Source organism: Sciurus vulgaris (genome assembly GCF_902686455.1).
Source record: "Sciurus vulgaris genome assembly, chromosome: 12".
Taxonomy (NCBI): Eukaryota; Metazoa; Chordata; class Mammalia; order Rodentia; family Sciuridae; genus Sciurus; species Sciurus vulgaris.
In genome coordinates, this window is record NC_136473.1 from 82,520,815 (window position 1) to 82,664,993 (window position 144,179).

Below are 144,179 nucleotides of genomic sequence, written 5' to 3' on the forward strand. Positions count from 1 at the left end.
TGGCTACAGTAGAAAAACAAGTTCACCAGCCACTCAACTTCAAAGATATAGAGTATTAATTCTGGCACAATTTAATTATTAATTCACCAAAAGATAGTGAGTTAATATGAACAGGATTAACGTAAGAGGACCAAAACACTTATATACTATATAAATTTGAGCCAAACATAGAAAGTTAGACTTCTTACTATTACCTTAAGACATTCTTTGAACAACAGCTAATATTATTAAAATTTGCTTCTTATGAATATTTAAATTGTTAAAAGTAAACATAGGGTAAGGGATAAAGAAACTGTATGATGAGTTCAAATAATTTTACCAAACACAAGAAACAGAAAAGGAGTAATTTGGTGCCATGCTTTTATTCAAATGAAAGGGAAAAACTACACTGTACCAGGAAATAGCAAATATGACAGTATTTTACAGCACAGCATCTTTTAAAAAACCTGTAAGCAATGCTCTAGAGTGGACAGGTAAGCACACCATACACTGTACATTGCCCAACAGTGTCTGTGAACTCATAATTACACAGCTGACTTTGGCTTTAAACAGCCAAATAAAAACTGTAACAGTCATTCGAAAACAAACTTGAAAAAACTGAGAGGAATTAAAAGCTTTCCAAAGCTGTGTCAAATTTTAGATTTTGAGTGGCTACACTGGTAACCATGACAAGTGTTTGGCAAATTTAACCAAATAATTATCATAATTTGACCTCCAACAATGAAAGCACCAGTGTGTTTCAGTAAGGTTGACAAAAGTCCTCAAACTTTTACGAAATGGCATATTTTTCATTTTTATAATTTTAAAACATAATTTAAAAAAATCTGTGCCATAATAAAAAAATTCTGCAGACTCAAAGAAATATATCCATATTCCTTTTGCATTAATAGAGTAAAACCTTATACTGAGAGCAATGCACACTGTGGCAATATTCACATTCTACCTTTAGACATTGTAGATATTTAATTCAATTGCTGGACACACTCAAATTTAAGAATACAGGTTGGTCCTGTTTAGTGTTAAGTAGTTTTTCCATTGTATCACATAAGATTTTTCTTTATTTAATAGTCAGGTAATATCAAGGAGAAAATAGCTTTAATAAGGGAATTTAGTTGACTGAAAAGAACAAATTTAGTAATGTAAGATGCTTATTAAATTCTTTTTTTGACTATTATTCACATTTTGATTAGATTCCTTATAATTTTTTAAACTAGTCTTAATCTAAACATGTATTGGATGATCACTTCTAATTGTGGTAGAAACTGTCTGAAAGGTAAAATGTGCAATTCCCCATTTTTAATATTCATATATTATACACACTATGTATACATTTAAAATATAAGAAGTACATATCCTGGTCTCTTACATGCAAACAGTAGATCACAAATAGTTTTGAGCTACACATATATCTTGCACAGGTATTGGAAAAAAATCTGTGAATTTTTTTTTACAGTTTTAACAAATATACATAAATATAAGAACATAAATTACAGTAAAATATTGACAGCATTTGAGAAAATGTTGATAACCCAGATGCACTGATGCCTAAAAGGCCTTATAATAATAGAAAAGTACAGCTCAGGGACATCTCATTCCGAGTCTTTTTTTTTTTTTTTTAAATAAGTAAATACATCATATGAGACATTAGTTCTCTCTCTAAATAACTCAATTAGAGAAATGTATATATTTTCATCCTACTTCCCATGAAAGAAAACAAACTACACATCTCATTTGTGATACAATACTGTCTTTCCTCCCTATTTTACACAATTGTCACAACACTGAAACATAACAGGGTCACATAATCATTCAAGTCTTTTCCTGAGAATGAAGTTTTTCCCAACTAACCCTCTGGTATACACTGTTAAAGAACAAAGATCATGTAGAGGAGATTTCAAGTGTGTCCTTATCTAAGCTGTTCCACTTGAAAAGGTTTAAAAAGGAAAGAAAACCCCCAATATAAGTAAAATAACATGAAGCTATTTTAAAATTAAAATGTAGCCCTTTGTACATGTTTAAAAATTCTAAATATAATTTTTTTATCAGTTATAAATATAATGTAAAGACCTCCCAGGAACTTGCCTCAGGAAGTCTTACATCTTCAGACTGAAAGACTACTCTCAAAGTGTCATTCACTTCTGCCAGCTTATAAAGTGACTTTAAAAGAGATAGAAAGCCTTTTTTTGTTAAAAGAACAATCTAAATTACTCTGAGTTGGCCAGAAGTGGTGTAAAAACAGTACTGATTTAATCAGCAACTTTTAATAACATATTCTTGGTTTAGCGCATGTGATTTAAAGCGAACCTACTAGCAGCTCTTTACAACACCTCCTCTTATTTAATAGAGAAATGTTAATACTTGAGTGAATAATAAATACAGAATTGCAAATACTTAGAATAATTTTTGCAAATGCTCTAACACCATTAAAACATGAGGATTACTGTACTAGTGTTTCTCTTAACATCATAAGAAAGGTGCAAGTTACTTCTGAACGTGTATTTACTACTTTCATGATCTCCACATGAAACATAATGCAAAGATATCTAAGAATAAACCCCCAGGAGAGAAAAAAAAAAAAAAAAATCTGAAGACAAGCATGTACAGAAAAGGGTTTTAAAAAAAAAGAGAGAACAAATACAACACATAATTTGTAATCCTAGCCGTATTTCAACCATACCTCCACTGTGTCCATGAGAACTCAGTGCTTCATCGTCTCTAATATCAAGCAGGTGAACCCGGTAGCACATACAAATCTCCATTTGGGAATTAAAACATTTTCTTCATCACTTGGACTTATCACCTCAGTGAGAATCTTCTGCATTCCAAAATACTGTGGTTTACATTCCAGTTGTTCACAACAACAGAGTTAATATCCAGTTTTAATTAAAATTCTCATTGGCAATTAGAAAGATTTTCTATAGGCAGGAAAGATGAAGTGCAAATTTACCACGAATGTTCTGAAGCAAATACTTCCCAACTCCTATGCCTTGGTAGGTAAAAGTTTTTTGGGTGTTACTGGTCTTTTGGTCTGCCATAAATGGCTATGAATGGTAATTGCATCAACACTGGCAGATAAAGTTTTAGCAGGTATGTGGCTGAACTGTTTCCTGTCAGAGTTATATTTGTAAAGTCCCTCAATCATTTTTTTAGTGATAGATTTAGGGCCTATCCCAGTCAGTTTATTGATTTCTTCAGTTTCTGGGCAGTAAGTATACAAAGACCTGAACTGGCAGCCTGAATCCCGGAATAAGATTAAGAAGTTGTTGGCATCTGACTTCTCCATTTCCTTTAAAATAGAAAACAAAAACAGAACAAGATAACAATAATAGAAACCTTTAAATATCTTGCTGAATAAAGTGCACATAATGGTATAACATTTCATGATCAAATTTCAAGACATATTTTAATGACAAATTTTAATTTATTATTTTTTGCAGTGCTGGGGATCAAACCCAGGGCCTCAGACATGCTAAGTAGGCCCTAAGCTACATCCTAGCCCTGTTTTCATCACAATTTTTAAGGTCAATTCTTAGTCTTCTAGAACCTAACTCAAGAGTAAACCTAACTCAATCTAGTAAGTAAAACGCTAGTTATAGATTTTTACAGGCTGTTGAAAATTTAGTAGAGTATTTTAGGAGAGTATACCTATAAGAGTATTTTCTCTTGCTAAATTTAAATTTTAGGCAAACACTTACCTCCAATATTTTTTTCTTCTGACCTTCATTTACTTTTCCAGCCAAACAGCAATGAGCTAAAGCATTTTGTATTATGTGCTTATTGGATTTTGCACTGGGTTCTTTGTAGAGTTTTGGTCCTGTGGCAAAAGATTTAAAATAATAATAAAAATGTTTGTAAGACAGAAATAATATTGTTTTTAAATGATGTAATTATTCCTACACTGATGAAATTATAATAGAAAACCAAATTCTGTGCTTGAAAGCTTCTTAAGTTGCACTCCAATCAAAACATTGCTTTATAACACAGGGATACATCTGGAGGATGTTCCTATAGCCTGAGGCTGTTCCGTGAGAAAGGTGCTGGAAATAAGATATCACCTTAACTGTCACCCTGACTGCTTGACCTTCTTTAGGAGTGTCCTTACCTACATTTCTATTTGATTTACTTTTACCCCAGTCATGCCCACTCAAACAGGCTGGATGAGAAGTTGGTAGGAGTATGTGAGGCTGGGTATGCTTCTGGATCCAATGCATTCTTCTTGTCATTTAGAGCCTCATAATACTTATTAAAGGTGTGGATTCTAAATACCTGAAATCCCAATATTGGGGAGAGGATTTGTGGATTCTAACCTTTATGCAGCAATGAAGTACCTTTGTACTAGTGATAGAACTTCACTAAAACTTCTTTAGATCCAAATGACCACACAAAAATGGTGTATAATTTTAAGACAGAATAAGAGGCAGAAGAAAGGTGTGCAGCACACTGAAAGCATATAATTTTAAGACAGAACTGATGTCTAATGACATCATTAATTTTGTTTAGAAACCTATTTGTATAGGTTTCTATACAAATTTGTATAGGTTTCTGGCACAAGTCACTGCCCCCCTGTATTGCCAGACTAAGCTACCTGAAGGTGACCACTTTCATTTATTGTTTTTCTTTTCTTTTTTTAAATCAGCCTCCCGTGTTCAGAGCAAAACGTGAGCCAATAAAACTTTCTTTCATATCACCTTCTCATTAGTGTGTTAAATTCAAATATTTCCCTAAAAATGTACACTAACCTGTGTATTCTGTTCCAGAAGCCACTGAAGAAGTTGTTGATGCATTTTCCCAGTCTTTTTCTCCATTTCGACTACCACAACGACTTGGGGACAAGAAACCTTCTACAGACTCTGATCTAAAGAGTAAATAACATATTTCTGACATCTCAAAAGAATGTTTTGGGGCCAGAGGGTATATGTGAGAGTATCGACCCAAACCAATCTAAAGCCTTAAAAATAAGGTGGTGATAACACTGTCTTTATTATAGCTACATATAAAAGTTCCCGGAACATAGTAGCCACTTTCTAAATATTCGTTGAAAGAATGAATGTTTTTCCATATGAAAACTGGCAACTAACACGATAAGATGGTAAAACAAAGATTAGAACTCTAAGATGATGACTGTTGCTAGAAATATTCTTTTCTGATTTGGGCATTATAATCTATGATAATGAAATAATGATTTTTAGCTTCTAAATCTCAGGGACAGAGAACAAGAGGTGTTTCATAATGTGTTGAATCCAAGTAGGCAACCTCCTTTGGAATTAATCTAATGGGGAAAAATTCTTTACCTTCCACGGGAAATAAGCTAAAGAAGCTGACGTAGATAATGTCTATGTTTTTTCTGTTTCTACCAACCACTATTTAATCATAATCACATTAGCAACTACTTTATGTATAATTAGTTAGATATATATAGCTTATAAAAAGTATCTTATCAATGTCAATAATTCTAAATTCTAAAAGATAAGGAATACTTTAATACAAATAAACTTCTTCATATAATTTCTTAACAGAAAATCAAACAGTCCTACATCAGCAAAACTTGTGATTATGGTTTGGTCATTATGAAATATAAAATAAAAATGCTAAAGAGTTTTTAGTTAAAATTTTGTGTAACTGCAGTTACCATATTCTTTTTCTATGAAAAATAACCTTATGATCTGGATTTACCTTGGTGTCCTCTTGCCTGAATGAACACTCTCATTATCACCTGTGTTCAGCGATGCCAAAGAAAGGCTAGAGACTGAAAAAACACGATAAATTCGTGATCCTGAACAAAAACAAAATTGGAAATTTAAAAAGAGCAACTAGCAAAGAGTCTGTTCATTAGATAACACCAGCATATGAAAATTGAACTTCTGTAGTTCTTCTCCTTCTCACTCTAAACATAATATGACTGCATGCATATATATACAAGTTATTTAAAATTAACAAAGAACCTACTTTTATTTTATTTATTAATTTTTGCAGTACTGGGATTGAACCAAGGGTATCACACATGCTAAGCAAGCACTCCACCCTTGAGCTATACCCCCAGCCCAAGACTTACTTTCAGAAAACAATGATAAAGCTAACTTGCTGTTCCCAAAGTAAAGTGCTAATGAGACATGACATATTTCAGGAAAGAAAAATATACTTAGTAATACCTAATTCCTAGGGGGAAAATTTACTAATTTTAGCCAGTATTATTTATCAAAGTTTTACTGACTAGAAAAGAAAAGGCAGTTACCTAACATAGCAGTCAATGTTATGTTATTTTTCCTCAGGCTTAGAATAACTATAGAAATTCTCTAAAAATTTACATGGCATTTATTTTAAATAAAATAGTATTTAAAAATTAGAGTATGCATGCTGAATTAATAGATATATTCCCTCAGTTCCAGAAATTATAAATTTGGATTTTTGACCCTTTTTTTTTTTTTTTGGTATCAGGGATTGAACCCAGGGGCGCTTAACTACTGAGCCACATCCTAGCTCTTTTTTAAAATACATTTTATTTAGAAACAGGGTCTTATTGAGTTGTTTAGGGTCTCCAAAGCTGCTGAAGCTGGCTTTGAACTTGCAAATCTACTACCTCAGCTTCCTGAGCCACTGTGACAACAGGCATGGGTCACCACGCCCCGTTATCATAAAGGAGGGATTTGTGAACTCTTGATCTTATATTCTTTATTCTATAGATATGTTTGTTTGTTTACTTGTTTATTTTTCAGCACTGGGGACTAAATCCAGAGCCTTGTGTGTGCTGGGCAAGTACTACACTACTGAGCTGCATTCCCAGACTTTTTACGTTTTAAGCCTGTCTCAGTTGCCCAAGGTGGCCTCAAACTTGTGATCCTCCACCTTACCCTCCCAAGTCTCTGGGATTACAGGCATGCACCACTGTGCCCAGCTTTCCACAGACATGTTTCATATACATTCCATGCATTAACATTCATCCTAAATTTACAAGTACTTATAGGGTAGTTAATAATTCTGGGAGATTAACCTGAGGACAGAGTTGCCTAATAAATCTGTTTTTTTGAGACCAGGGATTGAATTTAGGGGCATTTAACCACTAAGCCACATCCCTAGTCCTTTTTTATATTTTATTTAAAGACAGGGTCTTGTGGATTTGCTTAGGGTCTATCTAAATTGCCGAAGCTGGCTTTGAACTCATGATCCTCCTGCCTCAGCTTCTTGAGCTGCTGGGATTACAGGCATGAGCCACCGTACCCAGCTACAAGTTAGTATTTAAACTAGATGTTCAGCATTCACATTTTTACTATTGAATATATGCATACACACATAATACATAAAATTCTTTGAAAAGTTCATTTGTTCATTTTGGTTTCTAATTAGAGCTTAAATACGTATAATCTCAAATTCTGCATCAAATTTAGCATATCAAAACACAATCAAGTTAGTATGACAAACCAAGCTGGTGTTGTTTTTATGAACAGACTCCTCATAATAAGCTGTGTTACCTGGAGGACCTTTTATTGGTGTTTTGGGGGATTCAATATGATCTCTGTGAATAGATTTTGGCCGCTGTTTTTTCTGTTTTGCCATTTGAGGACGAGGTTTAATTACAGTATCCATATCTTCCATTAGCTTCAGTTGTTTTCGCCTCATATACTCTTGCCTAATAAATTCTCTGCGTGCTCTCTCATCTTCTTTCTTCTGACGTTCTTCCTCGGTTTTACGCCTAAGGAATTAAATGGTTAAATCTTTCATTCTATCTACCGAAGACAAGGGACACTGAAGAGTTTTACATGTTTTATGTGAAAAGGGAGAAATATATTTCAGCGCCTTAAGGAAAAATGGTTCATTTAAAATGTACTTGAAAAAAGTTAGGCTACGCACACAGATACACACACACACACACACACACGTGTGTGTCCTCCACTGAAGTTATTTTAAATTATGTTTCTTAAAACATTTAAATTAGTGTTTCTGGAGAACTTTATTTAGACATACTAAATCAGGCAATACTCTGGGAAAATAACTTAAAATCACCAAAAGTCAGCACTGATCCAGTTGTCTATGTAGACTGCAAACATCTCTGAAAAGAAATATGTTAATAAAAACATTAATGAGAAACTGCCTCCTTAAGGACTATTTACCAAAATTTCTCTAAATATGCTAGTGCACCATTAGCACTGATTTAGAACTGGCACAGTCACGTCTTTTACCTCGTTTCCTCTTTCTTATGCTCCATTTCTGCTTCCAGCTGCTGTTTCCGAAGCTGAGTTTCTTTCTCCCTTCTTAATCGTTTCTCCAACAAAGCTGCTCGTTTCATTGCCATATCATTTTCTGCTTTTTGATCATCCTAAGAACAAATTTCATTGAAACAGATGAAACATTTTAGGTACAAATACTCTCATTTTCAATTGTTGTAGTCATAATTCAGGGTTACTCTTATAATTGAAAATCTGAACCATTACATCCCTACTAAATGTGGACATGTTTCAGAAGAACTAAATTAAAGTGGTAGCAGTTCTATCAAGTAACAAAGGACATTTAAAACGCAGTGACCATCAAAAGAAAAAAAAGGTTTTTTGACCCTAATACATAACTGCATCTTTTTATCCTCAGAATAAAGTAAGTGGGTATTGTTTGTTAGAGAATAGTCATGTGAATAGCTGAACTGATGCTCTAAATGGTATCTTCTAAAATCTTTCTCTGGGTTCTATGAAAAGTACCTTGTTTGTACCTCTTTCTCCATGTAATTTTTAAGACCTGTGACTTAAGGTGCCTTAATTTTTTCAAACTGTAATTATCATGTCCAGTGCTATGTTGTCAATATAGTATACACTAACAAATTAAGCACTGACAAAGGAATCATTTAGACAAGCATTTATACAGCTTGTTACTTTCTTCTGTCAATGCTTCATGGAGATGCAATCCTTCTAGGAGTTCATAGTCTAAGAGACAAAGCAGATAAGAATGAAACAACTGAAACTCTGGGTCTTAGGTGCTATATACATGAGTATGTTTTGGACACAACAGAGACAAAAAGGAGGAAATATTTAACCACTATTTAAGATAGCATGACAGACTTCAGATGAAGCTTAAAGAACAGTCTAAAAGAGAAGTAACAGTCTAAAAGAGAAGCCTGGACAAATAGATTCTGGTTAGTATGCAACCATCCTTGAACGCTATGCTAAAGGTTTCAATTTTTTTCATCAGGCAACTTTTCACATTTTTTACTAGAAAGAGACTCAATTGGAGCTACAATCTTGGGACAACTAGTAGTATAAAGAGGGAATGGTACAATTATAGGCAGAGAGCTCATTTAGGAAGCTATACATATAGTCCAAGAGATGAGAATTAGGGTGCTGAAGACATGGAAATGAATGAAACAGGAGATATGGAATAAAAATGAAGATACAGATAAACTGCCTGTGTTACACTAAAGGTTCATCCCCTCTGCTTTCCATTTTCTTCAAGGAAGAGATGTTGCAAAGGTCTCTAAAACTGGTCTTTAATAGGTATTAGTGTCTATAGTAGCATTCTATTTTAAAATGGCATTTTTACATGATTAAGAGACACAACATGACTCACATCTTAATTTCTAAGTGTTGAAAGGGCAATCACCCTAGGATCAAATTTAAAATAAATTACAAATACTCAGCATTAAACAATCAAAAATAAAACTAACAACTGTAATCACTTCAATAATCTTCATGTTTTGTTTTATTTTTTGGTTTTCTAGTGGTGGGGACAGACTAGGACCTGTGCACGCTAGAAAACTTCTCTACCTTGACTACATTCCCAGCCCTTTTTATTTTCTTTTGAGATAGAGTCTTGCTAAGTTTCTAAGGCTGGCCTTGAACTGGTGATTCTGCCTCAGCTTCTTAAGTAGCTGGGATTATAGGTGTATACCACTAGGCCTGGCTAGTACTGAGGGTTTTTTCCACTACTACTATAGGCTTTAATTTAAAATCTTAAATTATAAATTGTTGCTATTTGGTGTTGTCTTTTCTATTTACATTCCAAATTTTGAAAATACATAGGATTAAAGATTATGCTAGTTCCTTAATTAAAAAAAGAAGCTTGAATAACATGGTCCAATTATACAGGAACATATTTTTCCATATGGTAATTTGGAAATTTTAGAAAAACATAAATATGGAAAAAGTGGGTGATAATCTAGTAGAGAAAAATTAAAATATTAGTAAGCCTTTCTACTTTATTATCTATGATAAATTCCAAGATTTTCACCATCAGGAAGTGATACCATTCAATACCTGTGTTAGTTGGCTTCAGTATTGTTTAAATATATTGTATCCAATAACAATATTAAGATTTATATTCTAAATTGTAGACCTATGTAGGATCAGAGATATCTACTTTAGTTTCTTAATAAAAAAAGAATAACACAATATATATATTCCCAATTATAGAAAAACAAGGCCCTACAATTTGTATCATAAATAGAACAGACAAAACCCAACAAACAGTCCTCCTTTTTCTAGTGCTTTTTGAAGGAGCTACTTCAGGAGCTGAGGCTCTAACTCAGTGGTGGACAGCTTGCGTAGCATGTGTGAGGCTTGAGGTTCAATCCCCAGCAAAAGTACCTATTTCAATGACAGCTATTCAAACTATATATATATATATTTTTTAAACTATTTATTTATTTATTTATTTATTTATTTATTTATTTACTGCCAAACTGAGGATTGAACTCACTCTATCACTGAGCTATACCCCAGGTTTTTTTATTTTTTATTTTGAGGCAGGATCTCACTGACAGTTGCCCAGGCTGGACTCAAACTTGCCAATCTCCTGTCTCAGTCTACTGAGTAGCTAGGATTACAGGTGTGAATCACAATGCATAGCATATGCTCTTTTTTTTAAAGTTTTTTAGGAGGTTGATAGACCTTTATTTTATTTGTTTATTTATATGTGGTGCTGAGAATCGAACCCAGTGCCTTACACATGCTAGGCAAGTGCTATACCACTGAGCCACAATCCCAGCCCAGCTATATGTTTTTAAAAATGTTTCCCTTGCAAGATTATATATGGTCAGTTTTTAAAAGATTTTTTAAAAAAGAAAACATGTAAAAAAAATAGTCAAGGTTTTAGCAAATCTAATGTATACTTACATACATGCTCAGTTACGAATTTGTTTTACAAGTTGGCAATGGAATCAATTACTCTTTGAAGAGATTTAAATACCTTAATTTTAAAAAGGCCTTTGTGAAAGTGACAGAGGTAGAGAAGCAAACACAGGGAATATATCTAAGTATGTGTCATGACTAGGATAAAATGTGTGCACTTAAATGTTACTACAGTCACCAAGAGGGCAGCACCAAAATAAGTGTTAGAATTAATGGCTGGCTGTAACAAAAGGGACTTCTACTAACGGAATAAGCATAAAAATATACACACACCCATCTAATGAAGATGGTCCAAACAATGTAGATTAATATTACCTTAAAAAAGAATCCACAGCATACTTTCTGGTCATCTTCAAATTGTTCTTTATCACTTTCTCCATCATATTTTTCAACAGATTCATCAGCCTTTTCAGGAGGTTTCAAATCTGAGAGGGAAACTTCAATCAGATTTACATTTTTAGGAGCAGTAGGTGGGAAAACAGGTTTAGGAGGTGGTTCTGTGGGTTGATTCAATTGGTCCTCATTTGGTGTCAGACATACAGTTTCTGTGACAGGCTGTGACAGGACTTCAGAAACTGTCGACTCAAAAGGTTTAAGCTCCTTCTCTTCAAGATTATGGCCATGCTGTTCCAAAGTTCCTTTGCATTCCAATTCATTCTTTTTAACCTCCTCCTTAAGTTTGGATTCTTTTAATTGAGGCTCTCCATCATCCCCAAAACATACAAATGACCGAGTCTGAATGGGAACTTGACTTGGGGAAAACCTCCTTAACCGAGGAAGACTATCCACAGACCGAGGGGGTGTCAAGGTCCTATTCAAAGGTGTTATTTTTAATTCATTTGGCCTAGGAGTCCTTTGATTTTTAACAGAAAATGATGTGCTCTTCCTGTTAGAAGACTGTGGAGATGGATGAGTAGGACGAGGGGAGTCTGAAGAGAATGGTGCAACAGCTGATGACAGGCCTGCCTGTCTTGAAGGTTTAAAATCTCGAATCTGTTTCTGTGGAGAGGGTTGTGGAGGTGAAATCACCCAGGACTGTTGCTCTCTCATTTGCATTAACATTTCCTGCTGAAGGGACAAGCGTTGCATTTCTTGTTGTAGAAAATGCAGGGATGAATTTAACTTTTCAATGGATTTTGTATATTCTAAAATCTCTCCTTCATTCAAAGTCTCCTCTGAGGGGCTCGCCAGGTTCCACTGCTTCTCAGGATCAACAGGTGTAGTTGGTGACTTTAGCCATTTGGCCGGAGGATTCTCCATGCTTTCTTTTATATCTGCTAGCGACTTGCTCCTTTGTCCATCAGTTTTCTGTGATTCCTTTTCTTTTGCTCTATCAGTATATACTTTCTCATCTTCTGCACCAGCTGCTTCCTCTCGAAGCGGGGAAATCCCATCTCCTTTCTTTTTTACCACAGTAAGGAATGCTGTCCTTCCCATTTTCTGCCTCTGTTTTGTAAAAGCAGCTTCCATTTTCTTTTTCTGGGCTTCTATCGCACGCCTCTTTTCTTCTAGTTTCATCCTAAGATGCACCATTTCAGAAGCCAACAGCTGTGTAGTATCCCGTGCTTGTGGAAGGCCTGTTTCTTCTGGAATTTGTGCCCAAGCAACCACATGAGGAATATTAAGTTCTGAGCCCTCTGGTGTAGTTTTCTGAGAACTACTTCCACTACTTTTTCCATCAGTATGATTCAGTTTCCTGAACTTCTGCTCAGCAAAGCTGGTCATCTTAACTCCAGAACTAGAAGAAGCACTGCTACCTGGCTGAGACTTGGTACTTATGGTACTTGGACAAGGACTCAAAGCTTCTCTGGGATTGCTGGTTCTTACATCATAATCCTGAAGAAATTTAGATGCATCATCCATGTCAGAGTCTAGGCTTACAGTATAATCTCTCAAAGAAGAATCTTCATCCATAGTTTCAGGAATATCTTCTGAAGGAACATGAATTCCAGTGTCTACTTCTGTAGTATCAGTTATTGGACTCAAGGCACCTTTTGTATCAGTTATGTTATCAGGACTAGATTGATTTAGCTTGATATTTGAATTTAGGATACTCATTTCTTGGTTATGAAGAAAGAAGCCATTAGCAATTTGGTCTGGCCGAGGTGTATGGGGAGATCTTTCAGTATCATGAATTATTTGTAATGCTTCTTCAATGCTTGGTGTTTCAATCTGATTGCCAAACTCATCTAGAAGTACTCTATTTTGTAAAGCTCCATTTGGAAGCTTATAATGAATATTCTCATTAGAATTTAGTTCATTTGTATTAAGGGGCACATAAGATTTGAAGTCACTCTGAGAATCTATATTAAGTTCTTCTTCAATGCTTTCTGCTTCTTCTTCTCCATTTACTGGCTTGAAGGACAAATTTTTCCTAATGTGCTTAGATACACGATTATTGTTCAGGGTAAGTCCTTCATTACTAATGGAACGAGTGATTCCTCGATTAGGAGTGGATCTTTGTTCACTATCTTCTTTGTCAAAAGAAATATCAAATGAAACACCATGTACTGATGATCTGAAAAAAATTAAGTAGACAATCATTAAATTTTATTTCTTTACCCATTTCTCAGAATTATATTGAGTTGCTGGGAATTTAGGTATAAGCCACCATGCCCAGCTTAGCTACATTTTAAACTCTAGCATTTGTCTGTGTTGTCCTTTTCAAATTTAGGTACCAAGTAAAATTCTAGATTTGGTGATCTGACTAAAAATAAGAGAGACAGATGAAATTGGCATTATTTGATAATGTTAATATCCTAAGAATAATAATTCTGTTTACCTTTTCTCTTTGGGCCATGTTCCTATGAAGCCATCAACATAAGACATGGATGAAGACCTTCTAATTCCTCCTTCAAATAAAAAAAGAGAAAAAGCCATGAAATCATGTAAAAAATCTTAACTTACAGCAATTTAACAGATTTCACATGTGAAGATTCACTAATAGTGCTAGTAAGTAAGTAGGATACCCAACACACACAGTGCATGCATGCGTGTGCACACCATACACACACACAAATCTTAGAGGCTAGGAGTGTAGCTCAGTGGTAGGGCTATGATTAGCATGAGTAAGGCCCTGGGTTCAATCCCCAGCATGTCCCCCACTCCAAAAAAAGTAAGAAGATACATATATGAAGTATTTCATTTTATTAGGAAAAGTAAGCATAGAGCAAAACAGTCACTCCATAGGAAATGAAAAAGACTAGATACTTTTATCCTCAATCATTTCTCAGGTAACTACCTAAAATAACATTTTCCTAGGCTTTTTTAAATACACTACCTGAGGATGATGAATGAGCTTGGGGTCGTGAGTATCTAGAAGACAAATGATGAGACTGTGTAAATGTAGCTCCTTCTCCACTGCAATGTAGAATACATTTAAAATGTTTCTTTTTAGCTCTTTAATATAAACTTCATATAGAATGGCTGAACTGAAAGATAATACTATCACCTCTGATTCTACATCCTAAATAAAACATAATCTATTGTTTAAATCAAATAATGGCTGCCATTAAATGTATCTACATTTATGTCTTTTAGCTAAACAACTTTGAGTACTTTCATATATATCTCAATGTCCTTAAGAAACAAGATATGGCATATTATTTTCATCTTACCAACAGAAAAACAGAAATAAAAAAGATATTATATGAAACTCACCAATTTGAAATATTTTGATCAAATATAAATTTCTAAAAACTGCATGCATAATAAACCCTTGTAAAAGACCCTGCTCATGGACCTGTGCCTATACACACATATATCTAACAGTTACATTAAGACAGTGAGTTGCACCTTGAAGACCTCTATGCCTATAAAGATATGAAGCTTTTCTGTTATTTCTCCCTATTTAATTTTCCATATCCCACTTAATGCAGGGGATTAGATAGTCTCCTTGAATTATGACATTTGACAGAATCAAGTTTTCCTCTCTCACTTTTTCTCTTTATAAATTTTAAGTCTGCCATGCCCCTTCTTGCAGTCAAGTGACAAAGTTAAGTATTCCCATCCCCAATCAGCTGAGAAGAAGCTGAGAAATAAGATGTAGGGATTTTTACAGCTTGTGATTATATTATTTCCAGGATGAGTAGAAATCATTGAATCCGTCCTCAAAAGTTCTACAATGTTGGAGACCTATATAAAGGACCAATGGACACATATAGAAGTAACAGGATGACTAGGAGCCTAGAATGGCAGTGCATAAAAACTCTTCAAGGAAAAGGATTTAGATATCTGGTTATAAAAAGGGTTCCTGCTAGGAAAAATAGGAAAAAGTAGCCACTAAGATGCAAGACAAAAAAGAAATGAGTCTTCCATGAGACCCAAATGAAAACATTTTCTAGTGTCAGAGATGTAGAACATTGTTCATTCAGCTTCCTAGAAGTAATAACTATGGGATAATCTACTCTTAAAATGATAAGTCTTACTTTCTACTTTTAAAGTGGAATCAAAATATTTAATAGTACAAGAGTGATCTGGAATACTGAATGTTTTCTCAAGTTTCAAGGAAAAAAGTGTCACTATACAACCAACCAGGAAAACACCAAGGAAATGATATTTAGGAGAAGTTTTCCATGGAAAAAATACACTCAAGTTTCTCCAACAGCAATGTTGTAACTTAACACCTCTGTATTGAACTGCAGAGATAGTTATGGAATAGAAAACTTAATGGAAGTAGTAAGAAAACAGTAGTAAACTAGAGGGTAAGAAAAGGGAATGTTTTCTTAATTTTTAAGAAATGATTCATAGGCATGAGAAAGTTCACACCAGTAAAAGACCTGCAAAGGGAGTAAGTACTAAAAGGTCTTGGGCTTTGTACACATTGGACTATGCTTGAAAGAGAAATGTCTTAAATGTGAGGGGCGGGTGACAGCTTCATAGTAAGCTTATAATTTTATTCTAAGCCAATAATTCATACAGAAAGTACTTTGAATTTTTTGCTTATAATTTTTAAAATGTACTGTAATGGATCTACTTGAATTTCTAAAACTGCACAAAATATATCAATTTTAAACTTAAAAATCAGAAAGACTGATCTATCAGATTCTAATAAATACAAATGAAAAGCTGCTTCCAGGAGGATCTGCCAAAACATTTTTAAACAAATTCATGTCCCTATCACATTACTTGGGACAGTAGTCAGGATTATCCTAATATTGAATAGTAGAAAATTTTCACTTTGCTTTCATTTCAGTTCCTGGAACTAAAGGCTAAAAAGCATTAAAGACTCAATATTTGTAATAGATATTCTCTTGCTATATCTCTCAATAGCCATAGTAACCACAAAATAAAACAGTGAGGAAAACTGCTTCAAAGACTAAAAAAAAATTTTTTTTTAATCCAAATATAATTTTAACATTTCTCCCTGAGGGCTAAGAGTCACCTACTAGATACAATACCACTCATAGACTATTAGACACTAACAGACAACTAGGGACAAATATACTATTAGGTGATTCTCAATTATAAACAAGTAATTCAGCAAAATTTGAGTTTAGTTGCTTATTAGAATATATTCTCCTACTTTTCAGTGTGTTTCATAAAAGCCTGTTTGTGAAACACAGATTTCAGAATAAATTTCAATTATATTTAAGTTAAAACAGGCTTTAACAGGGTAAGCTTATTACAAATTAGCTCAATAACTAAACAAAAATTATAAAACTTGATTTAATGTAATAAAATATTTGATTTCATTAGTAAAACAGAATGGAAATAGTAAAAAACGTAGTCATTGTGGAATCTACCTTGAAGTGAAGTCAGAACTACATGAACTATCCAAGACATTTCTTTTGGCAGCATTTAAGACAGGAATTGATGGCATATCTTTCACAGGTTCAGCTAGAAAAAAAGATAAAACCTCAAAATTACATGTTTAGCATGTTTCTACCATTATTCCAGAAATTCTGGATCATAATAAATGTTTAAAATTTATTCTCTATTTTCCCTTATAGAAAAACTATAGCATTTGCTTTCTTCTTAACCTCTTCCTTTTATGTAAGTTTTTTTCTTAAATAATTTTCAAACAGTCAAATTCTCTTTAAACTCTTACTGAAATACACTTATGCTTAAAATTTTACTTGATTAAGGCTAATTAGTGGGGAAAGGTCTATCAGAGAATACAGATATTTAAAATGAAAAAATTTTACTTAATTTTGTGAAAGCTTTCATAGAATTTTCATAAATATATGGACATCTTTATTTTTTATAAAGTAGCTGACATTTTAATAATCGAAGACAGAATTTCACCGGAGAATAATTAGACCCCCTAAAGTACTTTACATTTTTATAAATAACTCTGAAGGAAACCAATTTACTTTTTCTGACTCTGACACATTTAACGAAACAGCCATTAGTATTTTGAGTAGAGGGCTTCCCAGATGAAATCACAGAAAGCAATGTAGATGAAAACCTTATGTTAATTGTAAAACACTGTGCAAATACTGGTTATGATAATTACTAAAAATATGTAATCTTATCTAATAGCCTTTGGGAAGAATCTCAGCTTCTGTAAAGGCATTCTTTGTAATCTAATGGCTCAATATTTAGAGTCTGCTTTAAACAACTCAGAGACACTAAAACAGATGAAATACTCATTATTGTGTATTTCACAAACTTTGCTGCAGTGGGCTGCGTGAGATAAGCTCACTAGATCCACTGGAATGATGTGTCTCTCCCTTGGCCAATATTTTTTCCTACTTCCTTCTCCTTCTCTTCTTTTACCTTTGGAAGGTAAAAGGATTCGAAAAATAAAATTTGGAGCCAAAGCTGCTAACTAGTTAGGAGGCACAACAATTTTATTTTGTGTTGGGCAGTGCAGCCAAAGGTAACAGAAAGAACTAGTTCCATAATTTAAGATGGAAGAAAGTTCATTAGTAGGCTAAACCTATAATGTAGGGTCATTTTTTTCCTTGTAGAAATAACCCCCTGGATTTAAAATGAAAATCAACTGAAAATTTGTTTTGCTATGCAAAATTCTGCTTTAGAGAAAATTCACAAGGAATTTTTGTTCTTTATTTCTAGGGATCTTTACAGTAACCTCCTTATTTCTGATTAATTTTATTCTTATTATGTACAATTGATAAATCACAATAGTGTAATAATCATAAAGCATACCAAATTTAAAAAATATATACAAGCCTTTTTTGGCAATGGGGATTGAACCCAGTGGCACTTAACCACTGAGCTGTCTTTTTATTTTTAATTTTGAGTCAGGGCCTTACTAAGTTGCTGAGGCTGGCTTTGAACTTGCCGTCCTCTTACCTCAGCCTCCAAGTTGCTGGGATTACAGGCATGAGCCACCACATCTGGCCACAAGCTGTTTTATTAAAAGTTTAATGGAAAATTAAAGTTGTATGTTTGTTAAAGCCAACCTATAATGTGAGCAGATTCTGGAAAGCATAATGTCAAAAACTAAGATTATAATAGGAAATAAAATGTAAGGGATAGGAGTAAAAGCTGTGAAGAGAAGTAGAAGGCACACAATAAAGCTAAATGTTTCATAACATAAAAATTCAAATTCAGAGTCATTTTCTCCATTTTCTTTTCTCCTCTCCTAACCATCTTAATCATCTGTCTCTCAAAGAGGATTTAGTGGCTTTAAATACTAGGATACTCAGAATCTGCCAAGATTAGTAGCTGAAATCTAAAACAATAACAAACTTCCCTCTGAAAGAATAACTAGGTGAAGATATGAAAACTTTCCACATTTTCCACACTAAAAATAAAGCAGCAAAAATATTAAGATTGATTACCTCCTTGGGGACGAACAACACGAGGCTGTACAAACGATGGCTTCACAACTTCAAACCACCAGAAGAGTTCTGCCATGAACACCAAATAATTACTCTATATAAGGAAGTTAAGAAAATTAAAAAAAACCCTAAATTAGGTAAAACTTGATCACAAATTAATGATAAATAGAATTATAATCTGTTCTATTAAATGTAGGCTTAACTTTCACTCATTCATTACTGAAGAAGGTCTACTGTAAGCTATTAAGCCTGTAATGAAATATTAGCATTTATGGGTAAACATCATGAATATCCAAAACCTCTTTGATGATTATTTATGGTTCCAGAATGGTAGTCCAATTTATCCAGAAGGTATTAACATCTCTAGCTGTGTAGAACTCTAATTAATGTAAGGGATTTTTCTTCCAAAGTAAATACAAACAACTAAATAGCTACTCATCTTTTGATATTCTGAAGAGCAGTTATAATTAAATATATATATATATTAAAATCTACTCAGAATCCTGGAAATTTCTCTGAAATGTAATTAGGCATATAGTTAAAAATATAGTTTTTTTTACACACTTGACAATGTTAAATTCAATCGTACTAGGTGCTATATAACATCAAAGCTCTTAGATTGTTAAGGGTAGGCCTTAATAATTTTGAAATGTATAAAAAACATTATTTATACAATTTAATGCATCCACTTAATTTTAAAAAGTTATTAATAAGGATAAGTCAACAATATTTTATTATTTATATTTAAAAACAAATTATTTTCAAGTGGCTTAAAATTAAAAGGGTACTTAAAAACACATCTCTACTACAAGTTTATTTTTAAATACACATAACATAAAAGCTATAAACATAATTATTTTTGGATATTTGAAAAAGCTTTTTATGTGCTGATGATATAGCCCATCCGGTACGGCGCTGGCTTTGGAAGCGGAAAGACAAGGGTTCAAATCCCTAGCACCAAGGGAGTGGATGAATTGAAGAAAAAGCTTTTTAAAAGAGCACTATATAAAATCTATTTTCATAGTTATTTAAATAATATATCTTTAAAATTTGGGATATTTGGCACCTAATGAAATAATTATTATTATATTTATTAAAGTTTGATGAATGAGATCTTTCATATTATATATGAATATCACTGGAAATACAGGTGTTCTTCAATGTCTTGCCTTCGTCCTCTTATCTGCTACTTATGATAATCTGTAAGGTTCTACATACTCTCCCTTAGACTTCATGGGCTCTCTTGGTTTTGTTCCTCATATTTATATTGGTGACTTTCAAATGCTTTATCTCAAATATTTATCTTTTATCTATCCAGAATGTATGTAGGAAGTGAAAGAAAGGAACAAATCAAGGGTTTGTCTTAAGAAACTGATACTACCATTTAACAAAAATGGAGAAGACTGGGAAAAACAGGTAATGCAAGGAATCATGAATTATCTTTAAGATATTCATCAGACACTGAAGTGAACCTACATATATAGGTGGCTGAATATGACAGTCTGGAGCATTATGGAGGATAAGGCACACTGATGAAAAGAATTTGGTTCTCAGTGTTTATTTTCTCCATAAATTCCCAGGATATTCAAATGTTATTCTTTTTTTTTTTTTTTTTTTTTTTTAGCGGTGCTGGGGATTGAACCCAGGGCCTTGTGCTTGCAAGGCAAGCACTCTACCAACTGAGCTTTCTCCCCAGCCCTCAAATGTTATTCTTAACACCTCCTTCTCTCTCCCTCCCCATAACAAACTCATCAACAAAACCTGCTTAATTCTGGAATCTACCCAATTCTCTCCATGTTCATCATAACAACTTTGATTCAACTTCTCTCCATCTTCATCATAATGACTCTGATTCTTCTTTGTAACACAAAGTTTTTTGTTCCTTATTAAGAACATGTTTTTCAAAATGCAACCCCCTACCCACCTGCTTCCATTGCTTTTGAGATAAAAGAGAAACTTGGTATGGCCTACAAAAGGCTACTCAATTGGGTCCTTTTTCATTTCTCCAGATTTATCTAGTACCACATTCTTCAGGGTTTTTCATCTTATCTACCAGACTACATACAAGGTCTTGCCAGACAAAGTCTGTGCTCATCATTACATGTTCATTGTTTAAAACAGTGCCTACAACATAATAGATGCTCAATAAATATCTATTGAACAGATATATAAATGAATGAATATATGCATACCAAAAGACCAGTCAGCACAAGATCCAAACATTGAGGTATCTCTAGGTAGTAACATTACTGTGATTTATGTTTTTTTTTCTTTATACTGATCTTTACAGAGTACTTTCTAAAGCCAAAGTATAAAATATTTTGTAAGTTTTGGTGTTGTGTTCCACTCTACTTATACAGTTAACTGAAAGCTGCCTTTATCTTTTGGAAAAACACTGTTTAAGTGCTCAATAATTATCTGTTGACGGGAATGAATTAACATTTTAAGGACTTAGGTAAGACAACTGTCATCATAACATAAATTGTGCTGTTTGTCCACAAGATGTCAGTGTAGTATGAAATAATGATCCCAATAACTAAAGTTCATGAAGATTATTTCATTCTAAATTTATCATGATTAAATGACAATAAACCTGTCACTATATTTCATCAATGATACTACATTAATTTCATTTAAAAACTTCTTTTCTTCTTTTATTTATTAGAATGTCAGATATAGTTATATATTAAATTATGTAAACAATACAAAATTTAGATCATATAGAATAAAAGGTAAATTATGCCTTAACCATCCCTGATATCCTAATACCACACTCAGAAGAAATCACTAATATTTTGTGTGTAGCCTTTTATAGACCTTTTTTCTATGAATCTATGTACCTCTCCCTCACTATCCACAAGGGTAGGAAAGGGAGAGGATGTGGCGCCAGAACCCCCATGATTAAAAGTCTGTAGACAATCAAGTCCCTTATGTAAAATAGTGTATCATTTGCCTATAACCTACACACTACTCTAAATCATCAGTGGGATTACTAATGATACCTAATACAGTTTAAATGCTGTGTAAAATGTTATTATACTGAATTGTTTAGGGAATAATAACAAGAAAAATCTATGTACGTTCTGTATAAACACAATTTGTTTTGAATATTTTCAATCTGTGGTTGGAGGAATTCACAAAAGAGAAACCCACAGATCCAGAGGGTAGATTATATATGTACATATTTGCATATAAATAGAAAAATAATTTTGGGGCTGGGGATATGGTTTACTGGTCCTGGGTTCAATCCCCAGCACCACCGCTAAAAAAAATTTTTTTAAATAAATAAATAAAATAAATATATAAATTACATCATACTGTACATTGTTTGTTAACTGCTTTCTTCACTAAATAATGTCTTGGATACCTTTCTCAGTAAAAATATCTCTACTTCTTTCCTTTAAATAGTTCAGTTATATTACGAAACATTTAAATTATGTCCCTAGCAAGACAGATCATTTCCAACTTTTAACCACCATGAACAATCCTTATATAGCCGTCTGGTTTTCGGGTTTTTGTTTTTGTTTTGCTGTGCTTAGGATCAAACACAGGGACTTGCATTTTCTGAACACGTTAAATTTGGTTCAATAATGTCAAACTGCCTCAAAAGTGACCACTCCAGTTTACCCTAACCACCTACTAATCACACTACTAGGTGCTAGATAAATACTTTTTGAAGGGGCAGCAGCAAGGAGTGTCCTAACACCCACCACTAGGCAGTGCATATTCTAAAATAAGGGGCAAATGCAATGGTTAATAAATTGAATTCATCTTTAAAAGGTTCATTTCCAGACAATATTTCCTCCCCTTTCTTTCCCATTCTGGGTTTTGTCATGGGATCTGAAGGATCTCTTCCTTCTTGACATGTTCTACAATCCTGGTGAATGCTGAGTGATCACCTCCTTCTCTCTGCTCCCACTATTCTAGGTTCCTTTATATCTTTCAGCATACAATTGTCCCTACTTGTTTACCAGCATGTCTCTTCTGCTAAGTCAATAGAAGTCTCTCAGGACTGTAGACACACCATGAGGGCCAAGTGTATTTGGGATGGTGGAGAGGCAGAACTGTTTTGTTTACTGCTTTATCCTGAAAACTGAAGACTCCATAAATATTTGTTAAGTGAATGAATGAATACTCCAGCCTCAGTACAGTGCCAGACATACTAGGTTCTCACTAAATATTTACTGAGAGTCCTGATATTAGTGTGGGCCCTGAAATATTCTAAAAGGTATAATTATATTCAATTTTTGCCATATTACATTTTTGTGACAATGTTCATGTGGTGGGGTGTGGTACTAGGGATTGAACCCAGAGGCACTCTACCACTGAGCTCAATCCTTAGCTCTATTTCTCTTTAAAAGACAGAACTCACTAAGTTACCAAAGTTGGCCTTGAACTTGCAATCCTCCTTCCTCAGCCTCAAGAGTAGCTGGGATTACAGCAGGGCATCATGACACCTGGCTTCTCTTTTCATTTTCTTAATGTGTGAAGCCTGTTTTGTTTTTTATTTTGATACAGGGTCTTGCTAAGTCCATTAAGGTCTTGCAAAGTTGCCAAGCTTAGGCTTTGAACTTGGAATCGTCCTGTTTTAACCTCCTGAGCTGCTGGGACTACAGGCATGCGCTCCCATGCCTGGCTCAGACAATGTCTTAATTCGGGCTCTTGTTCTAAGTGCACTCATGTTATACTTTGTGGTAATCCAGAGTAGACACGAACAAATTCTAAAATTCTCCAAAAGTAATAGATGGCCCCATTCATTTTCATAATTTGCTTTTGAATCATTTACCAGAATGTAAATTATATCCATGGGGGCTACCTGTGCTTATGACACGCATGCAACTCTCATCATGTATGTAATATAAACGACTCTAAACTTCAAATAAATTACTATTTTAAACATTTTTTTTCTTTAGGAATTGAAAAAGCCTATAAGGTTTTTATATACATAAGTATATCACAATATTAAAACTCAAGGTTTTATAAAACCACCTGTATGAATTATACAACATTTATAGTTTCTGAATTCACTTTAATGAATCACATAAAATACACCATTAAAATAATCTCTGAAGAAGAAGAAACAATCTTGAAAGTATTAAAAATATAGTACTTATAACAAACCCAATTTTCAAAATTAGGAACAAAATGCAGTTTTCAAAACTCTAATCGTGATTATCTTTAACATTTAATATCAATGTGAATAAAATATATTTGACTTACAATTAATGAAATGGCACTAATTTGAATGAAATTTTATTATTCTTTTAATAAAATTTGAAAGCAAACACTAATCAAAGGACAATAAAGGTGAGAAATTTCAAATAATTTGGTAACTAAAGAACTATTACATATGACCTGGTGGTTTTAAACTAAATTTCAATTCCATGCTCATCATGACATATATAGAAATATGCAGAGACATCATATCATTTTATATAACTATATATTACATACTTATGCATAGTAATAATAATAGTATATAACCTTTTCAATTGATTATTGTTTTTTATTTCTTAAAGAAAAAAATATGCATCATTATTTTTAAAGGAAGAATCTCATTTTTTATTACCATCTATCTATGATCTAGAAATATTTAATGGCTCATGTTCCATTCTGTTAACATTAAAGCTACAGATCAATTTTATACTTGACTTTGTCTGGCTTTGCATTGTAAAAGAAACCGGTAGCTATTAATATATTTAAAAATATAAGAAGAAAAATCAAACCTGTTTTTTCAAAAGCTCTTGGCTGATAAAGTTAAACGATAGGCTTAAAGTAACAAGGCCATTTATTTATCTTGTATGTTCCTCTTAAACAAACTTTAAAAAAGCAAAGGGAACAAAGGATAGTTTAACTTACTTTTATGGATGAAGCAGCATACAGCATATCTTCCAGGGTGAAATGGCAACACTGGTTCAAGTATTCTTGGCAAAATTCTTGAATCAGCTGTAGGTTGTACAGACTATCCGCCAAAGACATAGTTTCTTTCAAACAAATATCTTCAAATAGGAAAAAAGCCAGGTAATGACTTTGGGTTAATTTGATAAACATTTCATTCTCATTTCATATCAGTAACAGTTCAATTACACAACTACATGGAATCTCTTTTACATAACATTTATAAATAAAGTGATCATTACACAAAAAATTCTCAACTCTTTTCCTCGGAGCTATACATACTTTTTTTTTTTTTAAAAAACTTCGTTACTTATTAAATATCATCTTATATATTTGTTACTATTTACATAAAAATATTTCACTGGAACACTTACCCTCTAATCTGACAACACCAGGACAGTAAAAATGAATAAGGGCAGCTAACGCACAGCCATCTGTACCATCCTTCAGCAAATTTTCTACCAATGGAATGCAAGGCAGTTGCTTAAGCAATGTTTGCTCTTTCCTATAACGAGCCTACAATATATACATATAAAAAAAAGAGGGAGAAAAAATAAACAAGTACTAAGCAACATACAGGAAAAAAATCACAATTGAAGATTCTAAGATATCAATAATAATATATAAACCAAGAGAAGTGAGAACTATTCACCAATATCCTTCTTTTCTAAATACTAGATACTGCCAAAGTTAAATACATAGCAACAACACTATAATTTCAAAGTTAATATAACATATTATTAATTCACATGAAATGACATTTAAAGGCATCACAAAACAGATTTGAATACTTTATATCCAAATCACCAATTCTGCTCATTTGTAGATCAAAATGTTCATTTACTTTAATATTAGACTTACTTTAGACTGAAAGTTTTTACACAGAAAGGCCAGAAGTTCTTTTGTTTTTGTGGTGCTAGGGACTGAGCTCAGGGATTCAAGTATGCTAGGCAAACACTGCCACTGAGCTACATCTCCAGCTCTTGAAAGTTTTTATAATGGAAAGAGCTAAACTGTCATTTGAGCACAGAGTTACAAGAGTTATCAAAAGGGGGCAGGTAGAAGCATATATTATTCTTAAGAGAAATAAGAGATAAGAAACATCACTTTGAAGAACAGTTATCAAAGCACCAAGATATTCTTCCTGATGATCATTTGAATGTAGAGATAATACAAATAAAGTGCTAACAATTTTGAAACAAAAAAATTCCCCAATCCAAGTTGCATTAACCAATATATAGATCAAGTACAAGTAGGAGTTCCTGCTCTCCCTCAGAAAAATAGAAGACTTTATTTTCTTAAGACTGTTTGGTGTGGTTGGATACTAGCTTTTAGGAGAGCTCTCTAAAGAGAAAACATGCTGTACAAGTGGTTAAGAGAACAAGTGATTGAGTCAGATTACCTGGGTTCAGATCCTGGTTCTGCCACTTATTAGCTTTGTGATCTTGGACAAGTTACTTAAAACTTTCATTTCTCATTTTCCCCATCTGTAAAAATGGGGATAATAACAGGACCTACTTCACAGAACCACTGGAGGATTAAATAAGATGATAGAAATAAAATGCTGTGCACACTGCTGGGTACACAGAAGCAATCAATAAAGGTTAGCTGTTTAGCCACTAGCTCTCCTAAAGCTAAGAAATACAATGTTCAAGATTTAGTGATGGTGAATATTAAAGTATTTTATTAACAAAATTTATATGGATGTTTAAATAGTAACTTTTAAAAGAAGTAATCAAGACTAATTTTCTTTTACTTGAATCTAAACGTTCATCTCTTCATTTTATAAATAAAATGTAATTATGAGAAAAAATATTTTTATAAGAATAAAATAGAAAAAATTTATCAAAAAGAACATTTACTATTTGGTGGTAAAATTAAATTTGTTTTAAATGACATACCTCAGAAAAACATGCATTAATGAAGAAAGAGATTTATTTCTGCTTCTTTCTCACTGGCTACTCAAGGACAAGATTCATGGAACATGTTTATCCTCTTGAAGATTTCTGAGTTTATTCTTACTGATCAGTGAAAGCTAGACATCTATAGTCAATTGTATATTCCTAACTAGAGTACCTATATTCAGAAAATAATTACTTACATGAACTATATAGATTCTCTGATTATTGATTTTTATATAATCCTGAGAAAACTTCCTCAATTTGTTGCTAGGAGATAGTTTAAAAATCAACCATGAAAAGAGGAGAGGAGAAAAGTTAGAGGAGCGGGGAGAGAAAAAAGAGGAAAGAGAAAAAAGAAATCAACCAGTAGCATTTTATTTATTTTTGATACTGGGGATTGAACCCTGGGGAGCTCTACTACTACTTTTCCCCAGTTCTTTTTACTTTGAGACAGGGTCTCACTAAGTTGTTGAGACTGGTCTCAAACTTGGCAATATTCCTACCTCGGTTCCTGGGTTGCTGGGATTACAGGTGTGGGTCACCATGCCTGGCTCAACCAGTAGCATCTTCTAGCTTTAAGTCACCTTTCTTACTTTTAGTAAGCACTGTTCCAGATCCTTACCCTCTTTTCTTTGGTCAGCTGGAATCAAAACAGTTTGCCTCTCAGACATTCTCTAAAATGGGCTGAACCCTGTTCCAAAATTCCCAGATCTTTTCTAGGATTAGATTATTTTCAGCCTATAATCTCAATTGGACTGAACCAAGGGTCACAGAACAAAGAACTGACTTGTGAGATTTATTTCCTCCTGCCAAGTAGCACTTTTGGACAAGGGGTGTATGTGTTTGTGTGTGTGTGTGTACAGTTTTACACACATGCACAGTTTTATATGGTGTTAGCAATAAATGTCTATGCTTTAGACAATCAGAAAATTATGAGTGGTATGAGGATTATATTCTTGAAGAAACAAAAGGTAAACCAACTTTTAATTCTTGAGGTTATGTACAACTCTCAGTTTGCCTATAGTTCAAAAAAGTTATAGAGCCTTTTATACTTGGAACATGCTCTATGCTTTACAAAATTCACAGCATGAAAATATTTCCTATTCTTTCTACAAACAAAATTTGGCATTTAAAGGAGCTCCACATTTTCTATATGTCAACATTATGGTATATTTCTAAATTATATTTTTATTCTTAGTGGTATAACCCTCAGACTTAATCCTGAAATATCAATTCTTCAAGTCAAATCAAAATTCAATTCAGATTAGGTCCAATACTGTTGAAGACATGAGAACCTTTGCTTTCTCATCACACAAAAAATTGTCCTCTACAATTCAGGCTTAAAAGAAAATGACTCTGTCAAAGAGATATTTAAAAAATGTAATTTATACAAGCAACTCAAATTTATTTTCATAAAAAATTATTAAAATTCATAAGACTCTACATCTGTTAGTTGTTTCTGTGTTGATTTTAGTTACTGAATATGGCTGATAAGATTAACAAATGGATGCTTACTCTTTAAATTATTTTAAAAATTTCTAATGTAAATTTTGGCTAGATCTACCTTCCTTCCATTTTATAGTATGATCAAATATCTTAAAGCCAAATCTCTATTCAGTCACTAACAGAAATACATGAAATTATTATACCAGCACGACATGAACAATACCATTCTACAAATGCAATTCTGGAAAGCAAATTGAAGTAGCTAGGCAAACTTACTGGAACCAGTTTCCAAAACCATTTGGAAGGAGACTTCAGAGGAAGCAGCAGAAAAAAGGGGAAAGCAAAAGGTAAAGGGAAAATTCATCAGAATTATTTTCAATTAACAAATTATAGCAGAGCTTCTGATAGTGGATTTCTAAGGTAATAGTTCTTAGAACATTTTCTCATATGTTAATTACTTCAATTAAGAAGACTTATCAAAATGTATAAATGCATTCTACTGTCACATACAACAAATTAGAACAAACTAAAAAGTTTATAAAAAAGAAGATATAGGTTCTAATAATAAAGACCACCACCACCTTCTCCTCAAACAGAAATTCATTTTTGGATACTTAGAATATGCTTGCTGCAATTTTGGTAACAAAGAATTTTATTTCTGAGTTTGGGAATCACATATCATACTGAAAAATAAATCTATATCGTATAAGGTAAGTAAAACAATTCTAGAGCTAGGTTTGCAATCATAGTTCTTAGACATTAGTAGATTAAGTTTGATCAGGAAATATTCTTTCCAAAGGGAAAACAAGGTTATTCCAATAAGTACAAGTAAAAAAGAAAAAAGCAATGTTGTAGAATTTGCTAATATAAATGTTATCAATTTTATTAGCTGGGATGTTCTAAAGAACATATTTTTTCTTCTTTACAAAGTAAGATAATTGGGGCTGGAGTTGTGGCTCAGTGGTAGAGCACTTGCCTAGTATGTGTGAGGCACTGGGTTTGATTCTCAGCACCACATACAAATAACTGAATAAAGTAAAGGTCCATTAATATCTAAAAAAATATTTTTTAAAAAATGAAGATAATCTCAAATAATATGAATTAATAATTTGCTTATTTATCTTTGTATTTCCTAGAACAATTTCTGGGAGCCCTGAATAAATATTTGTTGAATTGATCTGAGTTATAATTCATATTGAATTTTTATGTAAAAAGTTTTTCCTATAGAAATCAATAGTAAAAACAAGATTATTTGGAATATAAATTGAGTATTTTCAACCATTTCAAGAATCAGAAAAATACCAGCTCCCAGAAATGGATAACATTTCATTAGATTTTTCTTACAGCATCAGGAAGAATGACCCCATTGATTTTGTTGCATGCATGTTAATCTTGCACATGTTAATCTCCCATTTAATAGAAAGTTTTTGAAAGTTACAATAGCCTTGAAAAGTATAAAAAGAAGATCAAACAGCAGGAAACCACTGAAAATGTGTCAAGATTCCCAATCTTTTCTTGTTTTTGGACTAGAAGAACACACTGCATAGAAATTTATAGTAAGAAATTACTGATAGCAGATGTGCAAAAATTTTACTCCAAATTTCTTATAAAATAATGTCCTAAAAAAACCAAAAATATTTACTGTATGCACAGGCTTCAAAAAGTTCAAATATATAACACAATTTCCTTGCTGAAGAGCAACTGCTTTTCTGAAATGACCAGCAACAATTCCCTTTTAGTTTTAGTTTCCAGGAAAGTACTGGATAAATTGCAAGCCTGAGACCTGTTTTAAGATTTATAAGTAATTATGAGAACAAAAACCACAGGTAATAGGTGAAAACTTTTATTAAGTCTCTATGTATGGCAGGGACTAACCTGGGAAGCCCAGATTTTGTGTAGCAATTATAATTTCAGGGTTTCTTTTTCTTTGTCTTCAAAATACAGGGTTGGCTCACCCCAAATCTTGGTTAGTTGTTTTAGAACTTGTCATTAAAATTCCCCTAACAGTTCTATGCTTTCCTTGGGGTACTTGCAATCAATTCTGGGAGATGGGATTATTCCTGAACTTCTAGGGCTCTCTGGCCATTCCAGCCTCCCAGAATGGTTTGGTCTGACCTTTATTGAACCCTTAATAAGTTGAGATCTTTCAGAGTTAATCACAGCTGTGACCTGTCACTGCATGACTCAGATGTGATCTTTCAGTTATAGGTCTTAAAGATCCAAAAGTTGTGTTGAATTGTGAACAGGAATATAAACTGGTACAACCTCCTTTGGAGAGAATTTCGACAGTATCAAATGAAACTATACATGCATTTACCCTTCAATCTATCAACCCAACTTCTAGGAAATTTTTCCTGAAAATACATATCCAAGAATACAAAATGTGTGTGTGTGTGGGTGTGTGTGTGTATACTTTTATAACTGCCAGAAGTTATGATTATATATCATAACTGATATGATATATACACATGAATACACACACACATATAATCATTACTTATAGCACTATTTGTAATTTCAAGATACTGGAAGCTACTTAAATGTCCACACATAGTAAAATAGTTGAAGAAACTATGACACATACACAGTAGAGTATTATGCTACTGCAAAAAAAGAATAAGGGAGATGTCTAAGGACTATATGGAATGATTTTCAGTATACTGTTACTGAAAAACAAAGTGCAAAAGAATAAATATGTTATATTTTGTGTAAGAAAGAAAGAAAAAAAATGAAACATGGGTATATGTGCTTGATTGCCTATAAGGGCTGACAGGGATGGAATAGATTTCTCTGAGTATACCTTCTATATAATTTTGACTTTCGGAATTATGTCAATGTCTACATGATCAAAAACAAAATTAGGTTTGGGGTATAGCTCAGTGGAAAAGCACATGTATTATTAGTATGTACTTGGGTCTAGGTTTGAAGCCCAGCATCAAAAACAAATGAATAAACAAATGAACAAACAAATAAGGATGGGGTCAAAAAATATCACTGAAAGGAAATGAAAACAGAAACTAATTAACCCAAAGGTACCAATATAACCACAATGAAGTTAGGGCAAGGAAAACCAATTTTAGAAAACAATATTTCGACTATATATTATCAATCTAAAGAAAAAAAAATGCAAACAAATTGTAAGCTCTTCTTTAAGTTTTTTTTTTTCATATTAGTATGAAGCTATTTTATATGTATTGTTGGATGAAGCAAAAGTAAAAGTGTGTTGATGTTGGAAGCCTGAATTCTCATTGAGGAAGGGAGAGTCACATATGGAATAAGGGAAAGAAAAAGAACTCTGTAAAATTGAACTGGGATAATCAGAAATTTAGATATGAACTCATGATCATATATTTTTAAAAGTGTATTACTGAGCTCTCTACTGAAACAGAGCCTAGAAGTAATGGCATCCCAGTAACAATGAGGAGCTTGGTGACCAGATATAGTTTATAAATACCATTCTCCAAGGGAATCAGGCCTTCTTGAAGAAATGTCTGATTCCAGAGATTTGGCGAGGAAACTACAAAATGTGTTTAAAACATCTTGTCAAGCCAGGAAGTAAGGAAGGACAAAGGGTATAGAAGTCACTTTAAAGGGGCTCCCACTGGCCAAATCTGAGACAATTTGGGCATCAAAATACACAGCTGATTCTAGGGCTGAGGCAATGAAAAACAAGATGGAACATCCTATAATGCCAAAAAGTAATGAAGAGCTCAAAAAAACAAAAGGAGAGGACATACCCAACCTGAAAGATCTCCTAAAAGCAAAACACTGAAAATGGTGAGCAACAAAATAAATAATGCAATACTGTATTATGACTCAAAAAACAAATATATATTAGTCCATACTGATATATATATAAAGGGAGGAGAATATACACATCAACATAAATCTTCCTAACAGAAGAAATCCAAATGAATATGCAGATAAAACTAATCTCACTCACCATTCAGGGAATGAACTTCTTTCCCCACAAGTTAGAATAAATTTAGTGACCCACTTCCAAAGACCAGAATATCAAAAGTAAAATGGTAACTTTATAATAGAAAAAGTTCACGAACACTGCCGTTGTAATCAAGATTAACATCACCAGTGATAAATCATGTAACTATTATGTACTCCCAATGACTAATATTGTAATATTCTGAAAAAAATCTGTAACTCCAATCTAATCTTGAGAAATATCAGACAAACCCAAACTGAGGGACTCTGTATAAAACACTTGACCAATATTCAAAAAGGATATTAGTAGGAAAACTGGTGGAATCTAAATAAAGTAAGGTGTGCAGTCAATATAATGTACCAATGATACTTTTTTAGTGTTGACAAATGAGCCACAATTACATAAGATGTTAACTTTAGGGGAAAAGTGGGTAAAGCTACAACATCTTTGAAAAATTCCCTATGAACTGAAAATTATCCCCAAATAAATTTATAAAACAAAAACACATGAACAGCCCATTAAATAAAATAAGAATCCATTAGTTCATACAGAAAATACAGAGGTCAATGAGTGGATAAGGATAAATTCTTGCTTATAACAGAACATTGACTGATAAGAGAAGAAATAAGGGAGAATATTGGCATTTTTAAACCATCATGGTAAACTAATTCAGGTGGGTATCATCAATAAATATTAAATATGAATGAGGGGGGAACTCTGAAAAGGAACAGGATATTTACAGTATCAAATTATCTCCTCTCAAATAATTTATTAAAAAGGGAAAAAAATAACCATATAGTCAAGAAACCAGACAATATCTTAACTAATCAAAATTAACATTATTTAATAGAGGCAAATGGATATAATATGCTTGTGGATATACTACTATGAGAATGATACAATTTACAGTGTTTCAGACTGAAAATCACATCCTTAATTTAATTATGAGGAAATACCTGAAAAATCAAATCAAGAAGTATTCTATTAAAATGACCTATATTCTACAAAACTATCAAGGCTATAAATGAAAAAGAATAGCTGGGGAAATGTTTCAGTTTAGAAAACACTGCAGATATGACAAATAAATACTAAATTAATAATCTCAGGTTGGATCTTATAATTGAAAAAAATATTATGAAGTACCACTGATGAAATGGTAATATAAACAGTAAGTTACATTTAAGTATTATGTTGACATTACATTACCTATACTGTGGTTATGTAAGTAAACAGTCTTATTCATAGGAAATATATATTGAACTATTAACGAGAAAAGGGGCATGATATATGCAAGATTTTTTCGAATGTTTTAGAACAATTTACATATGTGTGTATGTGTATGCATACGTGTGTGGAGAGAGAACAATAAAGCAAATTGATGAATCTGGGTAAAGAGTTCATTAGAGTTTTTTTTAAATTCATCTTGCAACTTTTAATAAGTCTAAAATTATTTCCAAATAAATGTTCCTAAAAAGTTATGTCTATAACAATTCAAGTCTTTGTATGGTCTTATGTTCAAATGCACAATACTATCAATCTATAAAGCTATTGGAAAACTTAATCGTTATAATACTCTTATGCAAACATTAAAATCCTGGTACCATTTCTGAATACAAAAAAATGTTTAAAAAGCCAAGATCCTTAGTTACCTATACTACGTGAGTTGATAACTGAACAGGGACATATTCCAGATTGGGGTATTATTTTTCCCATAAGGATATGAAAATTGTTATATAAAAGGTATAAAAAATAGTTATAAAACAATAAAGTGAATTAGCCCTGACCAAAGAGGCCCACACAAGGATAGATATGTAATCACAGAACAGAATCTTAGGAACAGGATTCTAAACAAAAATGATCTAATGTAGGCAGGTCAAGTATTCACAATTTTTTAACTGAAATTATAGTTTATAAAATAAATGAAGGTAAATCCAATGCAAACCAAGTGATATATTCTGAGAATGATGGGGTACATTTAAACAGTAAATGTTTGATATATCTATACATGCATTAAATAGACAATTTAATCAAGTACAAAGTTATAGGTTACCAATACCTAAAGGAAACCAATATATAGGAAACCAATGCTTTCCAAGTATGCTCCAAAGAACACTAATTCCATGGGAATTAGCAAGTAGCTCAAATTACAAAAAGTTACACTCTTAGGTAAGAGAGCAAGATTCCTTTCTCTAGTTTATTCTGTGACATCATTTTTCTTCATAATAATAACCTGTATACGCAGTAAGACGATGTGAAATTAATACTTATTTTCACAAAGATTTTAGTAATGGAAAAAAAGGTAAAACTCACTTGAAATATGGAAGTTTAAATGCTATGTATGTGCTAACATAAAAACGTGCACTAATCCAAATATTTAAAAATGAATCACACAGTCATTCATTTACTTACTCATTCAACAACTTTTTGTCATACGGTTAATGTGTACAATTGCATGGGATTAAGTGCTATGAAAAAGTCAAAGCAATGTGATATAAGTAGTATCTGGAGTGCATAGTTTTTCTTAAAGGTTATTCAATCTGGTTGTTTGAAACACAAATGGCATTTTGTTTCCATAGAGATAATGTTTACTGGGTCCTACCTGTGTCAGCACATAAAATTCTCATTAGTTTGTAATGTATGTACAATAGTACAGAAGTTAAATATTATATATAATAAATAAAAATTCTATGGAAAAATTTCATTAGTGTCATAATTTAGAACGACACCACCTTAGCCTTATTCTTAAGATCCAGGAACAAAATTGAGGGGCAGAATTCTATAAAACTCCAAGGCAAAGGTTTGAACTCCTACTTTATGGAAAAAAGAAGGGAGGGAAACTAATGGGAAAGGACTGGGGGATGTGAGAAGAGACAGGAATAGAAGTTGTCCAAAGGCAGGGAAATGAAACATGTAACCTAGGGTGATAGGGAAAAAGGAGAACTCCATGCTAATCTACCTTTAGGGGAAAGGACCTCAACAAAGTTAACATGAAGTAGGCAAAGGGCACATTTTCAGGAACTAGTCAGTAAATTAGATGGGGTAAATCACTGTGATCCCAAAATATTACATTAAAAATGTAGGTGGTTCTCCACCAAATTTTTCTGTTTAATTTGGTAACAGATAAAACAGTTTCCTTTCCTTTGTTTCCTCTTTCTCTTTTTAGGCAGGCACCAATGACCAATAGGAAAAGCTCAAGTACTGTAAAATAATGAGACTTAAATCATTCAAATAGAAAACAGGGCCTCTGAATATTTACAATTTCTTATATCTCAGTTCTAGTACTATACATGTTTAAAGCACACTCATTATAATATGCTTGAAAATGTTGTGGATGAAAAACAATTCAGTTTTCAAAGAAAACTTTAATAGTTTGAGGATTATTAAAAAATGAATCTGCTAATAATTGTTTCTTTACAGAAATATCAGATTGTATAACTTGAAATTCCAGGAATACTGTTTTGAAGGTGGATCGTTACAGCAAGTCATTATAAAGACTGATACATTTAAAATTGTTGACTTATTTTTGCCAGAAGAAACTCAGAAACTGGGATCTAGTCATCAACAATTTTTTCACAGACAATATCCAGTTAAACTTCATTACATGAGTTTACTTAACTGTTTATGAGATGGCTTCCTAAGGTATATTTAACAGCACTAAAAATACTTAATAACATAGCTATTAATAATTCCTAAAATAGTACATATGTCAATACACACAGAGAATAATACAGAATATCATAAAAAACACTTGTTTTCATTGAAATATATACCTTTTGACCTCCAGGAGTTTCAACTGTGTGATGTTCTTTCAGTTTTTGTTCTTGTTCCATTATATCTTTCAAATGTTCATTTACCTTAAAATATAAAAACATTAATTTGAATTTATATTCAAATATAACTATAAAATAACATGTACCTTAAAATGCCTATGGTCAGATCCCTAATGTCAAATATGATTACCATCTAAAGAAGAAAATTTCATTTTCACAACCATAAAAAAAAAAAAAAAATCTTACAGGTGGCTTTATTTGACATTCTGAAATTTACTCATTAATTTTTCAAATACTTGTTGAGCACCTACTATATGCTAGAAACCGGGAAGAAAAGGTAATTGAAAATACCAATTTTAATGCTTAAGAAACAAAATAACATTTTTTAAGCAAAAAGTTTATAATCTATTTTAGAACTAGGAAATAAAAATTATCATTAAAATTAAATGTTTTTATTATCAATAGAAAACACTGTGAATCATTATTTTTTATTATTTTTTGATTCATTATATACAAATGGGGTACAACTTTCATTTATCTGGTTGTACATGAAGTAGAGTCACATGGTTTGTGTAACCATACAGTGAAACCAAGTTCTTAAGCAATAATTTCATAAACATGTCCATCACAGGATCATGGGTAAGTTTCAAAGCAGTCATAAAGACACAGTTAAAACAAAATTTTTGCATTTAAGAACTTTCTGAGAAGGCCTGATTTAACACGTATCAAATTACTAAAGCAGCCCATAATCCTAAAATGTTCAGATATAGTATGACATGGTGCCAAAGTCACTAATACTTTCTGTCTTGATTATATATTATAAGGCAGCTTTTTAGCTCCCCAGGTATCTTTAGGCATTTTGGACTATTTTCCGATGAGGGGAGAGGAAAAAGGAGTAAAACCTGATAAGTTTATCATTTTTTCTCTTTTTTCTTTCTTTCCTTTTTTTAAGTTAAAAAAGAAAGACTTTATAATTCACTGACAAGTAGTTGTAATCCATCTGTCAGTTTGCAGATTATCTTCATTATTTTTAGAAGTTTTTATTCAATTCTATTCAAAAAGCAAACCAGTCACAAATTAACATTTTAAATCACTGTTCATTTATTTATTTATTCTCACATGCAACAGACATTTACTGAATGTTGGTTATGTGCCAGACACTGTATTAAGTGGTTAGGGATAAAACAGAATATAAAGCCAAATTGGTCCTTGTCCTCATAAGGCAGGGAAGGCAGGTTCCAAAAAAAAAAGGAGGGGGGGAGTAAGAAATGCTATAAATGAACAAAAAGTAAGCAGAAAATAATGGGAGCAGAGAAACCTATTTTAGAAAAGATAGTTATATCAGAAAAGACCTCTGCTGTGATCTGAAGATCCCCCACCAAATTCATATACTTAAAATTAATCCTTAGTGTGGTAATAGTAAGAAGTGGAGCCTTCCGAGATGTGAATAAGTCATAAGGCTTCACCCTCTTAAGAAGAATTAGTGCCTTTATAAAAGAAGTTGAAGGAAGAACCCTGTCCCTTTCTAAGAAGATACTACCTTTGATGCAGAGAGCAAGCCCTCATCAGACACTGAATTTGCTGGCATCTTAATCTTGGACTTCCCAACTCACAGAACTGTAAGAAGTAATTCCTATAGTTTTTAAGTTGCCCAGTCTAATGTATTTTGTTATAGAAGCCAGAACAGACTAAGCTTCTTCAAAGGATAACTTAAAACTGAGATCTAAAGAGGAAAAGCTAGCTACACAAGAATAGAAGAAAGAGTATTCCATACAGAGAATAAGAAACACAAACAAAGGCTCTGTGGTGGGAGAAACACTTGGTGTGTCTGAGTAACTGAATGAAGAACAACATGACTAGAATGTAGTGAACTCAAAGAAAGGGCTTACAAAGAGAGGTAAGATTAAATAATATAAACTTCAGAATTGTGTGTCCCTTTGAATGATTTAATGATTTAATGTAATCTTATCTTCTGGGATTATGTTGTTGTTTTTAAGTTTAAATTCATTTTAGCCACTTATGCTGATAATTATTTTATCCCTAAATACTCCCAGTTTTCTGCAAATTTATTTTATACTTGTGGACACAATATTCAGGAGGAAAAAAAGGCAACTAGATTATGCTGAGACAATGGGTCAGAAGGAGATAAGATATACTAAATTTGGGAAGCAAAGGCATAGTCATAATGAGAATAAATAATGAAGTAAGGGCTGATAGAAAAGAACAAGGCAATAATATGCACTGAGGTTCAGGTTGAATAAAGTAGTTCTAAACTTAATCAAAATACTGAATGGGATTGAGACAGCTCCTTAAAAATGGTGAACATTCTTAATTAAGTGATCTTTGTGTAGATTTCTAAAGTTCTCAAGTGTCTACCTTAATTTTGTAAGCTTAAACTACCTTTCACTTAATGTTTATTAAATCACATCTCTTCGCTAAACACTGTGCTAGTCTATGTCCTCAAACTAAAAAGAAGAAAAGATGGTCATAGTATCCTATCCTCATATAGAATATTCAAGTAGGAAGATGATTTTAAAAAATTAAAATACTCAGCAAAGTAACTAGAAACTCTGAAAAGTGCTATGTAAGAAAGAGTGTTAAAACAGAAAATAGGAGTTGACAGATGCCTACTTTAGATAGGGTTGTGAGGAAAGAGATGCCAACCAAGCTGAGAAGTGATAGAGCAGCAGCACCAACCTATGCAGAAAAGCTGGGAGATGAGCTGCCCATGAACAGGAAGCATCATGTCAAATGGTCTAGATGTGAGAAAGGCTATATAGTTGGAATGAAGTAAGACAAATGAGAAAGAACAGTGGCCATAAGCCTAGGATGAAGATACACCAGGGACCAGATTAGATGGTATTCCATAAGTCATGGTAAATTTTTCAAAAGCATTTTTTATTTTAAGTGCAAAGCAAAGCCAGAAAAGACTATTTTGTTTGTTTTTGCCATACTGGGGATCGAACCCAGGGTCTCATGCTTCTAGGCAAGTACTCGACCACTGAGCTACATCCCCAGTCCATCCACTGACTAGTTTTAAACAAAGGAATGACGTGATCCAAGCTACATGGAAAAAGATACTTGGAGAGTTCCTGTTCTGGTAATAGTGGAAAAGCACATATCAAACAAAGCCTTCCAGAGATAACTTTTTTTTTTTTTTTTTTTTTTTAGTACTGGGAATTGAACCCAGGGGCACTTAACCACTGAGCCACATCCCCAGCCCTTTTTAGTTTTAGATTGGGTCTTGATAAACTGCTCAGGGCCTGGCTAATTTGGTGAGGCTGACTTTGAACTTGCGATTGTCCTGCCTCAGCCTCCTAAGTTTTTGGGGTTACAGGTGTGTGCCACCACACCTGGCTCAGAGGTAGCAATTATAAACTCTGAAAAGAATACACAAAGCAGGGCTTTGTAGTTTTTAGTGGTCAAGCACATACTTAGCATGTGCAAGGCTCTAGGTTTGATCCTCAGCAGCCCTTCCCCGCAAAAAATATATAAAGCAAATGCTGGAGGTACTGGCAAATAACCAAAAGCAAACAGAAGCAGTGAAGAATTCAGTTTTAGAAAAAAAGGAAAGCACTGAATAAAATCCATGTTTATATGGCCTTGCCCACAATTCATACAGTGCAGAGTAGCTAAAACTCAATCAGAAAACTGTAGCCTTGTTGGCTTGAAGAATCAAGGAAGAGCCAAATGTAGTGGTGCAAGCCTATAATCCCAGTGACTTGGAAGGCTGAGGCAGGAGGATCACAAGTTCAAAGCCAGCATCAGCAATTCAGTGAGGCCCTAAGAAACTTAGCAAGACTGTATCTCAAAATAAAACACAAAAAAAGGGCAGGGGATGTGGCCCAGTGGTTAAGCAACCCTGGGTTCAATCCCTGGTAGCAAAAAAAAAAAAAAAATCAAGGAAGAAATCTGGCATTATCAGAGTGGGTAAAGAATATCCTGGGAAGGATGAAAATACTAATGAGGGAGATCCAAAATTGGCATATAAATTAACCTCAAAATCTTGGCTGAGCCCTGGACTCAAAGACAAGGAAAGACTCCAAGGAGCACAAGAGAAAAAAAATGCTGGGTAGAGGAAGAAGCTGCCATTGCAGGAGAGATGGTTTGGTGTTCCAATCTCCCCAGGTGGGAGGAGGGCCTACTAAATACCTTGGGTTTTCTACCAGAACTTCAAATGGGTGGCATGTGCTTTAGAAGTAAAGAGTTTAAGTTAAGGACAGAGAGTTATCCATTGGATTTGTCAGCACGGAAAACTTAGTTGACAAATGTAGGAATAATTTAAGATAGCAATGGGGATGGAACAGAGAACAAAGAAGGTTAGTGAATGAATAAGTAAGTCTTGAGATGTCCTATTGCTAGAAGAAATGAGGGTTGTATTTGGATGGAGAAGTTTTGTTTAGTAGAATGGGAAACATGAGAGCAAGTCTATAGTCATGGAAGAATGATCCAATAATAAGTGAGAATGAGAAAATAGGTGAGAAAGAGTGAAGGAGTAACAGGGTGGTCTATGGCCCAGCAACATTAGTATCACCTAGAGCTTCTTAGAAATATAGACTCTCCAGTTCTACCCCATACCTACTGAGTCAGATCCTGCATTTTTATAAGTGCTCAGGTGATTCTTATGCACATTAAACTGAGAGACCTGAAGAAGAAAAACAATGATCCTGACAAAGGGAAGAAAGGGGAATTTTAAAGCAACAAGTAGTGGGGAACTCCCCTTTAACAGGAAGAGAGAAACTTTCTCTAGTCTAAAAGTAGGAAAAAAAGGAAACAATGAATGCTGATGCAGAATGGTTTAAAGCCTTAGTTGTAAGAAGAGATAATTCCCATAGAGTGGCTTCCCATCTCTGGTCTCAAACATGGATGATGTAAAAGTAAGCTAAGCTGACAGTAGTAGATACAACTGACAGTAACAGGGAAAGGGTTCCAGAAAGTCTGGGATTAGAGAAAGCCTTCTTTCTCTAAAGCTGAGGAGTGGAGAAAAAAATCACTAAAAATGAATAAATAAAGGAATTTCAGGGGAAGAGTATTAAATGGGCCTTTTTATATTGGTACTGATATCATGGATAATGATAATAGATAAGATCATTTTAAAATTTAGCTTCTTATGACAAAACTCATACAAGTATTCAAGACTTAGAAGAATATAAGTCTTATATGAGTTTTATATAAGAATATAAAACTTCTTTTTAAATATGTTCAGTGTTGTCTACAAATCAGGTTTAAATTTCTCTGTGGTGATAATTGTAAATAAAAAGTGGATAAAGAGGAATCAACTACTCAAAGTGACAAAGAGAATGATAAATTGGAAACTTAAATATCTTCAAAGCACAACTACAGGTCCATAAAAAATATCCAAGAAAAAGAATCCACAATGAATATGATTTTGTGCAACTTGGTAACCTGATTCCACTAATTAGAAATGTATGAAAGTGATTTACTTCTGGTATTCAAAAAAATCTACTGAACATACCATTTATATTTCCCATCCTGAGTGCTCTGAATTTTGTAATAATCCGATATAAACTAGATTAATCATTAAATGCAATTGTAGATATTGCTGAATATTAAAAATCTACTTTTATCATTTCAGCTCCATAATTTTTTAAGTAAACTATATATCTTCAGCTTTCACTTTGATTTAAAACAAAAAGTAATGGAATGGCAATGTATAATTTAGGATTTCACTTTTTCTGGTTATTAGACTCATTTTTACTCAAGTGAATATAATCCTACCTTATTTATCCAGTACATAACAGCATCTTCAATATCATAGGGCAGATCTGTGGCTTGAAAAAAAGCTGAATACTGTTGAGCACAAGCAATTACTTTTTCTATACTGACCATTTCTACAGTATAAGCCATCATTAGGGTATCTATCATGGCCAAATGTGCACTCTGTAAACATAAAAGAACAAATAGTTTAAAAATTACACTTAGAAATTTGTTTATATATTTTAAACTATTAATATGTCCTAACAAATGACATGTACAACTAAAGACTACAGAAAATTGACCTTAATAAGAAAGCATAAGTTATTCATGCTAAAGGTAAGTTAGCTGGACCAAATGAATTTACTACTGAAACACTTATTGAGGATTTATGTTAAGATACTCAATATGTTCTACTTAAGAGATGCTTCTTTTCCTATTCCTCCCCTCCTCCAGTACTGGTGATTGAACCCCAGGGTCCTCTACCATTGAGCTACATCACCAGTCTTTTTTATTTTTTGAGACAGGGTCTCACTAAGTGTTTTTTCCATCTTTGACCATCATTTCCTTGTACATGATTTACAAAACAACTATAGAGTCCCCTTTGATAATCGTTTCTCATTTTTCAGATACACATAGTAAAAATGTATAGATTCTACTTCTAAAATGTTTCTCAAATCTCCTCTTCATTCTGATTGCTATACTTCCAATTCAGACTATAAACGTTTCTAACAACTCAACAAGGAAAAAAAAATCTTTAACTGATTATCTTGTCTCCACTTTCTTCCTCATCTAATTCATCCAGCACAGGACTTCAAGTTTTCCTCTAGCTTTTTTTATTTCCTTGCTTTTTATTTTAATTTTTTAAAAAACTGTTATATGGTGGTCAAAATTTCCCAAACACTACAATGCAAATAAAGTAGAAAGTGCCCCTCTTTTGGTTCTATTCCCCCCAGCAATATCTTCAGTTTGGTATGTATTTTTACAAAAATTCTAATGTACATCAAATAGGTATAACATTTCCATTGTTTCCTATCTTTGACATTACAAACAATGCTACAACACTATTTTTCCAGGAATAATTCGTAGTTATGGTGCTACTGGGCCCAAGGGTAACCACACTTCACTTTTTGATAACTGTTAATCTGCTCTCTAGAAAGGTTATACCAACTTTACCACCAAGAATGTTACCAGTATGCCTATTTCTCCACAGTTTTGCCAACATTAGATATTATTCACATTTTTATTTGTGTCTCCTGTGAAAGGTTAAAAGATTCCACTCTTGTTTGACTTTGCAATTCTCTGATTATTACTGAGCATCTTTTTATATATGGTTAACAATCATTTGTTATTTCTTCTTTGGAAAACTGCATGCTCATATTTTTTTTGCCTATTTGTCCCTTTGGGATGTTCATATTTGTTAATGGATTTGTCATATACTAGGCACATTAACCATGTCATTCAGGGTTTTCCCTAGTTTTTCTTGGTAACATCTACCAATCTCAAAGTTTTCCTTTATGGCTTTGGAGTTTATACCTTACCTTTGTTTACAAAGGTCTACTTCATCCTAGGAATACAGAAATATTTACCTCTATTTTTTCTATTACTTTAAAACCAACTGGAATTAATCTTTGAAGATATTATAAAGTAGGAAACAGACGCTTTTTCAAATCAGAAACTGTATTATATCGTCAGTACATAAAGTCTACCCCATTTTCTACATAATAGTCTAAACTCATTAAAAGAGGTAAAGATCTTTCTTATGAGCTAGTTTACGTTTATCAGTCTAGCCTTATAATTTATCATCTCCTTCCGCATCTAGTCAAAACAGTCACACAAGACTACTGTTCCTCAAATCTGGTACCACTTTTCAAACTTTTGTGTCCTGACTTCTTGCTGCCCTCCATACAATAGAGACTAAGGGCTGTCACTGGTTTGAATGTTACTCTCGTGAAGTCCTTCCTGTTTGCTTTCCAATCAAAATGACTCAGTCTTAAAAAAAAAAAAAAGTACAGATACAGATTATTACTGCATGTTGTTTATGATTACATTAGATTCTGAATTAATTGTATGAAGTAGGGCATGGGCACTGATATTTTTAGATAACTCACCCGATGATGCTAATGAGTAACAGGGATAGGAACCACTGATTTCTCTCTTCTGTGTTCAGTCACCTGCATATGACTATTTTTCTAGGTAGACAGTAAGACTCCTAAGGGCAAGGACATTTGTCTTAGTTATGTTCCTATTCCCTACATTTAACATACTACCTGGCACCTAGCAGAGGTGGAAGGGAAGGGAAGGGAAGGGAATAGAAGGGAAGAAGTTAGCTTATTGACTACTATTAATGAAAGCGCTGGCTTTACTCTGAGTTTGAAGAAGTGAATTCTTACTGCATTAGGAGGCAGTGGGTGTAATCTCTGGAAAACTTTGCAATGTTTATAAGAGGGCAGATTGCTTCAGAGCAATCAAAAAAACAATGTGATTCCTACTTACGAAGTAACTTATGTGCCAGATGATACGGGAAATACTTTATTACTATATTAGCTCTTTCATTTCAAATCTTTTTTGAACTAAGACTGATAAGAATAGATAAAATATACTTTTTCATAATCCTCAGAACTCTCAGAAGAAATATTATTTATATTTCAGTTGGGCATGGTAGTACATGTCTGTAATTCCAGCTACTCAGGAAGCTGAGGCTAAGGATCCCTTAAGTCCAGGAGTTCTAGACTACCCTGGACAATATAGTCAGACCCAGTCCCTTAAAAAGAAATAAAAATAAAAAAATAAAATAAAATACATTTTATACATGAGGAATCTGAAGTCTGAAAAATTAAATAATTTGTTCAAACCTATATACTCTACTTATTATAATCATGCAGTCAGTAGGAGCTGTCATTTAGTCTCAAAGGAAAAATATTTTTTGAAATGATAAATATGCACAATAATTAAGCAAGAAAAATAAATACCAATAATTATTTCAAATTAAAGTAATATTTTCATATTCTATCTCCTCCATGAAAATCTTTTCCAGAATTTATCATCCAAATATCCCAGTCCTCCCTTCAGACTCAGAGTGACATATCCTTTCATTCAAGTCATTTATCTCTGTGTATCCTCTCTATTATAATCTAGCCCTAGAGAGCAGGAGTCTGCCTTTTTTAACCTTTGTTCCCAGACAAGATTTTATAAATAAAATTTCTTAGTAAATCAACCTTTGAAAGCATTAAGAAGCAAAATGTTTTTGGGCAAAGACATGGAAAAACATCAGGAGTCATAAAAAACTTATATACTCTTAAGATTCCTCTTGGCAATTTGTTCTTACAGATATGTGAGAAGGGGGAAAAGAGCTTTATAAATGAAAAAGATCATTATGGTATTTTACAACAAAAAGAAAACAATATAAACATTCAACCATAATGAGTAATTTATGATCTATTTAGCTATTTTATAATAGGTGAATATATATAATATGATATTGAGTGGAAAAAAGAACATCATATTATGATGATGTCATGTGTACATATGTATGTGCATGCATATATATATATATATATAGATATAGATATGGGGAAAAGGAAGGAATAAAAGTAAAACTTAGAAACTACTTTGTTTTAGCATGCAAAATATACACATAGAATCTATAATTTACTTAAAAAATTAGGATAGGATAGCTAATTCTAAATACCATTAATAACATTTTTAGAACAAAGCTCACTTTGCTTATTACTTAACTTTCTAAATAAAAAAATAATTCTACTATATAGTTATTTCTGTATGATATTCACTTACTTTAAGATCTCTCACATTTTATTACGTTTTTCAATACTTTATAATACTATGGAACTAACCTACGTGTCCTTTGACAGATGAATGGATAAAGAAAATATGGTATATGTACACAATAGAATATTACTCAGCTTTAAAGAAGAATGAAATTATGGCATTTGCTGGTAAATGGATGGAATTGGATAATATCATACTAACTGACATGAGCCAAACCCAAAAAACCAAAGGTCAGAGGTTTTCTCTGATATGCAGATGCTAATTCACAAGAGGTGGGGGAGCTAGGGAAGAACAGAGTTACTTTAGGTAGAGGGGAGTGAAGGGGGGAAGGAGTATGGGGGTAGAAAGGATAGTCGAGTGAAACAGACATTACCACCTCATGTACATATATGACTGCATGGCCCATGTGATTATACAATATGTACAATCAGAAAAATGAGAAATTATACTCCATTTATGTATGATTTATCAAAATGTATAAATGTATTCTACTGTCATGTATAACTAATTAGAATAATTTTTAAAATTAAAAAAATACAAGTCAGTAGTGAATTGAAAATTATGTATAAGAGAAAGTATATACATAATGGAACTAGAAAAGATCAACATTTTAAAAACTCAAGGCCAAGATCTATTTGGAGTTATTATGACTATAATAAACATTTGATTTCTCACTAAGGCAAAGCATTAAGATTAGAAATAACAATACCTAACCAGTGAGTGTTATATGCCATGCACTAGTTCAGCATTTTACTGCTGTCATGTACTATTTTCACTATGTAAAGTTTTCAGCATGTTAAGTTTTCATTATTTGTATTAAACTCATTGAATACAACCTTGTGAGATAAGCACTACTTATTATTATACCTATTTTACCAACATGGACACTATGTAACCAGCTCAAAGGTTATATAACGAGGAGGAAACGGGATTTGAACTTAGAAATCTGGATCCAGAACCCACACCACACCTGCAAAATTAATCCCAACATCCTATACCATCACTGCAGAAAGAGGCAACAGCAGCAGTAACAGAACAACAATGTAATTTGAGGCCACCAGGTGGCAGAGCAGAACATGACATCTCTTAGATGTTCAAAGACGGGTTACTGATGAAAAAGGGAAAGAATGATGGATTCCAGGGATTTGACAATAGGCAAGTACCATCCAAAGGTCATGTAGAATATTAGGTTCTACATCTGTATCACAGGGTTAAATTTTTGTTATCTGCAACCAGTGGCTTACAGGCAAAAAGTAAGTAACATTTATGTATTAGAAATGAACATTAATGCTATTAAAACTAGTTGGTTATAAGTTTATTAGCCTCACAATTTAATAAGGCAGAAATCCACAACTGCATGGATTTTGTAATTCTTGCAGGAGATTTAGACATAAAACTAAGAAAAAAATTTCTAAAATAATTTCAGGTTTCGGTCTAGCATAGCACCTAGAGCTCAGCAACTTAGCAAGAACCTCCTGTCCTCAAAAATAAAGTGGGCTAGGGATGTAGCTTGGTGATGAAGCCTGAGTTCAATCCCTAGTATCAAAAAAATAAAACAAAATAAAAATAAAGTGGCATGTATACAGCATATTATCAGAATATGGTTTTTCAGAGTTAATTCAAGTGTAGTAAATATAAAAATTTACATATTATACAGGTTTGTATAAGTTTCATTTATCTTTAATTTACATGAAGATAAAAGTAAAATATAAATTACAACCCTACTAAGGTGATAGGTCATGTCATCAATGAGGAAAATTAAGGCTCAAGTTGAATAACCTACATTGGTCATGGAGTTAAGAAAAATCAGAACCAGGATACAAAACCTAGGTCTGTTGTCAAAGCTCATGTACTTTCCACTACTCCATGTTGGCCTTAGTATTTCACAAAATATGTTCTGTTGCTATTATCTAATATTATTTTGCCAAAGTAATTGATAAATACAATACATTAAATTACTATTGCTAAAGTTCTGATATTGACTATTCAAAGTAAATTAAAACCAAAGCTTTGAGTCTAAAGACATTAATGTATGAGAAACTATCTTGGGTTAAAACCAACAGTTCTACCACAAAGCAGTGGAGGTCACAGCTTTCTACTGCCACCACAGTCCTGACTGTCCCCTGCTTAGCTAAGCAAGGGTTAATAACTGCTAAGCTATCAAGCACTGTCCTCAAGTTTCAACCGTGGTTCCCAGAACAAGAACTACGTGGTTCCCAGAACAAGAACTAAGTACTAAAAAGAGTTAAGTAGATTTTGAGAAAGAAAAATGAGGGCACAAGCTAAACTTAAGAAAGTGACCATCACAGATACCACCAACTGACTCTAGCTTTTAGTTTATATGTAACCACCTAAATATCATCCAGAAGGCTTTGATAGCCTTCAGATTTTTCACAGTATTCTTGCCTCCTATTATAGGGATTTTCTATATAAATTTTATAGAAAGCAAATTTCTACAAATTGAATTAGATTGGCTTTTATTTCGCAATTAGAACTGTAAATATTTGACAGAAACACAGTTAATTCTGCTTTGAAAATGCACATTTGTTTCAATGCAATTGATCCATTAAGAAAGACTCTGAACACAGGAATTTGTTTACGTACAGGTTTGTTGACCAGAAATACTAAGTGAATAAAAAAATTGTACCCAGATGTACTGAAACACACAAAATGCACATGTACCAGATATTTACCACCTTCCCCCAATTCACCATGTGTACTATGAGTCACACCCTCATCTTCCTCTTGCTCATCTAACATTGTAACTTTCTGGCGCTATCATTTTGCACACTATTTCAGATGACTTCTGCTACTTCAATTTCATATACTGCTCAAATGAGCCAAAATAAACCTTTTCTCTTTATAAGTTAATTTTCTCAGGCATTTTGTTACAGGGAGAGAAAACTAATACAGGGTCTGAAAGAATGAAATATGTTGTAGTAAACAGAAGTGTAACACTTATATTTTGAAAATTACAAACACAGTTGAAACTACTCAAAGAATGTCTAAATAAATGGAAAGGGACCCCATGTTCATGGATCGGAAGACTACATATTGTTAAGACATCGATACTTCCCCAAATTGATGTACAAATTAATGAAACCTCTATCAGGCCTGGGAAAGTAAGCACAAAAATTGTATTTCCTCTTTCTTATAGAAACTGACAAGCTGATTCTAAATTTCAGGGATCTAGAATAATCAAAAAAATCTTAAACAAGAACAAAGGAGGACTCACAATTTGACAATTTTAAAACTTACTACAAAAAGCAGCAATAATTAAAATAGTATAATACTGATATAAGACACTAGAATCAATGGAACAGAATTGAGAGCCCAAAAATAAATCTATATACCTATGGTTAACTGACTTTGGACAAGGGTACAGTGACCATTCAGTGGGGAAATACAATATGTCAACAAATAGTGCTAGATCAACTTGTCACCAGAGAAGAGGTATCTCTGAGATAGGGTCTTAAGGAATTCTGAAAGAAGCAAGAAACTCAACTCAAGACGAGTGGGATCCTTGATGTCAACTATGGAAAAGAAAGTTTAGTATTGTGTCAGTAGAGGCACAGACGTTAATTCAGCCAATCAAGGGAGAGTGCAGGCTATCTCAAGAGAGAGATGTGTTTTAGGGAGTGTCTGGCTCCTCTTTTAAAGGGAACTTGGGTAGGGTTGGGGATGGGAAGGTACATGAGGATGATATTAGTTTGGTCATTCTCAGGATCCTTAGGATGATATGGTCTCCATTATCTGATCAGTAGTTGAAAAGTCCTAAAAATCATAGGTTCCTCAAAATGTCATATTTCTCTTTGCTTAACCTACTAATTGGTAGGCTAATTAACAGTACACAAGGCAGATTTACAGATTTCCCCAAAATCTCAAACTGACAGGTGGGAGAGAGACTGGCTTGGGGAGTGGTAGGCCTGGGAAAGTAAGCACAAAAATTGTATTTCCTTGTCTTTCTTGTATGTTTCTTTTCTACCTATTTTTTTTCTTTCTTCTATCTTACTTCAAACTGAATAGTCAACATGCAAAAGAATGAAGTTGGACCGTTATGTCATACCATATATAAAACTTAACTAAATACTTGGCAAAGACCTAACTGAAAGCCACAACTACAAAACTCTTAGAAGAAATCATAAAGGTAAATCTTAATGATCTTGGATTTGGCAATAGAGTCTTAGGTATGACATGAAAAACACAAAACCAAAAACAAAAAGGGAAAGGGGAATAGATAAGTTGGACTTCAACAAAATTAAAAACTTTTGTGCTTCAAGAGACACTTTTGTCAAAAAAAGTGAAGACAATCCAAAGAATCAAATAAAACAGTTGTAAATCGTGTCTGATAAGAGGCTTATATCTAAAATATATAAATAACTCTTACAACTGAATAATAAAAAGATAACTCAATTTAAAAATGGACAAAGGATATGAATAGGCATTTCTCCAAAGAGAGAGAAATGGCCAATAAGTAAAAAAAAAAGATGCTCAACATTATTAGGTACCAGGAAATCACTGAGCTGTTGTAACAAAAACAGCATGATATTGGCATCAAAATAGACATGAAGACCAATGGAACAGAAGAGAAGACACAAATGCAAATCCATATACTTAAACCCATCTGATATTTTGACAAAGGTGCCAAAAATTTACCTTGGAAAAAAGACGGCCTTCTTAACAAATGATGCTGAGAAAACTGGATTAGTTACATATAGAAAAATGAACCTAGACCTTCTGTCTCTCACTCTGCACAAAATTCAAATCAAAATGGATCCAAAACTTAGAAATTAGACGAGAAACTTTACAACTACTACAAGAAAACATAGAGCCAATACTATTACACAGATGCTGGCAATAAATTCCTTAACAAGACCCCCAAAGCACACAAAAAAATGAAACCAGGAATCAATAAGGAGGATGCCATTAAGCTAAAAAGTTTTCACCCAGCAACAGAAACAAGTGTGTGAAGAGACAGCCTACAGAATGGGAGAAAATCTTGGCCAGCTACTCCTCCAATAGGGGATTAATATTCAGAATATACAAAGAACTCAAAAAAAATAACTTCAGAAAAACAACTCAATCAATAAACGGACAAAAGAACTAAACGGAAACTTCTCAAAAGAAAGAACACTAATGGTCAATAAATATAAGGAAAAAAAGTTCAACATGTCTAGCAATCAGCGAAATGCAAATTGAAAAACTGCACTTAGATTTCATCTCACTCCAGTCAGAATGGCAATGATCAAGAATACAAATAACAATAGGTTGTGGAGGAATGGAAGGTTGTGGGGGAAAATGTGTATTTGTACTTTGCTAGTGGGACTGCAGACTAGGACAATAACTCTGGAAAGCAATAAGGAGATTCCTCAAAAAATTAGAGACAGAACTATGACATAGCTACCCCACTCCTTGGTAATCTCCCAAAAGATCTAAAATTGGCATACTAGGGCAATAGAGCCAACTCAATGTTTACGGCAGCATAATTCACAATAGCTAAATTATAGGATCAACCCAGATGTCCATCAATAGATGAATGGATTAAGAAACTGTGATTGATACACACACACAATGGAGTTCTATTCAGCTATAAAGAATAAAATTAAGGCATTTGCTGGTAAATAGCTGGAAATAGAGAACATTATTCTAAGTGAAATAAAAAAAAATTCAGAAACTCAATGGTCAAATGTTTTTTCTCATATGCAGAAGTGAGAGTAAAATAAAGGAAGGGGGAAGGGAAGGATAAGATAACCAAATCAAATACAAATTAAAGCAAAAGGAAGTTTTGTAGGGTAGAGGAAGGAGAATGGGAGAGGGGAGAGAAAAGAGGAGGAAAAAGGGGGAGAAAAAAGGAGGAATTATGAATCAAAATCTATTTTTATGCATACATGAGTTTGGATGAACCCAACTACTACATATAACTACAAAGTTCTAATAAAATTAAATAATTTAAAAAAAAAAGAATTCTACAGTTGGTATGAGAATAGAAAATCTTAACACATATCAAAAGCAGGTCAGAACAAAGGAGCAAAAAAGCATGAACCTTAAAAACAAAGTCACGAAGATCCATCAACCAGCAAATATTTCTTGGACTAATCTATAGGAGGATTATGACACTTTTGTTCCAGACATATTTTTGTTGTATCCAACTTATGTTAAACATAGGATCAAATGGTATGCTATACCCAAGTGGTTTGGTAAATGTGGCAGCTCTGGTAGAAAGATTCAAAATACCTCTCTCAAAAGATATAAAATCTTAATAATATGACATCCTTAAACAACTGACCACATAAAAGTGTTATTTCTATTTTATTTGGATTTCCCTGGTTAAATATGTGAATATATAGAGACAAAGAAAAAAGTATGATTACTAGGATATAAGTATCATCATGATAGTTGGACTGATAACTCAGTCCAAATTTTTAGGAAACAAATATACAATGGAGCCGTTGAGAGTTCGCTTCAACCTCTTCAGTTATGAATAATAAATAATTGGTTTACATTTTGTCATTAACATTTAGTGAATTTAATAATCACATTATTCAATGAAAAACTTTTCAAGATAATGTTAAATGGAAATATTAAGCTTTATTGCAAATTTAATATACACAGAAATAGTACAGCCCAAATGTCTATTGAAATGCAAGGTCCAGACTAATGGAAGATACATTTTCTAAGCAGATTCATCAAGTTTATCTTGACTACATTTAACCCCAGAAGGCAAGTTAAGAATGTTTAAATATGGCTATTCTGGATTGACACAAGAATTACATATTAGTAGCCGAATGAATACAGTAAATAGTAAAATAGTTTTGAAGCAGGGGTTCCAAATATGGCTGACCATCAAAAAAAAAAAAAAAAAAAAATTGCAAATCCCTGGCTTCAAATCTTAGGGCCTGAGTGATTAAATCCCTTTTTGGGGAGTGCAGGGGCAGTAACTGGGGATTAAACTCAGGACACTCCACCACTGAGTCACATCTCCAGCCCTGTTTTGTATTTTATTTAGAGACAGGCTCTCACTGAGTTGCTCAGCCCCTCGCTTTTACTGAGGCTGGTTGTGAGTGTGTGTGTGTGTGTGTGTGTGTGTGTGTGTGTGTGTGTGTGTGTGTGTGCGTGCGTGACCCAGGGCCTTATGCTTTCAAGGCAAGCACTCTACTGATTGAGCTATCTCCCCAACCCCTGAGGCTGGTTTTGTACTCACAATCCTCCCGCTTCAGCCGCCTGAGCTGCTGGGATTACAGGTGAGCGCCACCACACCCAGCTCATTATATCCCTTTTGAGAGACCCAAGAATAGCATACTAACAGGGACTGTTGCCTTTAATAGTGCCTCACATTCTCAAGAGAATAACCTTTCTACAGCACATTTCCAATCATACAATACATTTCCAAGCAATCAGTACAGCACATTTCCAATCAAAAGCCTTCAGTGACTTCCTGGACCTAAGAAACAAGCTCAAAAGTTTATAATATTTAAGTTTGATCTTAAAATAATTACTCTTTCCAGGTCTTATCTTCTATTTCTCTATGTAAATCTTATGTTTGGCAGCAGAGCATAGTAGAGTAAGGACTATACACCAGGTTCAATTCTGACTCTATCACCTACTGTGTGATCTTTGGCAAATTCCTAATTTCTCTGTGTGTCAACACTCTCATCTGTAAAATGAGGTATCAATAACAGTACAAGACAATCTGTGCCCTAAAAATAACATATTTTGTATAAAAAAATTAGGTTAGGGGTTATAAAAGTTGTCAGAATCAAAATGAAATATCATATTTAAAAAAATTATTAGACTGTGGTTCTGTTCATTGTTTTCAAGTTTTAATTACCTACATGGATCCTAAATTCTTCTAATCTAGTATTTAGCTTCAATTCTTCAACTAAGAACAGAAACTGCTTTTTCCAAAGCCCCATAAGCTGGAACTGGACAACATGACATATGGCCTTCCAAAACAGGAAGTATTAAAGCCCAGACAGGTTCAATGATGAATTCTAGTAAACATTTAAGAAAGAAATCATACCAATTCTCTACAATCTCTTTCATGGGCTGAAAGCAGAAGGATATTTTCTAACTCATTCTACCAGGAATACCCTAATATCAAAACCAAACAAGAACATTAATAGAAAAGAAATGCACATCTCAGAATCTCTTATGAACATAGATGCAAAAATCCTCAACAAAAAAGGTTAGCAAAACAAATTCAACAATACACCATGACCAAGAGGAATTTATCCCCAATATATAAGATTGACTCAATATTTGAAAATCAATTATATCACATCAACTAAAAAAATCACATGATTATATCAACATATAGAGAAAAAGCATTTGACAAAATCCAATACCCATTCATAATAAAAACTCCTAGAAAACTAGTAATAGAGGGGAACCTTCTCAATTTGATAAAGAATATCTACAAAAATCTTATGAATAAGATCATGCTTGACAGTGAAAATCTAGAATTTTTTCCAGTAAGATCAGGAACAAGGATGTTGCCTTTTACCACTCCTTTTCAACATCATACTAGAAGTCCAGCCAATGCAATAAGAAAGGAAAAGGAAATTAAATGTATATAAATTGGGAAGGAAGAAAACAAAACTGTCTTTGTCATAAATATGATCATCTATGTGGAAAATTTGAAATAATAACAACTACTACTTGGAATTAATATGTGATTATAGCAAGTTTGCAAGATACAAGGTTACACACAAAAGTCAATCATACTCCTATATACTAATCAATAAACCACCTGAAAATTTGAAATACAGCATGTAAATCTAACAAAACAGGTACAAGGTCTATGTGAGAAAAACTACAAAATTCTGATAAACAAAATCAAAGAAGAATTAAGTAAATAGAGACATTCTATGCCCATGGATACATATTTAATACTGTCAAGAGTTCAATTCTTTCCAACTTGAACTACATATTCAAATGTAATCCCACTCATAATTTCAGAAAATTATTTTGCAAATATTGACAAACATATCTAAAGTTTATATGGAAAGGCAGAAGACCCAGAATAGCAAACACAATGGGGAAAAAGCACATACTTGGAAGAACTGGTTATCTGACTTCAAGACTCATTATAAAACTACCATAATCAAGGTAGTGCAGTATTGGCAAAAGAATGGACAAACAGAGTACAGAGCCAAGAAACAGACCCACATAAATATCTCTGACAAATGATCTTTGACAAAAGAGCAAAGGCAATAAAATTGGAGCAAAAATAGTCTTTTCAACATTGGTGCTGGGACAACTGGACATCCACATGCAAAAAACGAAAAAACATAAACACAAACCTTATAACCATTACAAAAACTAATTCAAAATTGATCACAGACCTTAAACTTCATTGTAATAATTTATTTTCATATTTCTCCCAAACATTATATCAATTAATACTTTAGGGAACTGATAGAGTTACTAATGAGTTATCAAAGATATGAAAGCAGAAGAAGAACCCAAGAACCATCAAGATCCTAAAACATGGGGTTTATGAAAAACCCACTAAAGTAGATAATTATATCCAACAAATCGAGATTTAAGTATAGAATATGTATTTTCTAAATGTCCTACCCATAGTGACCTGGGCAAGATTTATTTTTATGATAGTTTATATATGGCAGCCCAGACTTATCCACCACCACTCAACATAATTGCTGCTACCTTATGCCAACAATGTAAAATGATAGCTAAGTTCTTTCATTTGCTAACCAATATAACATTCCTAGCGTATTTTAACCAGTCACATATGTTGCACTTCCAAGTATGTTTGTGTTTTATAGCTTTCCAGATTTGAAGGTTTTCCAGGCATATTTGGTCCTATGCCAAAAGCTGTGCTTCAAATCTCAAAATCAAAAACAAGTTACATAAAATACACTGAAATATATTTTATCATATAAAAATAACCATCAGTAAAAGCTCCAGTTAACACTCAAAAAATTGCCTGAAAGTAAATTTGTCAGCAAATTTCTTTCAGTTGGGTGTGTATGAAAAATGTGCCTGACAGCACTAGCTTTATCAGAAGAAAAAGACACAGAACCACACAAGCTTATGACATAATTACTGCTGTTCCCTAACTTGCCTATACCACCCAGTCAGGCTTCACTTCCCAAACACTGTATAAAAAAGAGAAAATTGAAGGTCATAATATTCCCCCTGGTAACTAGCCATACCAGGTTTTTATTAACTACAGAGACAATTTGCAGTTGAATAATAACAGGGAGATTCATAAGAGTTAAACACAGTCATGGCAGATACTCAAACAGCACTGTAAGAAGCAGGAATAGTTGTCTTTCAATATATCAAATGTCTACAAGACTCCCATGTCCTTTGAAATCACTGCTTGCTGGCAAGCACTGCCCATATTAACATTCTGCAGGGGTGGAGCTAAGAGAGCAAACTTTACCCAGCCATAGCCTCATAGCCTCTGTAGACACTGGCCAGAGCCCATAGCTACCAGAAAGTAAGGAGTTATACGCGGCTAGCAGGAAAACATATGCTTAGTTGGAAAGAGTTGGAATCTATGAACCAGTTGTGCTATACTGCATGCTAGTTAGCCACAGAGTCATTACATTTTTCTTCTCCCACATTAAGCAAAAACTGAACTGGTGACATAATTCTCAAGAAATGCCTCTATCCACAGTAACACTGTCAAATTTCCCCTCTGGCGAATGCTAAGGTGAAATATATGTAAAGGGATAAAAAAGAAAAAAAAAAAAAAAAAGACAACCGAATTTTTTTAAACCCTCTCAACTCGTAACACCTTATCAGTACCAACTTTTCAAATAACTGACAACAACTGCTTACATAAAACATCACCTCTATAATTTTAGTACACCACTTTATACACAAATCCTTTAAAACACTAATTTGTAAGTCATTAACTGTTGACATTTAAAAAAAATTTAGTTGTAGACAGACATAATACCTTTATTTTATTTATTCATTCTTTTTATGTGGTACTGAGGATCAAACCCACTGCCTCACGCGTGCTAAGCAAGTGCTCTGTCACTGAGATACAACCCCAGTCCAACTGTTGACATTTTTAAACCTAAATTCTAATTGTAGGTATTAATAATTCAGTAAGTAATGCTATTATTTATAAACAATAATACCATTTCACAAAAGAAAGACTGAAAAAAATAGTTTTGATAAAATGTCAAAATATCCAAAGAGTTTCTGAAACTCATCATTTTAATTTTTATAAAGAATAGAACTTTCCATTTTTATTTGAAAAATCTGAGATTACTCTTAAAATATCATATTTTTAATGGTTTGGATATGAGGTATCCCTCAAAAGTTCCTATATTAATATAGGAATATTCAGATATGAAATGATTAAATTATGAGAGCGTAACCAAATCAGTTCATTCTAATTTGAATGAACTACCTGAATGGTAACTGAAAGCAGGAGGAACATGGCTAGAGGAGTTGTGCACTGGAGGGGTTCATCTTCTCTGAGAACCACATCCTTCCGCCTCTCTCTGCCTCCTGGCTGTATAGAGTACAGAAACAGTACTCCTTCATCACAACCTTCCACCATGATATTCTGCCTCATCTTCAGCCCACAGTAATGGACTTGGCCAACCATAGACAGAAACTCTGAAACTGTGACAGAAAATAAACTTTGCCCTCTACATTATTCTTTTCAGGTAATTTGGTCATACCAAAAAAAGCTGGCTAACACCATGTTTTATATTATTAAACAAACTGCTAAAATATTTTCCTAATCTGAGATACAAGACCAAAAAATGATTAACTAACGAAATGGGGAGAGGGTCAAGGCAAGCATTGTGGCACATGCACATGGTGGCATGAGAGGCTCAGGAAGATTGCAAGATCAGGCCTGTCTCAGCAACTTATTGAGATGCTGTCTCAAAATAAAAAAATAAAAAGGGCTGGGAATGTAGCTCAGTGGTAGGGCACCCCCAGGTTCAGTTTCTAGTGCCACCAGGAAAAAAAAAAAATCCCCAAAGAAAACAGATATTATACAGAAACAAGAAGATTATGATACTATTCAGTTCTTCAATTATCTTAAAACTAGAAATTGTTTATCTTAAAACTGTTTTCCATAGTATTTTCTGTGTATTACTCAAATGTCCCAAACTGAATATAACGCCCTTGCACTGTACCACGGTCATTTTCCCCACTTCAATTCTTTCTTCTCCTCTTTTCCCTATTTCAGTAAAGGACACTACAATATATGCACAGTCTGCTTAGTCCAGGTTACACAGCCTAATTATTTCTTCAAAAATGGAACTCTGATCATGTCATTGTTGTGATTAAAACCCTTTAGTGTGGGGAGGTCCTAAACATCCATCAATAAAGGATTAAGCAAGTATAAAATATGACATTTTCATACCACAGAAAGTTGTGCAGTCTCAAAAAATGATATGGATTTATATTCATTAATATAAAAAGATGGTTATAAAATCTTTCCAGGCACCTTCCCTGTGGCTCTCCAGCCCTAACTACCTCATGATGGGTTGATTTCAAATTCCTTCAATGATTTGTTCAGATTTTGGAGGCAAACAATTCAGTCCCATTCATCATCTTGCAACAGGCATCAAGGCAGAAGCCATAGGTTACCAACTATTCTTTGGAATTTATCTTTTCTTGCCTTTGGCCAAATGTAATGAAAACTCAAAAATTAACTTTTATAAATAAAAGATTTCTAAATCCAGTGGAATGAAACTATATAATAAAAGAATTTGAGCAACAACCTAAAATCTAATATAACTGGATTTAGTTCCTATTCATACTTGGTATTACTAGATCTATTTATATCTCACACGATTCACTTTATGAAAACAAAGTGGTAAAAAATGCAGGTGTTATATATTAAACAATTGTTAAATTTTTTAAATTTACTTATTTATTTTTGTAGTAATAGGAATGGAACCTAGGACCTCACACATGCTAGACAAACACTCTACCACTGAGCCACATCTCCAGACCTTAAGTGTTAAATTTCAAACAATATAGTTAGATATGAGAGGGAAGTCAAAAGGTCATTAATTGAAACCAGAAGTCTATACTCTTTTCTCACTTTTACCTGAAAAGACACATACTTATTGAGACGATAAAGTAGAAAACTAACAGTCTAGTCACTTAACATTCTCTTGTAAACACCAGAAGTCTGAAAGCTTTCTCCAGAACAGTTAATACTTCAAGCTCAGTAAATATGCATTTTAGGAATAATTACATCTCACTGTATTCAAATCTATAGGGAGAAAACAAGGAATCTCCACTACTCTCTTGGTAGTAATTCTGAAAAACTTTATATTTAATTCTTAAATTTAAATATGCATTAGCAGCTCTTATTTGGTCACTGCTTCAGCATCTTGTCAGCCAGGCACTGAGAATAAAACAACAAACATGACAAGTATAGTCATGTCTTTAGGGAGTTTATTCTACACGAAAAGCATACTGTTAGCTTTGGCTGGATGAAACAGCTGTAAAATACACTTTTTTTTTCTATGAGGAATTTCACCTTGGTTCCATTATTAGAGAAGTAAGGTGAAATGTATAGGCACCTACCTTTTTTAACAGTGACTTTCAGGAGTCACTGTTCTAAAAAAAAAAACAAAAGTTGTTTAGTACTTTTCGGTGTAATGCAGTAGAGATAAATACAGTATCTCCTTTCTTTTCAGATTATTACTCAAGATGTTCCACCAAGTTTCTTCTGCTTAATTTTAAGTGGCTTTCTAAAGTAGTTCTCTCATACAATCAAAAACCAAAAATTTAGCTCCTTTTTTATATTAGAAAGTTGGCTCAATGGAAGGAAATACTTTTTCTTTTCTTTTCTAACACCCCATCTCAAAAGAAATACTAATAAGAAATAGACTCCAAGTCACAGATTGGGGCCCATGTTTTGTTGGGGGTGTCATTTTCACCTACAACTGTTCCCCTAGGCTCCCAAAGAATAAGCCTGGCAAGCTTTCTGATCAAAGAAGTTTTTGAATGCCCTTATCTGGATTATTAGTCATGGTGACTACCGGCTTCACTATCAAAGGGACAGTGATTTGATATTGATACAGTGCTCTGTTCTTAGCAAAATTATATACCTGTCATCTAATTATTACTAAACTATTTTAACTATAATTTTATTATATTAAAATACATTTATGACAAAGGAAATTTTTCTATTGTAATTATGATAAAGGCATTCAATGATTCTTCATATTCTCTCCCTATGTGTTTTCATTCAGTCTCATGGGCTAATGACTACCAAATTTAAGTCTACACAGGACTTCTAAACTTCAGACTCATATATCCAACAGATTATTTGATATATAGAAGGTACATCAAACTTAATATGCCTGAAATATAATTCCTGATTCCTAGCCTGACCCCAACCCCCATAACCACTGTGTACAAAGCAACCTGAAGAAGTTTTTCTAAAAGTAAATCCAATCTATCACACTGCCCTGTTTTAAATCCTCCAGTGACTTCCTTGTACACTGAATAAAATGTGAACATCTTGTCACACACAGCCTATGGGATTCTACTTGCTTTGGCTACATTCATCACCAACCTGGGTAGCCTTTTATCAGTTCCTGAAACAAACCAAACTCACTCCTGTATCAGGACTGTTTCTTCTCCCTAGAATGTTCTTTTCCCAGATCACCACATGCTGGTTGTAGTTACTTAGTATTTAGATCTTAGTGCAAATGTCCATTCTCTAGACAGGTCTTCCCTGATCACTTTTCACAAAAATAGCATGTTCCATTTTTTTACAGCTTCTTCCCCATTTATTTTCTTCAAAGCATTTTACCATTTTCTGAAATTGTCATCATTTGTTTAATTGTTTACTAGTGATCTCACTGAATGAGTTAAGAACTTCATATCATAAAACTTATATGGTAAATAAATGTGGCTCTAAAATTTCAAATTCCTGAAAATGTTCCCTCTGGGAAATCCTCTGCAGGACCTTTATCATCCACATATTTATTTATTTTCTGAAATATCTACCAATTTCAGGCTTTGTATGTATTCCCTCTGTCAGTAATCTTTGTCTAACAGGCTCCCTATCATGTTTCAGACCTCTGCTCAAATATATTCTTTTGTGTAAGGCTGCCCCTAACCACTCCAATAAAAAGCACACAATTCCTTCGGATCATTCTGTCATATTATCCTGCTTTTATTTTTTCATAGTTCTCACCATTCTCTAAAGTTACATTTTTTTGTTACTTGTTTATTTACCACAAACTAACATTTTTAGCTTCAGGAAAACAATAATCAGTAGTCTCATATCTCTGCTATTAACAACAAAAGAACTTCCTGAAAAGACAGGCCCTTGGGACAGCTTTGAAACAGCTCACTTTGTAACATAGTTCACTGTAACATTCTATTCAATCATATAACAGTATAGAGGTTCAGAAGAAACCGGAGCAAAGATTTTTTTAAATTACCGTGTCTGACTACAAGCAAGCATCCAAATGGAAGTTTTTAAAGTTTATTTTTAATGATCATCTATTTTATTAAATAACCTTATGGACATTAATGAAAAACAATTTGCTAAACTGCTAGATTCTGCTAAACTATAAAAATGGGTCAGTATTATGGGGGTTGAATGGGAGATCAAAGTTTTCAACAGACTGAGGGGTGTGCATAGCTATGACTATCTACTGTTCTACAGAACTGAATTGTAATTTTGCAAATTAGAAAAACATGTCCTTACACTACACTGTTAAAATATCTATGTTCTAATTGTGTGTGTGTGTGTGTATGTTTGGGGGGGGGGGGATATGGAGGAATGGAGATAGATATCTAAACGTAAAAACATCATTAATCCAGAACAATAGGTCCTGGACACTAGAGCTAATGTACCATTTAATTAGAAACCCACATTGAATATACAGGTATCCTTTTTTTTTTATTAAAAATCATAAATTTACATAGGGCAATGTTGTTTGATTCATTCTGTTATTTTTTTTCCCCTTTCCCCCCCACCCCTCCCATCCCTCTTTTCCCTCTATACAGTCCTTCCTTCCTCCATTCTTACCACCCTCCTTATCCCTAACCCTAAACCTAACCCTAACGCTAACCCCTCCTACCCCCCATTATATGACCGCATCCTCTTATGAGCGAGATCATTTGTCCTTTAGTTTTTTGAGATTGGCTTATCTCACTTAGCATGATATCCTCCAATTTCATCCATTTGCCTGCAAATGCCATAATTTATCATTCTTCATGGTGGAGTAATATTCCATTGTATATATATGCCACAGTTTCTTTATCCATTCATCAACTGAAGGGCATCTAGGTTGGTTCCACAATCTGGCTATGGTGAATTGAGCAGCTATGAACATTGATGTGGCTATATCTCTGTAGTATGCTGATTTTAAGTCCTTTGGGTTTAGGCCACAGGTATCCTTTTTCTCTTAAAAAAATTAAAAGTCCCATTTACTATGTAGTTTTTTAAATGTTTTCCACTTTACTTTTAAAAACTAATTTTGACTGATACATAAAAACAAATTATACAACTAATGAGGTAACGTGTAATATCTCAATATATGTATACATTGCAGAATAGCTAGTTAATACATACTGAATTTGTTTTCAGTAATCACCAAAAATTATTGCTGGCACAACAATGATAACAATTCAGCAGACTAACAATAAGTCTTTCCCTCCCATCTGATTTATTTGGGTAAAAAGAAATTATTGCTGGCAGGTCTATAATATCAGACTACTTGTAAATACCTTAGTTTTTGCTACTTTAAATGTTCTCTATGAACATGAAACTAAAAATAAAAAATGTAAAATTTTTATTATTCAGAACTGAATTATCTATTGCATAAAGTGCAGCAAATTCTCTCATATTTTAGGGTCCCTAACTTGGAAAATGGGACAAATTTAAAAGGATATGCACCTGAAACCATATTGTATCTTGCATTTTAAGTCAAATAAGTTTTTGATTGGAAAATAAGATAGATAAGCAAGTGATATTTTAGGGGCTAGGGATATAGTTCAGTTGGTAGAGTGCCTTGCAAGCACAAAGCCCTGTGTTCAATTCCCAGCACCGGGAAGAAAAAAAAAAGAGAGAGAGAGAGAGAGACATTTTAGAATACTTAACCTGGCAGCTGTATACCACAGAGATTAGATAAATCTTAAGGAAGCAAGTTCACAGACAAACTCTAGTCCTATAGTACTTTTTTAAATAGAAGCTGTGTATGAAAATACATTTTTTAAAGAAAAACATAGGTATGATAAGTTTCTAAAACCAACACTGTCATTTTACCACTGTCCTCTAAAAAATAAAACAAATTATTTTTAAAATGTGGGTTTATAAACATGGATCATGTATAAAAAGTCAATTTAGTTGATGACAAGTCACATTTTTTCCCAAATAGAATAGAAAAAAAAATCAAGTTACATTAAGTACTTTTGCTTCTGTAATATGAAACTGGATAAACCAGGTGTAGATCTTACCGTAAATGTACTCATAACTAACTATAGGTTACAGTCAAAAGAATTTCAAGACACAAGACCAGATGATTGCTAGGATCTCTTTTGGCTCTAAAACCATACTTCTATATCCTTAAAGGGGGGAAAAGATCAATGGATAGATCTTGTTTATTTAATGTTTAGCTACATTTCTTTAAATAGCAAACAACAGAAACCAACTTTTGAATTAGTTCTGTTAACTTAAGCAATAAGTGAGACTTACTGAGAGGATAATGAAGTAGTTCACAGAAGCTAGGCAAGAGTTGAAACACCAAATCCAGGAAGCACAGAAACCAAGCAGCTTATCAGACCCCAGCAGCAGAAGTTCACAGGCTTTTCCCAAGGGCACTGTCTTTATAAAGTAGTGTGGTTCCAACCACCATTTATCTCTGTGCTGTGATTCTCCCTCTGTTCACTTTGCAAAATGAATCACTCTATTTTTGTAAAGCTGTACATTTTTATGTTAGTGGTCATTAAATGAGACCTATTTTCTTTATAAGAAAAGAGTGCCTTTGGTGACCAAAATAATTCCTTTATCTCTCTCCTATTCCCATTCTTAGGATTCCTACCCTGCACCTATCTGATCATACTACCCTTCATTGCTACACATTCTTTCATTGTTAGATCTTCTACTTCATACTGATATTCTCTCCTGGTTTCCCCAGAATCAATGCAGGGTATAATCTGCATTATAGGAAAAACAAAAGTAGCACAATATATTTGTAGAACGAGCATTGACTTAAAAGTCAGAAATTTATCTGTGTTTTTTTACTAACGAACCTTGATTTCTTCTTTCTACACCTCTTCAAAAGGAACCAACTAAGTAACTATTAAATCCATTCATCCATAATGTTTCCTTACTTGTAAAAGCAGACGGTAATAACTGCCCTATTTGTCTTCTTCGACTGTTACCAAATAATAATTTATAAACATTTTATAAGTTACTAAGCATTACAGAAACTGCTACTAAGCTGGGGAAAGATATTTGTTTGTGGGTTCTTTTTTCATTTTTCTGGAAGGTCATATGGTATAAGGGGGACAATACAAGTTCAAATCCTAGCATCATCATTTACTACTGTTTGGCTATGGGCAAATTAGCTTACCTTGTGGAGTGAATTACAGATCCATTTTTCTCACCTATAATATAGCGATGATTCACCTATATCACATGCTGCATTAATAATTAATGTCTGTAAAGTACCTTAAATTTTCCTCACACTTTATCACCACAGTTCTGTACCTTCATTCCTGGCCCATTCTCTACTTCATCTCTTTCAACCCACATCCCCCACTCACTTCACTTCTTTCAAGATCATCTATAGGGCCGAGGTCATCTACCTGGTCACTAATATCTAGCCCAGGGCAAACATCAGAGCTGATTAAGTATCTATCAAATGCATGAATGTCCATAAATCTTCATGGTAAATACATAACATGATAAACTAAAAAAAACAGTCTACCAAAATGCATTTCATTCTTTTGTTTTTTGGTTTTTTTTTGGGTGCTGGGGATCGAACCCAGGGCCTTGTGCTTACAAAGCAAGCACTCGACTGACTATCTCCCCAGCCCCGCATTTCATTCTTATTTCATTTCTCTGAATACACAAAAACCCACCTTCACTTATATACAACTCAATCTTTTATAACTGATACTAAAAAGGAGAAACTTTGGATGACACTTGAGAGAGAAGCCTGTATCTTTCTCATTAAAAATAAGAGGTTTAAGAGTTTCAGCTCTAAAAAGCTGGGCACAGTGGTGCATGCCTATAATTCCAGCAACTCAGGAAGCTGAGGCAGGAGGATTCTAGGTTCAAAGCCAGCCTGAGCATATTAACAAGGCACTGAGCAACTCAGCCAGACCCTGTCTCTAAATAAAATATAAAAGCGGTGTGGAGATTCCTAAGAAAACCTGGAATGGAATCACCACTTGATCCAGCTATCCTACTCCTCAGTTTACACCCAAAGGACTTAAAATCATATACTATAGTGATGCAGTCACATCAATGTTTATAGCAGCTCAATTCATGATAGCAAAACTATGAAACCAACCTAGATACCCTTCAACAGATGAATGGATAAAGAAAATGTGGTACATATACACAATGGACTATTACTCAACCTTAAAGAAGAATGAAATTATGGCATATACTGGTAAATGGATGGAACTGGAGAATATCATGCTAAGTGAAATAAGCCAATCCCAAAAAACTAAAGGTCAACTGTTTTCTCTGATAAGTGGATGCTGATCCATTGTCGGGGGTAGGCAAGGAAGAATGAAGGAACTTTAGATTGTACAGAGGGGAGTGAGGGGAGGGGTAAGATCAGTAGGAATGGGAAGGACAGTAGATTGAGATAGACATTATTACTCTATGTACATGCATGAAAATAAAATTTTTAAATATTTATCACTGTCCAAATAAATAAATAAATAAATAAATAAATAAATGTTTAAAAAGGAGGGGATGGGGATGTGGCTCAGGGTTCAATCCTCAAGACTAAAAAAAATATATCAGCTCAAGTTGGTGATGAGAATGCTCTTTATTTTGGTACCCAAAACTGTAGCTACTGGTCACACATAGCTAATAAGCACCTGAAATGTGGGTAATGTGACTGAGGAACTGAATTTTAAAATTTTATTTAATTTTAGTGAATTTAACTTTAAATATCCACAATGTTGGTAGCTAGTGATATGGATGGTGCAGCCACAGAACATGGTCTTTCCATATTGTGTTTCAGAGTTTATTGAGTTTGTGCTGATACAGAAACCAGAATATCCAAGCTGATAAGAACTTCAAGATTCATTAAATGTATGCACATTAAGAATATATTATCTTAGATATTAACATCTGACTAGTTAAGGTTTTCCAAGAACTGGGTTCAAATAAATTTATAATCTTTTAGCATACCACACACACACAAAAAATATCACCTCAAGTTGGGAGTAGTGGTACACGCCTGCAATCTCAGGAACTCTGAGGCAGGAGAATGGCAAGTTCAAGGCCACCCACAGCAACTTACTGAGGCCCTAAGCAACTTTGCAAGACCCTGTCTGAAAACAAGCTGAGGATGTAGCTCAGTGGTAAAGCACCCCTGGGTTCAATTCCCTGTACCAATAAAAAAGAACATCAACTCATAAGGAAAAAGAAAAAAAGGAGAAAGGGGAGGGAGGATATTAGCTCAAGATTTTAAATCTATAAAGCTAATTCATTACTTGTTTTGTCTCTTACCTAAAGTAAGTTAAAATATCAGGGATACAAAGTATCAAAAGCAATAGAGGACAGGTGGTGAACATCCAGACCCTAAGGATCCCAGATAGTGAAAACCAAAGAGCTTGTTCCTTTTAGCTTCTAGTAGTTAACTACCACTTAATTCATTAGAGTTGGCATAAGGGATAAAATCTTTTTTGCCAGTCCTGTTCTAGGATTTCTTCTTCATCTCCCAACTCTAATGAGTCAAAAAGTCATCTCTATTCTACCTACCTTAAAAATGCCTTTCCCACTCAACCCAACTTCCACATCTCTCCAGCCACTATCTTAATTCAGGCTCTAGGCTATTTCATCAGCCTCAAGAGTGATATCTTTCACAGTAACACACAGTAAAACGAGAGTAACTCTCTGGAGCACAAATGTGATGACAGCCTCTCTGTAGGGTTTAAACCCTATACTATGCAGTCCCCTATCATTTCCAGGACAACATACACATCTATCACAGCATAAAAGATCATAGAGGCCCTGTCTCCATCTATCATGTAATATTATGGCTCTGCTGAGAGCAGTATGCACCTCATCTAAAGCTACAGGTAAAGCCCTTGCTTTTCCTTCTGTGCCAGGCTCTTTTACTCCTCTTAAGATTCCCATTTACTCCCATATTCAATATCTTACAGCACAGTCTTCCCTTCCCTACTTGAAATTCCTTCACATCCTTCAAAACTTGGCTTAAGAGTATGACCGAGCTGGGTGCAGTGGCTCACACCTGTAATCCCAGCAATTCAGGAGGCTAAAGCAGGAGGATTGCAAGTTCAAGGTCAGCCTCAGCAACTTAGTAAGGCCCTAAGCAACTTGATGAGGCCTTGTCTTTAAATAAAAAATCAAAAGGGTTGGGGATGTGGCTCAGCACCCTGGGTTCAATCCCTGGTATAAAAAGGAAAAAAAAAAAAAAAAAAAAAAGACTGAATTTGGTGCCTCTATACTCCTAAAATATATGTATTAAAATTTGGTTAGTTTTGTACAACCCCCACTAGAAATTAAGACACTGAAGGACAAGAACTTTTAAAAATCATGTATATTACAGAAGATTCTTAAATAAACCAAATTAATAAATGGTATTACTGAATTCAGTTTTATAAGAATAAAAGATTTTTGTGAGATTGGTAAAGTAAGCACCACTTATCAAGTTATTTCTACTTGACAATAAACTTAAGAGTTCCAAATAAATGATTACAAATAAACAGTGACTCTAACATAACAAGCATGGTTGTAAGATATCAAAAGATAATCCAAATGTGTACAGAGGTGTATATAATATGCTACTAAAAAATAATGGGTGGGGCTGAGTTTGTAGCTCAGTGATTAAGCACCTGCCTAACATATGTGAGGCACTGGGTTCAAGATCCTCAGCACACATAAAAAATAAATAAATAAAATAAAGGTATCGGGTCCATCTACAACTAAAATTAAAAAAAAAAAAAAAATGGAACCCAAAGTAGGCATAAAATGAGTGGAAAATACTGCACATAAAGAAAAAACCATGTTTAACAATAGCTATGAGAATTAAAAATAATTTTTCAAAGACAAGTTCTGCTCATAAATTTAAAAGGCAAGAATTCTTATACAAGAATAACAAGCAATTAATGTCTCAACTTTAATAATACATTTCTATAATCCTTGTTCTCTAAAGTGAAATTTTTAATTGTCTTATACAGGAAAAAGATTTTTTTTAAAGCCTCCACATGAGTAAATTATACTGAATTCCAATAGATGGTGGCATCGTGGAAATCCATAAGAACAGCTGCCAAACAGACCAATATGTAGTGAGGCAGGAAGGAGAGAAAGGAGGGAAGGAAAGGAAAGGGAGAGAAGAGAGAGAAAGGAATAAAAAAAAGGGGTAGGAAAGAAAGGAGGACAGAGAGGGAAAACAGGCAGAAAGAAAGGAAGGAAGAAAAGGACAACACAGTGCTTCTAATATGTCTTTGTTCTCAGTATCAATCATGTGTTAATAAAAATGATGGTAACCAGAGGATCACCTTATATGTTCTTTTCTGGGGGGTGGGGGGCACCCAGGATTGAACTCAGAGGCACTCAAACACAGGGCCACATCTCCAGCCCTATTTTGTACTTTATTTAGAGACAGGGTCTCAACTGAGTTGCTTAGCACCTCAATTTGCTGAGGCTAGGTTAGAACTCTCAGTCCTCCTGTCTCAGCCTTCTGAGCTGCTGGAATTACACACGTGCACCACTGGGCTCAGCCACTTTATACACTCTTAACTATCATGAAACTCAGGTTTATCCAGGCTCTACTTACTCTGCTTCACCTTCTACACCCTCATCCTACTGAACCACTACAATTACTTCCAGGTAAATGAAATTAGCATGACCTTTAAAACAGGAATAATAGAAAGCCTGGACAAATTACCACTACTGCAAACAAACCATCAGGCAGATTTCCAGGTAGCACATGATTTCTATTTCCTTCTACTTCACCACTTCCTACCTACCTATTATCTAGGCTAAGACAAAAATACAATCTAATGGTTAAGAACATAGAACTTATAGTTAAAACAGAGATGGTGAGAATTTTGCCTTCAGAAACTTCCAGTACTTGCTCTGTAACCTTAGTTATGTTAAGGTTATTTAGTCACATTAAATATGTGACTAAGAAGTAACCAAAGGAAAAGTTAAAGTCCATTAAAATCACAAATGGATGTTTTTTCAACCAAAGGTATGTTTTGGCCAAAATCATGTTATCAAATCATCAGAGTAAATACTGTAATCTAGGATGACATGAAAATTGAAAGACTTGTAGCAAATTAAACCAAATGTGAAATAGATGTATAAATGTGACATGAGGCCAAAAAATATTTGAGGTTAGATTATGAAAAACTGAATTCAAATTAAGGATTTTTACTTTTTTGTGGGTTACAGGATCATGAAATAAATTATCACACTATTTGTTTCTCTCCCTTGTCCCTGTTATTGTTTTTTTTCCCCGTTATTTTTTTTTTTTTTGTACTAAACAAAACTTGGCAAAAACACTTTATCAACGAAATTTACTGTCAGCCTAAATTATGACCATCCTATTAATTCTTAGATCTTTATGATTTGCATATATTTGTTTACTTGTTCACTTATCAGACTATCTGGTAAGGTCTTTTTATTTAGTGTGCCATGTGCCAGGCAGTGTGCTTACACTTTACACACTACCTCATTTAATTCTTAGAACAAATTTGAGAGGAAAGTACATCTTTGTTCTATCGATGAAAAAACCTGAGGCTTTGAGAACATAACTAAGGTTACAGAGCAAGTACTGTAAGTTTCTGAAGCATACATTCCTGTTAATTCTCACAACTGTGTGCTTTTAAACACTGGAACTGTAGAGTTACCACTTTCTATCCTGGGGGATTGTTTCAGGACCCCTCATAGATATTAAAATCTGGAGGTTCAAGTCCCTTAATATAAAATGGTGTAGTCTTTGCGTGTAACACATATCCTCCTTACTTTAAATCTACTCTAGGTTATTTATACCTTATACAATGTAAATGATGTAAATAGTTGTATTGTTTAGGAAATAATAAAAAAGTCTGTACATATTCAGTACAGACACAATTTTTTACTTCCTAATATCTTTGATTCCTGGTTGGTTTAATCCACTGATGTGGAACCCTGGGATACCATAGACTAACTACACATTGTTTACATTTGTTCTTTACTCACATATTTGTATTACTCATTTGGCAGATTACATTTACAATTCCTTCTAGCAACCTTACAGAGATAATGCTTATGTGCTGAAATAAAATAATAAAAATTGCCTTTAAAACACAAGTCTGAAGATACTTTTTCCAGTAATATAAATATAGAAGACAGTTTAAAAGCTATAGTTCTCTAAATCAATTACTGTCTAAAATATTTTAAAGCTGTACTCTTAAAAATTTATCTTTAAAAAAAAATTCTCTCCATCCCACCCTAAAGTTGTTAGTCTTTACTAACTACTTACTAGTCAAATTTGCCTAAGTCATACCTCTTTACTTTTTAAAGATCAGTTACTATAATGTACCATGGAAAAGATATCTTAAAGCTTCAGAAAGTTATTTATGAGATCCTTGAGTTCAACCATTTAAGGAATTCTTCAATGTTTCCTCTCATTTCCTATGTTTGCTTAAAAGTTAATAGCAGGATACCCATTTATCTTTAAAAATATAACTATCAGTAATATTTAGTATGCATATAAGACACTTTAAATATCATTTAAAGTATCATTAATTCTATTTGAATTAAAGTTTCTTTTCTACAAGTTTTAAAATAATATAATTATATAAAAATGTTAATAATTCAAAAAAGTTAACAATAGAAAAACAGCAAATAAAAAATGGGTGTTTCCCTTTATCCCTCCAATTCCATATTAATTCCACAAGAAACCAAAGTTAACAGTCTGGCATATATTCATCTAAAAATCACTCTTAGCCAGGTGCAGTGGTACATGCCTGTAATCCCAGCAACTTGGGAAACAGGCAGCAGACAAGTTCAAGAGCAGTCTGGGCAACCTAGTGAGGTCCCGTCGCAAAACAAAAAGTAGAGAGGGCTGGAGATGTAGCTCAATGGTAAAACACTCCCTGGTTCAATCTCTGGTACCACCAAAAATAAATAATAAAAAAAGTCTTAAAATATGTCTTAAAAATGTCTTAAAATACATGATTTCACTTGGAAGTTTTATACTGACTGATCAAAAAGTAGTAGTACTAACACTTTCTTAAAACAAAAAAAAATCAGGATGATACTTTTCCATCATACATTTTCCTCCCAAAAGGCTGTGAAGCAGAACACAGAAATGAAACAATGTCAAAATTACTAAGACAATTTACAGATAAAAAGTGGTAGGTGACAGGGTCAATATATTCGGTGCATATTAAAGACACTGTCTTCCATGATACTTCCCAAAAGCGAAAACTCTTTTAAAAAACTCAGTATCTAAGGTACAAATTTTTCCTTAGTAATCTGAGAAATTTTATCACACAGGATTTAAGAAAAGGGTATCAATAATACTACAGTATCAACCCAAATGTCATAGCAATAGGAAAACTTTAAATTGTAACTGAAAATGAAAGTATACAATTAAAATACAGATCAGTAAATGTTTCAATGGAAAATGTTAAAATGAGGTAGTCAAGTATCATGTTTTCAAGTTCTATCAACCCAAAGTAAAAGTTAGAACCAGAAAAACAGGGAAATTCTGTATTTAAATAACGTTCTTCAAATATTATCTAAATGTATTCAAAGTTATCAGCAGTATCAGTATAGTGTGAAAGAAATCTAAATAATGCAATTAGCTGTCTATCCAATCCATTATCTACAAATTAATTCTACAAGTACCTTCATACTTCACACACAGAAACTGCACCAGAAAAAAAATACAGAAAGTATGTTGTTTCATTCTTATTAAAGAAGATCTAAAATAGATAACCTACTTTAAAGACAACTAGGTTATCTAATGCTTATCTGTACCTGAATGAGAAACTACTACTACTCAAAGTCATTAATGTGCTATCCACCTGGCCTTTAAACCAAAAAAGTGGAAGTAACTGGTGGGAGCATTCAACCAGTGAATGATTCTGGAAGAGCTAAATGTCACATACAGATGGTGTGGTATTCAATATCTAATTTAAATTTTGCTTGCCCCTTTTATACATATATATATGTGCACACACACAAAATAGGTATACAAAAGTCAGAGGGTAACTATAGGTAAATTTGGAGCCTCCAATGAAAGTTGAAAATCTCATATCTGACAATAAATAGATCAACATCCTCAGTTATCCTTACTAATTCTATTATAAATCTGTAACTAATTTCCATTAACTAAATTATTCATGAAATTCTTCATGAATACTATTCTTCATTTCTTATAAGTATTACAATAGGTTTTTAAAAGAAGGAAAAACAGTCAGAAAGCAAAGGTCATCACTTCATTTAGAAGTAGATTTGGTTAACTAATTTTGTTCACCATCTTAAATTTCACAATTTCATAATATCGTCTTCTATGTATACTCTCAACTTTCTTCCTACACAAAACTACACTTACATAAAACAATATGATTTAATCAAGCTGCAAAACCACTGTTCCAACAGCATCCTTAATGATAACTGTGTTTTGTGAAACCTACGTTGAATGGTCTAAATAGCATACAATGAACTTAAACATTTGGATTAATGTCTCCAGGGACTATTCATGACAGTTCCTGCATGCTGGTCCCAGGCCCGAGTAGAATCCTTCTGCAAGTATTTTCTACAAGAATGAGTTCATGGGTTGTTAAATAAACTAAAATGTCTAACATGCAGAAATTTACCATTTATTCAAACACATAAGTGAACACTTACAAATTTCAAATTCTAATGAAAATAAAGTCAAGGATGCATTTTACATCTCCTCTAGCTAGTCTTTATGATACAAAACACATTTTTTTAAAATTACTTTAAAGAAGCTGGAATTACATAATTTTCTTCCAGATATTATATAGCACCAAATATTCCAAAATAGTTTGTTAAAATCCTCCTTCGCTTAGAAACAAGGTTTACCAAAAAAAAGGATATAATTTTTAAACTCTAGGCAGAAATGATAATCAAATGGTAAAACCTATTTCCCACTATACAATCCATATTCAATAGTATGCACTTCAAACTTAAAATAATCTCGAGCATACAAAGACTTACCATCTGTATGGGTTTCTTGTGGAGATCTCGTTCAGTTACCAATTTTTCCTGGTCAGTGACATAAAGACCTTTCTGTGCTAAAGCCTGGATTACAGCATCATGGCCCAAAAGGGGTTTTGCAGCGTCGCTCTTGAGAATGAGACTTCCAGCACGACAGTACAGTTCAGCTGACAGAAGCAAATTAACAACAGGTGGTTTGATGTGTTCCTGGTCATACTGATCTGTGTAAAATGGTTCTCGAAGTTCCTCTGGCACATTTTCTATAAAGATTAAGGGGGGAAAATTTCTTACAAGATTTTTATAAGAGAAACACAAAATATATTTAGTAATTATTACTCATCTCACAGATCTTAAGATTCCCTCTAAAATAATAATATCTCTTTAACTGAAAAGGTAGTTATTTAGCCTGTGGCATATAATCTAAAATAAAGAAACACATGAATTTCCTTTATGGAAGATACTATTCTAAGAATATTCCAGAAACAGACTAGTAAGCAAACAAGGAGTTTTCTGAGTCTAGTGGCTCTAGGGACTGATTCCCACATGCACAGTCAGAAACACAGAATGAACTATGAGATTCCTAAAAACTAATTTCAGTGAATAACCACACATGCAAGTAGTCAACCAGGAAATGCACCACAACAACTACTTCAAGAGACTGCTAGGCCTTGCTGCCTGAAAGGATAAAATCCTTTGCCCAAAGCTTTACGGCTACAGAGTTGCAGAACAGAGATTAACTTATTCTGTCCCTCTGCCTCAAGGCCTTAGGTGTCTCTCTTCCTTCTTGATTAGCCTAATAAAGTTATTGAGGGGAAGTTATAGGTATTGTTTAGGAAAGATTCCCTGTTTCAAATCTGGTCCTCAATCCTGAAGGCTATAAAAAAGAGACAGAAAAATATTATTTAGTAAGGATAAGGAAATAAAGTTTGAAGACAGTAGTAAAACTGGGAAGTGAAGGACAGAAGAGATTGCTAAAGGCAAACAAAAAGGATCCAGGAATAAAGCAGAGCCAGAGGTCAAGATGGAAATCAAAGATAATCAAGCATGGATTGTCAGGGAAACAGTGATGACATGAATAGAAAAAAAATTAGAGGCAGAGCCAATTCTGGAAGCAAGACCATACACTCAATTTTAGACATCTGAGTTTGAAATGATAGCAAAAATATCCAAGTGAAAATATGCAATAAGCAGCAGGATATATAGGACTCAACAAAGAAGTCAGGGTGAATGTATTAACTTGGGATTTTGGAGACATCTAAAAATATCCTTGCTTAATAATTGAAAACACTTTTCTCCCTTCATAACTGCATTACCCAGTAGTAAGCCAGCTTTAAACTTAAACTACTTGCCTCTATACTGTGAAATAAAGAATACAGTGTTGGAACTCACTTAAATTTTAGTATTAAAGGAACTATATAGAAGCTATTGAGTAGAACAACCATAAAAGGGAAATTATTTAAGCTATTATAAAATGCATAAATAATGGATTTTATTTCCTATACCAATAGAAAATTATTAATATAGATGAGCTGATAGCTAAACATTATTTGTACAAAGAAAACTGAGTGATTATTATCAGGATTATAAATTTTATCTATCATATCTATAAACCCACCTAACATTTACTCACTTATTGCTTTCATATCTATTTTTAAACATGATCTTTATAACATTTTGGTGAAATGGGCAAGTCAGATAAAAATAAACAAATAATAGAAATACATACTTGTACTTAAATAGGATCTTCCGTATGTGGGCACTGTCCTAAACATGAATTCTGTCATTTAATCCTAAACAACCCTTTTACCCCCCCATTTGACAGATAAGAAACTCAAGAAAGGTTATCTTGCCCAAAGGCACACAGTTAGTAAATGCAGAATTCTAGTTCTAAACCATCTAGCTAAACAGACTCAAAAATAACAATGGCATGCAATATCACAAGGATGGAAGGTGGAAGATGGAAAGCACAGAGACTGTTTTCATTCTATTAAGGCATACCTACAAACTTAAGTTATAAAAGCACACATTTTTAAAAGCCCCCAATGCAAGAAAAAGGAAAAGGATCCACAGAAAAATCAGTTTCAAGAATATGATAAAAACATTTTTCAACCTCCAAAAGAAAGCAAAATTCTGTATTAAATATTACAAATAGGTCACTTCAAAAACAAGTCTTCAAGAACTAGATGTGCTTAAGACTTTCAAAATATCATTTCATCAATACTTATTTTTAAAAAACAAATTGGAGCCGCATCACATTTAAAAAAAATGAACTGAAACAGTATACTAGAAAATAAATACACAAAAACAAAGGTAAGAGGTTTTACTCTCTTCTAGAACAAAAAGATTAAGAAATTAATAACTATGGAATAGCTGTGTGAAATATCACTGCTAAAACTGCAAAGAAAAGAAACAAGTTTTTCTTGTATACCAGGACTTATGCAGAAACTATCCTAATCATGTTGTTATAAATTCTTATTAGATCCCAGTTTTGAAATTAACATTCACTTGAAATGCTTGAGGTCAGGTAAAGGGAGTAGAGACAGTATTGCTAAAGACAATTTTCTATAAAGCTGAGTTAAGTACCAGTTGCATCCATATTCCAGAAAGTAGTACAGATTTCTTTAAAACAACGAAGGGTGAAGAGGTAGAGGGAATGCACTTTGGAAACATCATCACACTAGCCAGGAGCAGTGGTGCACACCTATAACCCCAGTTACTAGGGAAGCTGAAGCAGGAGGATCCCAAGTTTAAGGTCAGTACAACTTAGAAAGACCCTGTCTCAAAATAAAAAATAAAAAGGGCTGGGAATGTAGCTGAGCGTTAAAGCACTTGTTTTCAATTCCCAGTACCATGAAAGAAAGAAAAAGAAAAGAAAGAAATACTCTCACACTAACGCACGGAGACTGTTTCTAAAACAATTACTAACAGAACTTGTAAATTTCCAAAACAAACAAACAAACAAACAAAACAACTCCAACTGAAAGGAAACCATAGACACTGAACTTGAAATTAACTGAAAAACATAAAAAATGGTCAAAAACATGAAAAGAAACTCAGCACCGATAATCAAAGAAAGTTACAATTTTTTTTTTTTTTTTTTTTTTACAAAATGGCAAACAAACAAAAACAACCATGAACCTACTTCTGACGCTGTACTAAAAAATACTCTCAACCATGACCAAAGGGCAAGGACCATGTAATGTATCTAAGTTACGGAGCTCAGCACTAACGTTGTCTAGTTCATGGTAAGTGCTCAGTAAATTTTAGACAAATTAATGAAAATGCTATTTTTAAAAAATTCTTGTCAGTAGCCTTTTCCTATAGGAACTCCCAAATTTCAAATTTCTCCTCAAGTAACTTCCTGATTCTGTGCTAATAACCATAATTTAATCCTGTACCTGCTTTGAAAAATAATTTCTCCTGGGCCATCTTCACTTCTCTAACAGCATTCCCTCTCAAAACCTTTGTTCAGTTAACTTACATTCACTACTTACATTCAGTCCAAATTTGGGGAAGTTTTGGAGTTTGAAAAAGTAGGGGCTTGATTTTTAAAAGACTGGTAGAGTCCAAATTCTACCGCTTACTTGTATGACATCTTAAGTGCAGTTATTAACTGTTCTGAGTTCTAGTTTCCCCACATTCCACAAATACACTACCTACTATTATAATCCCAATGATCTCCACCTCTCCCTGACCCTCTATACTCTAGGCACACAAGTCTTTTTGTTGCTCGAACGAGCCAAGTTCAGCCCTCCTGGCCTGTGTACTAGCTGTTCCTTCTGCCTCTAGTGTTCACCTGCTAACTGCATGGTTGGCTCTTTCCATTCAGATCTCAATTAGATGTCATCTCCTCACACATGCTTTCCCTGACAATCCAATCATCCTATTTTAACTCTCTAGATAGCAATTATTGCTATCCCATAATATTTTGTTTCTTTATTTTTGCCTGTTCCCACTATAATGTGCCTCAAAGGAGAGGAGGCTACTTTTCTGTCCTATGTCACTGGCACTTAGAACTGTGCCTGACACAGAGCAGGCACTCAAGTACTTACTAAAATAATTTTAAAATTCGTAAACACAGAGTTTTGCATTCATATAATGTACCAATTAAAAGCTCCTTCCTTCCCTCTGCTTTGTTACCAAACAATGTATTAAGTATGGTATGACACTCAAGCTTAAATTATCACTCCCATTCCTCATCATCCCACAAGACCTAAGCTCTTCAGAGTTCCAAATCCTTACACAGGCTACAGTCTATGTAACTCTCATTTGTTGCTATTGTTTTTGCTTATTTGTTTCTTTTGTTTTGCTTGCTCTGTGGTGCTGGGCATCAGTGCCAGGACCTCACACATGCCAAGCAAGCGATCTACTACTCAACTCTTCACTTTGGTGCCACAAAGAAATATCAAACTCAAGTGGAAACCAGGTTCTCAATGACCAGAGGAATTAGAAATATATAACAAAGAGCTGGGCATGGTGGTGCACATTTGTAAGTGAGTTCCTAAGCAACTGAGCAAGACCCTGTCTCGGAAAAAAAGAAAAAGAAAAATTAAAAAGGGCTCAGTGGTAAAGTGCTTCAAGGTTCTACCCCCAGTACCAAAAAAGGAAAAACAAAGAAACAAGGAAGGAAGGAAGGAAGGAAGGAAGGAAGGGAGGGAGGGAGGGAGGGAGGGACGGACTAGAAAGAAGGAACTCAGGTACTGCTAGTTGAAATAGGAAGCATCAGTATGAATATGTTGTTCAATCTCTCTTTCTTTTTCTCTCTAGCTAGAGAAAGAAATAGATTTAGGTATATGTTGTCCATGTGTTTGTCTGCTAAATAACATTTCAAAAGCAATAAGTCTACCATTTATAATAAACTTCCAACTAAAAGGAAAAGGACTTCTTGAAGAAATGGCTACTTCCATTACTAGAATAGAACAGGGAAAGTACAAGATGAGCATAGAGCAAGTGTTTGTGTGTGTGTGTGTCTGCACTTGCACACAAGGTCCAAAACATAAGGAAATTCTAACAAATAATGGAGCCATGTCAAAAGGAATCAGGATCCAGATGGAAGGGATAACACTGGCCAAATCTGGGGCAATTTGAACATCAAAATATATGATAATTTAAAAATGAATATTATTCATTGAATAAAAAAATGAATCTATCCCAACATAAATAAATGGGAAAGAAGGGAAGCTCTTCCTTTTAGAATACCAACTGATAAGTGGGGGTTAATGTTGGCAAAAATCAACAGGAAAAATTGATTCAGAATGCAAAAATGGTGGATAAAAGTGTGATGAACAGGACATTTTGAGTTATGTCCCTTAAGTTATTTATTAATTATACATAGTCATTTTATAGTGGAGAAAATTGACAGATCCCACTTTAACCAGATATCAAAGTAAACATCACCAATATTAGAACACACATTAAATACACATTTTTGTTTGTTTTTTGGTACTGGGGAATGAACCCAGAGATGCTTACCCACCAAGCCACATCCCCAGTCCTTTTTAGTTTTTTCTTTGGAGACAGGGTCTCACTTAAATTGCTTAAGGTCTTGCTAAATTGCCGAGGCTGGCTTTGAACTTGTAATCCTCCTGCCTTAGTCTCCCAAACCACTGGGATTACAGACATGTGCCATTGAACCTAGACATTATGTACCTCTTGATGTGATTTACTGAAAACACATTTCTTCTGTGGTAGCCTTGACAGACTTGTGTAACTTTAATCATTAAGAAACATCAGACAAATCCAAGTTGGAAGACATTTTACAAAATAATTGATCCATTTTTCTAAGATAAAAGTGTACTTTATTAGGGGAAAAAAATCAATGTTGAAGGCTCAGACATTTGAGGGGAACTTGGAAGGAGGATTTCCTACTTCTCCACACATCCCACCCAATCTTCCTACTATCACTGTCTATGGAAGAGGACATCAATTTGTTCCAGCTTTAGGAGGAACAACAGATGGGTAAGGAAATTCTCCTCTATCTGAATATCTCTCCTCTAGAGTTGCCAGGTTGCCAACTGGTTTGTCTCTGGGTACTGGGGCACCCTTGTCCAAGTCAGAGATGAAGTAGAGATGGTGTACAACAGGGCGTATCCACTGGTAGAGAGACAGGTGGTGGTAGTGGAAGTCATGAGAGAAGTAATAAGTTAATCAGAGGGAAGTAAGGAGGAGTAAAAGAGAGAGAAGAAGGAATGTGGGAAAGAAGGAAGAAAGTCAAAAGAAAATGGGATGGCAGCAGAAGGCAGGAATAGCAGGGATTTGGAATGTAGTCTCCAGGTCCTGGGTCTCTCTCAGTTCTTGTCTGAGGGTAGGTCTCTGGCACTTTGTTTTTCTTCATACTGTCAAGGCGTTTCTACTGGGACACTGCCAGCATCCATACCAGGATCTCAACATCCTTCTAGTCACTCAGAACGAAGGCAGAAGGAGACAACTGCTGAATGAAGGCCTAGCACTCCAGAGCACTGTAGAGGAACACATAGAAAGTGGTGATCCAGTCAGCCCCTGAGAACAACTGGCTGCTTTTACCAGGCACACAGGGTAAAGGAGATTTGGCAAGAGCTAATAAGATCTATCTAGGAGTCAGGCAAAGGGACTGATTTTCAACTCAGCACACAACTCAGGGTACCTGGTCTTCAAAAATCTTAATATCATGAAGAGAAAGACAAACTAAAGAACTAGTACAGATTAAAGGAAACTAAACAGACTTTACAACTTTACAATCATGCAATGCATGATTCTAGACTGGATCCTGGAATGGCAAATAAGTTAGCAATAACAGACATTAAAACAATTGGCAAAACTGAACAAACATATTAATATATTTTTTGTTCCTGCTACATATGAAATCTTTTCTTCCATTAAATCTTCCAAAAGATTGTTTGAATATATGTAAACTACTGATTTTTGTATGTTGATTTTGTACTTGGTAATCTAATTGAGCTATACTACTGTTTGTAGTAGCTGTTAATAAAATATCTTGAATCTAAAAAAAACTGAATAGGTGCTGTGGAATACATAACATTATATCCTGGTTAAATTTTCTGATTTTTAACTAACTTTATGTAAAAGAACTATCACTTTAGAAGATACATACTAAAGGAGAATGGGGACATAACATCCCTAATGTATTCTCAAATGGTTCCAAAAAAATCATGTGTATATTTTTACTTATATTTATGTACATATGCACACACACATATATACTATATACATGTGTTTGTGTAAGAAGGAGGGGTAGGGAGGGAGAGAGGGAATAGTAAAATAAACAGGACAAATTGTTAACAGTTGGCGAATCTAGGTAAAAGATATTTGGGAGTTCTCTGTACTACTCTTGTACATTTGAAATTATGTTGAAAAATGTTATAAAATGTCAAAATGCCTAAAACCAATCTCTTTCCCCAAATTTGACCATCATCTTCCAGAATTCCTTAAATGAACCACCACCATTCATCTATTTGCACAAGTCAGAAACATAGGTGTCATCTTTAATGTGTCTATCTCTCAATTCTCAAAAAAAAAAAAAAAAAAAGTCAAGTCCAAAACCACCCCCTATGACCACCTTCACAATTTCAAATCATATCTCCATGGTCCAGGTGACTCAATACTGCATTTATTCCTAATTTTTGTCTTTTCACCTTCATTTTTGTTCCTACTCTAAATCAGTCTCTACTCTAGCCAAAACCTGCTTACTTTCCTTAAATAAATCTGATCATTTTACAAACACCACCACCATCCCCACCACCACACCCAAAGGTTTTCAATGACTTCTCATTTCTCTAAGGATTAAAATCTTTTCTCTGGCCTAAAAGAAAGAAATGATTCTATCCCCACCAATCATTCAGTTCCTGGAAACCATGTTTTCTTCCACTACAAAAGCCTCTGCACATTCTGGTCACTTGGTTTGGAATACTCTTTCTTCCTATTCTTTTTACCCTTTCTGATTCTTGGGGTCCAGTGACCCATTCAGTTTGATCCAATTTCCCCTCAATAAAAGGAAAGAATATAGTATTCATTTGCCTTCCCTGTATCTCAATGTACTTTTACTCTTGAAACTATTCAATTCAATTATAAAAATGAATGAGTTTATAGTCTGTAAAACATAGGTTGAAATGTTTGAAGATATTTTAAGTACAGATAAGTAGATAGTAAGCAAAAAGTCTGTTAGATATAGAACTGATTTCTAAGTAATAATGTATGTATAATAAACATAAAAAGGAATGGGGAAAAAAAAGATACCCTATTATTCATGAGGTAACTAGATACTAAATATTCATAATACATAAACATGCAAGGTACTCTGATATTTATGATACAGTAGATACACATGAGACAAAGAGTCAATGAGCACTTTATATTCATGAGTCCTTAATTCACTCATCCATTGATGCTGCTCATTTTGGCCTGTGTCTCTGCCCAAGAAACACAAAACCCACAGCTGTTCATCAAGCTTTTGGCAAGCTACAGCTGTGGCAGGCATGCTAATTCCCTGTGTTTCTCTGATAGAGTATGTGTCACTGATCTGTGTCTCTGTGAGTCTCCCTGTTGGAACCTTAACCCTAGTCCTAATGACCACATCATCAACAGAAAAGGTTATGTAGTAAAAAGAGACAGACATAGGACAGGAATAGGAAAGACAATGGAATGAATCTGCCTTAACTTTACTATGTACATATATAAATATACCACACTGAATCTTCACATCATGTACAACCACAAGACCAAGAGCCTAATTAAAATAAAATGTACTCCATGTTTATATAAATATGTCAAAATATACTCTACTGTCATGTATTAACTAAAAAGAACAAATATTTAAATTTTTTTAAAAAATTCTGCATTTGGGAGAGAGACTCCCAAAGTTAAAAATGAAGAACCACCATTGGAAAAGGGAGAAAAAAAAAAAAAAAAAAGTTTGCTTGAGCTAAAATCTCTTGTGATACATTCTGAACACACATTAAAAAGTATTTGGGGGCAGGGGCAGGGGGCTGGGCTTGTGGCTCAGTGGTAGAGTACTTGCCTAACATGTGTGAGGCACTGGGTTTCATTCTCAGCACCACATATAAATATACAAATTAAATAAAGGTTCATCAATAACTAAAGAATATTAAAAAAAAAAAGCATTCAGGGAACACACACACACACAAAAGAGATGGACATATGAACATCATATACTATGATCCTTCCTCCTGCTTCCACTCTAGTTTAAATGTATTAAACTCACCCCATCTCTTGTTCTTGTTTCTCAATATAAACTGATATAACAAGTCAATCCCCAGCACCCAAAAAAAAAAAAAAAAAAAAAAAAAGTCAAATTATTTGCACATTTTTTGGTTGTTACGTGAGCTTCCTGTTTCATGACCTCTAGGATATGTACTGGAGGTACATACTTGGAGGTTGCCTGATACATACTTGGTAGGTTATCAATGCACCCAACTCATTTTTTTCCCATACAGCACTCAAGGCAACCAAATAATAAAGGGAAATTCTAAAGGAGTAATCCGGTTAATAAATGAAGCATGACAGAGAGATAGACAGACATTAAGTGCCTCTCGGTAGAAGTACAAACCACCTATAAACAAATAAGGAAAGAAAATTCAACTCTTAATGCAATCAATTCTCTAGATCTAACTACTAACTTGTAAAAATACAGAGAATAAAGAGAAACTTGTTAAATAAACAATGACATGGAGATCTGGACTATGAGAAATCTTACAGGACAAATATTCTGCTTCTCTCCAACAAATAAACTACAAGAAGGATAAAATGAGATGGAGGAGATGCCTACATATTTTGAAGAAATTTAGAGACATATCAACCAATTGCAATGTATGGTTCTTATATGAATCCTGACTAGAAAGAAAAAAAAAAAAAAAAACAAGCAAAAGTATTTACAATACAATCATAAAGATTAATATTTATGCTATGGAGTGATAATAACAGAGCTGTGATAATGGCAGTGCCATGGTTATGTTTAAAAAGAGAATCTTTGATTTTAAAGACATATAGTGATATATTTATAGATGGAAGTGATACAATGTCTAGGATTTGCTGCAAATAACTGGCAGTGGTGGGCGTGCTGACAGATGAATCAAGATTGGCCACAAGCTGATGACTATGGAGGCTGGGTAATGAAAATAAGTCTGTTGTTATTGTGTATATTTGAGATATAATCAAATGATTTTGTTTAAAAGGAAAGAAAGAGGTAAGAGAAGAAAATATATAAATTGCAAGCAACCATCGGGAAAGAGCTCTATTCGGTGTAATACATGAGTATAATACCTGGAACTACTGTAGCCACTTTCCACCATGGAGAAAACAGCCTGATGATGAAATCCACTCATGAGGAAGGCACTACTGACAGAACTATAGAGAAATGGAGCTGAGGCCTGATCAAGTCAAATTCAAACCCATCCTACCTCAGGACTTTTTCAGTTTTATGAACCAGTAAATCCTCGATAGCCAATTCGAGTTGGATTTTCTGTTACTACAAATGAAGATAACACAACTGATACAATCTCCTATTACTTTCAACCTAGTCACATTTGTCTCTACATTTGCTCAAAATGTTATCAGCAAAGTCATTAATAACTCCTTGTTGCTAATCCAATGAATTTTTTTGATACTAACTGCTAAATTTTCCTCAGCTGCACCTTTGTATTTTATCATCCTCAGTGTTCTCTTCCCAAATTTCTGAGACTCCACATTCCACATCATTTTCTTTCTTCCTCTCTAAATACTCCTCTACCCATGGCTCTTTTGCTGGGTCTCCATCTTGGGTCTTGTTCTCTCTCCATACTCTCCCTGAGTGACCGGAAATCACCCACTTTCTTGATTTTCATTATCAGCTATATCTCTCACTCATGAGCTAGTCTAAGCTCCACAGATGAACTTCCAAGGATGTAAGGCACATACTACCGTTTTAGATGTTCCTCAAACGGAATGCTATCCCCTCCACACACACACAATCTGTCCCTCTTCTATTGTTCCCTTCTTCATTAAATAGAACCAATCTTAACATTTCTCAAGATCTCACATTTCCTTCCACATATCAGATCAATCGCCATGTCTTATCTTTTACATCCATCCATTTTCTCAGAGTTACTGAAATCATTCCAATTCAAGTTCCATCATCTCTCACCTGAGCCAAGATCTTTTTTTTTTTTTTATTGTGGAAAAATACACGTAGTATAAAACATTCCATTTCAACCATTTTTAAATGTATTCCAAAAGATCTTTTGAAAAACAGACTTCTGATAGCATCACCTTGCTTAAAACAGAAACTAAACCACTTGGAGTCAAGGTAGGAAAAAGACTGTCACCAGGTCTACTCTTTAATACCTTCTGAGTTTTGAATCTGTGCCTGTTCTACCTATTTAAAAAATATTTTTAAGCATCAATAAATTTTCAAGAACCTATAATCAAGACATCTAGCACCTATGTAAAACTTTAAAATGGGATAAAGATATTATTTGTTTTGAAATTTGTTACAAATTCTACAAAACATAGGAATTAAGTTTACATGGTCAACAATCTATACAAATATCTTTTTTAAAAAGGATGAGGTGGGCTGAGGATATAGCTCAGTTGGTAGAGTGCTTGCCTTGCAAGCACAAGGCCCTGGGTTCAATCCCCAGCACTGAAAAAAAAAGAAAAAGAAAAAAAAAAAAAAAAAAAGGATGAGGAGAGGGCTGAGGTTGCTGGGGTTGTGGCTCAATGGTAGAGCTCTTGCCTACCATGTGTGAGGCACTGGGTTTGATTCTCACCACCACATTTGATAGATAAAGTAAAGGTTCATCAACTGAAAAAAAAGAACAGATGAGGAGATTTGCACTGTATGATGTCAGTTGTTGGTTCTGCCCAGAACACTAAAGTTCAGCTCTATAAAGATATATAATAACTATTTGGTGTGTTCATTTAATACAAGAAAATAGAAACTGAACAGTCAGAGGAAATCTTCCCTAACACTGAAACCAGTGGTAAATTTGTTAAGTGCCCTGCAGAAGATTTGGAAGAGGAACAAACATTTAAAATATCTAGAAACACTGATGAGATGGTTAAATTACAAATTTTGCTTCAGAACAAGAATGCTGGGTCAGTGATTAGAAAAGAAGGCAAAAATATTAAGGTTCTCTGGACAAGATACAACGCTAGTGTTTCCATCCCAGACAGCAGTGACCTCAAGCGGTTATGTTCCAACAGTTTGTGCAGCATTGCCTATTAACAAAGACAGAAATGTATTTCATTACGTGTCTTTTATATAATTAAATAGTATCCCCTTTAAACAGTGGGAGGGGCATGGAAAAAAAAAGACAGCTAAAAAAATGTAATCTTTAGAGTAGTAAAATGCCATCAGGAAAAGAAAATTGGAAACCACCTACTTTGAAACTTTACTGAGGACAAAAGTCTATAAAATATTTCAAATGTCCTTTATTGAAGTACTTAAAATGTGTATGCAATTCCCATTTTAGAGTTAGAAAATGGTGTCAAGAAAGGGATAAGAAAGGTGAAACATGACAGCTTCGAAATAACTTTTTAAGATCACACATACACGTCCAAGATGTATGAAATATGAAGGAGATAAACATTATTTCAATTAAAAATTTCACTTCTTTATCCCCAAAAAATATAACACAAGTCCTTATTAATATTACTAGGTATAATACTACAGTGTACAACTATGAGGGTTACAGAGAGTTCAGGCTCTGCTCTTTTGCTGTATTCCTAGCTTCTGTTTTATCTTTCCTAGATTGTAGTGAAAAACATTTTCAATAAAAATTTTCTTTGAAATAATTGTAAGAAATAAAATCCCATTCCACAGTGGGAAATGGAATATCCAATAGCAGCCTAAGTGTGAAAGTAATAAAATGAACACTTTGTGCCAGACACGGTAGCACACACTTGTAATCCCAGTGGCTCCAGAGACTGAGGCAGAATGATAGAGAGTTCAAAACCAGCCTCAGCAAAAGCAGGCACTAAGCAAATCAGTAAGACCCTGTCTCTGAATAAAATATAAAATAGGGCTGGGGATGTGTCTCAGTGGTCAAGTGCACCTGAATTCAATCCCTGGTAACTTTGTAATTACAAGTGTTCCTTCTAAACAACTCAAAGTGTTATGAATATTACTATCAGGACTATTTAGCAAATACAAAAACTGAGACAAATCACTTTGTGAAAATGCTCCAGAGAAGAAGGAAGTAAGTCAGGGAAGGAAAACTGGAAAGATACTACTGTATGATCCTTTAATTTTAAAATATATGGATGAAGAGATAACATTTAAAAAGAAAAGAAAAACGCTGGGTATTAGTAGCATACAGCTCTAATCCCAGTTACTCAGAAGGCTTAGGCAGGAGGACCTCAAGTTCATGACCAGACCTGATAACTTATTGAGATCCTGTCTCAAAAATTAAATTAAATTAAATAATAAAAGGGGATGTGACTCAGTGGTAGAAAGAAAGGAATGAAGGGAGGAAGGAAGGACGAAAAAAGAAAAAGCTATGTGAGGAATATACTTTTAAATTTTGCAAAAAAAAAAAAAAAAAAAAAAAAAGGCTGACTAAAAGGTTTTCATGCTTTTTTATGCTTTCATTTCTAATCTAATCTAAGATTGTAATGTACTATATGAAGAATATAACATGGATTAAGATGCAAATTTTAGTATCATAAAGACTGACACTAATTTTAGTTCCACTGTTAATAAGTTAGATGATCAAGGACAATTTAGTTGAGCCCTCTACACTGTTTCCTCATTTATAAAAAATGGCAAATTATATTTCCTAAATTCTTTTTCCAATTTGAATATTGTGAAATCAGGATGTCTTACAATTAATTTGTACTTTAATATGTAAAATACCTTTTAAAATCAATGATATGTCTTATAAGCTTTATAGTTTTGATTCTTAAGCTGGGGTCCTTTTGCTCCCCAGGAGACATCTCACAATGACTAGAGTCCATTGACACAATGGGGATGGGAGCAGAGGTAGGACATACAACTGGCATTTAGAGGGTAAAAGCCAAGGATAAGGCTAAAATTCTACAATACACAGGACAGCCCCCAAGAACAAAGAATTATTTGGCTAGTAGCTCTGCAATTGGGAAACCCTGCTTTAGAGTCTCAGAGGAAAAAATAAATAAATAAAGCAATGTTGACTTAATAGGGTTATTTGAGGAATTAAAACAAAAAAAATTGCATGTAAAATGCTCAGAATGGTGATTAGCACATAGTAACTATCATAATAAATCAGTAATAATCGTCTTTCTTTTTTCTTCTTTTTATCCAATGTTTAGATAATTTGTTTATCAACTAAATAAACACCTAGATCCTTAACCTGGTCTTACATACTATTATGACCAAAATTAACTTTAAAGCTGTGTCTCTCACTCTTTTATTACAAAAACCTCCTCCAATCTACCTGGTCTATGTTGCTTCACTAACACTACCTGGGTTTCATAACTCCATGCCTACACACAAACCATTTCCTTCGCCTACAATGCTTACTTTCCATCTGGCCTGGTTTTCTTCAGGGTTTAGCTTGAATACCACCTCCAGTACTGAGTTCTTCCTTCACAGACCACTGAAGCTGAAAGTGATCTCTCCATACCACCCCACCCCTTACCCCCATCAGTCTCCCTCTGAATGTCTTTGTTCCCATTACACAACTCTTATCATAGATTTCCTGAGCTCTACTTAGTTATATATTTATCATATCTCCTCTACTAAAGCATAAATTCTTAAGACAGGCATTGCTGAAACCTGCAGCATTAGACACTATTTATCAGACCACTCCCCTTGAAACTTTTTCTTCCCAGCGCTTCAGTGTTATGCTTTCTTAATTCTCTTCCTAACTAAGTGCTCTAATTCTGCCTCCTTTTCCTCAGCCTCCTCTCAGCATTCTAAGTATTCACTATGCTTAATTCTGTCTCAAATTTCTTCTCTCCTATAATCATATCTACTTCTAATTTCAATTACACTGCTGTACTCAAAATACCAAATTATTTTTTCTATCTTCAATGTCTCCATCATACTGCATATCTATGTTTATAGCTACTTATTTCACTGGATTTCTCAGAGAAGATATTTGGTCAACACATCAAATTCAAGGTTTTTGAGAACAAAGCTGCTGCCTTTCCCATTCCAGCTTACTGCTTTTTCTCTGTTAACAGCATCACAATTCATTTTCCCAGTCACTAAATCTAAAAGTCTCAGGTAACCTCATCCTCCCTAAAACCGCAGGTGACTTTATCCTCTTAAATATTCTCTTTTCAGCTAAACAACTCCCCATGCACCCCAATTCAATCCTTTAGAAATACTGAAAATTAAATTTCTGCAACTGTTTTTTTAAATCATCTCTTTTCTATTTCTTTTGACTTCTACCCATATAGTATAATGGTTAAGAGCATACACTGAAGTCAGATTTCCCTGGTTCAGATTTCCCTTCATTAGTCGGGTGGCTTTGGATGAGTTCCTAAACCCATGATCCTCAAGCCTCATCAGCAAAACTGGAATGATTAGCAGTTTCCACCTCATAAGGCTGTCATGAGGATTAAAATGAGATACCATATATAAAGTGTTTGAAACACAGTAACTGCTCAAAAACTGCAGTTTTAATGTATTTTCACCCTACTTCAAGACCTCATCACCTCTTACCTAGAATCCTACAATAATGTCCCAAACTGGCCTATCTGTTCCAAGTATCTCTTAACCACACTACTAACATTGTTTTTACACTCTTCATGGCCTAAGAGTCAGACCTTATGTAGGATTTTGACAAGATCTCTTGGGATATACAAAGAAATATAATGAGGATTATAACAGCAAATGATTTTATATCATTAAACTAAATAATATGAAAAAAAGGGAATGATGGTTGACAAGGTTTAAATGATGTTTATTAGAAAGTGAGGCTTGAATTCCATGTTAAGACTTCTGAATTCATGAATTTAGTAAGAAAGAGTGTCACAAGAGGTTCTGCAGTCACCATTCCCCCAAGGATTTAAGGGAGCACAACATTTAAAGCAAATTCTGTCATATAATTGCTTAAATGAGTTAAGCTCTTCAAATACAACAGAAACCTCACAATGGTTTAACTTCCTCCTCCTTTTTTGCAATTTACTTAAAGTAACTAGAATATTGTTGAAAACTCATCTACCTAAATTTGTTCATTTGATTAATACTGTAGTGTTGTTTTTTTTTTTTTTTCCTGCAAAATAAGCTATTAAGACAGGCTATTTGGAATATTTTTAGGATAAGGAGAATATTATTCAAAGCTCCTGACATAATACTTCAAATTAATTAACTATTCCACATCTGCTTTCTAGTTGTTATGATGTTTATACTTCATTTCTTATAGTTCAATTAGTTCATTCTATACCCACAACTGGTATTTAGCTATCATTTGTAAAATGACTACTTTTTATATGTCAAAAGTTAGGTTTCTGATGGAAAAACCCTAAATATCATTGTTAAGAGACTTTAGTAAATCATATTTGAAAGTTGGGCTAATTTTTTGAATAAATGAATACAATTGGGCAATAACTTTGAAACATATTGTACATTAACCTTTCTGGTAAGCATTATAGCAAATGGAGAATGTTTATATTTTAAAAAATCTTATTTTTTTCTATTCACTTTTCAGAAATTTGTTTCAAAAGACTGTCAAAGTATAAACCAAATGTACAAACATAACACCTTAATACTGTATTAATTTCTTGTTACTAAGTCACTCTTGGAAGGTCTTCTAAACTCTTTTTCATCTCATCTTGACCTTTTTAATCCATTCCAACTGCTGCCAAGGCAAAAGTAACCAAGTACCAACAATATTCCTCTAAACAATTTTAAAGTTAATTAAGATCTGCCCAATCTTTGAAAAATACTAAATTTGAACATATACTATGTGCACATTTTCCATCTGCCCAATCTTTGAAAAATATTAAATTTGAACATATACTATGTGCACATTTTCCATGCTTGCAGAATAGTTAAGAGTAAAAAAAGCAGACTTCAGGGTCAGAAAGACCTGAATGTAGAACATACCACTTGTCAGATATTTAATCTTGTGAAAATTAATCTCTCTAGCCTCTTTCTTCATCTGAAAACAGGAACAGTATCTATAAGGATACTGTAGGAATAAATGAACTAGTGTTGTTAGAATAATGGGTAACAGGTATGTCCCACCTTCACTAGTATCTTACCCTTTGTAGTCAAACCTCAAATGAAAACTCTGCCACTTACTGACAGTGTGACAGTAGAATTGTTTCATCTCTCCAGCTTCCTCACTTTGTTCAAATGAGGGAAACACTACGGACATCACAGAGTTGTGAATCCCAAATATACAACTTAATGCAAGCATCTAGCAGAGTGCCTGGCAGAAGAATAAGATTCCATTGATACTGTATTCCTTTTACTTCCTTTCTTCTCCAATGTGCTCCATGTGTGTTCATCAAGTGACCCAGAATCTACTAATTGGCCTGACACATATCCAGAAAATAGGCCATTTTCGGGTTAAAAGATTTTGTGAATGCACAGCAAAATTTTGCCATTTGTATTCTAAGTGTCCCCTCAGTTTCTGATAGAAAGAAAATATTCCCGTTTCCACTGGCCCTCCATTTTGCACCTATTACTTTTACATATAAGTTAATATATAAATTTTCCTCTTTCCTAAATACTTATATAGCCTTCACTGACCTTCCAAATGGCTATTACATTCAGTATGCTGCTTCAGTTAAAACCAAAACACATGTATTATTCTTATTGCTTACATCAGTAGATACTGAAAATAATACTTTGTGCTTCCTCCTGTTACTCTAGACATTTAGTTTCAAAGAAATCTTACATTTTAAATTATTTCAAAAGATTTATTACATTTATTCCTGATGCCAGTCTAATATCAAAGATGAGAATTCAAATAAAATTAAGGCTGTCAAATACAAAATTACATCCATGTGAATTTCCTCAAACTAATTCAAACAATTTTCCAAACACTGAGGTTCATCTGCTTGTAAATTAAGATGCACAAGTACTGAAAACACTCAACTACATATGTTTAAACAGCAAAAGTGAACTAAAGCGTTTACCAACATTTTTTCACAGGCCTAAAACTGGAAATCAGCCACCATCCTCCCCCAAATCACCCTGTATTTAACATCCAGAGAAAAGTTTGTAAATACTAAGAAACTTTTCAAAAAATATTTTATGAATCCAAAATTTATTAACTACAGTAGAACAAAAATCTTACAAAAATTACTCTTAAATGTCATTACACTAAATTATAGAAGCATCTTCCAAAGAAAAGCCAGCTAATTTTTTTTTAGCATTCCACAGCATGGGCTCCTAAATCAACAGTTAAAGAACGGGCCCTTTTCCTGTTATTCAGCAAAGACTGGGTTATGGAGGGAGTGTTTAATCGTGGCTGTACTACAGAATTTCTGTGTCAACAGTACATACTCTCAGAAAAAAAGCTTCTAAGAAAAATTCCCAAGTAGGGAGTTTTTGTTTCTCTTAATGTATGAAGCCAAAATACATTCATAAAAAGCAACATGCCTCACTGATACTATGAAATGAAAATAGCAATCTACAGTCAGCAAACTACATGCTGGCCTTAATATATGGTTTTAATAAGACCATGAAATGTGTATAGAGGGCTGATACAGGCATAAAGAATGACAACAAAAATTAATACTGCTCTTCAACACAGGCCACCTTCCATCCTACAGAGTGTGAACAGCAGCCACCATTACAAATGTCAAAATCAATGCAGTACTACCATCTACCTTCTTCCAATAATAAAGAAACCAACAGATTTCTTGGTAGTGTAATCACAATTATGACTGAGGGGGAAATGTATGGAGTACGATAAGGAAAATGCCACAAATTGCTCAATGATTAAAAATTGCTCAATGAAGAAAAAAAAAAAAAAAAAAAAAAAAGGAACACTTGCTATCCAATAAAAAGGAATCCGGCCGAATCCCCCCTGACCACTCTCAAGGGCCCTTCATTTTCGATCCAACCTGCTTTCTTCATTTCTCCTTTCTTTCTCCTCGTCCTAGTCTCCCATCATCTCCCTGAACCGGTATGGAAAGACACGCAAGGAGGTTCGCGAATCGGGGAACAAAAACCGGGATGTGGACATGCTCAGGAGGAAGAGGGAAGGGAAGACACCACTTACCTGTCCCAAAGGCTTTGGCCACCAGCCAGGCCAGATTGCAGGCGATTTTGGCCCTGGAGAAATCATAGTGGTCAAAGGGCTTGATGGCTGGAACAATGAACGTCTTTCTCAGCTCCCTGGGGTCTGCAGCATCCCCCATCTTTCACCGCGGCTCCTCGGGCTGTCCGGGCTCTAACCTTCACATGGTGTGGCCGCGCCGCCGCGGGGGTCGGGAGGGGAGGGGAGGGGAGGCGAGCTCAAACCATCGGGGCCGGGGCGAGGCCCGCCCGGGCGCCAACCGGAGGGAAGCTCAGCTGTGCGCGCCGCGAGCCGGCCGCCTCCCGCGGGAGCCGCCGCCGCTGCCCCCGGGCATAGGAATGTGGCAGCGCGGTGTCCGTGGTCGGTCGTCCGCCCGCGCCCCTCGGAGCCACCCGCCCCGCGAGCGCGCGTGTGAGCGAGGCCGCCTCCCCTTTGTCTCGGTTTAGTCACACGGGCTTGGAGGAGGGTGGAGGCTGGAAGGGCCCGGAATTTTAAGGCGGGGGGGGGGGGTAGTCTTTAACAATCACGTTGTGGAAAATGTCCCCGCCATGGCGATGCCCGCACGCCCTCGCCTCCCCCTTCCCTTCCCTCGGAGCGGGAAGACCCCTCAGAACGCGGGTGGGCCGAGGGACCAGCAGGACCGCGGGGCGCGCGGGGCGGGGATGGCCCACCCAGGGCCGCGCGAGACCGAGCAGGGGAAAACGTCAAAATCACTGCGGCGCCCAGGCCGCCGGCCGCCCGTCCCCTCCTCTGCTCCCCTCCCGTCGCCGTCTCCTCCTTCTCCTGCCGCCGTCGCCTCCCGGCGCTTCCTCCCGAGCTGAGGGCGAAGGCGGTGGCCTGGAAGGGGCCGCCAACCGCAGGCTCTCGGTTCCTGCCTTATCAGTTTTGTCCTCGTATTTTTCCCCCTCCTCCTGCCGCCCGACTGGGCTGCTCCCCCTCAGCCGCCGCCGCCGCCGCTGCGGTTTTCCGGCTGCGGCACTGGATGGAGAGAGCAGATGCGGAGACTGAGCATGCGCCCTGGCGCGGCTCGGCCCCCGCCCGCTTCCCTCCGGCCGCGGCGGTCCGGGCCCGCCACCCCGCTCACTGAGCATGCCCAGCCTCGCTCCGGCCGGCGCCCGGGCTTCGTGCGGCTGCTTTTTAACCATCACTTAGGAGTCCTCGCTTGAGTGGACGTCCTCCGAATCGCCGGCTTCGGGACGCTGCCGCTTACGCTGCCCAAAGAGGAAAGGGAAGAAAGGGAGGAGAGAGTGGGCCTAGCGATAGCTTGTGTATCCTCTTGTGGTTCAACCAAGAGAACTGATGTTTATTTAAAATGCTTATTATGTGAAATACACTTTGCTGCGAACTTGAGCTGCACAATATTTAGTCCTCGCAGTAACACTAAGGGGTGGGTATTATCGCCGGTTGACCACGAAATTATGGAGAGGTGAAGTAAGTTAAGTCATCCAGAGAGCTTAAACAGGTTTGAAGATCAGGTTTGGAGGCTCCAAGGCTATAAGAATTCCATGACGTCAAGATACTTTCTTAACTTGGACGTTCTGAGAGAAGACATACGTCCATCAAATAAATCCTTTAACAAAGCAAATTGATACTTTCCATGATCTGGAATCTAAAGGCTTTTTAACTTCATTTAATCAGAACCCTCTCCCCTTTCCCAAGGGGGCTTGCTTTCTCAAATCTGTTTGTCCTTGCTCAGTGTAGTCCCTCTGTCCAGCTGGCTTACTCCTCCTCAGCCTCCAAGTCTCTCCACAGTAGTCACTCCCTTCAGGAAACCTGCCCTGATAGCTACTGACAACTTCCCAGTCAGGAATGTCTCCCCTATGTGCCTCCCCTTTGTTCCCAGAACACCCTGTTCTTATTTATGTCCTAACATTTCTCATACTGTAAGCCAATCATCAATTACTTCTTTGTCTTTGCCATTAATGATATGACCTGGTTCATCTCCAGCACCTATATGTTGACCAGCCCATGGTAATTGCTCAATTAATATTTAGGGACAAAAGGTAAATGGTATTGTACTTAACACTTATTGAGCTTACTTAATTTATTAATTCTTCACATGTCATTTTAACACATAATCTAATATTAGTTATTATAGAATCCTGTGTTATCTTCATTTCGCAGATTAGAAAACTGTCTTGGGGAAGAATTTTAATTGCCCATGCTACAGTCAGGAAAGGCACACTTAAGATTTGAACCCAGAGCTATCTTACTTCAAAGTCCATACTTTGTATTAGGAGGACCTCCTTTTTACCATCAGTCATTGTGATAGAAGCAAGGTACAGAAGGGGAGAGGCTTTGGAGCCTATCTAAAAGCACAGCTCCACCAGTAAACTGGCCGCTTTGATTCTGCTTAATCTTTACAAACACTCCTCCCTGAACCTAGCAAGGCTCTGCTGATAAGCCTTGATAACAAGGGAAAGAATGTCAGTGAGAAGAATAATATGCCACAGGAGGGTGGGGTGTAGATAAAATTTTTCAGTAATTTAATTAATATTAATAGAGTTTTTCTCATGTAAATGCTCTTTGCTAGATCACATAAGGGATAATAAAATTAGCATATAGTAATAGTTCTCAAGGCACATTCATATGATAACTATTTGATTTCCACATCCATTCTGTGAAATAGGCATTCTTATCTTCCAGTTCTAGATGCAGAACTGAGAATCATATAGATTAAGTAGCGTGGCCAAGATTTCATGGTTGATTGATATCAGAGTCTAGCTTCAAATTTAACACAGTCTCCACTTCTCAGACTACATTCCCTGTGTCTTATGGAATCTGATGTGTTCTTAAATAAATATAAACAAATGTAAAAGTGTTAAGTGCTACAAAAGATACAAAGTGCGATGAGAAGATGTAAGTGGAAGGATTGGGAATGTTTCTTGTTGGAGGCTTTTGTTAAATCTGATATTCTCAAATTCAACTTCGACTAAATTCTAGAGCACACAAATCAAATTAAGAGAAACCCAATGGGAAACCCGTAGTCCAGAAAGGTTGAAGAGGGATACTGAAACATTTTACCAGTCATTATAATAATCTTTCAGCAAATACAAGATTCTCAAGGCCAGAAACTATGCCTAGTCACCTTTATGTTGAATGTGATCTAGCACCATGCTTTGCCCAGAGTCCATGCTGGATAAATGCTTGTTGAATTTCATCAAAAATCTTTTTTCAATCTAAATAAACAAGATGAAGAAGAGAAATAAACAAAGGCCAGTGCTCTGACTTGTCCCTTGATTCAAAGGTGACACTTTAGTAGGGATGGCATTACTCTGATCCCAACTTGGAAGGATTTGAGGAATGGGGAAAAAAAAAAAAAGTACCAAAACAATGAGCAGCTTTTACTTTCAGAGAGACTGTGAAACAACTTGGGGTCATAGTAGGAGGCTGTTATTAACCGGGAAACACCCTGACGACAAAGAAGGAGGATTTGTTTTCAGAGAGGCAGACACTCTAATAGGGTGCTCTTTGTGACACCTTCAGAATGATTCTTTGAAAACTGGAAATCTCTGTGGACTATCACTGTCAGAAAGAAATGCTGTCCAGCGCCTCCTTAAGATAGTTGACTTTGTTCAAAACAAAAACAAAATCCAGCGATTCTTTGGCCCTGCTTGCCCAACTACACAGCTGTTCCTCTACTATTTTTATCTCCAGATGTAGGGTCTCGGTCCATAGGGCATGAGTAACACACACAATCCTCCTCTGCTTGAAAAGTATTTCTCTCCTTTTGTCTGGAAATTCCAAAATGTCAGCCAGACTTCCTTCCTTATAAACTTCATTTCTGTCTTAAGGCAAATTCATAAATTCACTCATCCATTCATCTGTCAATATTGATTGAGAACCCAGGTGCTGAGGATGCAATATTGAATAGGACAGCTCAAGAAGCAAGTAACATTTGGAGATCCTATGACCTAAGCAGCCCAGTGTTCCTTCATTGTCACGTCAGTATCTCCAGAGGCTAGAAGCCTTGTAACTTGTAACTTCAGCCATAGAAATCTTTGGTGTATCCCCTCTGAAACAAGGAAGTACTAAACCAAGGAGCTCTACAGCAAGACCTCTTAAGTAGATTTATCATAAGTAGAAAGTATATATACATATCCTATCATCTACTTTCAGTTGGTTGCACTAATAGCAACTGGTATTGAGCTCTTGCTATGTATGCACCAGGCTGTATTGTACATATATTAACTTATTTAATTCTCACTCTCCAGCCCTATTATTAATCCTCATTTGGTAGATGGAAAAATCACAGGGCAAAGGATTTAAGTAAGTAAAGACCTTATGTTATTTCAAAAGTAGGAGGAACTAGAATAAGTAAACCTTGAATCAACCAGGTAAAGAACCGGGGCAGGTGGTGTTGCTGAGTGTTAGAGCTCTTAACATGGGTGAGATTCCCAACATTACAGGAGAAGAGGAGGGTTGGGGAGGAAGGAAGGAAAGAAGGAAGAAGAAAGGAAGAAAAGCAAACCTAGGACTTGGGGGTAGGGAATGCTTAGCTAACCGATGACAGGAAGGGGTGAAGTTGAGTAAAGCATAGCAGCACCTGATAAACCAACATGAGCTAGCAGAGCCTGTGCTGGGCATCTCATGGTCTATCTTCTGGACACGGTGTGGCTTTCATCCGAATAGCTGACAGGTTTTTATTAGGGTTACATCATCAACCTTCATAGCAGTTCCAGCGAGACCTGTGTGCTAGGATGCCAAGCATGTAGCTGGAATGAGCAAAACACAAAGAGGCCACACAACTTCCCAGAGTTGCTCTGTGAGTCAATGTCTGCACTGAATGAAGAAATGTGGCCCTCAGGTTCCCAGGTACAGCACTGGGATTTCCCCAGATCCCTAAGACATTTTTCCTTTATTTATTCCTCGCTCAGGCCAAGCTCCCTTAGCTTCCAGTTATGAACAAAGCTTCCATCATTTTTAAACACCACTGAAAGCAGATAGGAGGATTTGCAGACAACAGAATGGACACCAGACTAAGAGTAGGAACTCCAGGTCAGTGCTGTTCTTTATTTCTGACATGTGATTTCAGAGAAAATGTGCTACTTTTTTGTCCTCAGATTTCCACTACTTACAATGGAGTGGTACCAAGCAATTTCTAAGGCACCTCCAGTGCCAACAGTCTATGACAAGAAGATGGCTTCTGTATTTTACCAGATTAAAATTGAAGATTAAATCAGTCAGATGCCTAGCATTTGGGATTTAAATATTTTTTTGAGCAGGAGTTACATTTTTTCTTATTTCCAGAAAGACTTATGATGGGATCATGCAGAAAGGCCAGGGAGGTTGCAGAGCAGGAAAAGGGATCCTCCAGTGAAGGCAGAGACCAAAGCAGAAAGAGAACTCTAGAGAGAAGGGGACAGACACAGGTATTGGTTGGTAAGTACAGAAGTCCTACTGCATTGAGTCAACATGTCAACAAAATATAAATCAAGGAGGTCTACAGTTCTAGACTGTCACCTAGTCAACCAAGATTTTGTTCACTTTATCAACTTAAAGGAAACAACCCAAATGTCCTCCAGTGGAAGAGAATTGACCAAATAAATGAGGCAGTACATAGGGATTCATTACATCATACAGAAAGATCTCAAGACATCATGGGGTCAAATAAGAAGAATTTCGTATGATGTTTAAAAAACAAATATTCATGGGAAATCTGATATTCCCAGAAAGATACACAAAAAACTAGATGAGAGACCCCCATACACACACATATACATTTATACGTGTGTGTGCACACGCGCACTTTGGTAACTTTTGATTAATTTTGGTTTGTATTGCATCTTATTTAAAACATAAAGCAATTTTCTTTTGGGGGGAGGGTTACTGGAGTCTGAACTGAGAGTGTTTGACCACTTAGCTACATCCTAAGCCCTTTTTCATTTTTTATTTTGAGACAGGGTCTCCCTGAGTGGCTGAAGCTGGCCTTGAACTATCAATCCTCCTGCCTCAGCCTCCTGAGTTGCTGGGATTACAGGCATGTGCCACTGCACTTGGTCCCACTTCTTTTCCCCACCTTGATGGTACAGGGGATTGAACCCAGGGTCACACAAATGCTGGGCAAAGCACTCTACCACTGAGCCACATCCCCACCTAATAATTTTTTTAAACTGACACTTTCCCTCTTTCCTGGCAACGTAGCCTCTGCTCCTACCAAACTACTGAACCTGTTTTCCTGAAGTCATTACACGACTCCTTGTGACTCTTGAGGCCTTGTTCCTTTGGACCCCACGGCATGTAGTCCTTATGAATATAGCTTTGTTCTGAACACTGTCTTCCCTCTCAGGTTCCATGGCCCCTGCCTCAACCTGGTTCTCTCTCACTTTTTTAATCCCCTCTCTGCTGCCCTTTTAACCTCCTTCATGTGCTCGCCTGCTCAGGAGAGTAGGTACTCCAGACTCAGTCTTTTCCTGCCTCTTCCCTCCCTTGCCATCACAATGACTTCTTTAAGGCTTGAGCTCTTGTCCCTAGATAGGCAGTTCCCTAATCTGTGTCTCAGCTCCCGACCCCTCTCCTAAGTGACTTAAAGCCTGATACAGTCCTGGAATCTCCAGTTCCACCAGATTAAAAAAACAAAAATGAAACAAAACGAAAATGCTCATCAGATTTCTCTCTGGTCCCAGTCTCCCTAATTCTGCTAATGACACCATTCTCTGCTGCTCATTCTCTCCCTTTTGGACTTGTAGGCTAACATATAAACTTTCCTCTATCTGAACTTTGATGATTCAATATCCACAGTTCGAAAACTTTGGTAATTTCATATTATGAGCCTGATAATTGTACCAGGTCTTTCACATACTGCATTTTACTTCATTTAATCACAAAATAGCGTGTAACATAGAGATTAACCTCATTTTATAGATTGCAAATGAAGGCTCAAAGAGATTAAGGGCATTCCTCAAAGCTTCATGAGAATGAGCAGAACTGATGCTCGAATTTATGGTTCCTGGTTTCTAATTCAGGAATTTCTCCATTCCCCTATCCTGCTTGCTTACCAGATACAATCTAAACATTTGCTTTGACTTTGAAGATCCTCTGCAAAGTGGCCTGGCTTTACATTTGTATTTCTCCAGTACTGTCCTATACATAGCAAGCTGAGCTATTCTCAGGACCTGGAACACACTTAATCCTCTGCAGGGATTATTGGTTTGGCTAATTTTATTAATCTCTCTCTGTAAAGCCCTTTGAGAACCCAACATAAGCTACTGAAATCTTCTCATCTTTCAGTATTTATCTTCAATGCCACCTCTTCCACGAAGCTTTCCCTGGCCCACCCGTGGCTTTCTGGACCCATTTTTGCTTTCTTATGGTATGCTTCATCTTGAATTATAATTCTTTCTGTGCAGTATAAGGGAAGAGATAATCTTATTCAACTATAATTACTGGCAATGCCTAATATATAATAGGCCACAAGAAGCATTTGTTGAATAAATGAAAGAATCAGTGAATTAACAGATAAGAACAACAACAAAATTCACATTATCACACATCTAGGGCCATGAAATATATAAGTATAACTTAACTAGCTTATATGGAAATTAAAAATGAGTGATTCCCAAAGGTTTCTGAACACTAGCCTATTATGTTTTATTAGAATTCATTCTAAGAAAATATAAATATAATTTTTAAGTAAAACTGATATTTTTTCTCTGAAGGACAATTTTTTACTATGAGATTATTTCCATCCTGCCTTTTTTTTTTTTTTCCCCCTGTTAACATGTCCTTTCTCTTGTGAAATAATAGTAGTTGTAAATGATGGTTGAACTTTGGTGAATCATCATTTGATAAAAAGTTGATAACCTAATATTCACTCCTCTCCAATTCAGTCACTCATTCAGGAAACTTGGTTGCTTCGTGAAGTTCCAAAGTATGCACACCACTATTCTGATAACTGAACTAAGAGACTGTTCAGATTAGCTTCTGAAAAAAAGAAAAAAAGAAAATAAAGGAAAAAACAGCTCCTATTAGCATTCAGAAAAACAAAGCAAAAATTTTTTTATGTGTTTCATATTTGCTATGGAAACAAAGTTGTAGTTTCAAACATGTTGGTATTTGAACAAGTCAATGGCATATGGACTAAATTTTCCTTCTTTTTTAGTCCCTAAAAATACAAAGCATATCTTCCTTGAAAGTGTTAGTCAGGAATTAGGTTGAAACATTTGGGGAACTCTTTTCAAAATAGATTTGGAACCCATCAGTGGATCTCAGGAAATGGTCATTTTGCTGCTTTCATTGTGACCTATAGACAGCTGGAAAAATACACTGTACTTTTTGGTGATAGTTGATCTTTTCAGTTAGGACACCAGGAAGACTTGGAATATGTAGTATTGATTAACAGAAACAAAACAGACGCTTCCTTGTCCTGATTTCATTTTCTCACCTGTTCTCCATCTTCCTCCTCATTTTCTGGATCAGAGAAATGTAACTTTCTGTTTAATTTAGTTTCTTGTGTTGTTCACTTAAAGATTCTGGGGAAAAAAACTGGAAGGGGAAAATTATATCTCAATGTTGAGAATTTGAAAAGGAAAAATCTTGCGGCATCCAAAATGATATTCTTGATGTAATTTAAAATTTGCACCATGTGAGAAATACATTACTTTTAGGTTATTCAAAATAAAAGCTGGAATTGGAAAGAAAAGAATAGCAACAAAAGGCCAAGGGGATTAAAAATGTGCTGAGATAGCCCTTCACCCTTCCAAACCAAAGAAGCATCTTTAAAAATAGAAGAAACGCGTTAATGCTTTTACTAATCCATTTTAAATCTGCTTAAGCTCATTTTCACTGCATTGTAAAATGTTTGCATATTAAATTAAACGAGCACAACTCAGAATAACAACAACCATTTTAAGATAAAAATTAGGAAATTTTTATTTGTTTGCAAGTAAAATTGGAAATCTAAGAACCGTCTGGATGTGTGCACCATTATCCCCTGACGACATCTTGTGTGAACGTCTTAATATTCACATAAAGGCTCTAAACAGGTTGTATTCCTGTACATCATTTAACTTTTTATTTTGCTTCAAATGAGTTTTATTGCTTGCCTTCCATGAGCCACCTAGATGTTCTGGTTAACTTGTTAGAGTCGGGGCAGGAATGCCAGATGGGAGCAGGGATATGGGAGTGGGACTGGACAGAAGCCGGAATGGGTAGGAGCTACAGCTCATCCCCAAATTTTTGCCATTAAGTATGTTATTTTTTTCATCAAAATGAGGAAAAACATTTTAAATAACTTAGGGAATTCTATGTCAATATTAAACAAAAAAATTAGAACACCTTCCAGTTATGACTGACATATATTTTAATACTTAAAAATCCAAGTTTTTCTAATTATGAAAATAACCCATATACATTTATTTAACTTAGAAAATATAGAGAAACAAATGGAGGGCTGGGGTTGTGATTCAGTGGTAGAGCACTTACTTCCATTCTCAGCACCACATATAAATAAGTGAATGAAATAAAGGTCTATCAACATCTAGAAAAAAAAAGAAGAAAAGAAAGAAAAACAAATGGAAAGAGGGGTGGGAGGGAGGAGGAAAAAACAACAGAATGAATCAAACACCATTACCTATGCAAATGTATGATTACACAAATGGTATGCCTCTACTTCATGTACAAACAGAAACAAGATTTACCCCATTTGTTTACAATAAAAATTTTTAAAAAATGAATCTAAGTGATGACCATTTTATAGAGAGATTTTTATGAGGAATACGTAAAATTGTAAATGAAAACTTTTAGCATCATGATTGGCAGACTAAGAACTTGAGCTCAGGGAATATTAACTGCCTTCCTATTTCTCTGAGAATAATACCAATGTGAAAAGAGTTTAGAGAATTAAGAGAACAACCTGCCATGTTCCTTTTAAATGTAATGTCTTGTCAAATTTGCCTTGGATTATTCTTTAAGAAATAAATCATCATAGGCACAATTTAAGTTTCCCATGTCCTGTCTATAACTCTATTCACCTCCTTCTCTAGAAGTAAATTTTGTTCATATTTATCACTCCCATTCATTTAAAAATATTTAATTGAAAAATAAAATTGTCTCTATTCACCCTTAAAAAAAAGGAATAATCAATGATAGCTTCATCCTCCACAGATATTCTTCACATATCCTTTTGTTTTGTACCAAAATGGTTTTCTCGTATGTCCCATTTATAATTTCTTTCTTTCAAATAACAGTATTAAATCCTTTGATATCAGTAAATATTCACCTAAAACTTTAATTGAATGCATAATAGAATTTCATTGTATGAAGGAATCTTTTTTTTTACTTTAATCAAGTCTTTGTTTTTATGAATAATGCTGTGAGGAACACCCTTACATATGTGTCTTTGCCCACCTCACTGATTATTCTTAGATGTGGTGAGTTTGTAAGCATAACCCACTGAGCCATCTTTATGAGTTTTGGGGTTTATAGCCTTTACTGCCCTTTGGATAGATTGTATATATTTTTGTGCACACCAGCAATGTGTAAGAGTATATTTGTTGTTGTTATTTTGGTACTGAAGATTGAACCCAGAGGGCTTAACCATTGAGCAACAGCCCCAACCCTTTTTATTTTTTATTTTGAGACAGGTTCTCTCTAAGTTGCTTAGGACTTCACTAAGTTGCTGAGGCTGGCTTTGAACTTGTGATCCTCCTGCCTCAACCTCCAGAGCCCCTGGGATTATAGGCATGCACCGGGCAAGAATCTATGTTTTTTAAATTTGTATTTTAATTGCTAACTGGTAATGTTAAAGATTGCTGCATAATTTTATTTCCTTTTTTCTTCCTTGTATGAGACCAGTTTCTCATTTTTTCATTATTCAGCTTTTTGCAAGAAAGACATGTTAAATATAACATTAAATATAGCAGCTCTTTGTCCATCAAAAGCCATCACTTTCCCTGGTTTTTCATTTCTCTTTTAATGTTAGTTGCAGCACTCTGGGTTGGACTTGTTTTTCTGTGTCAGGTATGTCCATCTTTTCTTTAACAGTTTCTGCCTTAGATATTAATCTTAGAAAAGGCTTTTCTCCAGAGCCACCCCACCCCAAAGTTCATTTACATGCACAACATATGCATATTGTGGCAGATGTTTTGTCTCCAGAATATCCAGGCTCCATTGTTTCTATCTCAAGAAGAGGTTTTAGCTAGGCCCAGTGACACACCAGCAACCCTAGCTACTTGAAGGTCGAATCAGGAAGATCACAAGTTCAAGAACAGACTGAGACATTTAGTGAGACCCTGTGTCAAAAAAAAATAAAAGGGTTTGGAGTGTATTCCTGTGGTAGAGCACCCCTAGATTCAATTCCCAATACCACAAAACAAAACAACAAAAGCAAAAAAAAAGCAAAAAAAAAAAAAAAAAAAAAAGTTTTACTCTAGGTACTTACACAACCATTTTAATTAGAATTTTTTAGACTGTGCCATTAAGCTAATTGTTTGATCAATTTTCTCTACTCTGAAATTAAACTACTTCCCTTTTTGCATTTTCTTTTGCTGTTTTGTTAAGAATATTTTTATTGGTATTAGTTCTTTTCTAGGTGAATGTATAAAAAGGATTTGATATTTTTTTGTACAGTGTTTTTGTCCACATAGAGCAAGAGCTTCTGCTGTTACAAGTTTTCTTTTGTGACCATTATTTTTACCAAGTTAGGTTGACTAAGTAACACCTTTTTTATTTGTTTATTTTGTGTGTGTGTGGTACTGGGAATTGAACCCAAGGTTTTCCATGTGTTAGGCAAACACTCTACCACTGAACTTCATTCCCAACCATATTTCATTTCATTTCATTTCATTTCACTCACTTCATTTCATTTTGAGAGAGGGTCTGACTAAATTGCCCAGACTGGCCTCAGATTCATGATCTTCCTGCCTCAGTCTGCAGGGTATTTGGGATTACAGGCATGTGCCTCTGCATCCAGCCCTGCATAACATTTTCACCTCAATATCTTTCTGTCTGTATCCTTGTTCCCATTCTCTTTTCCCTCTCTCTCTCTTTCCTCCTCCCAATCAGATAACAGTAAAAAGAACTGCATATAGATTGCAGGTGTAGCTTAGTGGTAGAGTATATGCCTAGAATGTCCAAGGCCTTGGGTTCAATCTCCAGCTTCAAAAAAAAAAAAAAAAAATTGTATAAACTATTCTGGATTTTTTATAAAAAGGAAACAGTTTTGATGATTACATATCTCTTTTCAAATTCACTTCCATGATTCAGATTTATATGTGATAGACCAATACTCCATTCCCTCTTTCCAATCGATCTGCGTTAGTTTTTGTTACTATAACAAAATCCTGGACATAATCAGCTTATGAGAACTTATAAAGGTTTATCTTGATTCACAGTCTTAGAGGTTCCAGTTCATGACTGGTTGGCCTTGTTGCTTTGGGCCTGTGTGGAAGCAGCACATCATGAAGGGAACATGGGGGAGGGCAAAACCACTCACATCATAATGAGACAGAAGGTAAAGAGTAGAGGAATATGTGGATGGTCCCACAGTTCCCTCGAAGGGCATGCCCCCAGTGATCTGAAGACCTTCTACAAAGCCCTTCCTTGCTACCTCCTAATAGTGCCACTCTGGAGACCAAGACCATGGGCCTTTGAGAACAGTCAACATCAAAACTGGAAGACCTGCAGCAGTCTCTTTGCTCACTTTTGGGACCATTGTGGGTGAGCACCACACAGATTTCCATGACCTTTTCTGGAAATAGCACTTTTGTACTTATGCTTTAGGGAATATTGAAAATCAACTATATTGTGAGCCAATTATATTAAGTAATCAAATTAGATACTTGATTTTTATTGATGAGCAAAAAGAATGGATTCACAAGCCTTAAATGTCTTTTGCCAAGAAGAAAATTTGCTGACAGATGGTATGAACAGCTGAAAACACAAAAGTAAAGGCTACTTGTTCCTGCTTGGCAAAAAGTTTGCATTGGTATTGTGAAATTGGTTACAGAATTGTCCATTCTACTATAAACTCAAATAATATTTATAAGAGACAAATGATATTTTAATTTATAAGTGATTAAAATTCAATTTGTTTATTTACACCCATTGTTCATACAAATAAAAATTGTCTTTTACTTTTTAAAATAAACATTTCAGCAATAATTCACTAGGATTCATCAGTTATAATATGTGTGGTATCTTGAGGTAATTTATTTCTGTCAATGAAATATTTTTCATCATTTTCAATTAAATACATAAATGCAGAGAAGACATCATTTCTTGGAATAATTGTATGTGATAAATCAATAAAACCTCAGTGGTGGTGCATACCTATAATTCCAGCAACTGGGGAAATTAAAGCAGAAGGATTGTAAGTTCAAGGACAGACTGAGCAACCTAGCAAGACCCTGTCTCAAAATAAAAAATAAAAAGTGATCTGGGGCTGTAGCTCAGTGGCAGAGTGCTTGCCTAGCATGTGTGAGGCACCAGGTTTGATCCTCAGCACCACATAAAAATAAACAAATAAAATAAAGGCATTCTGTCCATCTACAACTACAAAAAAATTTTTTTAATTAAATATAAAAATAAAAACCACTGGGGATGTAGCTCAGTGACAAAGTGCCCCTGGGTTTCATGCCCAGTATCAAAAATAAAAGGGCAATAAAATCTTAAAGTATTATGTGTTATAGTAGAACTCTATTAGAGCTCTCCTAAAATGAATAACTAAATTATAGCAAAAGTTTGAACTAATGCTAAGTCTAAAAGTGGCGCGCCTGCCTAACACACACCTCCAAACAGAATGCAAACATTAAAAAAGTGTCACTGCCTTAATTTTAAATCTCATAATGACACTTAAAAGTAGTATTCAGTTTTAAAAAATCATTTTTACTCAGCATCACTCCAGCTGATGAAATGTTACAAAAAAAAAAAATTGTGACTCAAAGGACTGCATTGTGGTGCTTCAGACATTCCATGGGACTAGAGAAAATGCTGAAGAAAACAATGCAGGGGACAATCCTGCTCCTTGGAAGGATGGACCAAGTGATCTCAGAGGCCTTGTTCATCGCTGAGTTCTGCAACACTTCAGTGTTATTCCTGGTTTCATGAAACTTCTAAAAATTGTAGATTTTCTCCCCCCTCCCCCCCCAGGGATTGAACCCAAGAGAGCTTTACCACTGAGGCACATCCCCAGTCCCAGCCCTTTTTAGTTTTTATTTTGAGACAGGGTCAGCTAAGTCTGCCTTCCAACCAGCTGCTGGGATTGCAAGTATACACCATCACTCCCAGCAGCATTATTTTTTTAGATAAATTAATTACTGTAGTTTAGATTAAGTGATTTTTAATTCTAAGTCCTTTCAAAAAAAAAAAAAGGATTCAGTAGATAGAATCTCACATATTTTTTTCTTTGAGAAAATTCTCTGAAAACAAACTACTCACTTTTTCCAAGCAAATGTCTTAGTTCTTACCAGATTCCAAAAGGAACTAACACTGCATTATGTAACAAATGCGAAGAGTATGATTGGTTTTTAATCAAAGGTCTTATTGAAAACACTCTCTTTGCTAATTGCATGTGTTCCCAAACAGTGAGAACACAACTTTTGGAGGGAGAAAATCAGGTTGTACATAAAATGTTTGATTTGTTTTATTTGCTGTGTGTGTGTACATGTTTTCTGAATTTGTAAAAAGTAATCCTCTGACATTAACTTGTATGATGAATAAAGTGTTCCAGCCAAGTTCTAAACCTCAGCCAAGGGAGGTTTAAATGGCAAGTGTGGGGCAGGACCATGCCCTTCCTGCAGCACGACTCTGTGACTGTTTAACAAAGACTCATTCATGAGTCTAGTTGGCCACTTGATGCTTGAATCTCACCAGGGAAACACTAGGTTGCTAAAGCTGTCAATGAGGTTTGTCAGAAGAACCCCAAGGCATGGAAAGAAACAATAAGATACCTGGCATCTTCCTATGCACTGGACTTTTAACAGACCAAACTTTCATTCAGCACAGAGATTCATTAGGAAACAATATGTGTTTAATAAAACTAAGAAACTTCAAATTCCACATGTTGAACAACCAACTGACTCGTTTTCTTTAATTTTGTATTTTCTGTCTTCAAGCACATAACCACTTCTTAATTAGAAAAATCAACCATTAAAAACCATTACTTTCAGGGCTGGGGTTGGCTCAGTGGTAGCACACTTGCCTAGCATTCACGAGGCCCTGGGTTCAATCCTCAGTACCACATAAAGATAAAATAAAGATATTTTTAAAAAACTACTTTCACATTTCATATATTTCAGTCTTTGAAAAAAAATCAGTAACAAAATGGGATTGTTTATAGACCCATTCCTTCTTTGCGGATTGTAATCTTATTTTAGGGTCTTGTGAAAGAAGAATCTTTGATTCTTTCTCTACTGTATTTTAAGAACTGTTAGAGAAATTTTTCTACTGGAAAAACCAAATAAAAATAGCACAAGAATAGATTAGTACATATGGTTGGATCTGTAGCTCATTGGTGTAGCATGTGCTTTTATTTATTTATGTATTCATTCATTCATTCATTCATGTTGGTACCTTGATTGAACCCAGGGGCTAACCACTGAGTCACATCCCCAGCCCTTCTTTTATTTTGAGACAGCATCCAGCTAAATTGCTTAGGACCTGGCTAAATTGCTGAAGCTGGCCTGGAACTTGCCATCCTCCTGCCTCAGCCTCCCTAGTCACTGGGATTACAGGTTGGTGCCACCAGCCTGATTTAATATGTGTTTAGCATATGCAAGAACCTGGGTTCTAATCCCAACACACACACACACACACACACACACACACACACACACACACACACTAGTATACAGTTGTCAACGTTTTCCATTTTTAGTTCTACATTTTAAATTCTCCATATCCTTAAATTTTAAATTCCTACAACAGCAGAAGCATTCCCCACAAGACTTTAAAAAAAAAAAAAAAAAAGGCTTAAAACAGAAGATTATACAGGCATAAAAACTTAGTATCATGTCACTCTGCGGTCATCAGTTCTGCAATTTTCCTGCACTTTTGTGTTCCTCTCTCACCCAGCAAGCGTCCCTTCATGGCATGTGGAGACGGTGTGAATCACTCCCCAGGCACTTTCGAGGCAGGTGAGTTCTACTTCGGCTCCCAAGTTCACTACCAAGGTTAGCGGGGGTGGGGAGGAGGCGGACTTAAAACTCCCTCAGTTTCAATTTCCCCATTTTTAAAAATTTTTTTCAGTACCAGGGATTGAACCCAGCCACTGAACCACATCCCCAGCCCCTTTATATTTATTTAGAGACAGGGTCACTAGATTGCTGAGGCTGAGGATTTGAACTCACAAATCCTCCTGCCTCAGCTTCCCAAGCTGCTGGGACTACAGGCATGCATCTCCACACCTGGCTCTCAATTTCCTCATTCTGAAAAAAGGGTGCTGAAGAAGACCATAGTAATCACAAAATCCTATGGCCTAAGTAATGATGCCACATTTAACTGGAGTCTACCCTTTCTTCCCCTCCCACCCGCACGGGGTCGAAATGCAGCGCCTCCTGCTACACAAGCACTCTTGCCTGAGCTACACCCCAGCACTAAATTCGCCATTTAAACTCGTTTGTATCATTCTGTAAAGAATTGTTTAGTTTATTTCTGTGCCCATTACTCCCTTCATTGTCGTCTTGTGTGTACACCTCTTTTAATTCTTTTCCTTTTTCCTCTGGTTCCTCACAGTGTTCCTATTGAGTTCTACCTTCGGGTCTGTTTCCTCTTTCTTGATCATTCCTTCATTTGCTTTAAATACTGCTCTGTCTGTACTCTTACCCTAGAGAAGCAATTTCGGAAACCATTGCTTACCTTTAAATGATCTCTTCATTTTTTTGTTACAAGTAAAAATGTTGTGCTAGGCACGGTGGTGCACGCCTGTAATCCCAGCAACTCTGGAGACTGAGGCAGGAGGATCGTGAGTCCAAACCCAGCCTCAGCAACTTAGCGAGGCCCTGAACAACTCAGCGATGCCCTGAGCAACACGGCAGGACTGTCTTTAATACTATCTTTAGTAAAATATATGTATGATATGTCAAAGTGCATTCTACTGTCATCTATAACTAATTAGAACACATTTTTAAAATCTAAAAAAAAATTTAAAATAAAATGCAAAATTAAAAAAGGGGGAGCAGGGGATGTGGCTTGGTGGTTAGTGCCCCTGAATTCAATCCCTGGTACCAAAAAAAAAAAAAGTTGTTATTAAATCAGTATTTCATAGGCCATCCTTACTCAAGTTCACAGTGTTAGAAAAATATTTCTAACATCATGCTATGTTACTATATTAAGACACTAATGAAATGATTTGAAGGCATAAATCAGTATTTAAATGTATTTAAAATGTTCTTATATTAAAATATTTCAAGCTTACAGAAAGTTACAAAAATAATCATAAAATATCAACCTGTGTTAAATTTAAATATTTTGTGCCCTACCCCCAGATTGAATTCAGTACCTCTCCTCTAACACTGAACTGTACCCCCACTGCCCTATATTTTTGGGCACATGTGTAAGAGTTGCTAAGAGCTATGAATACGTACATCTTCAAGCAAATTATGTTTTCACCCTCTGACTAACATGTACAGTAATAAACCAAACGTTTTTTTCCTTTTCACCTTTTTATAATTTTATTCCATATGAATGTTTAACAAATAAAACTCACTGTGCTTTTAAATTTCATATGAATATTATCATACCATCTTTTCATGAACATAGAGATTTATCTATTCCCTTGGCACATTTATATCAAGTTCTTTCTTTTTTGTGTGTGGTGCTGAAGATCAATCAGATCCAACTCCTTGTACCTGCTAGGTGATTGCTCTACCACTGAGTCCCATCCCCAGCCTAGATTTATTCATCTTGATTATTGTAAAAATGTTTATGAGTAAGCCACAATTTATCCATTTTACTGTTAGTAGATATTTAGATGGTTTCTAAGTATTCACTGTTGCACATGGTGTTAGAATTGATATTCTTGTACTTGCCTCCTTGAGCACATATTTGAGAATTGCTAAGAATTATGAGCATACACATCTTCAGGCTAATCATATATATATATATATATATGGTATATGGTATGTATATATGGTATATATATGTACATTACTCTCAAAAGTGGCTGGGTTATAGCTCAGTGGTAGAGCACTTGCCTAGCACATGTGAGGAGACACTGGGTCTGATCCTCAGCACCACATAAAAATGAATTTTAAAAAATAAAATAAAGGTATTGTATCCATAATTTTTTTTAAAGTGTTTGATTCAATCTATGGTTCCACCAGCAGCACACAAATTTCTTCTGTTGCACATCTGTGCCAGTATTTGATGACATTGTCAGACTTTCTGGTAGGATGAAATGCTTACTCAGTTTGGTTATAATTGGCCTTTCTCTGATTATGACTGAATTTAAGCACTTTAATTTTGTGTTAATTGAATTTCTTTTTCTGTGACTTGCTTGCTCATATTCTTTGTCCATTTTGCTTTTCTGTCATCTTTATTCTACAGAGAATTTTTCTTTGTAGATTCTGTGAGATAGATAGGTAATTTTAATTTCCATGCAATTAATCACTTTTTTCTGGCTCTGATTATTGAAGTTTCTCCTTTTCCCTCTGATCTGAATGTTGCATGCAGGTCTCATGGATGAATGATCCCATTTTGCTACTTTTTATGTAGTGCTGTTGATCTATTTCCCTGCATTAATACCAGTCATATTTTTATAGCTTTCTAATAAGCATTCTTATTTGGCACAGAAAATAATTTTTACCTTTTTCTTCAAAATCATCTCTTCATATAAATTTTAGAATTTACTCACCAAGATTTTGGGTGGAATTATGAGTTCAGAGATGAATTGGGGGAGATTATGGGGATTTTTATAATAGTAGATCTTCCAGTGAACAAGGCATATCTCTATATTGATGTGGTCTCCTTTCGTTTCTTCCAGTTAGTTTCAGAATTTTTTTCTAAAACATTTCTGACATGTTTTTGTTATATTTACTACTAAGAATTTTAAGGACTTTTTAAAATTTGTTTTTGAAGTGAGGTTTCACTATGTTACCCAGGCTGGTCTCAAACTCCTGGACTCAAGTGATACTCCTGTCTCAGCCTCCCCAGTGCTGGGACCACAGACCTGTACCATCATGCCTGGCTATGAATTTAATACTGCTATATTGCTGTATATAGAGATGCAACTCAACTGGGCGTGGTCATACATGCCTGTAATCCCAGCAACTCAGGAGGCTGAGAAAGGAGGATCACAAATTCAAGGCCAGCCTTAGCAATTTAGCCAGACCTTATCTCAAAATAAAAAAATAAAAAGGACTGGGAATGTTGCTCAGTGGAAAAGTGCCTCTGGATTTAATCTCAGTATCACTCCCTGCCAAAAAAAAAAAAATGCAGCTCAGTTTTGAAAAATTCTATTATTAATTCTGATAATTCTTTGATTCCCTGGATTTTCTATGGTAATGTTGGTAATTGGTAATTGTTAGTTTAATTTCTGTCTTTCTAAGTTGTGCATTTTGCAAGCTCATTTCTTTGTGGGCTAAGGAGAGATGGGAAAATCCATGCCTCAAAGTACTCTTAATAAGTAATACGTAGGGGCTGTGGTTGTGGCTCAGTGGTAGAGCACTTGCCTAGCACGTGTGAGGCATTGGGTTCGATTCTCAGCACCACATAAAAAAATAAAGATATCATATTCATCTGCAACTGAATATATTTTTTAAAAATAAGTAATACTTAAATTTATGACATATGCGTAACTGCTCAGGCTGCCATAACAAAAGTAAGCTCTGATGTCTCTCATAAGGACACGGATGCTACCAGATCTGGGCTTTAGCCTTAGAACTCATTTAACCTCTTTATACTTCCTCAGAGGCCCCATCTCCAAAGACAGCCACACTGGGGCTAAGGGATTCAATATATGAATTTGGAGTGGTCACACAGCAACCAGTCCATAATGTGGCCTACCTGTTCCTGCCCCCTTGGCCAATAATTAGGAGCTACATCAAACTGATATTTTAAATCAGTTTATGTCTTTTAGCTGGATAATTTATTACATGTGCATTTATCTCTAGACGTATTTCCACCGTCCTTTTTGTACCTGCTACTTACTCTGCTTTCTCTATGCATTTCTTCCCTCCTTTCATGTTTTATTTTGAATAGGTCAAGGTTATTTCCCTCTCTACTGCTTTGAGACTTATAGCCTACTTCTTTTATCTTAGAGGTTACAGTTAAAATCTCAACATAAATTCTTTACATGATGATGTCTAAAGGCAGTGCCTAGTTCTGTCCTCTTGAGGACCAGTACCCTAACCCACGAACCATGCTAGTCTCTCCCATTTCACACGTCGTCGTCCAGGATTTCACGGCCATGTTGTTTTATTCTTATATTATTCTTATTGCTGTTGGTATTTAAAAAAAATAAGATAACATGTTTTAGTTTCACCCACTTGCTCACCATTCCTTCTTGCATCTTTTTTCCCTCCCTGCTGGGGATCAAATCCAGGGCTTTGCACGTTAGGCAATTGCTCTACCACTGAGCTACATCCCAATCCCTTTTCTTGCATCTTAAATCTCCTTTCTGAGATTATTTTTCTTGCCTTGAAGAATATAATAATTTTTCAGTGATTGGTAAATTGTCTCCATTTTCATTTTTGGAAAAAAAAAAAATCTGTTTCACCTTCACTCTCCAATAATAGTTACCCGGACATAGAATTTCAGGTTGTTTTGGGTTAGAACTTGAAAATATTCTATTGTCTTGTGGCTTCAATTGTTGCACTTGAGAAGTTTGCTCTTAGTCTGGTTTGATTCTTGGGTATAATCTTTTTTCTTCCTTTGACTGCTTTGAACATCTTTTCTTTGTCTATGAGGTACCATAATTTCACCACCATGTGTATATATGGGGACTTTCTAAATGTTCTTGGGACTCTTTGTGAAACCCATGTCTTTTATTAGTAGTAGTGGTGGCTCTCAGTCATTATTTCTTTTTTAAAAATTTTTATTTTTACAGACTGCATTTTGATTCATTGTACAAAAATGGGGTACAACTTTTCATTTCTATGGTTGTACACAATGTAGATTCACACCATTCATGTAATCATACATGTACATAGGGTAAAGATGTCTGTCTCAGTCTACTATCCTTCCTTCCCCCACCCCTTCTCGCTCCATTTTCCTCTACACCATCCAAAGTTCCTCCATTCTTCTCTTGCCTCCCCTGCCACCTCCCTCCCCCATTATGTATCATCATTCACTTATCGGAGAAAACACTCGGTCTTTGGATTTTTTGGGCTTGGCTTGTTTCACTTAGCATGATATTCTCCAACTCCATCCATTTACCAGCAAATGCCAGAATTTTATTCTTCTTTATGACAGCCATTATTTATTATTATTATAGACAATTTGATTAATTTAATTATGTACTTCTCATAAGTTTTCATGCATTTCTTCCAAAGGGTGGTGACAAGTGCATCTCTGTGTAAAAACTGGTGCAAATGTCCATCTTCATCTGGTGAGAAGTTTCAACACTCAGCATCTGCGTACCATATCCGTATAGGCAGGCAGCTTACCACAGTGCTGCCTGCTTTAGCCTCATGTAGGCAATAATGTCCATGAAATCCTGGGGGTTTTGGGAGATTTTTGTTTGTTTCTTTGTGGATACCAGAGATTGAACTCAGGAGCACTCTACCACTGAGCCACATCCCCAGCCCTATTTTGTATCTTATTTAGAAACATTGTCTCACTGAGTTTCTTAGAGCCTTGCTTTGCTGAGTCTGGCTTTGAACTCTCGATTCTCCTGCCTCAGCCTCCAGGGCCTCTGGGATTACAGGCGTGTGCTACTGTGCCCAGTTATGAAATCCTGTTTTGATGTGCTAGTTTTATTTCCCCAACATTCATGAAAATGATTATTAAGATGAAGTAATTCATTCATATGTTAAACTGAAGTCATCTAATGTTCTGGGTGTGTACCACACTCGAGACCTGGAATGGGCTGAAAAAGTGGCCAGTGAGGCTGATCTGTGAGTAATGGGACCCACTGACCATATCTAAGCAAGGAAATAACATAATCAGATATTTCTTCTGGCAAGATCATATTAGAAACAGAGATCATATTAGGGAATGGAGTACCAAGGCATTGATTCTGAAAGCAAGAAGATAACATTTTAAGGTCAGTTTGGTGGTTTAGAGAAAACCGTTGAGCATTTATGTTAAGTCTGACTGTTGTTAGCGTGTTAGAGATGGAGAGGAGGGAGTAAGTTTCTCGGATAGAATGGATAAGACCTTCTGAACTATTAGATGCAGAGAGGGTGAGGGCCTTGAAAAGAGATTGGTTAGATTGTGGCGCTTTTAACCAATACCAGGGAACCCTGTATGTAAGCAGTTTTTCATTGTTTTGTTTGTGTCTCTCAAAGAGGGATAATTTAAGGATTAATGTTGCTGTTTCTCTAAATGAGTTATTTACTCCCAATCCCATGTTCCACGATGGAGGTGTTTCCATGGTCTGCTGGTGGTGGGGAAAGGAGGTATCAGACTCAGGTTTTACGTAACTTGATGATTCTATGATTTTACAAGGATAAGAGGGTAGGGAAAGTTCATAAAAAAAGAATAGACCAAAATTCTTGCTTGCTCAAATTTTACAACCACCCCCTCCAGATTGACCAGGCCACATATTGCCTCTCCAAGAGCTTTGGAAAGGACTCGGGAAGTGAGCACCGCAGGAACTGAAGCTCCGTTATCTTTGTAGTAGATGCACCACTGATGGGGCTCACTTGGGATCTGGGGAGACAGTCCCCTGCCTGATCCAGATTCTGCTTTGGAAAACTGCTTCTGATGTTCTGAATAGTGAACTCTGAAGAATACTAAACAGTTCTTGACACAAAGCCGTCAGTGATAAATACAAACCACATAGAGTCAGAAGGTAGACAATCAGACATGATGCCTCTGACCCATTTTCTCTATCTTCTTTCAGACAAGAAGAGCACAGGGTTTCACTGTCCAGATCTTTAAGGTGTCCCTGGTTGAAGACTTTTACCTTTCCTAAGGCTAATCTTCTCTTTTATTTTCTCTGTAGTCTTCTCCCTTCCTCCCACAGCTTCGCCTCCCTCCCATTATCCAGAATGTCTATTTCTTCATCTGTGTTATTAAGCTGCCAAGCTTTGCCTTCTGCTTCAGGTCAAATTCTTTTCTCTTCAGCAGACTTTTGGAGCCAGGGCACGCAGTGAGCTTTGGCTTACAGCAGTAATGAGTAATGGGGAGAGAAGAGTAAGTTTCCCCACTCTGGATAATGTATCTTATCTTGAAGTCACGCCCTTCGTGTTCCAAAACTTTCACATGGTCTACAAGGGATAACTATTTCTACCATAAAAATAACTGAAAAAGCGCCTGCCACACCTTTGGTATTCCATCAAATTAGTAATGAACACCCGTCCTTGATTTCTATGATTCTCCATTGGCTATAGAAACGTGAAGGTTTACAAAGATGAAGATGAGAAGGGAATTAATTTGCCTTCTGACAGTGAGTTGGAGGTATCTGAGGTACCTCTAGATGTAGTCATCATCTGACAATGTGAAGTTGGAGCTTCTAAGAGAAGCCAGGGTGTCTGATTAAATCACAAACCATCAAAATGTAAACAGTCAATCTGCAGGACAGGTAGAGTACCCCAGGGAGATATCTAAAGTGAGAAGAAGCATTGAAGAGACTTGTTGTGAACCAAAACCTTGGGGAACTGGGAAAAAGAGGAGCCTGCGGTGACATCTGAGACCCAATCAAGAGTTCAGCGATGAATCAGAAATGTGACTAGATTAAACAGCAATCATTTACAAGCTACTTAATGCGTGTCAGTGCTATATTTAAATGCCTTGCATGTATTAATTCATTCAAATCTTGCAACAACCCTTTGAGGTAAGTAGTATTCTTTCCATTGTGAAGATAATGAAACTGAAGCACAGAAAATTTAAACAATCTTGACAGTTTATGCAGCTGGTAAGGTTTAGAGCCAGCCTCCAATGAAGCAATCTGGCGGCAGAACCTGTGCTCTCAACCACCTCATTGTATTCTCTCTCAAGAAACTAAGTTTCAAAAAGAGAACAATCCATGATGTTAAAAGAAAAAACTTAAATTAAATTTAGCCAGAGTGTATTCCAGCAAAGAACAAATCATGAAGTGGGCATCACCCTGAACCAGGAGCAATTCAGAGAGCTCCACCCAGCAAGGCAGCATTTAGATACTAGACATCAGTACACATTTTATAAAAGTTCCTAATGCTTTCTATCAAAATGTTGAGTCAGACTCATCTGATATATTCTTTGTGTCACCTACAAAGAAGTACTGAGGAAAAAACCTCCAATATTGGCAGTTAGAAATACAGTAAAGGATGTAAGTTTTTTTTTAAATTTTGAACATTTATTGAAATATTTATATATTTTTTATTTAAATCTTTTTTAGTTATAGATGGACGCATACCTTTATTTATTTATTTTCATGTGGTACTGACAATTGAACCTAGGGCCTCACACATGCTAGGCAAGCACTCTACCACTGAGCTACAACCCCAGCCTCCATTTACTGAAATACTTACTCAAGTATCTTCTAACAGCATTAGTGTGGAAAATTGTGGGATTTTTTGTTTGTTTGGCTTTGACTTACCTCCTTCCTTTCTTTCTCTCTCTTTCTCTCCCTCCCTCTCTCTCCTTCTTTTTTTGGGTAGTAGGATCAAACCTAGGATTTTGAGCATGCTAGGGTGATGCTCTATCACTGAACCACACCCCCAGCCCTGGTACAAAAAGTAAATAATTCAACAAGTCAGCTATTATAAGAAGTATTAATATTTTTACTATTACTCTAATTCTAACCAAAAGAATGTTTTTGTTGTGCTTACCTATAATATAGAATAAAGGAGATAAGAAAAAACCACCTTGATGAATTTTGTAACTCATTCCTAAATGTTAAACATCAATTATCATTGTTTTACCTAAGTTCTAAAGTGTGTTTTAAAGGAAATTTGGAATTACTTTTCTATTCAATATTCAGAGAGGGGAATATATATATATATATATATATATATATATATATATATATTTTTTTTTTTTTTTTTTTTTTTTTTTTTTTTTTTTGGTGCTGGGGATCAAACCCAGGGCCCTGTGCTTGTAAGGCAAGCACTTTACCAACTGAGCTATCTCCCCAGCCCTCAGAGGAAGATATTTTTGATAGACAAGATTTTGACCTAGTTATCCCACTCTTAGGTTTATACCCAAAGGACTTAAAATCAGCATACTATTGATGCAGTCACATCAATTCATAATAGTTAAGCTATGGAACCAATCTAGATGGCCTTCAACAGATGAATAGATAAAAAAAAATGCGGTACATATACGCAATGGAATACTACTTAGCCTTAAAGAAGAATGAAATTATGGCCTTTGCAGGTAAATGGATGGAGCTGGAGAATATCATGCTAAGTGAAATAAGCCAAACCCAAAAAACCAAAGGTTGAATGTTTTCTCTGCTAAGCAGATGCTGATCCATAATGGGGGAGTGGGGATGAAGGGACTTTGGATTGTGAAGAGGGGAAGAAGGAGAGGGGAGGAGGTGTGGGGATGGGAAGGATGGTAGAATGAGAGGAACATTATTACCCTATATACATGTATGATTACACTCTGCACCATGTTCAGCAGGAGGAAGGAGAGGGTATGTTCCATTTGTGTACAATGTGTGGGATAACTAGGTCGAATGGTGGTGAAAGGCTTTCTTAATTAGGTCAGTTTTAATTTTAAATAATAGGAACCTACTCAAGCTATCTTTAAAATATACATTATAAAATGGGTTATTATAAAAACCATAATTAGATTTTTTGCAAGGAACTCCAAGAATAGGGCTACAGAAAGGATTAGAAATAGGAATTTAAAAACTGGACTTGTACTTCATACTGTGGAATATGTCCTCTTGAGTTGCCTTTGTGCTTTTCTGTCTTTCTCTGCAGATCAGTTTCCTTTGCTATAGTGTGCTCATGGCCAAACATCCTACAACCTGCCTTGGCTTTAAAGCACTTCTTATACATGTCTGAAAGAGATCTACTAGTGTCATAATCTAAATCTCTAAAATAAAAAAAAAAATTCGATTGGCTGCACAGGACAGACATCAACCCCTGGCCCAATTGACAATGAGCAGGGAGTGGGGAAGGGAGAGGCAGTTCCTAGAAAAGAGAGACACTGACTGACCAGGGTAGTTCTAGGGTCGTACTGTTGTACCTATTATTTGGAAAAGGTGACTTATTCAGGTAAAATACATAGATCACATGGTGCTCTTGGATGTTTCGGATATGGGACTTATATGTAGAAAATCTTAAATGCATGGGATATAAATAACTGCCTGTCACCTAAGATCATTGTATTTCTACATCTCTAGTTTAATTGCTATAAAGGCCAACAAGTATGTTAAAAGATCCCTGTTTAATTTGAGAGAGAGAGAGAGAGAGAGAGAGAGAGAGAGAGAGAGAGAGATATCTAGCAACTATACTCAGGCCTCCAGAGTACACTTGATTTTTTTCCCACTATTTATCTAACAAATTTAGATTACTAATTTTTACTCACCAAACTCTTAGGAACTTGTTAATTTTTGAGGTAGCTTATTACTGTAGTTTCATGATTTGCAAGTTTGGTGAATATATTAGGGTTTCTTTCCCTAAGCCACCATACTTGTTGACACATAAAACATGCTCCAATTTTACAAAGAAATTTTTCTTCGGAAAAATTAAGACTTGGGCTGGGGTTATAGCTCAGTGGTAGAGCGCTTGCCTAGTATGTGTGAGGCACTGAATTCAATCCTTAGCACCACATAAAAATTAAAAAAAATAAAAATAAAAGTATTGTGTCCATTACAACTAAAAATATTTTTTTAAAAAAATTAAGACTTGTAATCATACATGCATTGATGTGAAGATTTTTTTAAATAAAAGAAAACATTTTAATCATGTAAATATAATACATAGTACTAGACTCCAAAGTCAAATATCTTATAGACATGCAGCAATAGTTAACTAAATCCTAAGTATAAAATACCATAGCTAAAAATTTATGTTGGTAACAGGCAAGAGAACATATGTTGACTGAAAAACAGAAGACTTATACACATGTTAGAAAAAATAAATACCAGTAGTAATTTCAACAAATATCTTTTTTTTTTTTTTTTTTTTTTTTTTTTTTTTTTTTTTTTTTGAGACAGGGCCCTGCAAATTCTACTGTGCTGGTCTGTAACTCCCAGGTTTAAGGGATCCTCTTGCCTCAGCCCCCTTGGGAACTGGGACTACAGTACACCTGAGCCTAGCTAGATACATTTTTTTTAAAGTTGGTCCAAAGGAAGTAGCAAAATAAGAAGCTACATGCAGGGCAATTTGTTGGATCTTGGCCACCTGGTATACATTTCCACTTCCTAGCAGAACTTAGTTTGCTTCTGGATAATTATATCTTTCATCTTTGATACTATAACCAGCGGTCTTCCCTGCCCTAAACAGAGTGGGCACCACTGTCCAAGCTACATGAGGATGCACTTCACAGCTCCAACCACAGCCCCAGCTGCTGCCCACTGAGATACAAGGCCATGTTTGCCCAGAGTTCACATTCCCCTTCAGCTACTCCCAGCAGACTAAGTACAGCAAGCCCATTCTCAGGAGATACAAAACTCCTCTGACGGGTGGCTTTGGTTTGAGAACTTCTTGAAGGACTTTCCAAACCTTCCTTGGACTTCACAGAATCTAGCCTGGCCCACCCTGTTTTTCGTACCGCTCTCCTTTACTCAGCATCAAACTTGCATCATGATCTAATGACTCTCCCAGTCTTCCAGTTCCTTCCCTGTTTCTCCTCACATGATTTTCTCCTAAAATAATCTTTGCATGTCAATCCCATCTTTGTGCATTTCTGAGGACCCAGTTTCACAAGATCACTATAACTCCTCTCCACTCAAATCTGAATCTTGATGAGAGGCACGAAGAGACTAAAAGTACTCAAAATCCATGCCATCCCAGTCATCACAAAGGGAACAGAGGATCACGGCTCTGAGATTGCTCCTCTGGGTTCTGCTTCCTAGCTAGATGTCAGGAATTCTTTGTGGCTGATCCATTCCAAAGCTGGGTCCTAAGCCTTGTTGATTCCATGAAGCCCTGATAACCTTCCAGTAAATTCATTTTTACTGAGATTAGCCTAAATCTGTTTGCCATGCTTAACATGAAGAACCCTACTTATCAGTACATGCAGACCAACAAATATCTCAGTTTAAAAAAAGTGGGGGGATCACAAAGAAAATATAAGTAATATATGTGAAAAGATATCTATGCTGTGATGTTCCTTCATGTAAAGAATTATTAGACTAATGAGTCAAGGGGGAAAATTGAATAAATTAAAAAACAACTGGTATATCACTGCATGTGAAAGTAGTAAAATCAGTCACAAAACATCTAAGAGGTGATAAAAGATTTTAGCCTTCTTCTTCAAAAGAAAGGAAATTACCAACTCACAAGGATGAAAGCCCTTTGTCATTACTGGTATCCAGAGGATTCACTTCATCATGGTTGTTTGCTCCCCAGAAACTGAGTCATTGCTATCTTCAAACACAAGATCTTCCTCAGTACAGCCTTCTGGGGCATTGCTAATTCCCATCAGCATGTTTTAAATGATGCATGTCTGGTTCATGCCAGCCCTGGCATTTCAGAGCAGACAAAAATCCCTGCCCAGTTGACCCCACGTCCACAGGGCCTGGCCAGTTTTGCAGTGGTCTTTACCTGGAAGTCTGGGTCCAATTTCAAGTTTTCCGGCCTTGTGCTTTCCACCTGCCATGAGACAGGTCCTACACTTACTCGGCCAGGGTGGACCTAGCAGCTCCAAGGGCAGAATAAAGATAGGAAGGAAGATGTACGAGACCTACTTAGCTTCATTCTCCCTGTCCATGATATGGACTGTTTAAATTCAGGATAACATTGAGATACAATAGCCAAGAGAAAGACACATCTTAGCTGTCAGCAAATATAATAGTAAAAAAGAAGTAGGACCTGCCCAACAAAAATATGTAAGTAAATATACATGATTTAGAAATATGTTTAATTCAGCTGAAGAGTTTTCTTTGTTTAGATTCCCATTAAGTTCAATAACAGACCCCATGGACTACTATTGAATCCTCAGCTTGGCAGATCACCAGCCCCAGCAAGGTGAATACAGTTGACTGCCTGAGGCATAACGAGAGGCAACTTGCCCCAGATCATGCAGTTAGTCAGAGACCGGCTGTGTCTCCTGCCTGATTCTACATCTTTAGGCCTCTGTTACATCAAACGGCGACTGAGGTCTGGGGCAGAGGCACAACTCAGGCTGAATCTTTTATGAAAAAGGACAAAGACTCAAAGGGGATGAAGACTCAAAGAAAATCTTTATTTTTTTTCTTTTCATTGAATGTTTCGACCATATTTTCAAAAATTACAAATCAGAACACTAGCTATGACAATTTTTTTTTTTCTGATTCAAGAATAAATTAAGCTGGGTGCAGTGGTGCACACCTGTAATCCCAGAGACTTAGGAGATTGAGGCAGGAGTATTGCCAAATTTGAGGCCACCATGGGCCACTTAGTAAGACTCTATCTCAAAAAAAGAAAAATAAAAGGGGCTGGGAATGTAGCTCAGTCATAGAGTGCTTTGGGTCCAATACCCAGTATCCAAAAGGAAGAAAAGAATTAATTTAAATATTAATTTAAGTGAAAGAATTTCCAAAGATGTAAACATTTTCATATTTCTTTAACTTGACAATTCACCATGAAAAAAAAGATGGAAAGTATCTATACAAGAATATCCAGGACTCCTTTTCTTATTAGGACACATGAAAAAGCAATTATTTCCTTTGGACATTTTGGTGAATTTGTCCCCACTGAATATAACAACTGTTATATGTTTTTAAAAAACCAAAGGAAGAATCACTGAGGATATGATCTTCAAATGTATTGCTCACTGAGGAACAATAGATTAAATTGTACTCATTACTTATATAATAACATCTGTTTTCCTTTCAGAATACTGTGAAAGCTTCCTATCTGCTCTCTGCTTCTTCCCTCTTGCAGTCTCTTAATGTATAATTTTTTTCCAAAGAAATCCTATGGGCTGGGGATATAGCTCAGTTGGTAGAGTATTTGCCTGGCAAGCACAAGGCCCTAAGTTCAATCCCAGCCCCGCAAAAAAAAATAATCCTATTGTATGACTAAATTGGATCATATCACTTTCTGCTGCAAACCCTCCAGCAATTCCCCATTTCCTGAACTTCAAGGTTGTCTTGCTAAACAGCAAGATGGCCCAGTATGATCTGCAGCCTCACTTACCTCCCAACTATCTCCTCTGCACCCCCTTACCTCCAACCACACAGACCTCCCTGGTTCTCTAACATACTGGGCCTGTCCTTGAGTCAAAGACTGACTGTTCTCTTTGACTAGAACACTCTGGAACATTCTGTATTGCAAAAAGTGACAGCTGCTGCTCATGGACCTGGGTGCCCCGTCTGACTTTTGTAATTAATGACACTCAGAGATGACACACCATAAGATATGCTTCTGTCTGCCACTTGCTATGTGCCACTTAGGCTCTGGGATCGGAATCAGTCACTCCATCTCAGATTCCCTGTTGCAGATCCTTCTTTTGGCACCTAGTTATCACTTCTTTCCTGGGCTATTGACCTTTCCTTGATTTCTGTCTTTGCTTCCCAAGACCCCTTTGTTGGGTCACTGACCTCAGGCCCCTGTTGTCTTCACCTGTATCCTGGGTAGTTTTGCCCACTTTTTTGGCGGGCGGGTACTGGGGTTTGAACTCAGGGGCACACAACCACTGAGCCACATCCCCAGTGTATTTTGTATTTTATTTAGAGACAGGTCTCACTGAGTTGCTTAGCACCTTGCCATTGCTGAGGCTGGCTTTGAACTCGAGATCCTCCTGTCTCAGCCTCCCAAGCCTCTGGGATTACAGGTGTGCACCACTGGCCTGGCCTGGCCACATTTAATATCTGACTTTGCCTCCCCAAGGTCCTTCACTGAGTTCAGAGCCCTGGACTCACCAGCACTAGAGACATTAGATTTTGTTGTTCTAGTTTTAAACAACGAAAAGGAAAATGAACGGTTGGCTGATTTATCTGTGGAATAAGCAAAGTCGAATTCAGGTGATGGCAAGTGATCTATGTAATTCAATTTCTGAGTTTCTCTTCTCAAATTATCCAGACAATTAACATGGCAAGTAAAACACACTTTTCTCCGTATCGCGGTAATTTCTCAAGATGGAATATGACTAGTTGCTTGCCTTGAGAGCAAATGTCAATCTTACGCTTAAACCACCTTGTGCTGAAGTAGGGCACAGTAGACTTTTCTTCCTGAGACTAATTGAGAGTCAGAAATAGAAATTAGTATATAATATTTAACCTTTAGAGAATGAGATGCTATGAGTTAAGGATTGCTTTACATTGTTTCAAATCCTTGGAATGACTCACAATTGATTCATGGCCAGGTATCTTATTCCAAAAGGACTGAAATCTTGATTGCTAAATTGATAAGAGTGTAAGATAGAAAATCCTTTGAGAAGTCAGTGTCTTTTTAGATAAATTATTACAATATCTCTCCGGAAGTAATGTTGCAAAGGGCTAATGATACATAATCAGATTTACAGAGCAACACAATTAGCATCATCTCATTTGAGTCTGCTAATATGCTTAGTGATTATGCAGAGGAAAACACTGTTGTTCTCATTTTTAAAAATAGGGAAAGTAGAACAAAGCCCTTTTGAAACCTGGTTTTAAAATCACTGGCAAAACAGTGATTTTTTTTTTTTTAGCTGTTGTGGTAGTAACAACAGCTAAACCCAGGATTAAACCCAGGACGTCACATATGCTAGGCAAATGCTGTACCACGAGCTATACCCTAAGCCCAAGTCCATGATTTTGTGCCAAGTTCACTGAGAAGATAACTTCAGGGCAGTAAGTACTTGGAAAGGGCTCCAGGAGGTGGGAGAGCATTGCAGAAAAGGAAAAGAGCAAAAATTGAAACATTAGTAATAAATGCCGCCAATACATGTTTACTTAAAATCTATATACTAAGTCTTGGAAAGCACTGACACTGATAATTGTAATAATTGCATTGCCAGAGGGAGATTACCATAAGATGTAGGGCATATATGAGAAAATAAATGTCAACATAAAGTAGAAGGCTAGATTCATGGTGACTACATTTTCCAAATGACTCTTGGGTTGTATGGTCTAAGGATACTTAATATGAACAGAATATTTTATTTCATTGCTAATCAACAATATGGAACTAAAGGAACAAGTGGCTCTTAAGAATCTGGGTTGGTGCTAGGTGCAGTAGCGTATGCCTATAATCCCTTTGGCTCGGGAGGCTGGGGCAGGAGACTCATAATTTCAAAGCCAGCCTCGTCAACTTAGCAAGGCCCTAACTAACTTGGCAAGATCCTGTCTCAAAATACAAAATAAAAAGGGGTGGGGATATAGCTCACTGGTTAAGCACACCTGAGTTCAATCCCCGGTACCAAAAACAAATAAATAAATTAAATTAAATTAAATAAATCTGGACTGGCTAGTTAGACTTTGTGAAGGAGGTAGGGTTAGAAGAGAAAGCCTCTAAGGAGTATTGGAGCACAGACAAGAAGAAAGCAGGCAAGCAGAGCACTCCAAAAGATAGGAGCCCCATGGGGGTGGAAGTCATGTGCAATGTGTTGTGGGGAAAAATAATTAAGAAATAAACTTGAAGAGTATGCAAGGGCCAGGAGGTAGAAGGCCTTGAATGCTGGCTAAGGAGTGGGACTTGGCAGGTATAACCTGACTATTGAATGGACTGACAATGGTTGAATGCAATTAGAAAACAATTCTATTTATCATCTCTTTCTTCAAATACACTCAAAGTGGAATTTTTCTTTTTCCAATCCTTAAATTACATTTTGAACAGGGTCCATCACTTTTGGAAAATTTTTAGGGTTTTCTACTAGATCTAAATTAACATTCCAATCCTTATTTGTATTTAGAGCTCCTTTCTTGTCCTCCGCTTAAGCCAGACCTGTGGTTTGGGAACCAGTAATGGGTGAGAGGTCTGGTCTGTTCTTGCTCCTTCTGCTCCCCACCACTGTTCTAGGATTCTCTGGGACTGGGAACAGTGGTGGAGAGGGAAAGAGGCAAAGGCTGTTTCTTATATCTGAGGGTGATTGTAGTTTCCTTCTGACTACCTAATGCTTGGCAAGCACCCACATACTGGCTCCTTCGCATAGCACATTAGAGTTCTTGGGATCTCCCAATGAATGTCCCAACACAGCACTGTCCCCTGCCTTTATCAGCTCCATCTACTGGTTTGTCCCCCACAGCCTCTCAGTTGGGCTCTTCTAACCCAGGCAGACAGTTCCTTTGGATGCAATATTTTAAGGCTGTCCTTCCAGTGGCTCACTATGGTGTCCACTGAGTTCACAGGAAGTACCTACCCCACTTCCTTGCTGTGGAAATGGATTGAGGGCAACTGCCCCCACTGCTGCCTTTTCTCCTTGCCTTGACCCCGCTGGCAAGTCTAACCAGGCTCCCCACCCTATGAGTTTTCCAAGGAAAGTTAGGCCCTAATCTCTGCTTTCATCCTGTCTGACCCAATTTCCACGTGGTTGTTAGACCTCCTGCTTCCACTTGGAAAATAAGATAATAGTCTCCCCATGTATCTCTAAAGTGGGTCACTTGGACCCTTTCCAAGTGGTACCCCTTGTTTAGATTTGGTGGCATGATGAGGCTGGGATGTGGTTCAGTGCTAGGGTGCTTACCTAGCCTGTGTAAGGTCCTGGGTTCAATCCCTAGTACTCCAAAAGAAAAACCATAGCAACCACCACAGATTTGGTGGTGGGAAAAGAAGTATAAGATTTTCTTCTCACACAAATTCTCTTACTATGAAGAATCTGATTAATGGATTTCTTATTATATTGAAGAAATATCGAATATTTCTTCTTTTACAAAGGTTGAAGGGTCCAGTTGGTTGCTTCTTAGCAAGTCCACATGGATATATCTAGTATCTGTTTTTTTTTTGAACAGAGAGGCCAGTGTCACCTGTTGTCCTCAGCTTTGAGGTTTAAGCTGAACTTCTGAGAAAATGAAATCTGGTTCCACCTCCTGTGAAGTAGGCAATGGGGTTCTGAAGAAGATGAAGACATGAGGAAATGTACACAAGTTCTTCTGTTTTGCATTTTGCTTAGGGCCCTGGTGGTCTTCCCATGTGCCTCTGCAAACCATCATAAATGACGACTTTGGCCTGCAGCCTTGTGCTGTGGCTTCCTGAGCTAAATTCTAGGTAGTGCCCACAGTCCTGGATGTTGTGGTTTTGTCTCTTTGTGTCATGGACTGCATATTTCCAGCCGCACTGAGTCAGTCTCTCTCCCGTGCTTTTCGTTAGGGATCATTGTTATGCTTAATTTTCTATCTGTTGCTATTTAACATTCTTTCAAAAGAAGCTTAATAAATATTTATGCACCTAAATTTGGATTTTTTTATCTTCTAAATTATGTTTCTTAATGCAAACCTGCTTCAAGCCAATAATATCTTTAAGCTATCTCTAAAATGAATATCAAGTACATTCTTCTTTGATCTGTATTTTGCATGCAGACGGGGGTACACATTTGAAGTATTATGTGGAAAAACCGTCTTTCTTTTTTTATTGTTTGTTCTATTTAGTTATATGTGACAGCAGAATGCATTTTGAGACATCATACACAAATGGAGTACAACTTTTCACTTCTCTGGTTGTGCACGATGTAGAATCACACCATTCATGTGATCATACATATACATAGGGTAATGATGTTTGTCTCAATCCACTATCTTCCTCTCCCACCCCCACTCCCCTCCCCTGGGCTGTCTTTCTTTAAACATTCTTCTTTTGATTTTTTTTGAATATTGCAGCAGTAGCCCAGGCTTCTAATAAATGAAACAATGTGGTACAAACTTACATGAAGACAAAGCTAGTTTTCTCCTTTTCTTCCACCAAGGCCCCAGTACCACCCTTCACTGCTGCTTAACAATGTTAGTATTTTGTTAACACATATTCAAATAATTACTCAGATACTCTGGAGATTTGTTTATTGGTCATTATAGACATATAATTCCAAGTTTTTGGAAATTCAATACTGTATCTTGGTTTCTGGTAAGTTATCGCACCCCAACACCAACTTATGCACCCCTACTTAGATTTATCATTTGACAGGTTATTATAAATGTCTCTGCAAATAGTAGATAGTGATCGATATTATTTTTCTCATTTCTTTACAATTTTTATCTGCTCCTGTTTCTCTCACACACATATACACATGAGCACACGTGGAAGAGTTCATTTCATATATTCAGGAGTATGCTCATTTTGTTTTATGTATCTGTTCTATCATATCTATATTCTCCTTCCCTCTTTCCCACACCTTTCTTCTTCAAAACCCCTTTCACATTCAGGGAGTCTATATGACAAATGGGATGCTATTTGATTTTTCTGTTTTTATTCAGACTCATATAACCATAAATAAAAGGTAGACTTTTAAATCATTTAATATACAAAAATTATATATGTGTATATATATGTATATACATAAGTATACATATATTTTTTTCTCCCAGTACTGGTGGTTGGACCAGAGGCACTCTACCACAGAGCCATACGCCTGACCTTCTTTATTTTCAGACAGGGTTTCTCTAAGTTGCTGAGGCTGGTCTGGAACTTAAGATCCTCCTGCCTCAGTCTCTTGAGTAGCTGGGATTACAGATGTGTGCTGCATCTGGCTAGATCAGATATATTTATCAATTTAGATATATTATACACCTCTTTTATACCTTAGTTTTCTTATTTGATAATGCCTCATGGTGATCCCTTTCTAAGCATGCCAGAGTGCTAAAGTATCCTTCTTCATGGCTGTGTATAACTCCATAGTGTGTAATTTAATTCATTCACCCCTTTTCCTCTCTATGGCCATTAGCTTTGTTTTTAATCTTCTTTCATTATGAATGATGTAGCAATGAACAGCATTATACATATATTATATAATATTGGAAACAAAGCTAATGGCCACATATATATGCATGCCTTGGGGACTTCATTTTTAGGAAATGGATTTCAGAATGACTTCTACGTTGAAGACATGTGGTTTTATTTTAGGTAGATATTGGCAGATTTCTTTCCAAAAAATTGTATTTCCATAAAAAAAAAGTATGAGAACTATTCCTTCCTCCATTTCCAACCAGAAACAGGTTATCACTCCTTTTAACAATCTAATGGACAAAGGGGTATTTCATTATTATCTCTCCTCCATCTGCTACTTCGTTTTTTCCTTTTCGAATCTCTTTCTCTTTTCTTGGTCACAATTTCTTTTCGTTCGTGTTTTAGTCATTGAGGTATTCCTTCCACTGGATTTTTCGGGCTTCTAATTTGAATCTTATGGGTGGCCTTCATTTATTATTAAATTGTTAATCTGAAAATCATGACTATCGCTGAAGTTTCTTCTGTGTTGTGCTTAGATCTCCTTAGTGCTCTTATTAATTTTTTTGGCATTTTACAAATTGTCATTTGTCTTTTCCAGCAGCTCTGTTTCATAAGGGACTGACTCTGTTCAGTTCGATCTTTCTTGTTCTGATTTTGGCGCCTTGGCTGTGGCTTCATCGTCGGAGGCCTAGATGGTATTGAAGGACAGTAGTGTCTAATGTTACATAATGTATAGCAGACATGTCCAAAGAAAGGAAGGAAGTCCCTCTACTCCTTGATCTCAAGTTCCTCTGGCCTTAGTTTTGTTTCTCCCCAGCTACTGGGGGTCTAGGAGAATATGTGTGATTATACAGGGCACACATCAACATGCTGACCAGTTATTATAGCACTATTAGGGGATGAACTACCAGAAATTACCATTTGGGTCTGCACACCAGGACTATCCTGCCCTGACCCCCAGCTCCCATCCTCCCACAGTAAGGAAACCATTACATCAGGCCTGTGATTCTTATCCTTCAGTTCCCTCCTGCCTCCTGAGTGGCTCCAGCAGATGGATTTGAGATGGAGTTAAAATAGAGATGAAGTTGGAAGTAGTTGTAATGTGAGAGACATTAAATTGCTATCTTCCCCTTGCATAAATTTGAAATTAATTATTTTCCATATTCATCTAGATCATCTTTCATTCTAAATGAATAGTGTGTAGATAGTCTTCATGAGCCTTCTAAATATAAAAACAAACTTGCAGCTATAATTTCAAGGAACATTTTATTTCCAGAATTAAAACCCAGCACATGATTTTTTTTGTTCATACTCTCCAATGTATTTGTATGTAGACATCAAACATGAGAAATGTCAAACCAGGCATGAAAACCCAACAAATGGCAGAATCTATGATTTTAGAATGGAATGGTTATTTGATCTCTATGCAAACCTCAGCATATTTCTTCTTCTTTTTTTCTATTCTCTAGAAAGCTATAATTTGAATTTAAGAGCAGTAGTTAGGAGCAAAATGCTAATCAAAATCAGAAAACCATGTATTAAATTCTCTTATGAGTGAGGCATGAACTTAGCATCCATCTCTGAAGACTTGAAGTACTTTTTCCAACCCCAATCCTTTATGGGTTCTGAATTTCTTCTTGCAGATCTCAAGGATTTTTCCACTTTGCTTCTCTTCCTAGCAATAGTCTGTCCAGGTTTCTTTCAGAAATTCTTTTTCATTTTCCCCAAGCCTCACCTCCAAGGGAGACTGCGTCTACCATCTTTGAAGGAGGCTTATAAGATTTTTCATTTAAAGGGTTTTCAATGCTCCACGTCATAGGGGATTAAAAATGAGCAAACAATGGAAAAGTTCCAAAGGTTTAAGCAATCACCAAAAGTTATCTTAAAACCATGTCCTCAGTGGCAGTGGGACCTGAGGCCAGCCAACCTCCCTTAACCCTTTTCTTCCGCTGCCCATGCAGAGTCGTCAGAGTGAGCTTGGGAAACTTTCATTTGTCCTGTGGTTCCAACTCAGGAAGATCTTATTTTCCTCACCCGCCACCCCCAGCCCTCTCCTTTTCTCTCAGTCCCACATATTCTGGTAATCTTATTTGAGTAGAACTTGAACTGTTCATCCAAGAGCCTACTGGCATTTGATGTGGATTATTTATATGCAAGACAAGTTCTGTGTCCCTAAACTTCACACTAGACAGGTCACTTTTGATTACTCTTTAACAAGCACCACAGACTGAAGGAATTAAATATCTGTCGGGTCCGTGCATAATTTATAGCTTCCAGTCTAAGTGGCATAATGTAAGTTCAAGAGGAGGGTTAAGGAAATTTCAGATGATTATTAAGGGTCTGGAAAATAAGACTAAATGAAGAAGAGTAGCTGAGTTTATAAACATGGATACATTGAAATCTGGGGATAATCCTGTGTGTGTGTGTGTGTGTGTGTGTGTGTACCTGTTCTGTGCAGTCTAGGTGTTTGGCAGCAAACCTGGCCTCTGGAGTCCAGTAGTATTTGCCCTCCAGTCATAACAACTTAAAATGACTGTAGACATCATAAATGTTGCCAGACATCCCTTGAGGGTAAAATTGCCTCTAGTTGATAACTCTTTGTTAAAGGAGTTATCTGTCATAAAAGGAACTTTTAATCAACATAGTCAAATAAATGAAGGCCTCTTACATTGATGACAGTTGTCAACAACTTTCAATTTCCACGAAAATAAGAATTTCAGCTCAGAGGATTTGGAGGAAACACAGTTGATACATTTCTTGTGTGACTTGTTATGCACTGAAATTCATCACTAAGAAAGGAAAAGGATTCCATTCTCTGCCATCATTAAAATTAGATAAATCCCCAGGATAATTCTGGTGCAATCATTCCTTAGAGACCACATGCTAGAAGACCTCTGAGCACCCTTTGCACTTTGTGCAGTTTCTGGCAAACAGCAAGAGATGCCTAGACTTCGCTTGCTTTACTGGACACCAAAGCCGTCATGCTGATCAAACAGGACTTTTCCAAACAGGAAATAGGAAGTTTGAATATTTCTTACTGTATTGACCTTATTGGAAAAAAATAGAAATTCACAAAATTGTCCCTCAGTATTTTCTTTTGAAGATACTCCTTAAGGGACTGGGAAGGAATTTGATTAGTTCTTTATTACATTTCGTCTTATCTTACTCTGAATTATTGATTCCCTCTAAGAGGAAAGAAAAAGTACTGTTGTGCTTTTTAAGAACCACAGGATGAGAATCTGGGGTGTATGTGAATGGAGAGCTGGAGCTCTTAGAAAATAAGCCATTACAAAGAAAATAGATTGATGCCTTTTTAAAAAAATTAACTAATTAATTTTTTTATTTATCAATGGACCTTTTTACTTTATTTACACACAGTGCTGAGGATCGAACCCAATGCCTCACACATGCTAGACAAGCACTCTACCACTAAGCTACAACCCCAGCCCCAGATCAATGCCTTTTAAAATATATTTATATTCTGACCTCATTCCAGAAGAAATTTATGGCTGAATTCTTTATAATAACCAAAATTTTAAGATCTTAAATCTAAAGTGATGTTAGTTACTTAGAATTTGTGTGAGAAAGAATTCATGAACTATACATATATATTTTTAAATTTACTTTTTCTTTTCTCTTTTTTAAGATAGTAGGATTTGAACCCAGGTATACTCTGCCAGTGAGCTACACTCCCAGCCTTTTTCATTTTATTTTCAGACAGGATCTAAGTTTCCAAGGCTGAGTTTGAACTTGGGATCAGCCTCCTGAGTTGCTGGGATTATAGGCATGTGTCACCAAGCCCAGCTCATGAACTATATTCTGAAGCCTGTAATCAAACTAGTGCTTCAAATTCCCAACGATGCTTTATATTTCTCTATATGATAATAGCATATTCATTCAAATGCACAAATAAGTCTAATATTTTACTTGATTTTATAAAAATTATCTTAATTCTTTATTGTACAATTTTACAATTTGAAGACATCAAAAAAAGACATAAATGTGTCTTTTAGGATTCTTGTTATTTCAGGTTCACAGAAAACTTCTGTAAGGAAAAAAAGTGGAGGGGGGGGCAGAAAATATGGATACACTAGATCTTTTTTTTTTATTGTAAACAAATGGGATACATGTTGTTTCTCTGTTTGTACATGGCGTAAAGGCATACCATTTGTGTAATCATAAATTTACATAGAGTAATGTTGTTTGATTCATTCTGTTATTTTTTCCCTTCCCCCTACCCCTCCCACCCCTCTTTACCCTCTATACAGTACTTCCTTCCTCCATACTTGCCCCCCTCCCTAACCCTAACTCTAACCCTAACACTAACCCTTCCCTCCCCCCCATTATGTGTCATCCTCCACTTATTAGCGATATCATTTGTCCTTTGGCTTTTTGAGATTGGCTTATCTCACTTAGCATGATATTCTCCAATTTCATCCATTTGCCTGCAAATGCCATAATTTCATCATTCTTTAAGGCTGAGTAATATTCCATTGTATATATATACCACAGTTTCTTTATCCACTCATCAATTGAAGGGCATCTAGGTTGGTTCCACAGTCTGGCTATTGTGAATTGAGCAGCTATGAACATTGATGTGGCTGTATCTATGTAGTATGCTGATTTTAAGTCCTTTGGGTATAGGCCAAGGAGTGGGATAGCTGGGTCAAATGGAGGGTCCATTCCAAGTTTTCTAAGGAATCTCCACACTGCTTTCCAGAGTGGCTGCACTAATTTGCAGCCCCACCAGCAATGTATGAGTGTACCTTTCTCCCCACATCCTCGCCAACACCTGTTGTTGCTCGTATTCTTGATAATCGCCATTCTAATTGGGGTGAGATGGAATCTTAGGGTGGTTTTGATTTGCATTTCTCTTATTACTAGAGATGTTGAACATTTTTCCATATGTTTGTTGATTGCTTGTAGATCTTCTTCTGTGAAGTGTCTATTCATTTCCTTAGCCCATTTGTCGACTGGATTATTTGAATTCTTGGAGTAGAGTTTTTTGAGTTCTTTATAGATTCTGGAGATTAGTGCTCTATCTGAAGTATGATTGGCAAAGATATTCTCCCACTCTGTAGGCTCTTTCTTCACATTGCTGATAGTTTCCTTTGCTGAGAGAAAGCTTTTTAGTTTGAATCTATCCCAGTTATTGATTCTTGCTTTTATTTCTTGTGCTATGGGAGTCCTGTTAAGGAAGTCTGGTCCTAAGCCGACATGTTGAAGATCTGGACCTACTTTTTCTTCTATAATCTGCAGGGTCTCTGGTCTGATTCCGAGGTCCTTAATCCATTTTGAGTTTAGTTTCGTGCATGGTGAGAGATAGGGGTTTAGTTTCATTCTGTTGCATATGGATTTCCAATTCTCCCAGCACCATTTGTTGAAGAGGCTATCTTTTCTCCATTGCATATTTTTGGCCCCTTTGTCTAGTATGAGAAAATTGTATTTATTTGGGTTTGTGTCCGTGTCCTCTATTCTGTACCATTGATCTACCTTTCTATTTTGGTACCAATACCATGCCGTTTTTGTTACTATTGCTTTGTAGTAGAGTTGAAGATCTGGTATTGCAATACCCCCTGTTTCACTCTTCCTGCTAAGGATTGCTTTAGCTATTCTGGGTTTCTTATTCTTCCAGATGAATTTCATAATTGCTTGCTCTATTTCTGTAAGGTACGTCATTGGGATTTTAATTGGAATTGCATTGAATTTGTATAGCACTTTAGGTAGTATGGCCATTTTGACAATATTAATTCTTCCTATCCAAGAACATGGAAGATCTTTCCATCTTCTAAGGTGTTCTTTAATTTCTTTCTTTAGTGTTGTATAGTTCTCACTGTATAGTGAGATTGATTCCCAAGTATTTTATTTTTTTCGAGGCTATTGTGAACGGGGTAGTTTTCCTAATTTCTCTTTCTGAAGATTCATCACTTATGTATAAAAATGCATTGGATTTATAAGCATTGATCTTGTAACCTGCTACTTTACTGAATTCACTTATGAGTTCTAAGAGTTTTCTGATGGAATTTCCAGGTTCCTCTAAATATATAATCATGTCATCAGCGAACAGGGATAGTTTGAGTTCTTCTTTTCCAATTCGTATCCCTTTAATTTCTTTGGTTTGTCTAATTGCTCTGGCTAGAGTCTCAAGAACAATGTTGAATAGAAGTGGTGAAAGAGGGCATCCCTGCCTTGTTCCAGATTTTAGGGGGAATGCTTTCAGTTTTTCACCATTTAGAATGATATTAGCCATGGGCTTAGCATAGATGGCCTTTACAATGTTAAGGAATGTTCCCACTATCCCTATTTTTTCTAGTGTTTTGAGCATGAAGGGGTGCTGTATTTTATCAAATGCTTTTTCTGCATCTATTGAAATAATCATGTGATTCTTGACTTTAAGTCTATTAATATGGTGAATTACGTTTATTGATTTCCTGATGTTGAACCAACCTTGCATCCCTGGGATAAAACCCACTTGATCATGGTGCACTATCTTTTTAATATGTTTTTGTATGCGATTTGCTAAAATTTTGTTGAGAATTTTTGCGTCGATGTTCATTAAGGATATTGGTCTGAAATTTTCTTTCCTTGATGAGTCTCTGTCTGGTTTAGGTATCAGTGTGATATTGGCTTCATAGAATGAGTTTGGGAGGGTTCCCTCCTCTTCTATTTTTTGGAATACTTTGAGAAGTATTGGAATGAGCTCTTCTTTAAAGGTTTTGTAGAACTCGGCTGAGAACCCATCTGGTCCCGGACTTTTCTTTGTTGGTAGGCTTTTGATGACTTCTTCTATTTCAGTACTTGAAATTGGTCTATTTAAATTATTTATGTCCTCCTCATTCAGTTTAGGCAATTCATATGTCTCTAGAAACCTGTTGATGTCTTCGAAATTTTCTATTGTGTTGGAGTATAGATTTTCAAAATAGCTTCTAATTATGTTTTGTATTTCAATCCTGTCTGTTGTGATATTTCCTTGTTCATTCCGAATTTTAGTGATTTGGGTTTTCTCTCGTCTTCTCTTTGTTAGTGTGGCTAAAGGTTTATCAATTTTGTTTATTTTTTCGAAGAACCAACTATTTATTTTGTCAATTTTTTGTATTGTTTCTTTTGTTTCAATTTCATTGATTTCAGCTCTGAGTTTAACTATTTCCTGTCTTCTACTACTTTTGGTACTGTTCTGTTCTTCTTTTTCTAGGGCTTTGAGCTGTAGTGTTAAGTCGTTTATTTGTTGAGTTTTACTTCTTTTATTAAATGCACTCCATGAAATAAATTTCCCTCTAAGTATTGCTTTCATAGTGTCCCAGAGATTTTGATATGATGTTTCTTTGTTCTCATTTACCTCTAAGAATTTTTTAATTTCCTTCCTAATATCTTCTGTTATCCATTCATCATATAATAGCATATTGTTTAATCTCCAGATGTTGGAATAGTTTCTGTGTTTTACTCTTTCATTTATTTCTAACTTCAATCCATTATGATCTGATAGAATACATGGTAGTGTCTCTATCTTCTTGTATTTGCTAACATTAGCTTTGTGGCATAATATATGGTCTATTTTAGAGAAGGATCCATGTGCTGCTGAGAAGAAAGTGTATTCGCTCTTGGTTGTATGGTATATTCTATAAATGTCCGTTAAGTCTAAATTATTGATTGTGTTATTGAGATCTATGGTTTCTTTGTTCAATTTTTGTCTGGAAGATCTGTCCAGTGGTGAGAGAGGCGTGTTAAAATCACCTAGTATTATTGTGTTATGGTCTATTTGGTTTCTGAAATTGAGAAGGATTTGTTTGACATACATGGATGAGCCACTGTTTGGGGCATAGATGTTTATGATTGTTATATCTTGCTGATTTATGCTTCCCTTAAGCAGTATGAAATGTCCTTCTTTATCCCTTCTGACTAACTTTGGCTTGAAGTCCACATTATCGGAAATGAGGATGGATACTCCAGCTTTTTTGCTGAGTCCATGTGCATGGTATGTTTTTCCCCATCCTTTCACCTTTAGTCTATGGGTATCTTTTTCTATGAGGTGAGTCTCTTGCAGGCAACATATTGTTGGATCTTTCTTTTTAATCCAATCTGCCAGTCTATGTCTTTTGATTGATGAATTCAGGCCATTAACATTCAGGGTTATTATTGAGATATGATTTGGTTTCCCGGTCATTTGGTTCATTTTTTAAATTTTATTTATTTATTTGTTTGACACAACTTGGTTCCTCCTTTATTTGACAATTCCTTTAGGATAATTCCTCCCTTTGCTGATTTGCTTCTTTGTTTTTCATCTCTTCCTCATGGAATATTTTGCTGAGAATGTTCTGTAGTGCTGGCTTTCTTTTTGTAAATTCTTTTAGCTTTTGTTCATCATGGAAGGCTTTTATTTCATCGTCAAATTTGAAGGTAAGTTTTGCTGGGTATAAGATTCTTGGTTGGCATCCATTTTCTTTCAGGACTTGAAAAATGTTGTTCCAGGCCCTTCTAGCTTTTAGGGTCTGGATTGAAAAATCTGCTGATATCCGTATTGGTTTCCCCCTGAATGTAATTTGGTTCTTTTCTCTCACAGCCTTTAAAATTCTGTCTTTATTTTGTATGTTAGGTATTTTCATTATAATGTGCCTTGGTGTGGGTCTGTTGTAATTTTGTGTATTTGGAGTCCTATAAGCCTCTTGAACTTGATTTTCCATTTCATTCTTCAGATTTGGGAAATTTTCTGATATTATTTCATTGAATAAATTGTTCATTCCTTTGGCTTATTTCTCTAGGCCTTTCTCAATCCCAATAATTCTTAAATTTGGCCTTTTCATGATATCCCATAGTTCTTGTAGATTCTGTTCATGATTTCTTACCATCTTCTCTGTTTGTTCAACTTTGTTTTCAAGGTTAAATAGTTTGTCTTCAATGTCTGAGGTTCTGTCTTCCAGGTGTTCTATCCTATTGGATATGCTTTCTATGGAGTTCTTAATTTGGTTTATTGTTTCCTTCATGTCAAGGATTTCTGTTTGGTTTTTTTTCAATATCTCTAACTCTTTATTGAAATGATCTTTTGCTTCCTGTATTTGCTCTTTTAACTGTCGATTGGTGCGATCATTCAATGCTTGCATTTGCTCTTTCATCTCATCGTTTACTTCTCTGATCATTTTAATTATGTACATTCTGAACTCCTTTTCTGTCATTTCTTCTGCCATGCTGTCATTGGGTTTTATTGATGTAACATCTAGATTTGTTTGCAGCATTTTCTTTCCTTGTTTTCTCATATTGTTCAGGTATCAGTGGACCGCTGAGATAATGCAGATTTCCTCTATTGACTTACAATATCCCTGAAGATTTCTATATATATCCCCCCTTAGCCTTCAGTAGGCTGAAGTCTTGGAGGAAGTTGATAGTGCGGTGCTCCACAAGGAAGATGCCTCTCTAGGAGTGGTGTTCTTCGGGTGGGGTATAATCCCTGCTAGTGGGCAGAGGTGCCTCCACTTGTTGACCAATTGCCATCCAAAGGGGACCTAGGCTGCGGGCTGAGGCAAGGCCTGTTTGGGCCTGAGTCTCTGGTTTTACCGTCCTTGTGGGGAAACCTCACCCGGCAGGGAAGACTCACCCGGTGGGGAGGTCTCGCTGGTCAGTTCCCTCCTAGAGGTTCCCCTCAATTTACAGCTACCGCCTGGGCTGGGCTGCCTTCCTCTGCAAAGTTCCCAGGGACCCGGCCCTACCTCCTGGGCCTGGGAGCCTCACCCTTCGCAGATGAATCTCCTTAGGCTGCCCCTCCTCAGAGAATCTGCCCACAGTCCTGGAACCTTCGCTCCGCCCTAAGCCTGTCTCTGTGCGGCTCTTCCGCCCAGAAGCCTCCTAGATCCTGTAACCCTGCTCTGCACCTAATCGCCTGGTTATGCGGCCCCTCCTCTGAGCAGCCACCTGGGGCCCCGAACAATCGCTCTGAGTCCCAGAGACCCGCCACACGCCTCTTCCTCCAGACAGCCGCCCAGTATTCTGGTGCGGTCACTAGGAGTCCAAGAAACTCACTTCGTGCCTCCTCCTCCCACCAACCACCCGTAGCCCTGGGCAATCAATCACTCCGAGTCGAAGTGACCCTCCCCGTTCCTCCTCCTTCTCCAGATAACCCCCCGGGTGTTCCGGAGCGGTCACTCTGAGTGGCTCTGAGTCCACGTGACCCTCTGCACGGGTCCTCTGGGCAACCGCCCGGAGCTCCTGTGCGGCCACTCAAGACCAAGCGACCCACCACGCTCCTCCTCCAGGCAGCCCCCCTGTGTTCAGGAGCTGTCACTTTAAGTCCAAACAACTCACCACTCGCCTTCTCCTTTGAGCAGCTGCCTGGAGCGCTAATGCAGTCACTGCAAGTCCAAACGACCCGCCGCGTTCCTCCTCCTCCTCCTCCTCCTACTCCTCCGGGCAGGTCCCGGTGTTCAGAAGTGGTCTGAGTCCAAACAGCTCGCCGCGCAGCTTCTCCTCTGGCAACCGCCTGTAGCTCTGGTGCAGTCACTCCGAATCCAAGTGGCCACGCTCACCTCCTCCTCCTCAGGGCAGGCCCCGGTGTCCTGAGTCCACACAGCTCTCCTCGCCACTCCTCCCCTGGGCAGCCGCCGGAGCCCCAGTGGTTGCTCCGAGTCCCAGTGCTGTGCTGAGCGGCCTCCTTTACGGCGCTCCCAGCTGTCCGAGTTCACTGCTCCAGCGGGGGGAGGGGCGTCTCGCTGGCAGCTCTACTTCACAAAGTTTCCTGCGTTCCGGGACCACCGTCCCATCCGGGACGCCTCCCCAATGGGTGAGAGTCACCCGGCTGCTTTGAGTTGGTCCCAAGTGTCTCAATATCTCCTCTTTTGAATCCTGAGTCCTGGAGCAACATGAAATGCAGCCTCCCTCTAGGCCGCCATCTTGAAACCCCTACACTAGATCTTGTATCTATGAATTCCAGTGTTGAGAAGACTCCAAATAGGACTGGGTCATGGGGGGAAAAAAAAAGAAACAACCCAAGATTTTATTGATTAGCAGGCTTCATATATCAAGATGACTGTCAAAATAAGAGAGAGAGAGTCTGCTTTTCCAGAAGCTGAAATAAAGTCATCTGCCCACCCTGGACCATTGCAGTCTAGGGAATGTGATGCTCTGATTGGTGAGGCCAGATCACAAGTCACTGTGGAGTGGAAAAATGAAGGCAAACCTGCAGAACCCCAGGGACTGAGGGTGAGATAGAATGATTCCCAGATAAAACCCAGAGACAGAATGGATGGATGTTAGGCAGCCCAGAACAAATGTCCTTCACACGTGCATTACTTGTATTTGGGTATTTTCATGAAACTTTTGGTTGCATCAGACTAAAAAGATATCACAACTTTCCTTCAGGATAACCAATACAGCAAGAAATGTTTAACCAGGGAAAAGAAGACTAAAGATAGTAGTTTTAAAATTATATAAAATATTTGAGCATATGTTCTCTCTTAACTGCTAAAATTGCCTTTTAATCTAATGGAGCATCACAGCATCTAAAGAAAAGCCCCAGTGCGTTTCCAAATTACTCAGGCTTTCTGACTTGAAAATGCAGATATTGTTCAATAAGAGGCTCATGTTTTCCTATCCTTCCCATGGCCTAGACTCCAGCAAAGAATCACTGACTTAGACAGAATGAGAAAACTGCCTCCAAAAGTTAAAATAATGTCACGGGAGATGCAACAGACTCATTCCTTATGTAACAACAATAAAACTTTCTAATGATTATTCCTGACCAATATGGAATACGTCAGAAATGTCCTACAAATGGAGGTGTTTAAATAGAGAGCCGAAGATTGTTGATTGTGTCTTTTCAGCCCTATCATTTGAATTTCAGAGTTCACATTAATTTGAAGAGGGATCCTGGGACAAGGGGTGCTGGGAAGAGGGAGGCGCTCCTGTTTCTTTGGAGTCAAAACTGTACAAGACGACTTTATTGGTTGGTTTGAAATATTTGGTCCCCTAAATTTTCATTCATTTATATTAAAACATGTGGGGGGAAAAAAGCCATTTCAAAGACAAAAACACAGGACTTCACCGTGCTGGATACTTTAAGAAGCACAAAATATCTGGTTAGCTAGAAAGCTAAGATGCTATGGTTGGATCAGGCTCTGCCAGGCTGAATCACAAGCTACAAAGTTCTCCATCAGCTCTTTGCCTAATGCTTTCAGCAACCATTGCTGATCTGTGCTTATATCCATTATTTCATTAGAGATTGCAGTGCAGTGATATTCTGATTCTATTATGCCTGCTTTGCTTATTAGCTAGAATATAAAGGGGAACTTTCATCAGCTAATGGTTATACTGAGGTACCATTTATATAAGAAAGAAAGATAATTACTTCTTTGCTTTTAGAATTAAAATGCCCTAGCATCCTCCAAAGGTAGCCCATGGAAGTTTCTTTTGCTTATTCTTTTCTTCTTCTCCTTCCCTTCTCCTCCTCCTCCTCCTCCTCCTCCTCCTCCTTCTTCTTCCTCTTCTTCCTCTTCTTCTTTCATTATGAAATTTACTGACACATAAGATGAATATGGGAATGTCTAGGTGAAACTATTATTTACTACATTTCACTTCTCCATATGAAAGGACATCAGTTCCACACCTGACTGTAAGCCACTATGGTGATTTTAAATGTAATTGGAATGCAATACTGATTTTTTTGTAGCAACAAGAAGAAAAATTAAGAAAAATATAGACATGCCAACTGATATTTGTTTTTAGAAAGCAAATGAGGTGAAGTTGTATCAGGCATATTTACAGTAAACTTTTATTTGATTTAGGAAATGTTAGCATCTGCACATTTCTCAAAATCGAATCCAAATCCAGAAACATTTTTAATGCTTTTTTGAGATATTGTTTTGGGAATAATGGCTAAATTATTCCTATCTAAAATGATTATCTTCCAGAGAAAGGAGCTATCCAGGTTTGCAGTGTAAGCTTGCGTAGGACCCACCTTATAAACATACAGTAATTCTGGGCATGGGGACAGGAATATTTAGGAGGGAGGGAATTAAGGGAGTTCCCTTGGGTTGTATTTTTATCCAAAGAGAATCAGCAAGTCGCAACTGCTAACAGGTTTCTCTAGCCTGAAAGTCATCAAGTACCTTCAGCTGAAAAACAATTTTTTATTATTTTGTTGGTAGCTCACTAGATTATAAAATCTTTGCTAAGTCATTTTTTTTCCGGGCAGGGCGGGGGGCGGTGTACCCAGGATTGATCTTAGGGGCACTTAATGACATCCTGTATGTAAATAAAATATTTAAAAAGGGCTGGGGATGTGGTTCAGTGGTTGTTTAGGACCCCACTAAATTGCTGAGGCTGGCTTTGAACTTTCGATCCTCCTGCCTCAGCCTCCCGAGCAGCTGGGATTACAGGCATGTGCCGGGCTACTAAGTCATTTTTTTGTGTACCAAGTATTCCCAAGGTGCTTGTGACACAAAGGTAAAAAACCTAGGTTCTCCACTCTTAAGAAATTCATGGTAAGATGGGTGAGACAGATCAATGGGCAGGCAATCTTAGTACTCTGATAAAGCTCCGGGGTGATTTTTTTCTCCCAAAAAAACTATTATATTTTAACACTGAGTAAAAACCTGAACCTTGTACTTGACTATAAAAGCCCCGGCACAAGGGCACTTCCTTACCCACCCCCAGCCTTTTGTTTAAACATAATCTCCAAGGGATGCAAACCCAATGACATGCTTGGCTTTTGATATAAACATGAGCCATTATACAGTAGTCCCCCTTATCCATGGTTCCATTTCCACAGTTGGAGTTGCGAGGTCAGCCATCCCCCAAAATATTACCGTAGTGCAATGAAGAATTAAGATATTTTGAGAGAGAGAGACCACATTCACATAACATTTACTACAATATGTTGTTAGAATTGTTCTATTTTATTATTGTTGTTCATCACTTATTGTGCCTAATTTATAAATTAAACTTTATCATAGGCACATATGTACAGGAAAAAAACATGGTGGGGTTCAGCCCTATGAAGTTTCAGGCATCCACTGGGGGTCTTGGAACACATCTGCCGTGGGTAACTGGGTCCACTGCAGTTTCTGACACCCGCTGATGGTAGCTTATGGGCCAGTTATACGTTTGCCCGCAGCATCATAAGGGGTCCTCACTTCTCCACTTTAGAATTCAAGAGAAGGTCACAATTGATTAATTAACACTGAAGGAGTTAAAGATGCCCCTAAGCCATCATTAGTTTTTGTAACTTTTGCTTTTTAGCTCCAGACCCTGTTGTTATTTATTTTTATTTTTTGCTGTACTGGGGATCGAACTCAGGGCCTTGTGCTTATGAGGCAAGCACTCTACCATCTGAGCTATCTCCCCAGTCCCCAGACCCCGTTTTTAAAGTAAATCCTCTCTTGGCAGTTTTAACTGAATGCTTTTATCCCTACTCCTGATTTCCAGGCACTTCAGCAGAACTCCAGCTATTTTTTTATAACACTGATTTCAAGGACAAAAATTAAAACGAAATTGAAAATGCTTATAGAATTTCTCACAAAAGCTTATATTTTAAGAAGATTAAGTCTTCTTGCTTCATGTGATAATGATAGTATATTTTATAATGCTCTTAACTTTTGGAAGTGCTTTTCCATCAATTATCGCAGATTCTTGTGGGGCTGGGTCCCTTCCAATTTTAATGCAGCCATTTTTATTTTCATGGTCTTTATCCAAAGGTAAATTTTTTATTATAATACGTTTATGAGTTAGTTTGTTTTGTTGTTAAAATAGAATTGTCTTACAATTAAGCAAATCTCTTTTAAGCAAGTATGGATTAATAATTTTTTTCATTAGGACCAGATAACATTTGATACTGATTGATTCACCCACCTGCAATAAAATTATCAACCAAGCTGGTTGTGGGGGCACAGGCCTGTAATCTCAGCGGCTGGGGAAGCTGAGGCAGGAGCATCGAGTGTTCAAAGCCAGCCTCAGCAACTTAGCAAGACCCTGAGAAAATTATTGAGACCCTGACTCTAAATAAAATATAAAAAGGGCTGGGGATGTGGCTCAGTGATTGCATGCCCCTGAGTTCAATACCCGGTACCAAAAAAAAAAATTATCAATCAATATGTTAACATATGCTATAACAAAGACAAAATGCCTAATTTTTATAACACTCAGCTAATCTTTTGGACTATATATAATCTATTTTAATATGGTCATTTTAATTCTCACAGCATATTATTATACTGTCAAATTAAAATTTAAATTTTTTGTAGCCTGCATTTGCTGTTGCTTATGTTTGTCACTGTTAAAAGGATTATAACCAGATGACAGCTGGTCACAGGGTAAAGGAAGGAGCAAGAATGCAATATGCTCAACTGGATTAAAGTATTAAACTCAATTTGTGAGAGCACACTGAACTTATTACCATCCAAGTTAAGATTTCCAAGTGCAGAAGGTTCTGGTGATGCAGCAAACAATGAAAAGTAAAAATGGAAAGGCACTCAGCCCTGCATGAATCACCACACAGAGAGAAAAAAATAGAGACACCCACAGATTTCATTATTTTAAGAAAAAAAACTTCCTTTATTTTACAGTAGAGAACAATAATATGTGAGAAATTGGATGGAAGAATGGAACAGTTTCTTATAGGGACAATAATTTAACCTAAGAATGTTCTTAAACCCGTGAACCTTTGTACTTAATTCTAAGCAGTTACCCATGTTGAAATAAAACATTAAAACCAATAACTTTCTTTTTTTCCCCATAATTAGAAATACTGAAATAACTACTATTAACATTTTCAATAGCATTATTGAGAGTCATATACCATACGATTCGATAGATTTTAGTGTGTCTTTAAAGCCATACGACTCTCACCACCTGACTTTAGAACATTTTCCCACCCCAGAAAGAAACCCATTAGCGGTCACTTCCCATTTTTCCCAACACATTCCCTTCTACTCAGCCCAAAGCAAATACTAATCTACTTTCAGTCTGGAAATTCCGATATAATTAGAATCACAATATGTGGTCTTTTATAACTAACTTCTTTCACACAGCATGATATTTTTGAGATTTAACTAGGTTGTAAAATGCATCAGTATTTGATTTTTTATTGTTGAATAGTATTCCACTATATGTATTTAATATTTTGGTTTTCCATTTATTATGAATATTGGGTTTGCACTTTCGGACTATCATGAATGATGTTGCTATGAATATTCATGTACAAGTTTTTGTTTTAATATTTGTTTTCAAGTCTCTTGGAATCAAGGAAAGGAATTTTTTTTTTTTTTTTTTTTTTTTTTTTTTTTAGTTGTCAGTGGATCTTTTATTTTATTTATTTATATGTGGGTGCTGAGTATCAAACCCAGGGCCTCACACATG

General features: G+C 35.7%; 1 protein-coding gene across 10 annotated transcripts; it reads right to left on the reverse strand.

Moving 5' to 3' along the window:
• Nucleotides 1-345: 345 nt before the first annotated feature.
• CAMSAP2 (calmodulin regulated spectrin associated protein family member 2) lies at nt 346-92,866 on the reverse strand. Of its 10 annotated transcripts, none has more exons than XM_079106053.1 (18): nt 91,852-92,866; nt 72,695-72,954; nt 41,551-41,712; nt 35,812-35,895; nt 28,378-28,410; nt 25,129-25,270; nt 24,716-24,855; nt 18,857-18,950; nt 16,850-16,943; nt 14,386-14,465; nt 13,888-13,957; nt 11,421-13,623; nt 8,175-8,311; nt 7,467-7,687; nt 5,674-5,773; nt 4,740-4,855; nt 3,696-3,814; nt 346-3,286 (listed from the first exon to the last, which is right to left on the reverse strand). In XM_079106053.1, exons 1-18 carry the CDS (start codon nt 91,988-91,990, stop codon nt 2,981-2,983), a joined length of 4,500 nt encoding a protein of 1,499 aa, XP_078962179.1. In that variant the 5' UTR covers nt 91,991-92,866; the 3' UTR covers nt 346-2,980. The 10 variants fall into 10 exon arrangements, with proteins under 10 accessions (XP_078962179.1, XP_078962185.1, XP_078962183.1 ...); XM_079106059.1 differs by having other exon boundaries at nt 5,674-5,746; nt 14,386-14,420; nt 91,852-92,865; XM_079106057.1 differs by having other exon boundaries at nt 14,386-14,420; nt 91,852-92,865.
• Nucleotides 92,867-144,179: the final 51,313 nt, after the last annotated feature.

Coding starts and splice junctions, on each gene's coding strand:
- CAMSAP2 (XM_079106053.1), bottom strand. CDS start 91,990: ATGGGGGATGCTGCAGACCCCAGGGAGCTGAGAAAGACGTTCATTGTT. Junction 5,774..7,466: donor ACCAATAAAAGGTCCTCCAG/GTAACACAGCTT, acceptor GTTTTTGTTCAG/GATCACGAATTTATCGTGTT. Junction 3,287..3,695: donor AGAAGAAAAAAATATTGGAG/GTAAGTGTTTGC, acceptor TCTATTTTAAAG/GAAATGGAGAAGTCAGATGC.